The sequence below is a fragment of the Aphis gossypii genome, chromosome 1 (assembly GCF_020184175.1).
Source record: "Aphis gossypii isolate Hap1 chromosome 1, ASM2018417v2, whole genome shotgun sequence".
NCBI lineage: Eukaryota > Metazoa > Arthropoda > Insecta > Hemiptera > Aphididae > Aphis > Aphis gossypii.
This window is the reverse complement of record NC_065530.1, coordinates 15,402,014-15,533,398: the sequence shown is the minus strand read 5'-3', so window position 1 is coordinate 15,533,398 and position 131,385 is coordinate 15,402,014. Positions and strand designations below refer to the sequence as shown.

At 30.0% G+C, this 131,385-nt stretch overlaps 8 protein-coding genes and 1 long non-coding RNA gene across 14 annotated transcripts; 3 read left to right on the top strand and 6 right to left on the bottom strand.

Moving 5' to 3' along the window:
* Nucleotides 1-12,936: 12,936 nt before the first annotated feature.
* On the bottom strand, nt 12,937-57,266 carry LOC114129200 (DNA N6-methyl adenine demethylase). Its single transcript, XM_027993858.2, has 18 exons — nt 56,906-57,266; nt 53,552-54,920; nt 31,024-31,098; nt 20,981-21,112; nt 20,744-20,903; nt 20,234-20,589; nt 19,993-20,156; nt 18,308-19,771; nt 18,060-18,237; nt 17,739-17,962; nt 17,466-17,652; nt 17,150-17,377; nt 16,930-17,084; nt 16,700-16,853; nt 16,498-16,624; nt 15,868-16,400; nt 15,643-15,789; nt 12,937-15,139 (listed from the first exon to the last, which is right to left on the bottom strand). The coding sequence occupies exons 2-18, from the start codon at nt 54,863-54,865 to the stop codon at nt 14,735-14,737; spliced, it is 6,003 nt and encodes a 2,000-aa protein (XP_027849659.2). The 5' UTR covers nt 54,866-54,920; nt 56,906-57,266; the 3' UTR covers nt 12,937-14,734.
* A 7,332-nt stretch (nt 57,267-64,598) lies between these two features.
* On the bottom strand, nt 64,599-85,612 carry LOC114129313 (uncharacterized). 2 transcript variants are annotated; one of them, XM_050197989.1, is made up of 6 exons: nt 85,594-85,612; nt 69,549-69,742; nt 66,939-67,031; nt 66,712-66,873; nt 66,257-66,442; nt 64,599-65,128 (listed from the first exon to the last, which is right to left on the bottom strand). In XM_050197989.1, exons 1-6 carry the CDS (start codon nt 85,594-85,596, stop codon nt 64,948-64,950), a joined length of 819 nt encoding a protein of 272 aa, XP_050053946.1. In that variant the 5' UTR covers nt 85,597-85,612; the 3' UTR covers nt 64,599-64,947. The 2 variants fall into 2 exon arrangements, with proteins under 2 accessions (XP_050053946.1, XP_027849816.1); XM_027994015.2 differs by lacking the exon at nt 85,594-85,612 and adding an exon at nt 81,382-81,546.
* A 1,716-nt stretch (nt 85,613-87,328) lies between these two features.
* On the top strand, nt 87,329-90,279 carry LOC114129322 (transmembrane protein 242). The gene is made up of 3 exons (XM_027994026.2): nt 87,329-87,570; nt 87,661-87,902; nt 90,021-90,279. Exons 1-3 carry the CDS (start codon nt 87,495-87,497, stop codon nt 90,213-90,215), a joined length of 513 nt encoding a protein of 170 aa, XP_027849827.1. The 5' UTR covers nt 87,329-87,494; the 3' UTR covers nt 90,216-90,279.
* A 562-nt stretch (nt 90,280-90,841) lies between these two features.
* Nucleotides 90,842-93,714, bottom strand: LOC114129331 (mediator of RNA polymerase II transcription subunit 16). Its single transcript, XM_027994039.2, has one exon. It carries the CDS (start codon nt 93,448-93,450, stop codon nt 91,015-91,017), a length of 2,436 nt encoding a protein of 811 aa, XP_027849840.2. The 5' UTR covers nt 93,451-93,714; the 3' UTR covers nt 90,842-91,014.
* Nucleotides 93,715-93,832: 118 nt separating this feature from the next.
* On the top strand, nt 93,833-107,223 carry LOC114129336 (uncharacterized). 4 transcript variants are annotated; one of them, XR_007603432.1, is made up of 14 exons: nt 93,834-94,054; nt 94,128-94,540; nt 94,616-94,783; nt 94,967-95,226; nt 95,346-95,498; nt 96,146-96,256; nt 96,656-96,803; nt 96,867-96,932; nt 97,010-97,327; nt 97,491-97,622; nt 99,306-99,444; nt 99,525-99,612; nt 100,005-100,109; nt 104,821-104,855. XR_007603432.1 is itself a non-coding variant. In XM_027994059.2 (13 exons), coding segments are annotated over exons 1-12 (1,968 nt in total). In that variant the 5' UTR covers nt 93,834-94,053; the 3' UTR covers nt 99,584-99,612; nt 104,821-107,223. The 4 variants fall into 4 exon arrangements, 2 of the variants coding, with proteins under 2 accessions (XP_027849860.1, XP_027849867.1); XR_003592830.2 differs by lacking the exon at nt 99,525-99,612 and having other exon boundaries at nt 93,833-94,054; nt 104,821-107,223; XM_027994059.2 differs by lacking the exon at nt 100,005-100,109 and having other exon boundaries at nt 104,821-107,223.
* Nucleotides 107,224-108,170: 947 nt separating this feature from the next.
* Nucleotides 108,171-109,206, bottom strand: LOC114129171 (protein FAM210B, mitochondrial-like). Its single transcript, XM_027993827.2, has one exon. It carries the CDS (start codon nt 109,045-109,047, stop codon nt 108,526-108,528), a length of 522 nt encoding a protein of 173 aa, XP_027849628.1. The 5' UTR covers nt 109,048-109,206; the 3' UTR covers nt 108,171-108,525.
* A 4,122-nt stretch (nt 109,207-113,328) lies between these two features.
* On the top strand, nt 113,329-114,037 carry LOC126549284 (uncharacterized). The gene is made up of 2 exons (XR_007603433.1): nt 113,329-113,569; nt 113,681-114,037. It is a non-coding gene; the product is annotated as an uncharacterized LOC126549284 (long non-coding RNA).
* LOC114129220 (cilia- and flagella-associated protein 52-like) lies at nt 113,933-119,144 on the bottom strand. The gene is made up of 2 exons (XM_027993879.2): nt 116,691-119,144; nt 113,933-115,860 (listed from the first exon to the last, which is right to left on the bottom strand). The coding sequence occupies exons 1-2, from the start codon at nt 118,516-118,518 to the stop codon at nt 115,316-115,318; spliced, it is 2,373 nt and encodes a 790-aa protein (XP_027849680.2). The 5' UTR covers nt 118,519-119,144; the 3' UTR covers nt 113,933-115,315.
* Nucleotides 119,145-119,498: 354 nt separating this feature from the next.
* Nucleotides 119,499-127,637, bottom strand: LOC114129259 (phosphatidate cytidylyltransferase, photoreceptor-specific). 2 transcript variants are annotated; one of them, XM_050197987.1, is made up of 11 exons: nt 127,162-127,637; nt 126,175-126,375; nt 124,764-124,879; nt 124,604-124,700; nt 123,179-123,355; nt 122,909-123,111; nt 122,624-122,780; nt 121,134-121,286; nt 120,874-121,005; nt 120,672-120,806; nt 119,499-120,289 (listed from the first exon to the last, which is right to left on the bottom strand). In XM_050197987.1, exons 1-11 carry the CDS (start codon nt 127,291-127,293, stop codon nt 120,200-120,202), a joined length of 1,593 nt encoding a protein of 530 aa, XP_050053944.1. In that variant the 5' UTR covers nt 127,294-127,637; the 3' UTR covers nt 119,499-120,199. The 2 variants fall into 2 exon arrangements, with proteins under 2 accessions (XP_050053944.1, XP_050053945.1); XM_050197988.1 differs by lacking the exon at nt 126,175-126,375 and having other exon boundaries at nt 127,162-127,636.
* Nucleotides 127,638-131,385: the final 3,748 nt, after the last annotated feature.

Sequence of the window (131,385 nt, the reverse complement as noted above, 5' to 3'; positions counted from 1 at the left end):
TGAAGTGAATCGCATTGTGTGCTAAATTATTATTATTTTAATGAGCATTGTTGTATACATTTATACATGTAAATATTTGTAAATTTTACTATGTACTTGCACATGTTTATGACCTGGCAATTGTTTAAAATTAATACTGTATTATGTACATATTGTACATTCCAAGAGAAGGTCTTTTATTTGTAATAAATTACAACATTTGCATTACTTATAATCTGCGGGCGACTCATGAGTAATTATTCTTAACAAATTAGCTCAAACAATTTTGTGGCAAAATATTTTTTTACAATTATATATTATTTAAAATTAGTCTCGAACATACATTTATTGGTTTTATATTAACATACGTCTACTCTTATTTTATGTATTCATCGATAGTTTTATGTGCATTGGAAAATGTTAAAATATATTACTGTTTTAAATTAAATGAAATATTAATATTTTAAATGATATAATTTATGATTGCAGTTTGAAATATATTGCATATAATCTTTACTCGTGTACAGCTCACTACAGTGTGAACTGTGAACAACTACTTTAGGCGCTTATTAATGCTTATTTTCACAAAATATAAAAAAAGTCTTCATATATTCGTTATTTTAATTTATATAGTCTTATATTGTGAAAATCCTTTGATTAATAATCGGTAAGAGTATGGATAAAATAATGAATTCAATTTTTCAATAATATTCAATTATACCTATTGTTTAACATTTTTAATTTAATTTAATTTTTGGAATTTAGTATTTATTTGTATTTAATGATGATATTGTATTAAAAATTAGGGTAGCAAGTGATCTCTACCTTAGTATAGTAATCTACTGACAAATACATTTATTTCGTATTTGAAACATTTCAGTATCTGTTAATAACGTCAATAGTGTCTTGGGGGTTAATTGTCCCCCTCTAGTCTATATGCTTCAATAAGACGATGATGCACAAGTTTAAATGTTGTTGTGTACATTTTAAAAGTATTTTTATTACTTATATTTCGTGAAGATCACCTACGACACGAATGCCAAAAATTATTCTATGTATAATATCTATAATTACTTTAATATAACTGTTAGGTAAACTCTTACAAATGTATTAAATTCAAAATAAAATAATAGTGGGCATAAAATAATGAAACGCTGAAAAAATGTATTTTATTTTGTTTAAAGTTATAATACTGTTTTTGATAGTACACTAGGGTACTCGAAAGTCGAAATACTATATAGGTACCATGCCAGTTGTGCAATCCATATGTTGAAATTAATATGGGAGTCTTTATGGCTTAATTTTTTTCTTATTCATTGTTTACCGATTTAAAATAAATACTTTAAATTCCTTCTGTGTATACGTGTATATGCTTCTCAGACTATATTATATATCTTTCTTCTACCATAGGAATCATGATATTTTTTGTTCGATGAAACTAACCACTTTTTTATGTTCTTGTTTCAACAAAACATCTTTGAGTATATCTGTAACTGTATATAAAATACTTAGTGTATGTGTGTGTCATGTGTATACAATATATAAGTATTATTAACATTTCAAGTTGTACGAGAGCACGAAAACTAGAATCCGGTCAACTCGATCTGTAAATAACAACGTCAAAATGTTCACGATTTTTTTTATTTGCATTAATCTATAATACTTTTATTTTTATTTAATCATTATTTTATTTAACGAAAAGTAAAACTAATATAATTTTAGTTAAGTCCTGTAATCCTGTTTAAAAATATTTTTAATACGCAAAATACAATCACTATAAAAAGATATAACACATTATAATTTTTTCCTTTAACTGGTTTAACGTATTATAACATTTATATTATATAACATTAATACATTTTGAATTGTATAGTAATTGTTATTATTGTCGTTTAAAGTTGTATACAAACCTTAAAGTTAAATAATTACATTACTTGTAAAAGAGTATCAATATTTCAATTGATATTATATAATTTATAATATTTGGTCATTTAGATATTATATTATAGCCCATAATATTAAAAAAGTTATTATTTTTTATGTTACGCTGGTATTTGCAAGTATATTATAATAGACAGGTACCAATGTATAAACAATAAACAATTGTGTAAAGTATAGCAGTTCAATAATTTTGTAAATATGTTGATTTTAAGTTTGAAATTTTGTCTGACCAATCGCAGTTATAGTTACCTACTAAATACACGTGGAATTCACACATCACGTGCCACTTGTAGACAATATGATAAAGAATTGTTGAGAATTAGAGGTGAGAAGAAAATAAACAGACGGTGACGATAAAAGTTTTCCTAAACAACAGAATATAATAACGTTGTTATTCGTGCGAGCGAATAATCTGATTAACAGTACAACCATCTAAATATCATGTCCATACCACGAATACCGCGGATAATATGCATATTTTTAAATGAATATTTACATAAATAAGAACTTAATTAAATATAGGTATACATAGAGCTAAATGGCAATATATGGATTAACACCCGCATATTAATATATCTACATTCTACATAGTATTAATGTATATTAATATATTGTATTTATTATAGGGCCTGTTAGCTGCAGCACAAATACAAATATGCAATACAAACGGTGAATTTTGAATTTTTATTTCCGTATTTAGAGCAGAGGCGTATATAGGGGGATGCTAAGCGGGCTATGAAAAAAAATAACCTTTACTTAATAAATACACTTTACATGCGTATATAGACAAAAAATGAAAATGTATTATTAAAACATACGATATCAGTATTCATTAATGATTAATGCTATTATAAGTTCGATATAATAGCTAATCAGTATTAGATTTTCCTATTGTGATCTGATCTATACGTTATTTATTACTTTAGCGGTATAAAATATTTATAGTGTAGAATGAGATAACTATTTTTATATAAATATAAATAATCAGTGGTACAGTTGATCGTTAGTACTCGGTAGGATGGTAGCATTGTTTGACGATAATAATAATAATGTAAGGAAAAATTCAATACATTGCAATAAATTATACAGTCGAGTCTCGATAACCCGAACCTTGATAACTCGAAAATCTTGAAAATCTCGATAACTCAAATTTTTTTTCGTTCCTGTAGAACTTCTATATATTTAATGCAATATTTGTAACTCAAAAAATCAAAATAATTTTTATCTCCCTCGAAATTCGAGTTATCAAAACTCCACTATATGTGCACTTTAGATGCTAATAATTATATTAATTTTTTTATCATTTTAATACTCTTAATATAATTTTTTGACAAATTGTTTACTGGTAGTCTTGAGTGTAAAATAAAAAAGAAAAATTTTTTTGTTCATAATTAGGTTATTTTTAGGACTCAATATTAGCATTAGGTTGCTAATAGATTATTACCTGGTATAAAATTGAAGTCTTAGTGTCAATTAATAATGAGACTCAAATTTATAGTTGCATACGCTTGTCCTTGTAAATTAGATTTGCGATTGATAAATTACCAATTAATAGAATATTCTACTAACACATCTAATAATATCAAATAAATAAATATTTTTTTTAATTAAAAAAATCCAAAGTATTTAGTTTTCATTTTTTATTACTATATTTTACATTTTTTATATTGGTCTCTACTATTAATTATAATTATTTTTAATAATAGTACTAAAATACCATGAATTTAAAAAATATATATATATAACAATTTAAAATTTAAAATTTGAACCTACGACTAAACTGAAATTGAGAATCAATAGTTATAAATTATTAAATATTACTTGATTCAAAAAAATATCTATTATATATGTTTTTAATCTTACAAATAATAAAGTGTGCAAATTTTAAATAAAATTATTTAGCATAAAATAATTTAAATTTGTCTGATAAATTCATATGTAACTTACAATTTTTATATTTTTTTTTACAAATGGTACCTACTTACATAAAAAAATTTAAAACAAAATAAAAAAGTTAAAAAATTATACCTATAGTTCAATGCATTTTTCTAGGAATTTTCGTCTTGAAATTCCGAAGAATTTTATTTTGGTATTTCAAAGAATTTCCGTATTGCATATCGTATATTGTTAAATTAACTATCGAATTTTTTTAATAATCATTAATCGGCATAACAAGTTTTGTTTTTTATTTTTTTTTGCTATCGTTGAGTATCATAATACATTTCTATTAATTTTAAAATCCTATTACTATGTTGTATAATAGTAAATACATATATATGGTATAGTGATAGATCTGACAAAGAGATAATATCGTTTATTTTTAGATAATCAAAACTAATATTTTTAACGCATTTTACGTATTAGGTATATTGCAACTTGCCAATATGGGATAAATGATGATGATATTTTGCAAAAATTTCGAACGACAGAATAACTTTTTTCATTGCAAGTTAGTTAACATTTGTGTAATTATTTATCATTTCACTATATAGGTAAAACCATAGCTCGGAAAATATTGAAACTAATTTTAAAAAATGTATTAAATCTATTGAAATTGATTAACATATCTACGCCGGCGCGCGACCCATCGAAGTCATTACATGAACCAAGTGGAATAACCAAAATCCTTATAATGGTCAATGGAATACGTCATATTGGTACCACTGGTTTTGTAAGTACATAAAACATAATTAGCGTAATGAAGTGTATTTGTGAATTCATGGTCGCAACGCGCAGCTACATACAAATATTATAATACATCAAAGTAACGAAAATAATAATAGGAAATCATCCATGGTCTATACAATTGTCCACTTGTAGATACACCTACCATATTTTATTTTTTAATAAACCTACACATTTATCACTAAGTCACTTATATATTGCTATAATAATACATTTAGTGGAGTAACGAATTGAACAAATAAGGAAAAACGTGTAAAAACTCAATTAAAAAAAAATAATGTGTCAAAATTACAAAAAAATGAACAGTAAGTAGGTACCTATCTATAGTATTATTAATTATTATAATAATGTCAATACAATCACCACGATCGCTATTATAAAACTTAACTACAAAATAATAAATAACATTATACATTTATTTAATATTTATGTTGAGTAAATTTAACTCCCTTATTTTATCTTTAAATAGGTACTTACGCACATATAGGCTATAACGAATTCAATAACAACTTGTAGGTACTCAGATATTTTTATTTATCTATACATCGAATAATTCTATACTTTAAATATGATGTGTGTCATACTGCATATGTTAAAAACGCTTTATGGCATATAGGTAGTTTTCTTTTTGTTTCGTATCCTTGTTGTGTAAATACATCTAATAATAATATTTTAGCTTTACTTACACGAATTATTCGATGTAAAATTTAAATTTATTATAACAATTAACTTATAAAATCTGTGTTCGTAAATTACGGTTGATTAAAACTCAAAATTGCCACATCGAGTGATTAACATTTCACTTTAACCTTCTACTATAGACTTCGAGAGTACAATAATTAATAATATTGTACACGTTGTGCGTATAATATATAGGTAATGTATAGATATATATAAATATATTATCGGTCCACTACGTAACAAAAGAAATTTTAAAAGTAAAACATAAATAATAATTTACAACTACCAACTAAAACTTCATTAGCGGCCGGAATAATGTCGATTAAACTTTTTTCGACGACTATCAATTTATTAATCAATCATTATATTATTATAATATTATATATATAACTATATAAAATAAGTCACATCCTGCAAAACTTTGTTGTTACGTATGTAGTTGGTTTATCGTATACCGATGAACCGATTGCACGAACTGTAGGTAGGTAGTCAATTTTCAATGTAATATCACTACCTAATATACAAAAATGTAGCATTTTCCTTTCACCCATGCCACATGTTTTTTAATGTCTATTAGACAGGCAAATGTATAATAACATACTAATATATTAAAATATTACATTGTTCATGTTATTTATAGCTAAGCGTTCATTGTACGCTCCCAAAACAAGAAATAAAATATTACACTGTAAACCACCCCCGTTATTAGATTTTTAATTGAGCAGCGGGCATTTATTTTTGAACATTTTTTTACAATAAAATATGATATAACGTGATTGCGCTATAGTGCTATAATAATACTACTATTTGTCAAATACTACTATTAATGTCATTCGTACAGTTTTATAGACCTAAAGCAATTTGTTTTATTACTATAATAGATAACATAGTATGCGTATTACAACCACAAAGAGAGTGATTCGCCAATCATGATTTATTACCATTAATATTATTAATCACAATAAATTTAATTTAATTCCAATTTTGTAAATATTTATGTATTATATATTTAAGAACCATAATACTTCGAGAAATTTAATGAGAAGATGGCACAAACTTATTTCATATTTAAACAACCTTTTTTCATTATTATTAATTATTAAAAAGATTTTTTTTTAAATAACTATCTATATAAAAGGAATATTTTCTGAGTTTTTTAGCTTTAAATACTAAGGATATCAGTTCATAATTTAATACGTTAAGGAGATATAGGGGATAAATATTATGATTCTATGATGATTTAAAATTATAATTATACTAATTAATATAAAACTTTATAACTAGTAGACATTGTCTGCAGATATAACAAGTACCTACTAACTAGACTATTTATTACATATATTTTTTATTTTATGTAAAAACCTTTAAAAAAAAACAATATCATAAGCTATTAATAAATTTAGTAATAAATCAGAATACAAACGTTAAAATTTAAATTTAAATGAGTCAATAGCATTTTTAAAAAAATTAAAAGTCATCTAATTAACAATTTATACACTAGAAAAGTAGTTTTTGTTTAAAAGATAATTTTCGATAACAATAGAATACGCCTAAAATAGTATAAATGCATATAATATTAAATATGATATTTTTTTGATCAAAAATTTGAATAGGCACTTACAAACATATTAAACGATAAAAAGGAAATAAACATGCTTCTTAAATCAACCCACAGTAGATATATTTTTTGAGATTTTATATGTTATCGTTATTTAAATTGTTACATAATTCAAAACCAGAAAACTATACCAAAGAGTCGTGTATAAAAATTCTAGTGGACAGTCACTGATGGAAAACTTTATGTACCTACTTGTATAGAACTGCAGACTATTACTGAAGTATACGTATATAATGGGTGGTCTTGGTTATAAAATCAAAGACATCAAATAATTCATATCTGCACCTTTCCACGGTACGGTTTAACACAATTTGAAAAGTACGCGGTGACCATATTATATTATACACATGTCACATATATAGGTACCTATATATAGATAATAGATACAATATACATCATAAAGTATTTGTTTCTTTATTTATTTATTTCCAAACGTTCTTTGAAAAGTTATTCATGTTCATAAGCGATACCACGTTCTGCAATTTATTATATACTATATACGACATACCTAATACCGTTTGCTAGGAGTTAATAATGGATTCTGTCAGTTATCCGGCTGATAATAATTTACATGTGAATAAATATGCAGAAATGTAATAAGTATGTACAGTGTACATATTATATTGATTTGTTTTATACGTATAGATACTTTTGCGTAGGAAAAACATCCAGAGAAAGTTTTGCAACGTAAAAACTCAACGGTTATCACGATGGTTTCAATCACAAACGTACGATTATGTGAACAAAAACTATCAAATATACCTATAAAATGTTATGCATTAAATTTTAATTATAAATCAAAATTCTTCCGCTAAAAATATACGCCCTATAAGTACAAGTACAACACATAACATTGTATAGTAAAACCTATATACTTACGAATAACAATATATAATAATAATTTTGTTCCACATGAAATTAAGAAACAAAATTGTTCGCTTTGAAGACAAAATAATATGGATAAACCGTTGAGCGTATTGAATTCAATTTATATAAGGTTAGGGTTAAGGTTTATAATTTTTAAATTAGGCGTAATATTAATATAATTTGAGCACAGATTTCTATGTATTCAAAATGTCTTACTTCAGTAATTTACATCATAATATAGGTATTATTATTTATTATAAATAATAAAATATTTTTAAATTTATTTTGAGGTGCTGCATGATAGGCAATGCACCCACAAGTTGAACGATACTTTATCATCTTATATTCTTAGTACCTATATAATATTTTAGTTTATATTGGTATTTCAGGATGCAGTTATCTAAAATTATAATATGTTAAATTCTTACAATTTACATAATATTTATTATTCATTATTGATCTAAATATAGAACCTTTTGGCTTATAAATTCATAGCAATAATGTGAATAATGTTATATACTTATAACTAACCTGTTCTATCTACAAATCTAAGTTTAAATAATAAGTAAAAACTACTGTTTCATGTTATTATATTTATCGTGTCAACCATACAATAATCATAAGATAGTACAAACAGGTAGATGTTTTTTACTAATGCATACACAAATAATTTAATTATTATATTAATGCACATTGGGTATTGATAAAAAAAACTACTAATTTTATTAAGAACAAAAAGTATTAAAAATGTACGAAATTATGAACATTATTATCATTAAAATATGCAAAATATTCAAAGATGCAAAACAAATATATTCGTGTTAAATAAATTAAGAAAAGTTTAAAAATGTATATAATGTTTTAAATAAATTAACTAAACCTACATTAAACTTGTGTAACTCTTTGCATTGCACATTAAATTATAAGTACCTATTCACTCATCCAAACTAAAATCCATAGTCGAAAATCTATTAAAAATAAGTACATATTTATACTATTTTGTATATATCACCTGAGAGTTACAGTTGATTACCAAAAACTAAATTCTTACATACATTTTCAAATAAAATCTTATCAGCTATAATAACGCAACTTTTTAAACTATAATAAATAAAAAAATGCAAATGCATAAAATACCGGGCTCTAACTTATTAGTTAAATCTTAAATATTGCACCACTATAAGTATATACTGGATAATATAAATCACTAAACTTTAAAAAAGTTTTATTTAGTTATCATAAATTATGCGAGCTAAGTTATGTTGTTTTCCCATAAATGTTTGCAATATTTATGTAAGACCATTACTTTGTAAAATTGTTTTATGAATTTAGTCTTTAGTAGTTTAGTAAGTATAGTAACTATATCACTCTATTATTGTAAATTCGGCAATATGAATTCATCATATAAATTATATTTAATATTTATTGAACTGTTAATAAAACTATAATACATACATTACACACAACGTTGTTAATTTTTTTTATTGGAGTACATTGTATGAACATGATATGCACGCGATAGTATGTAAATGTATGTCGAAACATATATTTGAGCATTAAATATTAATAGTCACCACCTATATAGTGTTTACTTTGGCAAAAACATTCCATAGTCAGTGGTTTTATTATTAAACACATTTCGATTATTATAATAATTACAAATAACATGCATGAACATTTACATAATATACGTTACTTAACATATCACTGATAACTGAATGATCTTTTTAACAGTATTCATTGTCTTGGAAAATATTAAAATTGTATTAAATTACAAAATTAAAAAAAAAAATAGTTAAGGACCTAATTATTTTTTGAATGATAGCATATTTTTACTTTATATTACGAAGTAGAATATTTTTCTAGGAATTTTGAAACATAAACATTGAAATTCAAACAAGTTATAATGTATGTTTGAAGGTTAAATAAACGGAATATATACAGCACAGGAATACCTCGCGAAATTTGATCTTCTACACCGTCTATAAATAACTAATCTACTTATTAAAGTTTTAATTATTAATAAAAAATTAAAAACTGCTAAAAATTTTAATTTTTAGATGTATGAGACATACTATATATCTATGTGTTATAAGTCCTCTACCACTGAGAATTTCTAGAATGTAAAGTACCATTTAATATCATTTACCTATAAAATAATAAAAAATAATAGTCCTCTAAATCTCAAAACCGAACTTCCCTGTCACCTTATATACCATCTAGACCTGTGCGGTCTACATAAACACAATTAATACCTATCTGTGTTCAATGTCAATGCAGTTTGCTATTAAAATTAACAAAGACAAATTAAAAATCTTATACGTTTAATATCTAAAAATAGAAAACACATTCTTTTGTATTTTTTCTTTTAAAAAAAAAAAAAAAAAATTGTACATTTAAAAAGATACAAAATACACACCTACGAGGGTACGAATAATGTGTTTCGACACAACATCCGTCTAAATTGCAATATACAAGTATGAATCATTAAAATATGTATCTTAGAGACCTAACCCAGCTATTTGCTATAAAAACTACCTATCTCAAGGCGGGCTAGACTTAACGGTTATAGTTTCAACGACCGCAACAACCATGACTGTCGTGAAGGGGCTGGAGAAAATGTACGCAGACTTTCATAAGACATGAATACATAATATTCTATAGTCAAAAAAAAAAAATTCGGACTCGCGTGAGCAATTATATAAATATGAACAATTAATTCTACAATCTTTCTACGATATACTATATTATTCGACGAGATTTAATACAGGTTTGTATTTATAAAAAAAACTATGCGAATAAAAAAAAAAAAAAAAAAAAAAACGTTGTTTTTATTTCTACGGAAACCATTATAATATTATCATATGTGGGTACAAACAATAACACTATTATAGTTATGAAGAACTGTCGTTTCGTAGCCGGGGTCTTTGTGGAAAGTAACCGTATTCAGCCCAAGACATCGGATACAATAATAAACGGAAAAAAACAACAAGCAAAAACTCGTTTACGGGATTCTGGGATCCGATTTCCAAACTGTGACCGTCCGCGTCCGCGGGGCATGCGTTTAACCTATTATTATCACATTTTCGCACGACGTATCCATCGCATAGTGTGCGCTGACCTACGCATATCTTATGCATTATTTACACCAGAGCCTTGTTAAGGGGGGGGGGCAAAGGGGGCAATTACTTCCGGCCGCCTTAATTTTGTAAAAGTAAGGGGGCGCCTTTATTTGCGATTAATATGCTATGGCTATACCTATGGCTCAAAATGAAATTTTGCCCCGGGGCGCTGAATTACTTGACACGGCTCTGATTTACACGTATCATTATTTTGTCCAAAAATCAGCCAGATGTGTTTTGTTTTCGTTTTGAATTGCGGTGATGCCAAAGCGATAAGTAAACACAGAACCGTCGTCGTACTGCCGGCACTCCTGTAACTCGTCAGTAAATAACAATAACCTAAACCCATACTCAGTAATCGTAAACAAAAATTATCGTTCCATAGCTTCATGGAGCGCCTGCGTGTGCATAATCGTTATTCGTTAACGCATTATCAGCTGTCGAGTAGTATTTTGTTTTTCACGTACAGTAAAAAAAACTCATAAAAGTACGTGTAACATAATATTTTATACAAGGTAATATTATTCATCAAGCATGTGCTCAACCCCATTCTTTTTTCAATACTTAATAAAATTATTTATATTTTAACTTTTTCTGAATTTTTTCACTTACAGTCCAGCAGAATTTATCTTTTTAATGTGAATTGTAAAGTAGATGATTTTTTTTTTTTTTGAAAATTATATTTTATCTTAACACAAATTCGAATGAATAGGTTCCGAGTTATTAAAATCTTAAATCTATATAAAAAGGATAATATTATATTATAGTCTTAGTTTCGAATTCTAGTATTTATTGTACTCGGACAGTTTTTATTAATTAAACAATGTTGATAGAAAAATATGAACAACTATAATTTTAAAATCATCATAAACCTCATATTTTTCAAAATCTATTGTTATGAAATTTGGACCAAGGACTAATTATCTATAATAGTACTTTCATATAAATAAATAACTCAGAAACAAGTCGTTTGTATTTACTTTTAAGTGAATTAAAATTTTTTAAAAATGCCATCTGCTAACAGTTTATTAGAAAAAAGATGATTCTCATTAAAAAAAAAAAAAAAAAAATGATGGTATCATCACAGACGCTCCTTAGTTATAATAGTATGAAAAATCATAATAATTGAAAATACAGTTCTTAAATGTCTTTAGAAGTTCAAAAAATCAAATTTTGAATAGATTCATAATCAAAAGAAAAAATGGGGGTGAGATTACATGCAGTAAATCATCCTGTATAATATGCCGTAGGATAAACGTTTCAAACTGGTCAACATTATATTATTATTATATATGTAACCACATTATACTATTATTATTATAAGTATATACCTATATGATGTACACATGCCTCGACGATAGCTTCGCACGATGTATATTAATTAATAATTATTATTAATGACTAACGAGTAATGACGTTTAATTTATGTGCAATACAAAATTATGCGGTTTCTGATCCGTCATGATAACACATTTTATACCTTCAAACAGATTGTGAATAATTAAACCTTGTTTTTCGGTAACTATTATTAGGTCAATCAGTCAATTGTATAATATTTTTCCGATGATGTTACACAGGTAATATAATATAACGTACGATTGTACTATACAAAACCAAAGAAAACGAAAACCACAGCTTATAAATGTGGTAATAAACATAGTTTTTTTTTTTTATTATTGATATTATTATAATTATATTCAGAAATGACCTCATAACGTCATCGTCATTTCAATTAGGTTTATACTTTCGTTGTCACTGCAGTCGCTTGTTACTTTACACGAAAAGTCCACAAACATGTGTATCAAGTTCATTTAAAAACTCGTGCAAGTATGAAGTGTCCATACGTGAATATTGTATTATTCATCATCAGACGATATTACAATAACATTAGTTGTATTTACGTAGGTCGTAGGTGTAATCAATAATTTTACCTCGTTAATTGTGATACAATAAGGTCATTTGGCTGGTCTGGGATGGTTCGATGACTGTAAAACGAGGTTAGTAAAACACTCATGGGCTTATACAGATTTAAGTACAACATAATTATTTGAAAAGTGTGTACAAACTTTTTTTATTCGATAGAATCTCATCAGTAGGTACATTCGATTAACTTACAACACTAAATTAAATACGTTTTTTTTCACGGTGTAATCATATAAATAAGCCTTAGAATAAATTAAAGTAAGGATACGAATAGTAAAAAAAAAAAAATAAATAAATAAATAAATAATAATAAATACAAAAAAATTGAATTAAATTAATTAAAATTTACACGAAAAAAATCATACATGGTTCGGCGTTTATGAACAAAAAAAAACATTTTGGAAGACAGACTTTTTTTTCATGAAAAATCCAGGTTAAACGATAAAAAACAAAACATACAAATTTCAATGGCGTATTAAAATTAAGATACATATTTTTTGTACTCGTCGTTAAAAAAAGCTCAGTGCTTATCAATAATTTCACATAATGGTTAAACTAATAAATATATGAATACGAATGTCTTTTTAATATTTCTTAAAATAATTATTATTTAAACTTACAATATTATGGAACACACAATCATCAATAATTAAATATAAATATTATTGTTTTTTCATTTAGAATACAAAAATCGCAACATCTTAAAATATTTATTTGAAATTCAACGCATTATTAAATTTTCTTATATTTTTATCCTAAAAAAAGTCTTCCAAAAATATATTATATACTTTATAATATTATATTTTTTATATATTTATGATTTTTTTCCATTTGAAATACTGTCTTTTTACACAAATTTATACACTTGATTTATTCTAAAAAAAATAAATAAATTTTCAAAAATTTATGAGCGTTGTCGTTTTGCATTATTACTTATGAATAATGATTAAAAAATATTCCTATAACTAAGTAGGTCACACACTACCCCTATGATAGCTACCTAACTAATCAGTCGAATTTGATATATTTTTATTTATTTATTACTATTACATTTTAATTCTGATTCCTCCAGTGTTTTGTACATGCTAAACACTAATAAGTGTGATGGACTTTCTACTTACGATCGTAGAGAGATCTATTTAATGAACACAAAATAAATTATTTAATAATCTTATTTTAAAGGGTGATTGGGAAAAGGATTATACCTAAAATCGATCATTTTTAAACTCATGGGTGAGAATAGTAGGTGAGTTTATCGACAGAATTACTTTTAGAATAATAATTTAAAAAAATGTTTATACCGAAGCCGTGTTAACTTTGTTTCATCTAAAATTGTTTATACAACGGCAGTATAATTATTTAATATACATATAAATAGGCGATTAGTTAAGAGTACAAAAATAAAACACTAAATATTTTAAAATCATACATGAAAAAAAGTTGTCAAATAAAAAATAATACACACATATTCCTTATTTTTTTGGGGAAAAGAGATGTTTTTCATTATAATATGTACAAAAAAAAAGTAAAAACAAAAAGAAAACAAATTATAACAAAAATCGTGATTAAAAATTGATACTTATACCTAGGGTTTTCTTTAAACGTAAAATGATTACTTAAGTCCTATCCAAATAAACAATAAAACGATAATCGTATGTTATATAAAGCTTCTTTGGCAATCAGGTGGAATTTGAGAAGTGTAACTGTGTGAATAATAATATTTATTGTACGGAGGAATAATAACGAGGTTTTTGGTGGGTTGACTAAAATAAGGTTGGGAAGAAAAGTCGAAATCAGGTGGCGTAAGGAGCGGCCGATCGACTGCGTACAAATATGAAAATATATATATATGTATAAAAAAAAGGAAGTAAAAAAACCTTAACCCTTTTGCTCCGGTGGCATATGTATACTGCTGCTACTACTGACATTGGTTCTCCTGGTACGGTCCGGTTACCACGCAAGGGAACATTGGAAATAGCGTCGTCCACGTAGTGGTGGTCACAGTGGTCGATTTGCGTCCACCACTGGCTGTTAACAGCGGATTTGCCGTGGTGGCCGTGGTTGTGGCTGCTGTGCCAGTGGCGCTATTGCAGTTGGCAGATGCGTTGCCCATCTTTCGCACTCTCATTTTCTCCTCCCACTCCTCCCATCCGTGTTTTGGTCTATTCAAATTTCGATGTTGATAGAACACTAGGCTGATGCGAGTCGGGTGCAGTCTGTCAGGTTTCCGAAGTGCCGTGGTAGCGTGCAGTTCCTGTTTGGCCACCTCGAACAGCACAGAACCATGACTTAGCGCTATGGCCACACCACCCATTTGCGAATCCTGAAAAATTATACACATTGTTTAACAACTAATCAAACGAATATTCCTAAACTTATGTTGAAAAACTAAGCTCGTGATAAATTCAAGAGATACATTTAAAATGTCAATAAATGGTTTTAAACTGATAAGTGCTTAAATAAAAAAAGAAATATCTATTTGGCATGTATGTAATTACATTTCTCTTGTATAAAAAGAGATGTATAAATACCACGTGTATTAAATACATTTTTAATTGAATAAAAAGTAAAGTTTATTGTAGATTTCAGAAATATTCGATAAACTAAATCTAATAATAACAACAAAAATACGTAGTGCATTGTTAAAAGTATAAGTTAAGTTTTTCGTAATTAAAGAAAAAAAACAAATAATTTAGAAATTATCTATCAACAGTAATATCTTATTTAATACTAACATATGTAAGAACTTTTTACTTAATGTTTTTTTATCACGTAAACATCATTGTGCTCACCACTTTAAGTGTACAACGTTTACATAAAACATACCTTGAAGCATTCTTCATTCTCTATGTAATCGGTTACTTCTCCGATCGGATGTACTTTGGGGGCAGCTTCAGGTTCAGGAACAACTGAGGGGAAGTACGGTGTCGGTCCGTATAGATCCCATCTTGGAAGCTGGTACTGGGACATCCCCTTTTAGAGACGAAATCGTTGTCAATACAAATATATGACATATTTTTATAAGTAATACAACTATTAAATGTGACTTACCTGATTGAACATAGTTGTCGGGTCCTGATGATTAAATCGTGAAGCGTGCATTTGGAACGGCTGCGATAGTGATGACGGTGGTGGATACAAAAGTGGCTGTGGTGGTATTGATGGTTGACACCAGTGGTTAGCAACAGCCTCGGAGTGCAATGGCAAATATTTTGGTTGCTGACTATAGCAATGACTGTACTCTGTTGGAGGAGCAGTGACAACGTTTGTCGTCACCGCCGGATTGGACAGGGCTTGACTAGATTCATAATAATAATTATAGTTGTTGGCATTTGCCATATCAGTCGGTCTCAAAACTGGTCTGCTCTGAGCGTAGCTGGTCGACTGATTATAGTGGTTTGGTTGTTTTTGCACCGTCGGAGTTGAATTTCCAGTCAATGCAGGCTCGACCGGCTTGCCACCAGGTAATCCACCTCCGATGGGTGGCCATAGGTTGCGGACGTGATGCCTTGACGACGATTGATAATTTGTCACATTTGCTTTTGAGTTCATTTCCATCGACATGCTTGGTGACATAAAGTTATCTATATAAAAACATTTATTGTATTATAATATTATAATTGCTATAGTAATTAAAAAAATGAAGGTACTATTTAGGTTATTTTAATAATGTTAGCTTACCAATATTATTCCATGGACTGTATTCTTGAACGTTATAGAAATTAGATGGACTCTGGCCCAATAAGCCTTGATGGTTCCATCGTTGATACATATTTATAGTTGGGCTATCCAATACTGTTGAAGAGATCTAAACTCGGCAATGTATACAATTAGTTTTTATGCTTACGAAAATATTTATAAATATATTTATATTATAACATACTTGTGAACTTTGTACTTGTGTGTCACTATTTCGTTCAGATTTTTGAACCGTGGTTGTAGATGCTCCTCTAGGAGATTCAGGTTCTTCAACTTGACGTTTCTTACGTCTACATGGTGTCAATGGTACGGATCTAACTCTTACTTCGCATGGAAATCTATAAAAAAAAATAATTATCATAAATACAATTAAAGATAGTGTATTATTAATCTTTTATAAATTGTAGTACATACTTGGAAAGCATTTCGACTGAACCATTCTTAAATTTATCACTTTGCGCTTGCTTGTCTCCAAATTCGTCCGACTCGTCTACTACGTATAAAGGCAATACATGTAATTGTTCGTCGTCAGGTTTTTGAAACCCTCGATGTTTATTCAATGTCACAACCTAAACGTTATCATGAAGTTAAAGAAAAATATTTTTATCATAATAAATAATTATAATTAACTTACGACTGTACAGCCATTGTGCATATTGTGAAAGTCTCGGTGAGCGTGAGCGCAAAAATCTATACAAGCCGTAACGCTGGCAAAAGGACGACCAGGTTTAAAACCTAATCTACAATCTGACCCTTCACGTTCACATTGTATTTGATTATTGTACGAACGTGGCGCTAATGACTTGTAGAGAGGTGATAAATTAGTAGCTAGCATTTGCAATCGTTCTTCCAACTCTTGTTCCTAATTGAATTAAAATATATTAAAAAAATATAAATACTATTAAGGTATATTAAAAATGTATTACATAAATTATATCAACTAAATTTACCTCTGTTCGTACAGAAAGTCTGAATTTTCTCACGTCTTTACTCCTTGCATATTTACAACCATTGTAGTACATCGACCAAGAACAACCGAACGAAAAAGAAGCTCCACATGTATCCGGGTCAAGCCCCTGACAGGCACACGTTCTCGGATCGTTCGTACCACATCGTCTTGTAGTCGGTACTCCGTATCTATTTGAAATAAATCGATAGTTCATTAAAAATTTAGGCAAATAACGTTAACTAATTAAAACGTTATATCAATATTTAACACGCACTTGTTAAGCTTATGCGATAACATTGTGTACAGAAAATCGGCCTCGTCGGATAATATGCCTTCCCACGACACAATACAAATAACAATCCAGGAATGTTGACATTTGTGCCCTCGTCGGTTTTTAACAACTATTAAAAGTTTTTCGTCGATCGACGACCGTCGTATTACCCATTTGGCTAAAGGACAGCCTTGCGTGGTTTTGCCTTCTTTACCAGTATACAATACCTATATAAATGAACATAAATTGTATAATTAACAATATTTATCAATAACTATAATTCAATTGTAAATATTAGTCAAGTCATGGTGTGAATTTTCTTACCTTTTCCATTCGTATTCCTTTTCCTCTTATACCTGACATATTCTCCATATTTGTTCTTAGTTCCATTAAACTATTAGCTGAACCCAAATGAGTATAAAACGGTCCGGGTTCTGGTGGCGCTTGGTCAATAGGAAAACAATTGCAATCGGGAACCGAAGCTTTGAAATTAGATTTTTGTCTAAAATAAATCACTCAATTATAAAACATAATTCTTTTAAATTATAACAAATTATAATAGTGCAACATACTTATCGTCTAGATTATCAGAGCATTGACTATTATTCAATCCATTTTCTTGTTTCACTTCCGCTGAATCTATCTCTTCGTCCAACGTTTTTAATCCATGACAACACTCGTCAGATAAATGTTTAGTTGTTGGAGTATCTGTACCACCCATTCGACAGCACCATGGTCCCGCCACAACATCAATCGGATTAGGACCACCATTGCCGCAAAATACATAGCCATTCTTCTGACTCACTCTTGGATCGATTCCAAATGGTAGTCGATGTAATCTCGCTTCATAAGGTATTTCAATAAGCTCTTCTTTAACACGACTGTACTTTTGAATTTCTAGACTTCTTTTATAATCATAAACAGGGTTCTGTTGGTGCTGATGATCTTGCTGTTGACGTTGTCGTTGTTGTTGTGGTTCTAGTTTTTCTTTTGATTTTGTTTGTTCGTTATGGTGGTGGTAGTGATGGTATTTCGGATGTTCTTTAACTTCCGAATAGAAGCCACCACCCTCAGTAGCTAAGCTCCGAGGATGGTGGCCTTGGACTAAAAAATTATTGCTAATTAAGTTTTGTTTGGAGTCCGCCAGATATTGTTGATGATCTGATTGATTCAATGGACTCTTGGCATCTCCACTGTCGTCGTTTCTTTGTTGACGCTGAAGCGCTTGATGTTGTTGCATTATTTGCTGTCGGTGCAAATGTTGTTGATGTATCTGCAGTTGGTTATGATTTTGTTGCATATTTTGATGATGCTGTTGTTGTTGTTGTTGTTGTTGTTGTTGTTGCTGTTGCTGTTGCTGTTGTTGTTGTTGCTGCTGCTGCTGCTGCTGTTGTTGTTGTTGCTGCTGCTGCTGTTGTTGTTGCTGCTGTATTTGTTGTTGTTGTTGTTGTTGTATCTGTTGCTGATGATGCATTTGTTGATGGTTGTTTTGGTCTTGTGGACTATGCCTTTGTTCAGTTTGATACTGATCATTAAGATATTGCTGATGCTGTGCAGCACTTTGTTGTGCTTGTTGTTGGGCTTGTTGTTTAGCTTGTTGTTGCGCTTGTTGTTGCGCTTGTTGATGTGCTTGTTGCTGCTGAGCTTGCTGTTGATGTTGAACTTGTTGTTGAATTTGCACCTGTTGTTGTTGTTGTTGTTGTTGCTGCTGCTGCTGCTGTTGCTGCTGTTGATGCATGTGTTGGTGATTATTTTGTTCATTGGAGTTATGTTCTTTTTGATACTGATCGTTGAGATATTGTTGATGTTGAGATTGTTGTTGATCTTGTGGTCTATCTTGTAAATATTGTTGTTGTTGATATTGTTGTTTGTTAAGAATCATTGATTTTATTCGACTATTTAAATTGCTTTTTTCAGACACTGGTGTTGATGTATCATATTGATTATTTGACTGGCCCCATACGCCAGTTGCTGGAGAGTCCGAAACTCGACTTCTCTCCTCCCCTATGGAATTTCCATCATTCTTACCTGGGTACCTATTAACAGAAAAAATAAAATAATAATAATTAATTAATATATTATCATTTTTAAAGCATTTTAATTAAAAATCAATAAGTAATTAGTATGATTATACAATACATTAAGTATAAATCAGTATAGAATAATATAGTTTATAGAATAATTAATTAAAATATTATTATAATCAATATTAATGAAAAATAAATAAACTATAAAAACTAGTAACAGCGATTTTTACCCATTAGAGTTGTGTAAACTCTGTTGCGATTGGGGAGGTTGTTGAGGTGGGTACCCAGGTATCGCGTTTCCCGCACCGGGTTGACTAAAACTGTTGTTAACTACTTTGACAGATGCATCATTGGACGAATCCAAGGTCTGAGAAGACGGTGATTGTTCTTGTACCTAAAAATTAATACAATAATAATGATTATTAAAATAAAAATATGTTTAACTTTAAAGAAAGAAGAAAATATACGTACAGTCTGGGAAATGTGATTGTAATTCGGTGTTCCGTTAACAAAATCTGTTCTACCCGAAGTCTCCAAGTATTCTACGTTACCATTTATAGTAGGTGCAACGTTTGGCACACCATTGATTAATGAGCTGGTGGTTACTTGGGTGGGTTGCTGAGCGAAACCATTGCTAACTTGAATGAATCCGGTTGTCGGCGTTTGAGCCGCGCTAACCGTTTGATAGCCCGGTTGATTATAAACGTTTGGTGGAGCATGAGTGGAATAATGCAAAGTGTTGGCAGGCGAATGGTATCGAATGTCTTCTAATTGAATTTGTTGGCCAACATACTGAGGTTGGGGAGATTGAGTGACGGCTGTCCATCCTATAAAAATATTATATTAATGTAATAAAATGTATACACATGTATTATACCAATAAATAAACTTATTTACGTTATTATTTTTATTTTCTATACTTTTTTTATCGAATTTTATTTTATAACGTAAGTAATATTATTAGCGTGTAGTCATACTAACCCAATGCGTTTCCGTCGGTCGAGTGCCACACGGTGGCAGGCGTTCCGAACCTGCTATCTCTAAATCCGATGCCATTAGGATCGGATTCCATAATACTGACTGCCTGGTTGCCGTAAAACCCAGCCCCGTTGCCAGACGTCGTCAATACCGTGCCGGAAAGCTAAAATAGTAATAACATATTATAATAACGTAAGTCATATAGATACCAAGTTATCTGTGATTCAAGTGATATCCTACAGAATTATGATGTGATTCGGTCATGACCACTGGCGATCCGGGAGCTCCGTTTAGCGGAGTTGACGGTCCGGGAGACTGTTGTTGTGCGCCCGAGTTAACGGATATCGATCGGTTGCCCTTGTTTCTGTATGCCTGTAACAAATATATCTCAACATAAGACTCCAATCAATAAATAACGTGGCACATTTGTAATATACTACGAGAAAACGTAAACAGACTGTTGATAATGTAAAGAAAAAAGTAAAATGGCTGTTTAGGTTTAATAATAGAAATTACTACACTGTTTGTGGGCATGTAGATATTTTTGATTCAGCGCCAAGCAACTTCACGAGCGGGTTTTTATCAATGTGCGTCGGCGGTTTTCATCTCCGTATAGTCCGCCTTTCGATAACTATATATACTGCTACTACTACTACTACTACTACTGCTACTACTAAACTACTATAAAACTACTACTAGCCAGAGACCGCGGGAAATGCGCTCGAGGGATTTTACCCGACCTTCCACAACCGTTTTTCGAGGAACGCACTTGTTACGCACCATTTTCACAACCCGCACAACATATATACGCACAGGCTTCTATATAATATTGTATGTATATATATATATTATACTATACAAATTGCATACCCCAAGGGATAATAAAAGAATGGGTACTCGGTGAAGTGTATGGTGGGGAGGAGTGGATCGACGACTTTAAACACATTGTTTTCGGAATTCAAAAGCTTTATTATTTGAAGTAGGTCCAACTTGTAAGTATATAATACATTATAAACGGCAATTTATGAATGGAACAGATTTTATTGTGGTTCGACTTAAGATACAGCTCTCTGAGTATGAAGATAACGCCATCTATTTTAATATATTTATAGTCGCATACTATATTACAACTACCATGATTTTATCGAGTTATCTCTAAACGCTTATACAATAAAATAATTATAATTCTTATACTGAACGTGCGCAAGCGAGTACATTCCTCAAATTGTTTTCATAGTAATTTTTTTAATAATTATTGTTAAAATTACCGAAAAAAAATGTCTGAAGTATATAATTATTATATATAGGTACCTCTATAATAATGTATAATCATTGATTAAACAAAGTTAGTATCGAATGATGAGATACATATGTATTAATCACACATTAATCAAATAATCAAAACAAATAATTACTTCGATTAAGCTACATGTACACAGACGGCTAAACAAAGTATTATCGTAATCTTTTTATAAATAATCAAATCGGTGATAGGTAAATAATATGTTCAAAATGTTTGATACAACTTTAAATTATCACATTGATTGGTACTTAATCTATGTCCTCATTAAAACAGATTTGTATAACAGACATAATACTATCATTTTTTACTTTTAAATAATAAACTAACATACGAAGAAAATTAAATAAATATACTTATAAAAATATGTTTTCTTATAGGTTGTAGTCAAATATAATGCGATATAAATTATTATGAAAAATCGTGAGTCTGTATACGTCAATTAAAACAAATAATTTAGGTACTTAATAAACCACCTATTTAATTTTTTTGATATTAAATAATACTCATTGAACTGATTTTAATTTACTAGTAATTTAGATGCGCTTGCGCAATCGTTTAATATCAGATTAGACTGGTCATAGTGTCAATACATATAGGTATATATTATACGTTATTTAATATACATTATACATTATATTATTATTTCCTTTCGTTGAGAAGTTATTTCAATGTATTTCAACGAAATTCAAATTAATTTCAATTGTCTTGTCCATTACCTACATCTTATATAATACGCGTATCTTATATTGTGATAACTGCAGATAATCTCAATAATTTTTAGACCAGTTAGATAAGTCTGAGTGCCATGGAAATAAACGAATAACACGTAAAAAAACTTTTGACCTCGGAAGGTATAATACTCGTATTATAAAATGGCCTGGATAATATATTTTTGAATATTTGAATATCTATAGGCTATAGTCTCCATACATTACCGTTAGCAAGCGGTAGGCCGTTCTATTAAGTGTAATATACGTATACGATATAATATTATATTGTTTTGTATACGCATTACGCACGGCGACTTCGTAACATAATATAATATATACATATTATACGATCGTAGAACGTGTGCGAGCGAGGCCACCGCACGAAATTACCATGAAACATCAATAACGTGAACTGCGATTACTGCCGTATAATAATATAATACATTTGTATTTTTCCATAATTTAAACACACAGTGCTTTGGAGAAAACCTAAAACTGCGAGTACCTATATAACAACCGTACAACGATAAAAAAACTCGCTTAGAATTTGGTTTTTAAACAACAAAATTCAAAATACTCGGACTAATATTTTTCTTCGAAACATGAAATTAAAAATGTACGCTGTGTATCAAAAAAGTAGGTGAAACCTAAAAAATAATGACTATAAAAAGTTACCTTCCATAAATGTTGTCGAGTAACGAATTAAAATTATCTAAAAAACAATGTGAAAAACTCGGAGTTTTTTTAAAATACATAACAGGTGCCATACAATAAATATAAACCACCTATAGTACATTGTTATTGTTTGATCACGGGTGCAAACAATACATCACTAGTTCTCACAGTAATTATTACATAATATTGTTATTATAATTACCACCTGCAGCAGGATTCGAATCTATAATAATTTATAGGCATAGGTAGTACAACTACTGTACCGTTCGCTAGGGCCGTTATAGCATTTCCCTTCCGAGACACGTCTATATTATAATATGTGTACAGACGAGCGGCGATCTGATTTTAGCGTTTTCTAATCTCGCGAAAAGCTTCACGAGAGCGTGTCTTCTGCCGTATTACTCGATAATATATTTTATCTTTACCCGACGAAATCGTATAGCACACGACCACACAACCGTCCTCTCTTCGCATTATAGGTTTGAATATATTATTATACGACCGCAAACGACGTTTTCGCCGTCGGCCGACTTCGTCGACTATACGTTCGCAGAGTACAAAATTTAGTTTGTACCTACCTATTGCTGTTCGCGCGGACTCGGTCGATCGGTTAAACACGCAGTGTTCGTCTTCTCTACCATTTCGTTTCCGTCTTTCGTCGTTGCTGTCAATTGGGCGCGTTTGAAAACGGTTTCGGCGGCGGAGTGCACGACGAGCGCATTCGATATCAGCGGAGGTCTGAGACCGTGTGGTATTATCAGAAAACCGCGACTGTCCTCCGCCCGCGCCGCCATACCGCCGCCGCCGCCGCCGCCGCCGTTCCAGCCCTTCCAGTCGTCAGAACGCGCGAGTGCATATTAAATTTTTTATTTTTATTATTATTATTATTACAATTGGTAGTAGTTGTAGTAGCAGAAGTGTATACGGCGCGCGCGCACGGCCGACGTCGAGGCCACCGCAGTGCGGCCCGGGCCGCGCGCCATAATTATCGCGTCGTAGTTGTGTTTTTTTTACTATTATTATTATTATATTATTATTATTGTTATTAAATTAATAATAATATTACGGACGATGAGGTAAACGAACTACTATATTCTACGTCGTCGTCGTCGTCGGTTCAAATATTTGCAGAAAGGGTGTTTAACGTTTTTCGAAAAAATTCGTCACCGTCATTCTTACATCGTCGACTTCCGTCCCGCGTGTTCCCCTCTCTCGATTCCGACCGACGACATTGGGTAAACGCGTTAATATACCGTTTTTTGTACCCACCTAACCATTATTCCTGTACACCTTCTTTATAATATAACGTATATAGTTCGTTCGTTATCGTCGTCGTAAAGTGCGGTAGTCGCTTGCCCCATACCGTCCCGCGCGCTGGTCACCCACACCGACCGCCACTGAATTACGTGCGCGTAAACGCGCTATTTGGGTCACGTCACTGCACTTATCAGAGGTACGGGTCGTCGACCAGTCGTCTGATAATAATATTAAGTGTTGTAATTTATAGGTAAAATAATACACACACACACAATACACCGTCAATCAAACGGTTTATCTACAATGATATTATTTACATATTATGTTATATATTTATATGATATTAAAATATTTATAGATAATCGTCAAGTGTCTATGTAGACCATAACGTAACGAACGCGATTACGATTGGGTGCGAATAAATTATAAAATTGTTCAAGTACGCATTATATCGTTGCATTAGGTATTCGCGGTTTTGACGACAACCGACAATCTTTCCTTGACTACCTCTTACGCGATGCTTCGACCTCGCTTGTCACGTATAATATTATGGTGTTCTTAAACGTTATGTCGGTTGTCTGTTATACATTTGGAATAAAACATAGGCACCTACTTCTAAAAAAGAATTGTCCAAAATCAATTAATATTACCACGCATTATCGATGATAATTATTAACGTGCAACAGATAGCAGTGATTGTACTACGTATTAATTGTTTTATTATTTTTAAGAAGTCCAATGCCTAAAAATATATTATTCGCCTTCTGCATTTGCACGTACATTACAATACGCACAATAATAATTATTATCAGTCTGCAGAACTTTTCCGGAAGTCGAGATACTACCAATATTCATTATACATGATTTAGATCTATCTCCTAAATATTTTCCATATTTATACCTAATTGTTTTTATAATAACATGATTACAGTTTATGTAAAAGAAAAAACGATTTCAATCAGCGGAATATGAATATACTCTATTTTTACGTTTTCCAAAATCTATTAAAAATGTGAATTGTGTTTAGAACTTTGGTTCGTAGATTACACAGCTATGCACCACTTTTGTCTTATTTTGACGAGTTTACAATTGTCTCGATTACTGTTAAAAAATTATGTTCCTCGTCAATTATTCATGAACGCAATTTTTCACTATACCGACTACCGGATTTGACATGATGTATATTATGCCTTATAACACTCGATGATAAAACGACTGCCCGACATTAAATAATAATATTGACACATTTTGTAATTTTATTAAAAAACTGTAACAATTTATTGCCGAGAAGCTAATGCGCATAATTCATGTTTAATCAGACTACGTGTAACTTATACACCATCACGATTAAAGATAATATACTATCTTTAATCGTTCACACCACTAAGCAATAATACACCATATTAGTACATCACCTTATCTTAATATTGTATAGTTAACGAAAGTCACGTTCAGTCTTTCTCGATAAATAGTTTAAATTGTTTAAAACCAACTATATGGACTAAAAGCATGTACAGATTTTTTTTCACACAGTAGTCTTAAACTTAAAAATTAAAAAAATTATCCGTTACAAAATAGTGACTTATTAACAATATAAAATTCAAAATAATAATAACAACACTTCATTTAGATAAAGTACCTATACTTATTAATATTATTTGTATAGAAAAACAATTATGTATAATGTGTCTAATTTGACTCTTTCCCCACCCCTTCAAGTGTTACAACAATGATTTAAAATTGTACACGGTGTTTGATAAGTAAAGAATGAGAAACTAAAGAGTAAAAAGTAAGAAATATTAAGGTAATGCTAATGAACTTACAAAAATCTAAAAATTTATCTTTTTTTTTAATAATAACAATTTTTCGGAGATATAGGTACATAATAATATATATTTAATCCAAATTTAATGTGATATCTATATTAGCTATTCAAATAATCAGTCAATACAAATTTTCCGATTGCAGCATGCAAAATCACAAATCATAACGGTATATTTGCTCAATATATTGGTACGTATTTTAAATATATTAAATCAGATATTTTAGTAAGTTTATTTAGATTTTAAAAAATAATTACAATAATAAATCAATACAGGTGACACGGCATTAACCTAGTTTTTTAACCACAAAAACCACTGAGATTAGCATTAAACAATTTTTTTTTTTGTAAATAAATAAGTTATATCAATATAGTTTTATCATTCCAGTAACACTATACATAATATTATAAAAGAGTTTGAAAACCAACCAAAATATATAAGCAAATTATCTAATTTCATCAGCGAAACTAAAATTTAAGGTTTCTAAAATCTTAAAAATTAGATTACGAAAATAATAAAATTAGAATCTATACGATCTAGAACACCATATTATTAGTATACTAAAAAACTATATGCATAGGTATAGTTAAAACACAATACATAATATAATTCTGGCTGCGGCTAGACAGTCGACCGTGGACAATTTTAAAGTCGATCATACAAGAATTTATTTTTAGGGCCACGCGCCCTATATATTTCTCAATAATTATAGTTAATTATAGTTATTCAATAATAAAAAAAAATTTCTATGGAAAACGATCCTCAAAAGTGAAGTATGTTTTTAGTAGATCGTGACCAAAAAAAGTTTGGCCACCCTTGCTTTATAGAGTATAGACGAAACATCAACTCATCACGAACAAGATATGGATCTTATAAAAGCATATTATCAATGAAACCGAATTAAATCCTGATACTATAATACAATGTCTTTCTAGATAAAGGTCAGCGGGGGTTTCACACATATTATGTGAATGATACGACACATGCCACCTCCGCCATGTATATGTAAACCACGAATGATGAGCCGTGAACAGCTATAGCATCGTGTCGGAAAAATTTAAGTCTAAAATATTATAGCCTATAGAAGCCGTTGATCGAAGCAAGCGGAAAAAATATATTCCTATATATTATAATATAATAAACACGAAAAAAAAACAATATTGTTCAGAAACATATCATATTACCGGATGTACCAGTTTTTCGATACCCAAAAGTGCCATTTAATACAAAACCTACGGAACTTGACTCCTAGACCACGGTCAGAAAAAAGAAATAAGTAATTATAACAATAACATTACATTATTACATTATTGTGGTAAGTACCCCACTAGTCGAATCGTTCTCCATTCTGCAATCGTTGCACTCGATCATTTGAATTAATCAAACGCGCGTCAATTGAATTTTGGATACCGAACACCGTCGTTTCTTTATTCAACATCCAGTAAAGACTAGGGTCAGTTTATTATGATATTATACGTATTAAATAAAACCATAGATTAATAATTGTTCCAATTAGAACAAGTTTATAAAGGTTGCTATGAATATAGTGCATTTAAAAACATAACGTAAAGTAAAAACGACACAATTTTTTTACGAGTCAATAAAAATATTGGCAGTTTTAATAGTTGACTATAATTAAAAAGTATTCTATTCAACATAAAAAAAACACCATGAAATATCTAAACGTTTAATTCATTTTGGTCATAATGTCGTCACACAGATAATAATAATTGCAGCCATATATAAATTAAAACGTCATATTACTTCGAACCGTTTACACTAAAACACTAAAAGTAAGTTGTGCAGATAATATTTGAGATCGAATAAAATAAAATTTCCAATTAACAAATATCGCACTCTCACAAATTGTTGCGATAATGTAAACACCATAATATAATTAATGTAATATTATTAATAATTAGAATATTTCCGACGCGTTCCCGTCCAATTCTCGCGACCGCCGTGCGTGATATGCAAAAACAAGGCGGCGTACCAGAGAGTATGTTAAATTGCTTGTCAAACAAAAACACGGCGCTCACAAACAACGTTCGGTCGAAAAATCGATCGATAACCCCCCCGTCCTGGCAGTGTTACCAATCGGATTTTTCGGAGCGATCGATGATGGACTTGCTGGGTGACGGCGGGCTTACGAATGAGTAATTATGTTATTAATAATTGATCGCGTCTGTAGGGGACGACGAAGATGACTAAAGCGTATTCTATCGCCGCGGAAAAAAAATTATACAAACCCTAACGTCACACCTATTTCACGTACGCCACCGGATTATTCAATTACGTTGTCGTGTACACAAAACGAGTGATTAGTTTTTTCGGCCGAGGGGCTTGCACCTACCCACCGGGTTCGTCTTCGGCAGACGTTCGTCCTCATCGTAATGGAGTTTCGCGTGCTCCAGCGTAATTACCGCGAAGCAAAAACTTGTGTTCGGGACAATTACTACAAATAAGAGGGTGAAACCGGCGGTCGGGATGAACGTATACGGATCTCACACCTCGCCCTTCGTCAACCACCCCCATTCCTAATCAACCTAGGGGTGTCCAGGACATTATGAAATAATAAATAACGCATGCGAAAGCCGCACGCCGCAGACTGTAATATGTGCAATTGCCTACCGCGGATCGATTTGCCGCGACACGACGAGTCTTTCTCGGCCAACCGCGACCAACCCTCCGATAGTTTCTGCACGACGTCAAAGAATAAATTTGACATTGCCGTAAGAAGCTCACTACCATGGTAACGACACAAGCCAGCATCCGTGTTTACAGAGCTCTGTGTTCACTGGTCACCCGTGTATAATACTGCACGTACGGCACACAATAACGTATACACAACATTATGTATATTATTTATAAATGTATATATACACTGTAAATGGGTAACTAGGGGAACTCGTGAAGACGCGACAGCGGTTGACAACCGCGAAAGACAGACAATGTACCTGCAGTACCGCAACGAGTCGGCGAGCTTTTCAAAACCGCTAGCGGTGACAACGGTGACACCGCAGCCACCCCTTTTTTGAAAGAGTCATAAACTGTCCTACCCCACGGAGGCGACGACCCATGAGGGGCGGGTATTTCTGTCTCCATTGAAAACACCGGCGGCGATAGCGGTGGATGCATAGTGGCGGTGCACGCCTATAGTTGGCGGTGATGCAAGCTGAAGCGGAGGCGACAACCACGACGACAACGACAAAGTGCCCTTTTAACCCCCTCACACACAGTAAGTGTCGGCGGAGAAGGGTTTCGCCTAATAACCTCGTTTATGTTATGTATACGCAGACGAGTGGTGGCCCCCTCCGAAAATCCCGCGGGCCTTTGTATACACACACCAGTCAGTTGGCGGAAAGACCTTAACCCTGAATGCCCCCGACCTAGATATAACATCTAAATCGTGAGTTCGTTTACCCGTTTACCGCCGAAACAGTACAGCTACAGCTGCACGCACGGCCTGTAAGTTGCAAAAAAAAAATCAACCCCTAAATGTTTATTTCATTCACACATTTAATCGATTTCAAAAGGACGTTATCGCCCACAATTAAGCTATATAATTGTATGCATTTATTAAAATACTTTTTGATCATTTTCAGATTCATAAATTTATACAAAATAATATATTTTATTGCATTCTTTAAAATGTAGAGCTATAAAAATCAAAATCGAACAAAATTTCTATCATTTGAATAATATGCATTGTAAATTGTGACATATACTGTGTTCAACGACATTTCGATCGCCCCACGTATTCCTTTTTTACCATACTTTGAACACATGAATTCCATACGGGTATTGAAACCTAAGTTCTTTTATCTGCTGTACGACAGAATTTCACGCAGAAACCAGCTGAGCAGTATAATAATAATGTTTACAGTATGGACCACCTTGTTTTTCCCTCTATATAGTCATATCGATAACAAGTTATATTACATGAGAAAATACGCGTATACACCAAACGATTAGGTCAACGGTACTCGTTATTCGTTAAACAAAACTATATAGTATATTTATATATGCATAATTAACTATTATGTATTCGTGTATTATTGTGTTTTCAATTCGAAAATCGATCGGAAAAGCTGTTGACAATAGGAGTAATGTTAAAGCCGACTCCTGGCAACGACAACTACTATAATAATACTTTATTATACCTTTATAACCCGAAAATATTACATTGTGTAATTTCCTTATTATTTTCGATTTTTCAGTGCTATATTTTACATACCGTCCCTGTCGTAGTTACTGTTCGGTGCACTAGATGCCACTATATACCACGACCGTCAACAAATTATATTACGTGATTTTCATTTGTTTTTAATAAACTATTAATCGGTATTTGAAAACAAAAAACCGAAATGTTTTAGTCATAAATGTCTTATTTAACTCAAACTTGAAACCATGGACGAAAAACCAGAGTTCGAAGTATACAATAGGAAAGTAAAGATTAACTATTAAAAAACCCAAAGCGCCATAAATAATAAATATAAAATAAAATAAACATACCGCTCGACTTCCTTTTCCACGCCCTCTTCGATTTTCCCCTCGAGGATAGGATTCGTTGGTCAGGTATAGGAGGTGCTGAAACAATATAGTTTACAAAGTTAAATAAGCGAAAACACAAAATAATTGTAAAAATAAAACATAATAAAACATAAATGATAGTAATGCAAACACTCAACATAGCTTTTTTTTTTTAGGTAATCACTTATTATATCGCTGTAGGTATTCAACAGATTTGATCATAATTTTTAAATAACAATATAGAATAGACATATAATACGTTTGACATAAATCTATCGCTAATATGCGAATTGCAGCTACAAATGGAAAAATGATTTTATTGGATCAATTTGTAATTGATGTAAATCAAAGACAATTTAGTATTTAAATTATCAAACCGATCAGAGGGAAGGTTTAAGTGTTTGACAGTGAGCAAATCAATTATTAAATCTAGTGCCATCCGTGATCGCACGGAGCAGTCATAGCCGGCACATAGGTATTCAAGTCGTATTATAATAATACGTCTCGATAAAAATTACCTATTTAATATCACGAATTATAAGGTACTATTATCATAACAGTGGAAACGACTTATAATAAATAAATCATTGACCAGATAGCCGCTGAATTGTAATTTTTTCAACTATTTCGTGTTCACTTTAATGCGAAATTGGAAAAAAATATTTTTATTCAATTTTCTACAAGAATTAAAATTAATTTAACGTCTGATTGATTTTAATAACTCTCGTTTATTAAATCATTCAATAAAAAGCAAAAGTTCATTTTTAGGTTAAATCAAAACTCTTATAATAGGTATATTTTATGTGCATAATATAATAATATCCTAATTTCATACTACGCATTATATCCTCAGACTATCGTTGTCATCATATATATATAAATGGATTCCCGAGGCGTCCACCACGATGTATAATGATAATGATGTGTTTTTCACATTATTATAGTGTTATAATTACAATTAATAATATCTATCAAAATATGTTCACCTAATTTGTGTAACGCGATTGTATATACCTAATATTATTATGTAATACCTATGCTTAATGTATATATAAAATAAACATATTATATAATATTATTAGTGTGCAGCAGCTTTTGTGCGTTGAATCAACATTACGACGCGTAACTCTACCTGCAGCAGCAGACGTCAAACAAAAATCCTGAACGAGTGCACGTGATATATTTATTGCTCATAACACGATGTTTAAGTGTAAAACATGTACACCTATACATTGTACATTAAAAAAAAAAAAAAAGGTAAGTATTGGAGTCGAGTCCTTTAGTGTACGTACACCTATGCCCCGCAGTCGTATATAACGTCGTCGTCGTCGTCGTCGGGGTGCTCGCGAAAGTGCAACTCTCGCGCACACGCATCACACTGCAAGAGCGTGTACGATCTAATTTTGGACCGTTTTTCACGTGTCTTGTACGTGCAGCAGACGGAGTCTATATACCATGTTATATTGCGTTACGGTAAGGTCATCGCGCGTCTACCGTCGTCGCCGTCGCATATGTCAGTCTAGATCGCATATATATACATATAGGTACTCGTATATATACGACTATATAATACATACATAATATATTATGCGTGTTTTTATATATATATTTATTATAAGCACACACACACACACACACGTACATAGGTATACGCACACCGTGTGTAATATGTAAGTGTGTGTGTGTTATAATATGTGCAGTGTATATATTGACATCTGGCACCCATCTGCCGCGCGATAATATAATTATTATACTATATACATTCACGAGCAACGAGCGTACCGTATTAATATATATATGTATATATACGACTTGACTGAACGGGTCGACTTATACTGGCTGAAGTATTATGGAAGTAAACAGTAATGATATAGTATATAGAAGTGGATGTAATATTAAATGCTGCAGTGTAGTAGCGTATAGTAGTAATAGTTAATGTATAGTAGTAGCAGAGTAATAAGTGTGAGTGGTAAAGGACACGAACGAGAGGAAAATAATGGTTTATTATTCGCACACAAATTGCACTGTTGCAGTCGATTTCTTTCGAATAAACCCCTTTCTATACGTTCGCACGTACCCGAGGACCGACCTAAGTAATAAAACATGTACACGACGTCGTCTCACCGTCTACATATAATACGGTCAAAATGTGTGTACGCGTAGGTATATAATATTGTTACAACCCCATTACACAACTACGCTGTTTCATTCAAATCGGGGAGACCTGCTTCAGCGGGTTATACCTATTAATACGTATATTTGTACGCATTTTCACCCCACTTATATTCGAATCTCGATTATCCGATTTATTCGACATCAAAGTTTCCCTGCGCAGTAGGTATTTACTAGTTCCTAGACTTTGTGAATAAACGTCACAAAAATAAACAACTATTAATAATAGTATAATTATTAATTGTTCGACCGTAAGTCAACGATAAAATTAAAAAAATTACATCGATTTGCCTATACTTTGGTAGTGATCATACCCGACGTCGATTTCCTAAATATAATTGCGTCGAACCTGTCTATTCACTGTATAACTGTGGCATTGTTTCCAAGTACATAATATATATTTACGTGTGTATAGTACAGTCGCCGTGACTCATCCTACCCTCGCGTCGATAGAACGCGGTGCGTGGACCAGCGCAATCGGTAATAACGCTGCCGGAAGAACTTGCTGGTGGGAGTGGAGACCCCCCCCCGTGCGCGTGCGCATAACTTGTACGCCAGACGACTAAAATGTTTATATATTGTGTGTGTTGACTATCAACCCTTAGCTGTGCGCTTGTGTACGAAAAAAAATATGTGTATACATCGAATCTGATGCCGCCGAAACGGTTTACGGCGAAAATGTTGTGTATGGAAACTATAAGCGCGCGGTAGGCGGTCTATTCGCACGGTTGGCGACTCGAGAAATTCGTTTTCGTCGTCGCGCGTCGAAAACACAATAATATGCAATGTTAATAATAAATTACGATTACGAGTTCGAATAGAAAAAATCATATTTTCTCCGATTATGCAGACGAAAAACACTATCAATAAGCTATACTTTGATTTTTTCTGGTGCCAACTCACGACGACAAAAAAAAAATATATAAAATGATGTAATACAGCCACGAGAATCCGCGGTACACGTTGTTCTCTCGTTTTAAAGATATTAAATTATTATTGTTATTGTCGTGGTGCGTACGTTATAATGTGCTTACATATTTAGATCAACATAGTATAATAATTAACAATAATATTATATGGGACGAAAAAAATAATAATTTTTAAACGAATTAAGCGGGTCCGTAAATTAGAGCTCAATTATTGCAAAGCACATGCTGCGGTACATTGCGTATGAGTATAATAATGTTTTGCTACGAGCGTTATACGTAATATTCCTATTTTATTTAACGATCGTGTGGCGCGTGATGAACACAACGACGTCAAACGCGCAAATAAATACCACTAACTACGAAACGAAAACAACAACATGCAGAGATCGAACGTCGAGGAATTTCTTTTATTAATATGACGTTTTCGAAAACGCGCATCATATATTATAATCATAATGTTATGAACGATTCCGCAGTAAATGCGGAAATGCACGCACGGCAGTGAGAAGTTCAAAACTCAGTTCAAATTCCGATGCGAGCAAACTGTTTATTATAAAACATCACAATAATATAATTATCGGTACAGGGACAGCAGACAGCGAGTCTACACTGATTATTATTGTTAACGGTTTAATTTAATTTCTCAGTGTAGACGACGTATATAATAATATACTACACGACGATTAACTCGTCGACGATTTGAACCTCCTCAGCGAGTCGAATTTTCGATCGCTCGAATTTGTTATTCGGCATCCAACCGATTATCGAGTTATCGAGGATATATTATATATTATTATACAGCACTATACTGTATAATACGTAGGTATATATTATATTCTTGTATATATAATAACAACACGACGCGCGCGCTTTGTAAGTATATAATATACACGCCGACGGAGGGTCGTCTGTCCGTCGATATTATCGCCCGGAGACGACGACGGTGGCGGCGGCAAGAGAAAAAAAAATTGATCGCGCGTCGTCGTCCGCGGTGTGATTGCGCGCGAGAGAACGCATCGGCCGAGTGTCGCGGCGAGGGGGACGCGCGCGCGAGAAGCGGCGGCGATGAATCACACGCGCGCCGCGGCGGCTCTGAGGGCGGTCGGCGGACACGCACAAAATCAATACTTTATTCACATCGCACGCACAACCGCGTACGCGCGCCGCACCCACGTGGTGTCCGCCCAGCGACGACTGCGGCGACCGCGGCGGCGGCGGTACCACGTGCGATCCGCACGGTCGCGCCGGCGTTCGAGCGCGGCTGTCCGAGTGAACTTGAAAACGCGACGGCGTTTGTTGTGTGGACGAGCACGCCGCGGCTCCGATGCGCCGCCGGCGAGAGCGAGCGCGCGCGCGATACGCGAGTCGCCGCGACCGGAAACGGGAAAAAGTGTGTATACACACAAACGCGCCCGTCGTCGCCGAGTTCTTTACCCTTTAACCTTAGCGCGCGATTGTTTACTACTACTACTACTACTACGACGACGGCGGTACGTCGCTCTTTGACGATCGCGGCGCGATCCCGCCGCTCGCGGTGTTCGCGCTTTTCTGTTTCCCGCTCAAAAAATAAATAGATAAATACTAGACTATTGAATGTTTTTCGCGTGCACCGCGATATTATACCTACATAATTATATTATTTCCATTTTCCAATATTATTATATACGTAGGTAGATAAAAATATTATATTGTTAGGCGATCCCCCCCTCCCCGCGTCTAGAGTTCGAAATGAATAAAAAGCAGCATAGTTGTCGTATGTATTATATTATTATAATATTATTACTGTTATAATGTAATAATGATATTACATCAGTTCGAACGTCCCCGCCGCCGCGATTTCTTTATAAAAACCGCGGTGTGCGATCATTGTTCCAAATGAAAAACCGTGTGTTTTGTCAAATATTGATTATTAGTATAGAAACCGACGATGTGTTACGGGCTGGGTAGAGGTAATGCGTGCTGTCGTATAGCCCGATTATATTATTGTATTTATTTACTTTTTACTTGAATATTTCACAGGCTTTCATAACGTGTGAAATCAGTATAATATAATGTTTATTATAATGTTCGATTTTATATAGTTTCACAACAGTATATTTCATAAAAGTATAATATATCACACTACACTAAACTATACTCTATGGTATTAAATTAATAGTGTCAAAAAAAAAAAAAAAATGTTAAAAATGAAAATAATATCGTCTTCTATTAGAATAGTGCACTACTCGTTTATGTAATTGATACATACAAGCCTTGATTATTGTTTAGACGTAATAACATTTATAACCAATGAAAAACATAACAAGTATTTTATTACAATTTCTTATAACCACGTAGGTATACTTAAAAGGTTTTTAAAGTAAATTGATCGCATTAGTTAAATTTGTATACGAACGGTGAAATATTCAAAGTAAAAGAAATAAATCATACGAGCTGGTTGGTGCCAATACAGCGAACGAAATAAATATTATATGTGTGTATTATATAGAGTGATTGAATATTTTTCCATAAAAGTTTAATAATATGCTGAGATTACATTTTCACTTTATGACCAAAAATACGCGTTATACAGTATAGTATTTGTATGGAACATTTAACATTTACGTGTTTAGCCGCGAATGCTCATCGGAGGGGAAAAAATCAATTTAGGTACACCCTTAAACTTAAATATTCTGCTATAAGTCATGTGTATATTCACTATATACTCTATAGATATAATCGTACATAAATACGTAATATAAAGTTTAAAAGTGTAAAGTGTGTATGGTGTTATTGGAGTTTTCATCATTGACGTATGTATACGTACATAATATTATGTATATGAGTGCAAGCGAGTTCTCCCTTATTCGCTTAGCCCGTGGGGATGACGTCATATTTTGTACGTCAATTTGTATGCAATCCAGTTAATATAATATAATAACGTTTTAAAACATCGCAATAGGAAAGTAATTATTATAATGTAATATTGTTAATATTAAACGAATATATAGAGTGAACCCGTATATCATACTCGTTATTATTAGTATATAATATATTTTAAAAATATGTATCACGGGTTCGAATCAGACGCGACGACGAGACATCTGCTCTTCGTACATATAGTATATTATTTTTATTTGTAAAAATCGAACATGCCAAATTTCGGTTAAAAATGGCGCGAAACATTTTTCAACGGCATTAAAATTGAATTATTTACGCTGGACCGATGCAAACTGAGCGCAAAAGAAGCAAATAGATATTTTATATGTGTACGAATAATGCAGAGAAAAGAGAAAGAGAGAGAGAGCTAAAATGTGAAAAAGATAATACGATCGACAGAGATGAAATATTGTGTGTGTGTGTGTGTAGACAGAGAGAGAAAGAGAAAGAGAGAGAGAGAGAACAAAAATGAATTATTGTCAGACGCATCAGCGGCGACATACACGAATATATGCAGCTGTTCATCATCGTTTTTACTGAGGGCCACCTGGCCACCGTTTTCGATGTATCCGCTGCCGTTACAAGTATTATAGGCACCTCTAAGGTCTATATGGTTTTATTATTATTATTATTATATATATATATATTATATATTTCCATCGTGTAATTTTATACACACCGTCCTCGCTAGTTAGCCCAACGGTTTTTTCCGCATTTGTTTTGTTTGCTTGTACACTGCAGAGTACATATATGTGTGAATATAATTCTATATACGTTGCTAACACACCTTTTCCATCCGTGCCTATACGCATCATCATAAAAAATACCGTTATCATCGCGGGTTTATCCTCTGAAGATCGTTTCTGCGGGAGGATGCAACGGCGCGACTATGCTACAGCGTCAGTTCGATTACCGGATGAAACCTCGAAATAATCGACCGAATTATTGCTTTTGCTCTTTTTTACGATCGTATAATTTCCGTAAGCTCACCCGAGAGAGGTAGATATATGCAATTATAAATGTCATACTTTTTTTGTTTAGGGTGTAACTACACTTACGCCTCTACGTCTCTACGTATCGAGGGGGTTGCACATTATCAATTGTTTACCCCTTATCGACGGGTCGAGAATAATATTATATATGATTACTGACTTTTGATTTCAAGTGTCAACCCCTACACGCGTTTTCGATTAGGAAATAATACGACGAATGAAAGGGTGATTATTGTATACACATTATTATATATATACATAGTGTCCTATTTAAATAGATTAGAAGATTTATTGCGTATATATAAATCTAATTTTTAAAACTCATTACGAATTTTAATTAAATATTTTAATCGCGTGTCTTCCAATCAGATATCTCATAAAAAAAAATCTCAAAACTATGAATAATATATAGTTCATCATGGTTTGATTTAGTTAGTGATGTCATTTTATACCATTATACTATTTATACATTTTTAAGTTATGACATATCCCTAAAAATGTCGTATTACGTGGAATTGTAAAAATATCATTCGTTGAGAATTTTACAAGCAAATGAAACATCCGGTACGTAACATTACTACGACCTGAGTCTCTGGCGCCATATTTATGCAACTGCATATTTGCCATATGCCATTACATTTGCAGTAGATAATTTAAAATGTAAATACTTTTTGACACAGTATTTCGTAATCAAACAATTTTCGACTAAATTTAATCATGAATCATTTTGGCTTTTGATTTTGAAACCCGTAATATAATATAATATTATAGAACTCGTTATTACAAAAAAAAAAAAATAATAATAATAATAAACGTGTGGAGCAAATAATTATTATTCATTACAAAAAAAAAGGGACAATGATTTTAGACCGTTAAGATCCTCTACCTCTCTCAGCGCAATGAAATACACACGACCCTTCTTTTTGTGAAGTCAAAATTAAAAATGCCTGTATATATAATATTCATCTCGATATATTATGTGAGTAAGTGGGTTTCTTTGATCGAAAAAAATAAATAAATAAAGAAGAAGAGTACAAAAACCAGTGTGTGAGTGTGTCATTAGCATAAAGTGGCGAATTGGTGAGAAAACAACTACCCACGATTTAACTTCTATCTCACTCACTCTATTTTACCGTACTACGTTTCTAAAAGGGGTTGAATATTTTTTTACAAGCATATTTCATTCATCGTATTGTTATAATTTATTTTGGCCTCTAGGCGACATAATGATACGCGTTATATGATAACTGGTTTTTCACATACTATGTGTGTGTACTGTGTATGTTTATAATATTGTATTTTTCCTTTTCGTTTCATCGTCATCGAACGACTCGAAATGTAGTCCAACTAGTTTATGTATAATATATCAATATGCTAATGCTCATACTAACTAAACGAAGCTCCCTTACTTCTTATGTGATAGGGAAAATTCACAATCTTCGTTTTTAGACATCGAACAAAAATCAAAAATCGTATACAAATCATTTATTTGCGTGTGAACTAATTTGAACAGTAAAATGTATCGCACATATTATATTATTTATTATGAATATTCGTACAGATACTTTTAGATGAGAATTACAGCGTGAGACATATGAGATGGAAACCTAATACGGGCGGGCGCCACCAACGCCCAATGAGGTACATCCTTTTTCCTGTTTGTGTCTGTTTTTCGAAACCCACTACTGTCGTTTTTTGAAGTTTGAATACCAAAAAAAGGTTGGTTATTTCAATTTAGGAATTTTTGTTATTCTTTTAATCAAATTTTCCCACATGGTAAACTCGTATGATATAGGTATATTATGGTAGTAAAACATATAAACACATAATATTATTTACAAAAATAAATAATAATATGTATACATATACGACTCTTGATTCTTACAAATAATATTAATAAGAGTTAATAAGTCATATTAAATGATATTTAATTATATAATTTGCAAAATCATAATTAATTATGAAATATATTTATTCTATATAACTGTTGCTAAATAGATAATACGTATAATTGTACGAATATACCCTTAACTATCAAGAGTTACATAATTTTAACTAAATATATGAAGATAATTTATTCCTTATCTGCACCCCATACCTATACAATATTTCGAGTAATTCTAAAAATTCAGGTGAAAAGGTCTAACAACTATACGTTTTGCTAAAACTAGTTTTTGTGAGAGAATGACGTAAACATAAAGAATAAATATGATAATACAATAGAATATATGTATAATGTATTATATCAGTATAATATAGAAACGAGTTTTCCAAATGTATCTATCGGTTGTCGTAGGGATGGGAATTTTAATATCTCGGAATGCGTTTCTCAACAAATAAGTTGTTGTGGTACCATAGAGTGTATGGTATCTATATATGTACTCATAAAATATAAAATAATATATATATATAAAATGTTTGTAGACATAATAATAATATTATAATATACATTAAACAAACTATATACGTAAAGTCGTCGCGTCGTCGCTATTTACAATACACGGTTCCGATAAGCGTTTATCTTTTTCCCCGTGTGTTTGACTTGTGACTTCCACTATCGCTTTAACTATACCTAACTACACTGCACTCGTGTTTGGGAAACATCATTATGCATAGGTGCGCACAGTATGGCATCGGCGATACCTGCATACATTATAACAAATATTAATACAGTTTTTTGCTACCATTTAAGTCTCCGTCGATGCGTATATCAGCTATATATACAAACGAAACTTATCATATTTAAACCACCTATTGGCCTTATAGATTGCAGCCGTAACTAAATAACAAAATTATTTAATAACGTCATACTTGATCGCATGCGTATATAATATTCTCCAACAATAAACTCGGCGATGGGTATATCGCGAAAAAACCAACGCGCGAATCAATAGTTCGAAAATCGTACCTATTTAATGTGTTCACGGTGTCGCTCTCGAAGTCGTATGCGATGGATGTATACAACCCATCATTTAGGTATCTATTTTTGACTGTACGGCGCAGAGAACGCGTATTATCGAACAGTGTTATTGATTTTCGCGGAGGCGGGAAAATAAATCGTATACGAATAAAAAAAAAAAAAAAAAAAAAAAAAAAAAAAAAAAAAAAAAAAATTAGTCACTTGGGAACACGGTGCAGCGTATTCGGTATTATATATACGTTTTTATAAACGAATTATATCGTCTATATATATATAATATATGCTTTATAGTACAATATACAACATAATAATATATATTTCCATCGTAACGCGCGAGCGTACACGTGAGTGTGTGTGTGTGTGTGTGTGTGTACATGACAAATAGGCTTTGGATGAATCATGTTAATATGTATTATTTTATATATACGTATTTCATAATAATATTATACATGTATGTATATATGGATGGGCGCGTGTGTACGTGTGATTGGAAAAGGGACGCAGAAGGGATGAGCGATTTATACATGTATATAGAGCTATATAAACGGCCGCAGTTTATATCGATCCAGTTTCCCCCCCGAGTAACCCCCGGACCCCTCCCCAGATACATATATTATATAAGGTCGTTCCGCGCGCACACACTCACACCCTGTATATACATATATTATATTTTACTATGCATTATACATCTATATAGGTATATAAATTTATAGTACAATATATATATATATAATAATAATACTTGTGTGCGGAATAAATAGTTTTTTTTTTCCTACCAACGGTCGCGCATTCCGTGATGACGGTTTCGCGCCCGAGCCTCTAACGAACTCTAATTGAACCGCTTGCACTGCACCGTTCCCAGGTTCCCGCGAATGGATTTGATTTGTTTTTTATTTTTATTATTATTATTTTGTCGCTTTTAACACGGAGCCTACGATGTTCTTGACCTCAATTGCATCCATAAATAAATCACACTGAATAATAATAATCACCGGCGACTGAAAAACCACCGTCCGATTATATTATTAGCGTAGGAAAGTCGTTTAACGCTCCGACGAAACAATATTAAAACACATATAATATTATTATGCTATAATATGGTCATATACACATATTACAATCGTTAAAAATAAACTCTTATTCAAAGTTGCGATCGAACGCGAGAAAAACCCGACATTTAAAAATCATCAAGTGATGTATACGCTAGGTATATGTTTTTCAGTGGATTTCAAAATATACAATATTATGCAGATTTTTTAGGGAGATTCAACAAAAAAAAAAAAAAAAACGTAAACTAATGATTGGTAAATCACATTTATTTACACCACTAAGCTGATCAAACTATATTGGGATATACCCAATTATATTATACAAAAAAGGTAGGAGCCTAACGGGTAAACAACCCTTGTACACGAAACGTGTATGTTTGGTGGTATCAAAAAATCTATGCTCGTATAAAATTATTGCAAAACTAATGATTATAAAAAACACACAATACTCTATTAACTACAATAAACTACCTATATATATATTGTAAAATTATGGAATCGCAATGAAATCCCATGACGGTAATCGATCAAATAACACTGTAAAGAATACCATAAGGTATATTATATTTTTTATGAGTGATGAATGATAATATTGTATTACCTATATAATATATATTATAAAAACGTCAATTTAAATAATATTATCACTCCGCAGTGAAATTTTTTATATTCACGTGTGGTGATCTTTTTTTTCACTTTTGTCGTTCTCGCCGTGACACATAATATTCGAAAAAAAAATATAATATAAATATATTAGTTTTTATCGTAATAACGTCGTACACGCGGCGAATTTTCCACCCGAAAGCCCTTCAAATTCAGACGCACCGCAAACCCACACGCCGCGAAGTCGGTTTCATATGTATACCTATATAATAATAGTACATAGGATACGCGATGAAGTTTCCAAACCGAAAACCGGTACTCGCCGTTTATTCAGGATCTTATTGTCGTACACACACACACACACACACACACACACAGCGAGTACGTCGGAAATCCGGCAACCAGGCGGCGGTGGTGTTAAGTTACGGGGCATATAATAATATTACGTATATACTCTGCGTGCGTGTGCGTACGTGTGCGTGTACGTGTGTGTGTGTGATATACGAAAAGTTGTGTGCGTGCGTGTGCCGCGTGTTGGTTAAAGAGACATTTTGAAAAGGATCGACAACATGGCCGCCGTCGCGCCGCCGCGTATATTATACACCGACAGCTGTTCTTACGCACACCGCCCTTTTGTGCGCGCCGCGCGCGCGCGTGTGTGCGTGTGTGCGTACGCGCGCGCTCGCGTATATCTGTACGCGTGTGTGTGTGTGTACCGAGTCGTGCATTATGTTGTTGTGTCGTACCCTGCGGGCCAGGGCTGCTCAGACCGAGCGGCGATGATGCACTCGCGGTGGTCGGCACGCAGCAAAACGGCCGGCGCCTAGGCCAACGGTTTACGACGGAGAGAACGCGAGGCCGAAACGCGCGTCCGACGATCGCCGCGGCGGTGGTTGCCGGTCGTTCGGCCGCGCGAATTGCCGCGAGCGCGCGCATTTTAGACACCCTTGGACAGCCGCGCGCGGATCCCTGGGCGACAGCTGCCGTCGCCGCGCCGTTTTGTACCGGTGGTGGCGGCGTGCCCCCCGCCGGCCGCCCTCCGCCGCGCGGTATTTCACCGGTGCGTGCGTATTATATAGTACACGCGGCGGAGACGTCGTCGGTGCGTGCGTGAGTGCGTGCGTGCTCGCGTACGTACGACGTGCCGTTTCGGTAAGCCATTCGATTATAATAATATTATATCACATCACATATATATATATATAATAACAAAAATATTATATAGTCGCGTAGAAAACAAATACGCGAGGTATTACGATAGCACGAAATATAATATTACGACGAGCGCAGTACATAAGAAAACCGTGATCCCGCGGATAACGGCGGAGGCGGCGGCGAGAAGCGCGTAAAAAATATAATTATGGGTTAGTATATTATTACGATGGCCAGAGACAATCGTCATCGCGGTGGTTGTCACCGTCCTTGGACAAGGACGCTGTTCGATGCGTCAAGACGACCGACGTTTTTTAATTGGGGTTCTCGCGTGTGTGCGATGCGCGCCGTAGTAGAACGTGATATTTATATATACATATAATCGCCGAGCGCACGTTGCACAGTGTCAGTAGCATACTCGGTATACTACTATAGTCGTAGTAAGTAATCGTAGTAGTAGTAGTAGTAGTAGTAGTATCGGTAAACGGTCCTCTTCGGTCGCCCGAGGGTTAAACGAGGGGCGGAGACAGTCGACCACGCGACGACGTAGACGCGTGGTCAGGGACCTTTGAACGGATCGCCGCCGACGTCGCACGAGACGTAGTCCCTCAGCCGCGGTTTGTATACAAGCATTATTGTGTTGTCTAGCCGTGTGCATCCACACCACGGCCACTGACCCTCGTCCACCTCGCCGATTTGACGAGACATTCGACCGGCGACGACACGGGGGTCGTATCTTTTTTTTTTTGTTATTATTTGTGTTTTTTTTTTTTTATCCCATAAAATCATCCCTTGACGACGCGTGGCTGTACCGAAATGTTGTGTAGGTATTATGCGAATATACTGCAGTTTTTAATATAATAAATCCATTGATTTTCGTTTGTTACATACTCGATATAGTCGTGTACCTACCTACCTACCTATACCGACATTTTGTTGTTGTATTTTTTTTAACGCTTTCATTATTATTGTTATTTTAATAATAATAATGTAGGTAAACCGCGAGGGCGGTGGTGGTGGTTTTTTTTTTATTAAACGCTGTTGTTATAATATTATGTTTTTAATCAATCGAATTTTTTTATACATATACGATATACCTATGTTTTTACTGCTGCCAACAGCAGCTGCTCGCACTATTACCGCATATATCACAACGGTTTGGTCATTTGGCTGATAGAACTGCGCGTAGGTATAATATATTATAAAATAGCTTTTTATTCGTAACATAATCATCCGACCGAGTGCCCGGAAATCATTTTTCAAATGTGATATTAACTTACTATAATGTTGTGATCGGAATGATGAAATGGATTTTTATAAATGAAAAACAATTTGTGCTATTTTTAACTGTTAGTATACTGTACGTGATTCTATTTATTTTCTATTTATTTGTATAGTTCGATTTCGGTCGACACAGTACAACGACTTTATAATAGAACAAACTTTACTGAAACCACCTGGATTCTAATCCATCGTAACTAATAAAAAAAAAAAATTAAACCCACCTGGATTTGAACTATGTTATTATAAAAGTGCTCATAATGTGCATGTGACAACAATAGAACTACGTCCACCTGGAGTGTAATATATGTATTTAATACAAGTATATTATGTGTATGCAGAGCAACTAAAATCATAAAACTCGCTTATATAACATCTATTGTATAAGTGCGTTTTCCCTAGACAGATTTAAATCAAACTTTATTAAAAAAAAAAAGCTAAGCTCTTTTTGTTTTCATTTGATTGCTTTTATATTTTGTTATGCGGACCTATAGTCTATACGTAATTACATATAATATAAAAATATAATATATTATATATCTGGACAACGTGTTATAGATTTAAAAGAACGTATTATATGTTGACTTAAATTTTGACTCTCAGTAATTTAAAGTTCAAGTGTGATGAAAATAATTCCAATCATCAAGCCTTTGTATTTTTGAAAGTTTGAGTTGCAGAAATACGAGTAATGACTTCAATATTGTACAATTTTTACGTAATAAATATGTATGAATTTTAATATTTGCATAGTAGTAACTAGTATTTAATATTTTCGTTAACAATCTAAAAAAAATATCAATTATAACACTAAATCGACTGGGTAGGTACCTATATTATTATTTTTTTTTGTTTTCAGTTCTATATAGGTTCATACTATAAATTAAATCATAATAACATGAAAATAAATGTCATATGTTTTGAATACTATATAGGTACACAAAAAAATCTACAATAAAATTGTATTGATTTCGTGCTACGAGTATAACAGTTATGAAAATAATTACGATTGATTGTAAAACGAATCGTTATTCATTTTGTTTAAATAATGCGTCGCGTATTATACCTACCAACATATAGTTTAAAATAAATATGAGTTTTGAAATTACGAGTATCGCTTAAAAACCATCGTAACACCATAACGGTTTAATAACGATTTATTATATCGAGAAATTTATTAGCATCACACGATATAATAATATATTAAACGAAATGGTTGTCGCGCAGTTACAGTTTATATATTACTATACGCCGTGGGTATACGCGTGCTACACAATCTGTGAAATTATAGTCATACATACATTATATTTATACGTTTACAAAATATATTTAAACCGACCATATCATTCGAATGATAATATATCTATGAATTGTGCGCGCATATAAGTGAATACAACAATAGAGAGAAAGAGAATAAAATATCATATAGCAGTTTCGCGAATATTTAATAAGCGCACACACGCACAAACGCTCGCGAGAACTCGAGGGTAGTCAGAGCCAACATCACACACACACACACACACACACACACACACACACACATAAATGTATATACGGGATTTAATCTTTGTCACCCTATCGATAGGCGAGGCGGGTTGAAGGGGGGGTTTTAGGTGCAATGGCGGCGGCGGCGGTGGCAGCGTATATAGTTCTCTTTTCACCCTATAACATTGACCTTCAACGGTGCGACGTTGCCAGCGCCCGCGGACGTAATCTCAGCGCGCGTAGTACACGTCGTAAAATTTTTTTGAAGTAGTATTGTACCTTTACAATATAATATTGTATAGGTAATAATAACAGCGAAACTCGCACTATCGTCACACGAAAATATTATATCGTAGCTCTTTGACCGTCGGAAAACTATATACGCTGTGAAAGAATTTTACACGTACCTATAACGATACTATAGACGCCATAATAAAAATAATAATAATAAAAAAAAAAATAAAAAAATGTTATCTCATCGTGCGTGGACCCGACCGTTATTAATCGATATGACGATGTCCCATCATTTAGGTACCTATTTATACGTGAAAAAATGATTGTATATGTAAATAAGTACTTATTACCCAAGTAAGTAGGTATACCTCGTCAATGTATACAATATTTAGAACATATTATGTATTAGGTACTATAATATTATATTATAGTGTACCATATAGATAGGTACACGAAAAAAAGGCTTCGCTGCCGGAAACGATGTCTCGTGTTCGTTTGCGGTGTGTGTGCGTGCAGTACATGTGTGTATGTATATATATATATAGGTACTACGTATGCGTGTGCTCCAGACACATGAGCGGTGTGCGGCCCGTGCGGAAGTGCGGTCTCCTTGGTCGCCAGTATCATTGTCGGTTTTTAATGGCACACACGGTGTACGAGAGTATGACGTCATATAAGTCGTAAAGGGATTTCTCCCCATCCGCCCTGTCATGTACACGCTTTCTCGTAAATGCAGTTTATCGGCGATTTCGGATTTACTATATACTCTTTCACCAAACGATGCGCATAACGTTACGAAAATTGTCGAAAACGGTTTTCAATCGGAAACTTCTATGCGTATATAAATAAGCTATACCTTATAAGTGCTTACACATTATGTTATAAACGCATATACCTAAACATATCTTATAAATTATAATATTATACGATATACATGATGGTGAATAATATCATACCAATACCTGTATAGCTCAAGCACACCGTTGCCGCGATGATTACGATGGGGGGAGAGGCAATTGAAAAACCACCACTGTGTTTCGAATTTGTTATTTCACAATTATTATTATTATACATGCGATAGTAGATTTAGATGCTATAAGGGATGAGGGGCAATCTATTTAGGAAAATAGCGAACACTGAGAAAAATGGCCGACGTTTATTGTTTGAATCGATCATAAAATGCGTTCTGCGGTGTATATAGCCAGCCGCCACAGATAATCCCCTCGAATGATTTTTACGTCCCGTATTATCGATCTATATATTATATAAACTATACATATATCATATATGTACTATAATATATAGTTCTATTACATTTTTAATATAAAGTATTATGACGGTCGATCTATATACAGCTGCAGCTGCAATTTTATTTTAGAAGTTTCGGTTGGTAGCTTCTCGATATAATAATATACTAAACGATTATTATTATTTTTTTTACTTGACTTAATGATGCAAATTTCAGGCTAAAAGAATTTCTGTGCATTGTATACTGCATGTCTGCATGCGTTGGTTTAAGGGTGGTTTAAGACGACCGATAATAATCTGCTATATGAACTCATGTACATAATATAATATATATATTTATATACATGCCTATGTCCTATATAGTTATATTATACATCCATTTATGAGACGTAGACTAAACGACAATATTGCGGCTCTTCTCTTTCTTGTCCAATCTCGATTTTCATGCACACCTTTACACAGCATGGTGCCTGCCACCAACGGTTTTGGTTTTTGACCAGTTTTGATGGGAACAAAATTCACAAATGTTCTGTATAATACATAATATACGTACCGTTCCATTCTACGAAAACAATAATTTCATGTATACGGCAGGCAGGAGGACAATGAGGAGAAATATCAGACGACACAAAAAGACATCTTACTGCACTGTTCTGTGTTCAAAACAATTTATAAAGGAGAAGGATGATAGTAAGATTACATTTTGAGAGGTATTGGATTTTACATTAAATATGATTATTTATTATTATTCCTCTTTTTAGTTTATAATAAATAACAGTACGACTTTTTTTTTGTACCGTGATAACGAAATAACATTTTATTGACGATATATCAGCCCTTATAATCAAAAAATATTGCAGTTTAAAGTTAGTTTTAAGCTCTTATACTATATAGTTTCAATACAATCAACATCTGATATAATACGAATTCAAATATATAATATAAATATGTATAGGTAGTTACACAAATGTCATTATATAAAATGAATTATGTGGGTTTAAAATATACTATATAGTATAAGCAGTATAAGCCACTATTCGATAATAATTTTATCAAAACATTAAATTCACATAAATGATATTTTTGTTAAATATCTTTACACACTATAAAGGTATACACAAAACAGACAGCTTTTGTCCGAATACTTTAATAGTCGACAAGTATGAATGAGAAAAACGTACGTGATTTATGAGCGTTTAAAAAGAAGTGTTATAAAAAATGTCAGTTCAAGCGCAATTTACAATTTTACTTAAAATCGTTTTAATGTAAAATCTGCGCACATGAGGTGTGTTCAGTAAACAGTAAACAGTAAATACTCAGAAAAAATGTAATATAACTTCTATTTAAAAATATTGAACTATTCAAAGCAATCGCTTTAAAAATAATTTTCCTTAGCAGTTTAGCTTTATCATAAAATATTTCCAGTAATAAATCCAGAAATATTTGAAAAATATATTAGTAATTCCTCCATGCAAAATTACAGCTTTTTGTTTTCTATTAAATATATTACAAACAATCTCATTAACGTCTTAGAATTAGACAATTGAACTACACTGTAATGTGCAATGTTCCATGTATTCCTTTATTAACAGTTTTGCCACTAATTGTATTCAACCACCTTATACCCAAAATGCATTTGTTATATCGAATGGCAAGAGCCAATTAATGTACCTGAAACTTCATTGATAACTTTTCTGACGACTGACACAGTCAATTGTTGATAATTTCTTATATCTTGTTCTTGAACAAAAGCAACGATTGAATCATCTTTTCATGGGAAGTCGTACATAGGACGCTGGTCATTTCCGATGAATAACCAGATATTTTAAAAATTGGAACTAGTCAAACACATCCACTTAAACATTACATACAAAAGTTAACTTCGTCGAGTCAAAAGTCCGAATTGCATTTTTACTGATTTTAAACAAAACGTTTTGGTCTTGTGAACTTTCTAAACGAGATTTTTACATGTGTTTATATGCCGATAGACGATAAAGTTAAAAGCGCACTATTAATAACCGGGTTTGATGAGAAAACAATTTTTAATTTACCAACCTAGCTACGCTGGAATTATCTTAAATATTAAAAGTCGTTCCGTAAAAATTATTTTAGTCTGGATATTCTAAACATCCAATATGCATAGAACACCTAACTCGTGTACGATAATAATATAATATATTAACCGTAAGGTGTCAATAAAGGGTTTACACCTCTGCCCACGTATATAATATTATAGACGTTTACGCGTTTTTGAGATAGCCGTCAAAATATATAGCCTTTTAAAGGTACGCACATTATAGGACCCATCGCACCTATATGTATATAGTGTATTTACACCCGGAAAGTGTGGTGTGCTTGGTGGGGAGAGAATAAATTTAACGAGGACGCGAAAGGCGATTCTCGCCGTCCCGAACCTTTGACAACCACAGCAAACGCGCAGCCCGCTCGCCGACACACCACGTCAAAACCACCGCGGCCGCGACAACGGCGACGACGACGACGGCGGCGGAGGCGGTGGCGGTGGCTTGTACACATCGGAAAGAGGGATGCGACGCGCACAATGAGTCATCGCTGCCGCTGCTGCCGATTCCGCTGCCGTCGCTACTTCTGCCGATGGCGCGCGTTTATTATGTACACGCGTATAGCGCGTAGCGGCCGACGCCATTACGAGGCCTCTGTAGTATCGATCCGATCACCGCCGCCTCTAAGCTCGCGCCCTCCGCTCGCCCACACCACTCCGCCACTACCCCACCTAGTCGTCCAATGGCCAACGCGATATTTTTATTTTTTTTTCACTCTTCTTCTCACTCGCTCTCACCATTTTTACTTCTCCCACCACTCATCTAAACACCCCCCGAGTCCGTTTTCCCGACCCTTCGAAACTTTTACCGCCGTCGTATGTATATATATATATATTATATTTATATTATAACGACACGACGACGACGACGACGTTTATGCACGCACAAAAAGTAATATATACAAACGGTATTTTACAGGCGCTCACAAATACAGTGAATGTTATAATAACTTAAAATAATGTAGGTAAATTTGCTTGTGATTTTATATATAGATACTTTTAAGATATTATTTACATATTAACGACCCTTATTTGTAATTTTCAGCATTTTCAGCGTAATATATATAGGTAAAAATACGGTAGGACGAAATTTTAACGAAAAAATTCTCGAACACAATAATACGATAGTCTATTGGGAACTTATTCCTAACCTCAACGACAGTGTGATGAACGAGTCTCTCGTCTTACGAGGATTACGGTCCGTGGTCTGTGAGTACCGCGGCAATGCGCCTCGCTCATAGTATAACACACACATCAGTCATCTGTTGTTAAGATTTTTATTTTTTAAGTCATATTTATCAATGTGTATATTATAGTAAATCGAGTTTGTTTTTGGATAGCAAGTGCCAAAAATAGCATGCGTATACCTTATAGATTATAATATTCGTAATAATTATAGGTTTCTTTAGAAAGTCAATTTTGGAATTTTAAAGTTTTAAATTATTATTATACTTTCAACACTGACACCTAAATACACAAGTACAAATAATTTATTAGACACTGTGTACTTTATTTTTCAATTTACTAATATAGGACAACATTTTAAAATATTAAATACGTCGACCACGTGGCTGAAAAAAACACACAAATGTTTATTATGTTTATATAAATATTTTTTAAAAAAGTACTTCATAATAAATATAAAATTACGCAGCACCTAGTGTGGATTTTTCTTTTAATTTTGATATCGACTAAAAGAACAAACAAACGGTAACGAGCTTACAAGCGACTCTCAAAGCGAAAACATTTCAATATTCGTAGATATAACATTTGTAATTCTAATTTGATTTTAAAATTAAATACGTGTTCATTATATTATATCTTACGAAATACGGTATATTATTTATTCATTCTCCATAAGTACTATTATACTATATAGTAACGATAAGTATCCGGAAGTTAATTAATAATGTTTATATTAGGTTTGATAATTGTTGATATGTTTTGTTTTTTAAATCGTTAAGTGAATGTAAATTTCAAATATTATCTTGCACCTTTCGGATTCTAATGCGATAATATTGTATGTGAAAATAAGAATTAAGTTGTCTCGTAAAATTACAAGGTATAATATATTATATGATTAAAGTGAAATATAATGATTAATTTACCATGATTTTTTTAAAACTTTTAATCAAATTAAATGTATATAATTTAAATAAAAAAAATGTTTAAGTACCTACATGAATATGCAAAAACACAAATTATTATATGTATAGTAAGTAGGTAAATAGTTATATTTTTAAAGCGTGCATATTGTATGATTATTTATAAGGTACGAATACATTATGCACAGTACACATTTCAACAGTATAAATTTTATAGAATTTCCGGACTCTATACATTATGACGAAAACATATAAATTGCGTATGATATCACGAATAGCTCACACCTGAGACATTTTGCTGTTGAATTGTACGATTCGTATAGTACGTATATTTAATGAGCATTTCGTAACATTTATGATTGGGTGGTGGGTGGAAGTAAATATAGTAACGAATAAACACACGGGCGTACGCGATATGGTTATTTGTTTTTTGTCAATCGTTTCACACGTAACTATCTTACGGACGCACCCTTGGAGAAAAAAAAAGTTTTAAACGTAAACAATCCGGAAAACCGGACAACGTCTGTCCACCTTCTGACCCAGTGCCCTTGCACTCGTCGTCACTAATCACCGTCCATTTGTCTTTGGACCCAGTCCCCGTACGAGTATATAATATAATATACAGTGTTCGTCTGCATGCGCGCGTGCGCGCATGTGTGCGGGGGGCGGCAGAGGTGACGAAGGGTTACGCAGGTGCCGTCGCCGCCGCCGCCGCCGCCGTAATGTGTGTCAAGGGGAAGGTCCCGTTGACGAATCATCAAAACAACAACACACTGCAGTAGTGTATACTATATTATGTACATATATAGGCTAAAACGTACACACCGCGTGCACCCACTCGATGAGCACATGAAGGGGTTGTACTGTTTTAAACTTTCGTGACAGTGGATACCTATGTATTATATTTAGCAAACGAAACGTGTTAGTATTATAAACTTTATACGAAATAGGTAGGTACCTACGTCCTACACGAATTGGACAACATTATACGGTAAAATAATTGTATGTGCACGCTTTATCGGCTGAGACTCGTATTGTTTTAGTACATATAGGTGTTACGTGTCTTGTAAAAAAAAAATTAACAAAGGAATGGAGATAAAATTTAAAAAAAAAATTGGATTTATATTTAAATAATTATCGTGTTACTTCCATTGTCACGCCGCACTTTCAACTACTTAATATGTACAGTTAATATATACCTATATACATTATACATATATGATATGTAGGTAAGTCGTGCGGGACTTATCGTATTATAAATAGTTATCTTATAATGCATTACGCTTTTTTCAAATAAAATTTATCGTCGTACTCGACGATTCCCACGGTATATTATTTGCTTACCTTTTTATCAGTGAGCTTTTCGCATCTCCTCATCTTGCATATCTGATGACTCTTGTCGTTCCTGCACGGCGCGCAATCGCCACAGTTGTCCTTCCGCTGACATCCTATACACTCGCCACACCGTTTCCGCTTCTTTTTCGTCTGCTTGTCCATACCGTTGGCGCCGTTCTCGCAGTGATCTGAGTCCATCATAGACCCACCCACGTTGCTAATGTTGCCGCCTCCCGTCATACCGACTACGTTGTGCTGGACTAGCGGTGACTTAAAACCGGCGGTACTGCTCACGGCGGCCACCTGTCCCGAGCTCTCCACGCTGGAACTGCCCACACCGTCGCTCTCCACCGAGCTATCCATGCTGGACGCCCGCACTTTTCGCCGTTCTTTTTTCCGAGACTCTTGCAACCCACGTGGTGATAGTGTGTCTTCCATCTTGATCGAATCGATATACGTACCACCCGCGTTCTGGTACACGTGGCTAGGTATCTGTGCAGACACGATAGCAACTGGTTCGGTTTTCACTACCGTCAGCAGCGTTGCCTGGTTGGATTGGTGGTGCGGGGCACCCATAAAGTTGCCCTGGATGATGGTGTTCTGGTGGGGGTGGTGGTGGTGGTGGTTTTGCTGCGCGAACGCTTGTGGTGGTGGTGGGGGCGGTGGGTATTGTGGACTCTGGAACAAATGTATAGTGCCAGCCCGGTCGTCCAGGAACTGCTGTTGGATTCCCGGCACCAGAGTGGGATAGCCACGAGGTCCAGTAGCCGCCGCCATGTTCACCGTAGACAGCGTGTGAAAGCTGGGTAAACCAGGTGACTGTGTTGGTGACACGGCTGCTGGTGTCAGAGTGGTCAATGAAACCGTTTCCGGTTGCTGCTGGTCGTTTTGGAAGTTGAACTGTGATTGGAACGACGGCAACTTGCTGCCGGCTGGCGATGGAGGATAGTCAAACGACCCCTTGGACATAGAATCCTGTGAGTTGCTGCCATCCAGCTTGCTCTCCCACGGCCGGTACGACTGAGGTTGTGGTATGATCATGGTGGTCGGGTATAGGTCCGGCCTGTGCAGCCCGTCCGGGTTATAGTCCCAGTGCATATCCATTATCCGACCGGTAGTCGGGTCGTAGCCGTCGCCTGGACCGAGTCGGGCGCCCAGTCCTTCGGCCAACTCGACCGCTGAGAACGAGCTAAACGGCGGTAGGCCTGGCGCCGGGCCTGGTGTTTTCGACTCGGGTACGGTTGATGACGGGGTGGCAGGCTGTGGTGGCGGGTAACCCGCCGTACCATATGAGGCCATGGCCTCCCCGCCACCCTCGCTCATACTAGCCGACGTTGCAGCCAGCGTCACGTTCCCATCGCGTCACTTCTGACGTACACTACAAACAATTAAAACAAAAAAAAATTGAGCATTACATCTATAAGACAGTAAAAAAAACTGAAAAATTTTATCTAAAGTAAAGTGTTGATATTAGTACAGTCCTGAATGATTTAGTTTCTTTTTCCAAACCAACAAGATTCACAGGATTATTGTTACCTACGTGCCTATATATACTACATTCACACATATACCTAATACGTATATAATATAATAACAAAGGGGTCTATTCTATTGCCGAACGAAGTGTTGTTATACCTACCCGATGTTGTACAGTTATAATAATAATGGGTAAACGAGAGGGAACTATAGTTCGTTAGACAGATCGTGTGTGCGTTAACCGCACTAAAGCTAATAGGTATATATAAGATTTATGTATATGTGCGAAGTCCATGCGCGGGTATAATATATAATACTAAGTACTAGTGTATAGTAAATGGTTCGTATATGAATTACAGAAAATCTGTCACGGCTGTTGCTTTATAAACTAGACTAGATATTAATGTCAGCGGTGAAATTTCTTAAAAAATACAAACACTTCGCGACCTACACCACGAAGTAATTTCACACGAGGGTTGATGCGGAAAATGCGATAGAGACAAGTATATCCCACACAAATTCTCGCACCCCTGCAAGAAGTTTCCCTCGTTTTCACGGTGATGCGAAATATTTTCCGCTCAAGCACGTTCGGTCCTATATTGAATTAGTAAAATGGTCGATGGATTTCGTCATGAAAACGGTTTTGTGGAATGTCTACAATGGTCGGTTGCAAAATTACTTTATATACCAATTCAAAAAATTATCGACTAATTGAAAATGAACACAAAACCCATATCAGTTATCGCTTATTGGTATGTTATAGCTACAATTTTTCCCTCCGAAAACCGTTCCGTGTGAAACTCTAAACGTCAGGCCGCGTTAAAAACACAAACTGGTCCACATTATAATAAAATAATAATATTAATAATAATCTGCGACGGCGGTAGTGCACGTCGGTTAATCAGGAAGGATGTTTTTATTGTTGAATAAAAACACTTTATTTAATAAAATGACATACACAAATTCGTATATATATATATATATATATATGTACGTGTGTTTAATAATATAAATACACATATATACGCATGTAGTAAATATAAAACGCTGTTGATCAAAACTGCTACTGCACTTATGACAACAGTCAATTATAACGATATAATTTATTTTCCGACCAAATGCCGATGAGTGAAAATTGTCGAAACAAGCAGGTCAACAATTAAAAGGAGCACCGAAAATTGGTTCGTCACGACTCACAATATCAATAAACCCTTGACGACCACGTGAGTGCGAATATTTAAAAAAAAAAAACGAATAACTTATAAAAAAATGAACGGTAAAAAGAAAATTCAAGTGAGAAACTCAACAAAAATGAGGAATTTCAAAGTAATGTATAAATGGGTCAGAGACCGGAATGTTTCCGGTATTGCGCTTTCATTTTCAGTAGAACCGACGGTCGGCTGTATGTTTTGAAACGAATCGAGAGGGAAATTTTCGCGGGCAACGCGTCGGCAGTCATAAACCGCCGTTAGTGAACGTGTAGGGTTCAAAATTCATAAATGATGACGATGACCGTGAAAACGAAAATTAACGTAATGAAACAGGAAAAGCTGTTTCGTTTACTGGTATTATCGATTCGGGATTCAAAATCATCGGTTGCGTGCGAAATAGAGTACAAAATATATTATAAATATTTAAAATAACGTCAATACGACGAAAGTCAGATTATAATTCGTGCAGTATCTACTACCTACTACAAATTAATATAAGCCATAACAACACACAATATAATAATATATAATCGCCACAATTAAACGTCACATTTCGATATCTTATTTCGTAAATAGAAACCGTACATTATAATTTAAATACGTATTGGAAAAAAAAATTGTATACATATTGTATTATTATAATATATTAACCGTTTAACCGGTAGGAGGTACTCACTTAAGATGTGCGGCAGTCCCTGTGTGCGTGTCGTACTGCAGCACTTTGGTCGTGCGAAAATCGAAGGGACGGCGGAAACAAATAAATTTTTTCCAATATTTTTTTTATACGACGAGTAGAAATTTTTAGCGCACACTAGGGTCCGAGCATACATTCATTTAACGATATATAATTTTTTTGATTATTATTATTTTTTATTTTTTATTCTATTTATCTATCACACTACTCACAAACATAAAACGGACAACAAAAACGGACACGACAGACACACACGCGCGCGCCACTCACTGGGGCTCGCATACGCACACGCACCGCGACACGACTGTTGCCTGGGTGTAGACGACGGACGGACGGACGCGGCGGCGGCACCACTACGCACACACACACACACACACACACTAACTCGTACGCACACGCACACACGCATCACGCACGACGCACATTGCACACAGGGTACATAATAATAATAATAATAATAATAATCATAATATAACGTTCGGCGCGCGCATACGCACGTCGCAGACGGCGCTCGGGACGGCCCACCGCGCGCGCTTAAGCGGTCCCGAGTCGTAGTTGTCGGCCGGTCCGCTAGAGGGGTAGGTTTTCGTATATTATATACGATTTTTCCTAAACATTATAATATTATATTGTTATCATAATACGTATATATATACCTACACGCATTATATATATTTTAATATTATTTTTTCGCGCCGACTATACAGCACATATTGTATCACGCCGCATCACCGACATCACCATCACCATGACCACCACCGCCGCCGCCGATATCGGTTCGACGTCGCGTCCCGTCGGGGCAGACGCCTCCGTTCGGGAGGGGGGGAACCGCGGCGACATCCCCCTTACTAGGTACCCCCTCCGCTGCCGCCCCGCCGCACCGCGGGGTGGCAGCTGTACACCACCGCGTGCAGCCGTCGTCGACGTCGCACGCACGCGGTCACTGCTGCGAGTGTTCACCGCCGCCGCCGCCGCCGCATCATTCGCCTATGCCGTCTTCATTGCCGCCGCCGTGATGCAATACCGTATTTGTGCACCAGAACCTTACCCCCGTCCGTCCCGTCGTCCCTTTCTCGTGCCCCCGCGCGCAACTATTTAACGCCCCCCCCCACCGACACGCATACGTATGCGTCATGTATAATACTATGTTATGCCGAGCAGTTCATTTATTTATTGTCATTTTTTATTCCGTTTTAATTATTATATTATATTGCTTTTAATCGGAATACAAAAACCAGTTTGTGCGGCGAACAAAAGGCCCCGATGACGGACGGGCTTGTAAACTTTTGTATACGTACGGCGCGTATTGCGAAGGAGTGTGTAGTCGCGGAGGCGACGAGGACGAGGAGGAGGAGGAGGAACAGAAAACAATTAAATAAAATTATTATGTATTATATTATATATTATACGACCGTCGGCAGTCGCAGTGAGCTCGTCACCGCCGTGGCGTATACTGCAATATTATAATATTATCGTAAATTAGAGCCGAAGGTATATTGTGTGTGTGCTCGGGGCGTACGATTTCGCGTTTACTTAGGGTCCTTTTCCACGAGCGTTTTTACAATTTAACACTCGCGCGTCAAACGAAAAACGCGCGTAGATGCAAGACCTCGCGTTCACGCGCGTTTAAATGGGTACTCTTGTATTTCTTCCAATGCATTTCATAAACGCTCGTGGAAAAGGACCCTTACATACATAAATCGTACGCGTAACGACGTACGTAATATAAAAATATATAATCGAGAACAATTATACTGCCGAAACTCAAAAACTTATAAGATTTGTCGAGTAAAGGCTTGTAGCCTAACTGCCTATAACCTAACCCGATCGAGTCATGATATTATTAATTGTTTAAAATAAGATGATTCTAAGCACAAACAACACGTACCGACGCTATCGCCGTCAAAATAGTACTTTTTATCGGTATAATTGAATTTATTCGTTTTTATATAGTGATTAAAAAACAACGATACCGCCACGTTCTTACATGCTACTTTGTTGCGTAGTTGTATTTTTTTACTGCAGTCGAAGAATTAATCAAGTCTGCCAAAGTTTTGATTTGAGGCATTTTAATATATTATAATAATTAATGATTCTCGACTGTAATACGAGTGCGGATTATGAAATAATAATAAACTATACCATTACGCGTTTCGGTTTGTTACGAATAAGACGTCAATATTCAATACGTCATCTGCATGTTTGAAATGAAAAACTGACACAAAACCATATAATATGACAGTTTTTTCGTCCAAATGCCTACTGATGAATTTCTATAACCTCAGTTTTTTCGAACGTTTTTGGTTGATATTTATCTAATTGTATCTTGTTAATCGTTATATAAAATAATAAAAAGAAATAGAAAGTATTACAATTAAAGTTTTTAACTTTTAGGAGTAGATTCGTTTTTGAGGTATAAGTTTCTCACAAATATATTTTTTAAGTTTTGGCAGTCCCGTGCCAAGGGTGTGATGTATAGGTATTGTACATAGTACATGCGCTTTATCAAAATTGAGTTGTAAAAACACTACTGTTTACCGTTTACTCCTTTGGGAGTCACTAAAAACGTCCATCGAGTTTTCGGTTGTATACATCCCTGCAGCATCCATAGAACCATAAATAATCGTTATTAATTTATCCTTTTTTTCATTTTTTCCAGTATAGGTACCTATTATTTAATAACTATTTTTTAAACACCTAAAAATCATTACTCATAAAATACAGCCTTTTAAATTAAATTTCACTGTGCCGTAAATACACTATAACAAAACTTTTTAATAAGTATCCCACTATTATTTTTTATCGTGAATTTTCACGATCAATATTTAATAACGTAAGTTATGATATAATATAGGTACGCAATAGATTTGATATCAATACTGAGATGAGTTCTATTTTTTTAGTTTTAATACTTGTTTTGCATAAATATTTTAATGTGCTAGAAATTAATTTAAAACTTGATTTTGTTTAATCAAAAATACAATAATACAAAAATATACAAAATATTTTATAACACATGGCAATAATTTTAGAATAAATTACACAATTAATAATTGTAATAACTAATAATATAATATAAAAACTATAAAATAATATTATATTTAATAGACAATATTTAATTTTAGGTTTGAGGTTTAGAAGTTTTTTCTAGTATTTTAGTTCCTTTCAATTGAAAAATGTGTTTCAAATGATAACTATACTGATTATTTTATAAGTGAAGTTTTTATTTTTACATTATTTACATTTATTAACAGTATTGCAGTGACTTTTAGGTTAATTTCAAAAATTTTGATTTTCTTTTACATAATATATAATCTTTTATTTTTAATATTGCAGGATATTTTAACATATTTTGTTAATCATCTCTGAAACCACGACTTATAATTTTTGTGAACTTTTTTATAAATTCATTGTTTACAATGTACATTATTGTTGCAATAAAAATCATATATCATGTTGGATAAGGTATGAATATACGATAATACATGAAATGCAACACTCGTAGAGCACTGTTATCAATATATAAATTAAATAATAATTAAAAAGCCAATAACAATATTTCAATTTTAGTTTTTCTTTAATAAATAGTAAGTATGTACCATGCCTGCATATATGACAAATCTATTTTAGAAAAACCAATTTCATATTGTTAAGTGTAGTTTTAACATTAAAATAATATTTAAATTATTCTTAAATTATCAAATTTAAAGATATGAATATTACCTAAAATAATTTTTAATTAGTATATAAATTAAATACTAGATATAATAAGCATTTTAAAAATGTAATATATTTAGCACAGTCATAACTTAATTTAAAATTAAAAGATCAATCAAAAAAGAGAAATATCATAGCTAATATTTTTACCTTTAAATTTGATATTAATATTAAAGCCATTAACAAGCAACTTAGTATTGATTATTCTAATAAACGCAAATCGAATACATAGTACATCTGCAGTCCCCGTCCTTGATAATATGAAGAGAGAATGAGGGATATCACCCTTTCCTCCGTACATTCTATGTGATGTGTACATACATCAAATAAATTTAGTTTAAATTTTATTTTATTTTATTAAATTGTATTTTTATATATTAAGTCTTCACCTATTAATAATCAAAATCATATACCAAATATTATAGTGACATACAGTTTTGTTTTTTTTTTTTTTATCGAGATAATCAAGACACCATGTTAAATTAAGATAATTATATCATATACGCCAGGTTGGAAGTCACAAGACCTAATTTATAATATGTAATTGAAGCATTATTTAAAAAGCATAAAAAAGTAAACATTTTAAAATTTAAAATATTATTTTAGATTTTAATCAGAGATAAATGTATTAGTTTTACAATGATAATAAAAAATTATGCAAAAGTAAAAATTTCTCAATATACTTTTTAAAATAATTCGTAAAAATTAAAAAAAAAAATCTGGAAAAACTAGATTTTTACGTGAAATAAGTAGGTATTCAACAAAATCAATTTTGTAATTTTGTTATAATTCAAAACCGAATAAGTGCTCAATTTTGCAATTTTGCATTTTGGTTTTCACTTTTTCCCGTCCTTTCGAAAATCATTGAAAGCAGCTAAATGGCAATTTTAATGTTTTTATAAAATTGAACATTTCACCAAATATTCATGTATATTTTTAAAATCGTTTTAAACGGTTTATAGACATTTGACATTTTCGATTTTTTTTTCTATAAATATTGATATAATCTTTTGAAAAATTTAAAAATGTATACAAGATTTTTTAAAAGTTATTTTAAAAAAGTTCTAAGAATATTAAACATTCATATTCACAGTTTTTATTTATAGATATTTTATGTAGCTTTGACAAAATTGAACTTTTGAACAAATAATAACAATTTTAAATATTATTTTGTAATTTAAAAATAGAAACTACAGAAACTTAAAGTATTTTATATTTTATAATTACATTTAGGTATATTTTTATTTTCTAAGGACAATTTTTCAAAATATTCAGAGTGATTTTGAACTATTATAATAATATGTTTATAAACTTATTTACACCGTTCTACAGCTATGTGCATCTGTATTTACTTAAATTAATAACAATAATGTTATTTAATTGATATGCCTACAGAGTGTTAAAGGAAAGCGATAACACTAAATATTTCAGTTGTATGATCTTGTATTGAAATCGATTTTCTGAAGAGGGGGGCTGAAAGATAATACCAAAATACAAAATTTTAGATAAATTTCAAATTTTTAGCCCTTTCAGTATAAGTATGAGCAAAGTAACTTTTTTTTTTAAACAAATTTTTTATAAATATTTTTATTTAATTAAAAAATTGGCAAATAAAATTTAATATTTACGAATAATTATTTCTTAATAAAATGTTAATAATATACCTAATAAATTTATAATTAAAAATCGAAATAATATCTTCAATTGTTAAATAACTGTTTGGTTATGTACTGTAATATAAGTTGATCGGTGGAAAACTTTTTAGGTCCTTATTTTTGACGGAACACAGAGAAAAATTTCAGGATTTTTTCGTTAATATCAATTTCTGTTTCTGTTTAAAAATGTTTCATTGGACACTCGGGATTTTGGAATATATATATATTTTTAATAGGTTGGTACCCTATCACAGCAAATATAGACTTGCAAAACTGCATAATTAAGAATATTTTATGTAATATTAATATTAGTAATGCTATAGATTGAACTAAATGTTATCAAAAATAAATTTTAAATATACTATACATATTTTATAAAATTAACATCTTTAATTTTAAATTACAGTAAATTATGTCAATTATAAATAGTTTAAAATTACAGTTATTAATTTTTTAATTATTAAAAAAAAAGAAGAAGCAAAAAAAAAAAAAATACGTAATTTTAAAACCTTATATCACTACATTTAGAATTTTTTTTTGCAAAATAAATTTTAAATTATATTATATAGTTTATACTGCAGCAACTATTTAGCAACTAAAGTTTTGTTTTAATCTATAATTTAAATATTTTTTTTATTTCACATATTATACAATAGGTACATTAAAATTTAAGCTATGCATAAAGTGGTATATATTTATTTCGACGTGTTTTCATCCCTCTCATTCATATAATCGGAGGCAGATGAGTTGTACACTCGTATATATATTATAATATAATACACACAGTCACATTTGTGTGGAATGTGTTTTTCGAGTTTCCCATGAAAAATTCGTTATACGTGATTTACAGCATAATAAATATTATAATATAATATATGTAAAGGTAAAAGGATGATATTTGCTGTCATGTTTTGTATGTAACATTTACAAACTAAAATAATTTATGTCCTTCTGTCCGTATTCATTTGTCTTTTAATTGTGTAAGCCACTAATTTAATTACACTCTATCGACTCTGTATAGTCACTATTATGGCGAATCAAGCAAAGTTTATAATTCATTGACAGACATATCGTTATCATTACAGTTATTTTTTCTGTTCATTCGATTTTGACGTTCGCCAAAATGTTGTAAATAACCCGCAAACATAGGTATAGGTTATATACAAAATAAAATTTGATAGTCTGTAATTAAAAATGTTATAACAAGTAACGACTAATGATGATATCATATAATATAATAAATATTAATATATTGCACACTATTCATACCGTTTTTTTTTAAATTTTTTAAACAAATAAATTGTGATGATAAAATATTTAATTTTTTTCTAATCACCGCTTACAAAAAAAAAAAAAAAATACATAACTAATTATTTTGATGAATATTTATATTTACTTGACTCCGCATCTAAATTTTGAGCAGTATATACTACAAGTTTCAAACGAATAATACATTTTATTTCAAGCTATTATATACTCCAAAATATGCTTCATGCTTTGGATTAATAAACCAATTTAAGGTTTTAAAATTATTATTATTATTACTTATTAAGTTATAAATTAGTAATAACGTTGTCAATAATCAAATAATCAATAGTAATAATCAAAAATTCATCTCTTAACGATATGAGTGGATTCAACTCGTGTTAATTTCAGAAATGATCTCTCATTGTCACACGGTATATTTTTTGAAAAAAAAACACCTGGTCGAAAGATTGATAAATCGAAATATCGTCGAGCAAGATATTACTTTTGTCCACAATAAAAATTCCACAGTTGTACTGTAATATATTCTTACAATTTTACAAGAATGGTCAGCAGTAAAAATAAATAATTATTATAATATATAAATATATATGAACCAGAGATTTTTCTGGTTACTAATTAGTAATTACAAAAATTGAAATAATGATTTAATATCAATATTAAAAAATATAAATATGATTATTTTTTATAGTTAACTAGATATAACTAATTCATATTATTATCTTACAAATAAATAATTCACCAATAAAATAATTTAAAAAATATTTGCATTTAATTAAATAAAGCATTCTTTTTTTTCATCTCACATAACAAGACGAACAGTTTATAAAATGTGATCTTTTATAACTTATAATAATTATTTGTTATATATATATATTTTTTTTTGTTTTTGCGTGAAACATAATTTTTACATCCTCGTCAATAATTAAAACTTAAAAGTACTACAATGATATATATCTATATAAAAAAAAAAATGTTTACGAATCATATAAAGTATTATAAATTATAAATGAAGCATTACAAATATCTGTTTACAAAAAAAAAAAAAAAAAATACAAGTCGTAAATAATACATAACACGTTTAATTACGGTTGAAATAACTACGAGTAAATATTAATCATTTAAATATTCCGTGACTACTATTAAATAGCATTATTCAAAATACAACATAATATAGTACCTACCAATCGTAATAAAATATTGGCTTTCTAGACAACAAACTATTAGACATTATTTTATATTTTATATATTAAGTACCTACCTATAAATGCAATAAAGGAATTCATATATTTTTTTATTTTTTTGTTTTTTATAGGTATTTTCCTAGAAGAAAAACTCCTGCAGTTGCAAAAATTATAAAATATATGTAGGTATTTTTTTTTGTTATTATTGTTCAACCCTAGCTATGTTACAAGAGCAGCAATGTGGAAACCAAAAAACATCCACGTACAAATTATCTCCGGTCCCTTGCAATGCTACCAACCGTTTTTGAACAAATTTCTGTTTGCATGATGTACTGAAACCAAGAGGTGTATCGCAGATTCCGTTGCACGGCTGATCCGGCTCTCTAGAAATAATAATATTATATATTTTATTGTACCGAGTATCGTAAATATAATATTTTAGGATATAAATCAATTATATCCTTATGCAAACATGAAAAAAAACCATTTAGGTACACACTTAAATGAGTTCATATCAGTACTATTTAAAAAAAAATTTATTATTATTTTTTATGAAATTAATTTAGTTGAACTAATGTGAGGTTTAACTGTGTTATTTATATTAATAATAAGTTTATATTAACATAGTGCGTTTTATGTAATTAAAAAAACAATCATTGTTAAAAAGTGTTATTGATTTACAATACAAATCTATCGTACAAAAACGATATTAAGTGTATTTAAATTATTCTTTCAATAAAAATATTATCGGACAAAATATTATTTTATGAATTCAATAATATTTTAAACAACATTTTTTATTAAAAAAAATTCAACAACTATCTAAAAAAATAGATGTGCACATTTTTATTATCAATCATATATTTTAATTTTATTACACGCTACTTTATTATTTTATCCAAATTTGTATGCTATGTTTTTATTTGATATTTATATTTATATTAAGCTAATATTTATAATGAAAATATTTCATTTATTTTAATTATTGTGCGCAGTTATTTATACATTTTTATTTGACATTTATTATATTAGTAACATTAATTGTATGCAAAATGTTTATATATAACACGCAATGGTTTTTTTTTATTGGTAGGGAAAGATTTGCCATTTAGTTAAAACAAATAATATTTTTATGATTTCATATAAAAAAAAAATATAAAACTTTGTTTTATTTATAATATTGGTTAAGGATTTATGGTATTCAAATAATATTTAAAATTTGTAATAAAATGTTATGAGCATTGTACTTATATGTTTATGAAAAATCAATTTTATGTTTTGCATCATATTAAATTATATTTAAATTTATTTAAAATAGAAAATATTATACTACTTATATAAGGTAATAAAATATAAAGCTATAGAATTATAAATTCCCGTTATAAATAATTAAGTGGCGTTAGTTATAGGCAAACATTTGTACATAAATGTGTAGATAGTATACTAGTTTACGGCACGCGACATGGCGACATCAATAATTTTAATAATTTAGTGAAAAATATTGAACTTACGCGCAGATTTCCGATCGTATGGATTGTGTATACATATCAGACGGGGTGCGTACCATGTTAACTACATATTTCCATTCGCCTTGAGTGTTTAATGCTGCTTTAGGAAATATGTTATTGGTTTTAACTTGGCATAATTGAACATCGTCTTGTCTTTTTCTTCTTTTATATACACCTCCGTGATTGACACTTAAAAATCACAATAAATCAGTCATTTTTATTTAGTAATTAAAATGGTATGCTATTTTTAGTATTTTGAACAAAATATTAAAAATATTTATACCTTATAAATGTAACTAATTTTTTGGAAATCAAATAATATTATAATATATAAAATACGAAAATAAATATATTATACTTTATATATATATTATTAATATATTTCATCATAAAATAGAAAATAAAATAATTTCAAGTATTTTTACCTGAGAATTAACTATTTATAATTAATTTCTTACTTAGGAGTTAGATGTCGATTTTGATCTATGATCGGAGACTCTGTTAAGGACACCTCAGGTAAAACGTATGTTCTATCCGGATAGCCAACAAATTCATCTTGAGTATCGTTTTGATAATCGTGGTAATTGCCATAACCTTTATGATAGTTATTTGTATTCTGACTAAAATCAAAAATCGAACTTTCAAAAAAATTGAAATATTTTAAAAACTTATTTTTAATAGTTACTTTTGATAATAAGGTCTGTCTACGAGTTTTTCTTCGTTAAAAAAAGACTTAAAGTTCTTATCCGATTTTGTAACCAAGTAACTTATTAACTGTCTGCAACATATTTATAATAAATTAGTATTCAATATTTCAATATAATTAACATAAAACAGACACTATATTTATTTATGCAGATATATTATAATTCAGCTAAACAATCGCAGTTTATTGAATAGTTAAATGACAAGTTTGACTGAGTTATGTTAATTTGATTTAACCGCCAGATGGGAGTTGCAGCCAAACAGATAACTGATTGCTGATTGGATTCAGGAAAATAATCAGACGAAGATAAGGCGAGTTTTTACTGCTTTTAGCTACGTTATTTATACATCATTACATATTTTATATCGAATACAATAGGTACATTCATCATTATTTTTATCGTACTCTTTTTTCCAAAAAACTTACTAAATTTCAATAATGGCAACTGTTTATTATATTTTTCTTTAAATTTAAAATAATTTATTTTATGAATAGTTATACACTTATACGATCATTGGCGTATAAATACTAATTATCTAAAACTATAGGTATGTAGGTATACTATTTATAATTTAATTTTTGTTTTTCATTTACCACCCACTTACTATGGCTGCATTATAAAATAGCATCATTATTGACTAATGACAACTGGCTTTATGATTCCGATTATGCTATCATTGATAGATAATTTTATTCATTCTCAATAATTATTTGTTATTTATTTTCTGTTATAATAGTTTTTGTTTATAAAATTCAAATACTGTATTAGTTTAAATAATAGCGCTATATTATATTATTATTTTTTTTTATCCAATTCTTATGAATTTTTTTACATCGAAGTGACAAAAGATAGACTCATTTAACGTTTTGTAGATAATTATCTAAATGTTCAAAAACCATAACCATCAGATTGTCAAAACTGATTACTGTAAGATTTTCAAGCAGTTCTTTTTCATGTTCAAATAGAGACGATCTTAAGGTCATAAACATTAGCAAATATTTAATAAAAAAAAAACATGGAGAGGGAGAGTTGACATTATTCAAAGTAAACACGATTACTATTTACATAGTAAACGGTTGTAATTTATACAATTCAATTTGGAAGTGGGAATATTTATATTTTTGAAGGACTAAATCCTTATCAGAAGTCTATCCCAAAGTCTATCAATTATCACAAGCTATAATAGTGCCATGGGTATAAATGTGAAATCGTCACATTTCGAAATCGGAAAATCTGATGTGTCACTTACAATAATGTATACAACTGCGCAGTGTCATCGAACTACTTTTTAGTAGGTGGTGCAAATACACATTTCAACCACCCACCCATTATTCCTACTTAGAAACCCTCAAAATATTATTTCCATTCGACCATTAATAATCAATATATTATTATATTCATATTAAATAGATACTTATCTCTAAGTGCAAGTTTTTCAAAATTATATAGACCCAGTATCTATCCCCTCCTCCACTATTTTTAGGTGGTGCAACGCACCACTTTAAATTTGTATTCGGCGTCATTGCAACTGCGAAATTTGCCAAAGTATTCCACATTAAAAGATCATACTTTAACATAATTAATGAGATAAAAGGAAAAACAGTGGAAACTTAAATATCTTTCTAAGACTGTAACTCATATACATGGGAAATGAGGAAAATCAAAAATTTCTAATAAAATTTGGTATCTAATAACTTTAAGTTTTAAGTTTTAACATTACTCAAATACATTGTGTATGGATATTTATTAACAAATGTAAATTGTATTGTATAATCGTAATTTAATGTAACTAAAAATATTACTGCCTATATAAAAACTAAGAGATTTTATTATATTACGAAAAAATTGAACTGGTATTAAACTCATACATAGATAGTACTCAATAGTAGATACCCAATAAATAAATGTTTAGGTGGAAGCATTCGTAGTTTGTTTGGATTTTATTTAAATTTAAACAATTTATTTTGTTCAATAGTATATTATTCAATGATTTTAATTTATAAAACAAAACAATATTGTGGTTGATAGGTTTTTATTCTTCAGTGCACCGTATACGTATGTGGTCAATATGTTTTATGAACGATTAAATAAAAACAAATAACTAATTAAAAGTATATAAAACAAAAATTCGACGACAAGTATTTCTTCCTTACCAAAAAGTTTTGAAGTTATTAACATGGTAAATTGTCTGTATCATATTAATATTTTTAGAATTCAATACGAAAACCATAAATTTAATATAAGCACCTTATTTATTTAATGTATTTAGTACATAATATATCTTATGTATCTATTTGTATGTGCAGTATATAGAATATTTATTTAACTATATACATTTAATATAATGAGCATCGTTCAGTGTGTACCTATACTAATTTTAATATTTTAATGTTATTATTGATTGTATATTATTCCATATTATATGTGTATTACATTGTGATTTAAATTTTCTCATCAGTATAATATAACATAATATTCTATAATTTTTTGGGTATGGACGTTTATAATTATAATAAATTATATTAGGTATTATTTTTTTTTTTTTTTTCAGTTTCGTTTGAGATTAATATGTTTTCAAAACGACTTACTCTGGATATCTGTCGATGGTTTCACAAAATGTGACGTCACCGTGATAGTTCTGAACGCACCTGGGGACTTGGCCGACAGGCGCGGGAACGAAGGGCTCGTTGTATCTACACCCGCCGTATGAGTGTTGACAAGGCGCGTGTCCGTAGGCTACAGACAACATCAACACCATCAGCGCCCACCACTCGCTAACCATCTGCAAACAATCGACGGTTATACATTGAATATCGTTTCCGTTTACGACATTAATAATATTACATAATATTATAATCGATAACACCCATTTGGAAAGATGAAAATGTGAAAATAAAACCATTAACAACATATTTTCATTACATAGATGCGGTAATTATTAATGAAATTATTTGCAAGTAATGTATTTAAGCACATTTTAAAAGCCCTGCGAATTAATTAATTTATAATAGGTATGCTAGTTTTGTATATTATATAAATGTAATATAATAAAATAAATTGTTTTAATAAGTCAACACCATATAATTATATTAGGGTGCAAATTATCAAACATTAATGCGCCTATTAATGGATAATACTAAGATAAATAGATTTCCGATGTCTATTGTAAGTGTATAACACTATAACCACATATTTTATCAAACAAAAAGTAATTTATTGAATACATTCAATTTACATACAAATCGATAATAAAAATCATAATCTGTTGCTTCGTGTATACAAATCAGGAACTTTTAGTAAGGAACATGAAAATGTATAAATAGATATATTCACTAAATTTTATTTTGAGTTAACAATAACTTTATTACGTACAATTTACTTATATTAAAAACAATATTTGAGTTTTTTTTAAATCGTAAAATGTTAAATAAAATCGTAAGTAAAACCTAAATAATTCTAATATACGAGTAAATAGATTTACTATAAAATATAGGTACTGAATTATTTTTATCCCTTAAACTATTATTTATATTTTAAACCAATATATTTTTTAATTTAAAAACGCTATACCTAAAATAAACCATACTCATAAGATTATCGATAATAGAAATTGTCTCAGATATTAGTAATAACCCGACACTTACGAGTAGGGCACAACAATCCATAATCACACAACTAAAATTATGTTGTTTTAGTTATTATTCAATTGCAAATAACTAAAACAAATAAAGAATATGATACATATTACCACGACATATAAAACGTAGAAACCACCCTAGTATGTCAATCGATGTAATTTGCATTAGGTATAACAATTTTTATAAATAATTTAAATATGACATTGGAAATAAACCGAATAAAATGTGCACAACAATAATTTTTCATGCATGTACCTACACAATAATAAGTAATAACAGTTATAGGTAAATAAGTAGGATTCTGATTTTTATTAACGTTTAAAATTATTTACACCATCATATGCTACACATACACACATTACAGTTGAATCAAACACACCAAAACTAATATTTTTAATTTAATATATTCCTAATATTATTATTCAATTGATATACCTATTTAAACTTTCTCCGAATTGTTATTTTAACTGATCCAAGTATACCAAGGCTATAAGTTTATTATGGTTTTTTTTTTCACTTTCTATTTTCGTCCAAATAATTAACGCCAAATTTTTTTACTAAACAGTATACTGTTTGTATAATATTAGTACTAACTACTAAATGTAATAATTTTAATTAATCAATAAACCAATCCGATTTCTTTTAATAATTGATGCAATATTGTCTGTGGGTGAGCAATGAGCATAATATTGTTGTGAACAATGTGAACAGCTATTATAAGTGGGCTCAAATTAATGAATACAATAATGTATTATTCAGTATTCAGTAATAATAAATTATGTATACTTCGAAAGTCATAAATCATAATAAATATTAATTAGTTAAACACTATAGAATTTTAAAAACTGACATAATCAAAAATATCTAACTGACTATTAAAAGTTTTTGAAATTTTGTAATTTAATGATTAATATTTTATACAGTCTGAATAAATTACATATACCTAGAAGCATTTTAAAAATTTACTATATAAATCTATTCAGAATTTAAAAAATTTTGTATGGTTAAAATTTTATGAATTAATTCCTGCCTTAAACCTATAGATTATTACGATAAACTGTATTAATGAACATTATACATAGGTACAGTTAAATAATACTCATTAGTCATTATCTAATATTACGAACAATACTATACTATATCGTATTAATTATTATATTATGGTGCTTAATTATTAAAATAGTTATAATAGTTGCACTTATTTTATTTTAGTCCATTTGTTTTAGGTTTTAATTAAATGCTATAATTTTACGATTTATATTTTTTTTAAATAGTTCACGAAGTAATTAACATTTTTGTTTCCCTATCTTCAAGAACTGTTTTGATTTTTGTCATTTTGTCATTTTCTGTATGAATTCTTTAGACTACAGTATATATTATATAAAAAAAATCATGAATGCAAACAGAATATTATTCAAACGCAATGCTGCAATAGCATCCAAGCTGCTTATACTCTTTTAATACCGCGTTTTACCTTTCTATAGTGCCATAACCTACGTACATTATAAATGTTACACAAAACAAAATAATAAAACTGAATTAAACTAGGGATTTTGAATAAGTATACTTACAATATATTTTATTGATACATATGTTTATGGTAAATAACTCGTGACGATGGCATCGAACAAGGTTTTTACAATAAAGTAAATACAAATTAAATATGTAAAATAAATAGAAAACATTTAATACACACAAATGCACGATACACGAAAATATGTGCACAAAAAACCGGGTCCGTTAGAATAAGTAATACAATAAATTTGTTAGCCATTGAGATTTATCAATGTTATCGTTAATCGGCATATTATGTGTGTATAACATATTATATTTAGTATCTACTATAATATAATATTGGATACATATTATTACTATATAGGTATAAGTAAGTATATATATAGCCATATAGGTATATACACCTAAATATATATAATTTGTTGCTTTCATAACAACTAAATAATAACCATCATCGGCGCACGCATCACAAGCTATCTCACATAATGCACATTATATTTTATATTTACAATAAAATTTATATTATACACAATAGTAGGTACTTACCTACCTCCAACACGAGCTTTTAGCTTACAAGAGGTAGATAATCAAAATTGTACCTATTTGTTAATTTTGTTAATTTTAAACCATATTTATTTTGATTTTTAAATAAAAAAAATAAATAAAAATACGATTAATTTTGTACTCAACAATAAAATCGTACATAATATTTTTAAGAACGAAAAATTTATAAACTATTCATAGTACATGGAGCAAAATTTGAATACAGTACTTATATATATTTATGTGTAAAACACCGAAAAAACTCTAATACAATTACTATAGTATTTAAGTACAATTTTTTAAAATCATTATTTATTTATATAAATTTATTTTACTTTATATTATATCTATCATACTTATTCATAGTATTAGAACCTATAAAATTATAGAAATATTCAAAAAAAACTCTTGATTCATTATTATAATAAATCATCTTAAACATGATAATTTGAATAAAGAAACCGAAAAAAATATATTCCGTTCTATTTTGTACATAGGTAATCAAAAATTGTAACTTACTAAATATATGAAAGTCTTAAAATTTCAATCACTAATGCTAATAGAAGTATCATTAGTTATTACACATATTTTACACTTATATATAGGTTAGTTTTATTGTTCATTAACGCAATACTTCTACATCATAAAACAGTTGATAGTTCCTGGTATTATTAAAAAAACACGAGGTTAGTAATATAATCCATATAAAATACATTTATACGTTCGTCTCTCATACTCAATAACTCCTAGTTATGAATCTAAGGTACTATTACTGTTTCTAAACTTTCAAGGTGAATGTAATAAAATAATGATAATAATAAGGCAAATTGGATTTCCCCCATCACCTACTTTTAGTTTAATTACGAATATTGTTTTACACAGTAATTTTTATGAAGACATTTTTAAAATCATCATCAAAACAGATTTTCTTTATTATATTCGATGATGTTATGTATTCTTTAGAAAAATATGTCAGTAGGTATTATTATGAATCCAGGTTAAAATAAATCTACCGATAAAAATGATACCAATTTATTTAAGTATTAAAACAATTCTACACAATGTATTATTATTTATTTTAAAATTTATGAATTATGACCATTATTAATTATTACGAAAAACAAATAATTTAAAAAGTTAATAATAATTTTAAGAAAAATAAAATAAAAATTATTGTATTATGTACCTAAGCAATTAATAGCTGTCAAATATTCATAAATTGTCAATTGCATTCAACCATCATTACATCGTTTAAATAATTTTGCTTGGGTGTTTTCATATGTTTTTTAGACAAAATTGATCTAATTTTGTTTTGTCAGAAGACAACTCTAATACCATTATTTTTTATTAATTTCCAAACCAAAGGATGATTGTGACTTAGTAAAAATGATGATTTCCCCTATCTGTTGAATTGTTGGTTTGATATCATGGGTGATTTAATGGACATTTCACATTGATGGTGGATAGAGTGTTGATAAAAAAAAACTTGAAAGTAGGACGCATGCATATTCTGTATAGTTTATTTAGTGTCTTTTTATCCGTGGCCTTTTTGTCGGTTACTTTTTATCCTAATACGCAATATTATAGTACATAATCCCAATACAAAAATGACTTTCAAAACTTTTTAACCTTTTGTATTTGTTTTCCAAACACTAAAGATACGTGTAACGTGTATACTTTTGATATTATCAAAAATGAGGTCATATATTATAATTTGAATGTATAATACTATGTACCTATATTATTAACATTAATTCATTGAATAAAACGATCTTGCAGTGAAATTTAAAAATCTTCGAAGTTGTACTGACTATAATTTAAAATATAATGTCCACATCTATAATTCATAATTTATAGCGCATAATAAAAATACAATGAACGCCCTACGCTATATATCTATGTAGGTATGTATTGTTGAATGAAGTTATTGGCCTGCAACGGTTTGTTGGAACTCTCCAGGTGCATTTAATGGGTTTTACTAGTTAGCTGGACTTAAGCAGCACCTGGCTGCAGTTATTTATTAAAGACATTTGATTTTTATTTCAAATAATTTTTAACACAATTTAGTTAATTAATTCTATAGAATTGATTTCCACCCCATTTATAATAATAATAATAATATATAACCTACACAAATTTTCTACTTAACTTAGCTTTTACGGCTGATATAATTAATAACTATAGTTCAGATTATAAAATATAACAAGCAACTGAAAAAGCACATGATTGTTTTAAAAAAGCAAAAAAGAAGCATATTTATTTTTAAAAAAGCACGACCAAAAATTAACATGAACTAATTATAAAAAATAATATAAAAATATTAATTAAAAATATAAAAATTTTAGCTATAAGTACATAAAAGTATTTATCAGTATTTGTGTTAGCTTATCGTAAGTACCTAATACAATTTTTTATAAGATTTCTATCTACCAAACTGAAATTTACCAAATAGTATTTATTAGCTTTATATAGCCTATATGGCTATATAGGTACACCAATGACTAAACCAAAATAAAGTTAAAAAGTAAATAGTGTAATAGTTATGATACCTAGTGTATCTATGACCTAAATTCAAATTTTGAGAACTAAAAATAATTATTTATTTACCTACTATAAAGTATAAACTATACAATATGCTGTACAATATGTTGTATGATACAAGGCTAACATGCTTAAGTATATTCTATGCCATGAAAAAATATTCATTTAATCTTTAGATTTATCACACATATTTAATACTCTCAACAAAACAAATTTATTTAACAGTAATTTCAATATATATCTATTATAATCTATTATAATTAATAATAAAATATACTATGCATAAACCTTGAGGATTTAACAGTTTTGCTTGCGGAAATTATATATTTAATTATTATAAAAGTGTACTTTTCAAAAAAAAAAAAAAAAAACATGAACGTATAGTCTTTCTCAAAACAAATATAAATTATTTAACGTATTCCAGGACTATTATAAATATTAAATTATATGTAAAAATATATTTTGTATGAACGTAATATTATTAGAGTTATTAAATATTATCTATAAAACATGCTTACAATCAAAACAATTACGTTCTGCCTGCAAATATCAGTCATAAATCATAATATTACGAAACCTTGTGAATAATAATCAAATATGTAAAAATATATATACCTATCTTTAAAAAAATATTTGTGTCTAAACAGTGTAAACAAAATTCGAAGCTCTGAGCCCGGTTTACCCAAAATAAGGTCAAACTTTTGTTTCAAAATGGATAACCAACATTCATAGGTATATACTTAAATCGAGAAAACAATTTTCCAATAATTACCGCTTGAGAAATACACACATATAGTAAAATTATTGTATAGGTAATATATTATAGTCTCGCCGATCTGCTCAAAATTCAAAAGCTAATTAACTCTAAAAAAATTAATTAAACGACAAACCGTTACAATATAATACGCATTAATCCGTTCGGACAAAGGGCGGTAGGACACACGACATATGTTCAGTTTACGGTTGCGCTATATATTATAATTCACTGGGTGATCCAATCGTGAATACGTATTATAATAATATACACAATATTTTCTGGACGTGCATTGGTGCGTATATGTGTATTGTATATGCCTATGCATCACGTGTGCATTATAATATTGTATCGTTCGTATACACTCAAAGAATAACGCGTGCAATGCAATATTTGTTTTTTTATTACTATTCGAATATATAATTAATATAAAACTTTCGCCTCAACTCCATCTTGTCAATCACGAAAATATTTTACTGAGTCAAGGCCGCAATCGTCTAAACTAATGCTCTTGTAGTCATTGCCATCGCGGCTGTTGTTGTCGTCTTCACACGAATAATAATAATATAACCGCGTAATAATAATAACAGCAAAAATATAATAGTAATTATAACTGTGAGTTATTACACGATTCTTTCTCACGCCAAAAACAATGCGTGTATGAACGTGAAACCCCCCCACCCCTCCCAAATCGGTATATAATAATATAATATTATCGTGAATTATTAGGTCACATTAATTTAAATCGTCGGATAGATTGGCTTACTCGGTGGACTTGAGATGTATAACATTAAAGACTACTGCAGATTTGAGCGCGTTATTTTTGTCGGCAAACGTCTACGCGCAATAATATAATTAAAGCCACTACTATCATGAAAATCGTGCCGACAGTTGCAAATGATTTTGATACAAAAGATAATTCCAAAAAAAAACCAAAATTATTTTAATCCAACAGGTTTTTATACGTTTCCTGCATAGCGCGTATTACACATTTACGCGTCGAAATCCTGTTGCGATACGTTCCATCACCACAATATATTATATCATTAATAGTTTTTCGATTTCTACATAAATAATGTAAATATATATATATATATATTGTATAGGTGTGTATATGACTTAATATTATGGCTACGACAGACGACCCCAGATTCCTATCAGCTTCTTTTTTTTATTATTCTTAATCTTCTGTAGTTGGATCGTTTTGTTTTTACACGAGATACGGCGACTGCGCATCCCGTTGAAAGATTTCCTCGATTTCTATACTTCTACTATACTTATAGCTGCAGTTCCCGGTTGTCAATCCCGAGTAATCCCGTATAGTATTATAAATTATAATACAAGAAACGCGTTACGCAAGGCACCATACAGTCGGACTGTGCGCATACAGGAATTGTCGGCGTCTTTTTCGGAACGACCTGCATATCCGTGTCGTATGTGTGTATTATTGTGTGACTCAATTTTTTTTTTAACAAATCCGGTTTTGGAGAATTTCACTCTGACGCAGCTACGACGAAGAAGACCGTGCCAGCCGAATTATGTTGTCACCTCTGGATGCAATATTGTACATAATAACAATTATAATAATTGTATAGGTACGTGCGACACGTCATCAATTTCAAAACGTTTTTTTTTTGTTTTTTAAGAACTATATCGCCCACAATTATTATGGCATGTTCTATATGAATGGAACGCTCGGATTTTACCAATACGATTACGAGCTGAGAGAGTGATGACAATTAGGCAATTGTGAAATTTGTTTTTCGAAAAAATCATACACAATATTAAGTGTCAATATTATATGCAATTTGATTTGCAAGTGAACAAATTATGCGTCATTTTGAAGTAATCCTATAATCGTACGAAAATATACTTTAGATAAATGATTTAATTTCCCGTCGTAAAGACGCGGTTGAAGATCAGTTTGTCCATAGGTTAATGCAAACGACAATGATTACGGAAACGTTGCAGCAGAACTTGTTCACAAATTAATTACCAGATATCGGTTATCCAAAACGTAATAAATTATTATCAGATTGTTAGAAGCAAGAGTTATAATTCGAGTATAATCGAAATCGCGCATTGAAATCATAAATCCTAATATCACTCAAGTGTGTGCGTGACCCCGCTGCAAACAGTGCAGTTCAGTCGATTGGGTACTGTAAGTGAAGATTTAAAACGTCAGTCTGAGACCATGAACAAGTTCAAAAACAGCTAGGAATTCATTAAATATAATATATCTATAAACATTCAATAATGGTAGTTGGGGCAATCATACCAAAATTGCAGTTAAAATGTAATACTGAAATAACTGGAATAAGCAACCCGCTTTACCACCCGTCCCGAAGTACGATGACACCCAAACTATACACAAATATTATAATGAATATATCAAATATGTCATACATGATATATGGTGCCTATTGGTTATTACCTAATCTTAATAATACTACTATTTATAGAATTTCATCATATATTTTTATTCATACAATATAGAATACTGTTTCTACAAAATAAAAATTATAAAATAAAAATTACAAATAAATGTAATAAAATGTTAGTAGGTTGTTTTTGTACCAGTTAAAATTATTTAAATTAATTTTAAGCTATTTATACTACAAATCTATTAACATCATTCTATGGTAGGTACGTCAATATTAGCTCCTGAATTATATGCATTGTTTTTGGCAAAAAGTACTTCAACCTACCGAATTCAAAAATGAATGTAAAAATATAAAATACATAATATTATATATTCTTAAAAATCGATGATGATTCATCCATTTTGTTTCGCTTAGAATTGATTTGTGGACACTTTATTTACAAATGAATTTAAACTTAACCGATTCATTGCTCTATAAAAGAAATTATATAACAAAACAGTGAATTCCTCAGATTTTATTAATTAAATATATTTTTTATGATACAAGTTTTGGCAAAATGAAATGAAATAAAAATCAAACTTTAAAATATAATTTTTTTTTTTAAATAAACTCGTATTGGTCTTTCAACTGGATTTTTTATCAGACAACCCCATGGCAGTAAAAAATCTTAACTTTTAATATGGTTTCAGGTAAATTTAATTGGTACCTACTTTAGGAAGTCAAAAGTAAAATTATCTCGAACTTATTAAAATAATCGGGAAATCACTAATATATTATGCAAATCATTTAATAATTAACAAAATTAGAAGTTTTTTTACTGGAAATTAAAAATAAAAATAATAATTTTAACGACAATGAATATTTACCCTCATACATAAAATTACGATTTTTGTAATTTTGTCGTTATTAAAAAATATATATTAATTGTAAAAACATGAAACATTTTACAAATACTATTAAATTAGGATTTTCTTTAGACACATCATGAGATTTTCAAAATATTTATACTAATTAATGTTAATAGTCATATGTTATTTTCGAATTAGTTTTTTTTCTACATAATATGTATTGATAAAAAAATGTAAGCTAGACCAAAGAATATCGTATATTGAATACGATATCCCTATGAGTTTTTCTTATAGACATTTAAAAAAATTGATACTACTTAGTCATAATTTGTTTTATATAATATTATATTTTTATAAGTATTTTAATTTATTTTCGATGTTAAATTCCAACTAAATTTTTAAATAAAACTATCGATTTTAATTATTTTATTGTAATAAAAATATTATTCTTTGGGAATAGGGACTTGAAACTTTTTGTTAGATACTTCATATATATCATATTTTACTACATACAATAAAATTTTAAAAATATTTAAATTAATCTTAAGATACTTTAAACAATTATGTAACGAACCTATAAGTATAGGTTAATATAACCTATTACACCGTTCTGTGAACTACGATACGACTGTATATAGATTTATATATCATTGTTGATTCTATAGTAATATTATATTAATAAATAATTTTTATGTAATTTAATTACGCAATTTTTTGTCAAAAACTAGTTTAACCTACTTACCATTGTATCACTTATAGAAAAATAAATTACTTATATTGTTATAAATATGTCATAAAATATAAGTAGAAATATATAGACTAACAAAATAAAATATAGGATGCCGTTTTCGCTAAAACTTGTTTTTCGTATAATCGTATGTAATGATCAATCATAAAATTCAAATTTAACACATCCGTTAAATAGGTAGAAGGTACATTTTTATATTGATCTACTCAATAGCAATATACTTAATACCTTCTGTACAACAGAGCAACTTCCTTGGTTTCCTAGATTTACTTTTGTCTAATGGTTTCTGATTGGAAAAATGTTAAAAAATACTTTTACATTTATTCGTTTTAATTTGCATGAAAAAAAATCAATTATTAAAATCTCTTGATGTTTTTACTCATTTTCTTATTTTCTAATCTGAAAATACTTATTTAGGAAATGGCATCCACACAAAATTCTAAAATGGTTATATGTTAACTTAATTTGCCAGTGTCGCTCTACTTCTCTCATTTAAAGTTTAAATACTAACTAATTAACTACATGCCTGACTTTTAATTATATATAGTAACATATTTTATAAATATTTTGTCATCTTGTATATTATACTATACTTAATTGTTTTTATTATTTTTATACACTTACTAACTCATAAATATATTAAATAATTTACCGGTTGAAAATCTTTGACAATAAATTATGAACCATGAAGTATGAAAATATAATCTGTAATAGCTATATTATAAACTATAGCTAGTGATATTTAAAAATAAAATAACTACATTTTGTACAACACATTTATAACACAAAAATATAATAATTGTATTTCGAGTATTTAACATTTAAACTAACCAAAGCTACTGGTTATTCGACATTTTCCATTATAATATGTTAATCATATAATATTAAATTAAGCAACATATAATATTTTATGATTATGAATAATGTCATAGCTAGTGATGTGAGTATTAGCTAATGATAGCATCAAATCTATCCTATTCCGTTTCGGCAAGTTCCAATATAGGTACTTGTATTTCATAACTGTTATTTAGCGACTGATATGTACACGTGAACACATTGTACATATGAACGTATATTGTAAATGCAAATGTGAATTTGTTACCACATTGTTATTAACAATACAGTATCATTCAATTATTATTACTGTTGCGACCTAACAAAATTTACGACCGCTTCATTTTATTGTATGTCATTAATCCAAAATTTAAAACAAAACACATTGCGGTCTGTTTTATTTTTCACCATTACAAAATTGCTAAATGTAAAAAAGAGTTTTACCTCAATAATTTATGGCATAGGTACACGGCATATTGAGTATTCATATGTACAGTATACATATACAAAATTCAAATCAAATCCATTAACAAAAAAAGTTATAATTATATAATTAATCTAAGTTAGTCTTAAAAAATATATAAATGTATTTATAATGGATATATAATATACTCACGTCTGGTGTTCATTGTTAATTAAACATACTACTATAAAAAGGAATACATAAAAATTAATAACTGATTTTTCTATAAGACAGCGGAGTGGGCGCAACATGAAAACACCTCTAAAGATATCGCATGCATACTAACTCGGAGGATCCTATCATACACCTGTACAGCAATATAACAGTCAAACCATTATAATATGTTAGGTAATACGTCGGCAGGAGTAGCGTGTCCACCGTATTTGAACTTTCACCTCGTCTCTACGCCAAATCTACAAAAATAAATACACATAAGTATTTATATACCTAAGTATGAATATACTTACAAGTATCAAGTATACATTAAGAAATTATAATAAATATTTGTAATTTATCTACACAATAAAACATTTAATTATTACAAATATTATACTTGATGTCTTGATACCTATATTTATTGTATTATATTATATTATTATAAACATAATATAATATGGGTGGGTAATGGGTATATTCATAACTCATAAGTAATCTTCAATCATTTATTCAAATAAAAACTATTTTAAATACCAAAAAACTTATACCTAGTAATTATAATTACTAGGTATTATATTATAATATAAAACCATATTACGAGTATTATGTTCAATTGCGTGATTATATTTTTTACTTAAATACATCTCCATTCATAAGTTAGATATTTGGAACTATGTTTTTAAGTTTCCTTGCAACAATGGAACACTAGAGAAAAGTATTGTATTTTACCAATTATCCTATATATTTTCAATTAACTATTGGTCCCATAATACCAAACATTTTGAGATTTTCCCATATGCTACTGAATTTTATTATTGAAATGTAAAAAAATGCATTACAAATATTGGTTTATCGGTGTAGACCAACGATTATCAACGTATAAACATAACATAACATCCAAGTACCACCACATATCTTGAAAATGTTATGTACCACTTAACTTATTAAACTCTATTTTAACATTTTGCTTATAAAAAGGTGTATACATTATCCGCTGTAGAGGGGATATTAGCATTTATTGAACTTAAGTAAAATTAAATATGAACAATAATTAGCCTTGGAATCATGAAAAGCGTATCCTTATTGTATGCGACATTAAAATATTTCAGTGAGCTCCTAAAATTTAAACTTTAAGCTACGAGTGAAATTCTCTTTTTTCTTAAAATAATATAATGTGTAATATGCTTGTGAAAATAAGTAAAAACAAAAAATTACTTAAACTATTCCGTTTAAATAGATTTTAATATAGGAAATATAAGGGGAGCGCGTATGATAGCCGAAAATATATCAGCCGAAAAATAATTAGTTGGAAAATAAAATACATTATTTAATTCATATATATATATTTTTTTGTACATAGTAAGCATGCAAGAAAACAATTATTATTGCTGTTCCATAGTGAGTTTAACATTAATAAAAAGGTAGGCAAGTGGGAATCTACATTAGGCGTCAAGTGGGTCACTATTATAGGTGTGTTAAATTTGAATTCATGAATTCGATATATCATTGTGTATACAAGTACTCATCATTGTGAGCGGAAATAGTTTGTTAGTCTACATCACTAAGTATATTTCGTGATATATGTTTAGATAATTTAGATAAAGTTATATTAAAATTTTTTATTTTACTTTTAGTATTACATTAGGTTGACAAAATTCTTTCCGAAAATATTACATTTATTATATTATTAGTATATAATTATTTTAGTCAAAATATATTTTTACCATATTATATAACTCAAAATGTTATACCTAACCTCTTTCTTCCGTAAACCAGTAAAAATAGGTTCATATAGTATAAATAGATAATAATATCTTGAAAGAAATCTAAAATATCATTATTCATGACGTAGTAAAATTCATAATAATATATTAAAGAATTTTAAATTCACACAAATTATATTTTTAAATTATTACATAATAATTAATAACATTGATAATTATCGTTAAAATAAATAATTTCATCCGAATTTGAACTTAAAATATTTTTAAAGAATAATCATAGTCTTTATATTTATTTTACATTTTATGGTTTCAGTATGAATTACTTATAAAAAATCTTCTGTTAAATTTTAAAATCTTAAATATAAAAAGCAGTTTGCATTTTTTTGTAATATTGACGAATTTTTTCAAAATTTCTAACTTCAATTACATATAAAACATTGTGCCCATGTATTTTTAATATTTTAATAGAGATATAAGAACAACATATGTGGGATCTTGTATTACATTTCCAAGAACTTCGACACAAGGATTAATTTTTATATCATCAATAATAAAACAAAATTGAATATTTCTCATGCTTATAAATAGATAAATAGCTTAAAGGATATTTAAATGTTTTTTAATTTCTATCATAAATAGAAAAAAGTAATGTATACACATTTGGTGAAAATGTCAAGTATCTATAGTTAATAGTTATTCGTTTTCAAATTATAACAAAATAATAGATTTTATTGAAAATTAGATTTGCGTAAAAATACTAGTTTTTTCTTAATTTGTTCTTTGTTTTTTTCTGAATTTATTTACTTTTGACTTCATAAAATACTAACTAGATCCACTTTTCTACCACATACCACCCCCGTTTTTGAAAATCGAATCATTTTTACAGCCTCAAAAGATAATTACAGACAGAAAAAAACAAATCATTGTAAAATCAATTCACTCATTACTCTGCTCAAAATTTAAAATAAATTAACAATTAATATACATATGAACAATTAAAATAAACTATATGCTACATTGATTAAATAAGTTATTATTATTTTTAATTAAAATACTACTTCCTATAACCGTGTATACAATTCTCAGATTTCAATATTATTAAATATTTGAAGTACAAGGTTAACCTAACTCATAAACCATAAGGCAAAACCCTTAATTTAAATAAATTAATATTATTCCTATCTGATACGTATATAATAACAATAAACCAATTTAATTAAAATGTATCGATCTAAAAATAGTGAACACGATTTTAAGCAAAAAACATATTCTGTTAAATAATTGCTCCATTTTACTATATGTCATAATAAAATATATCTTTTAAAATTTAAAAATTTAACACGTTATTTAGTTATCAAAACCTGTTGATTTTTCAAATAAAAGTTTTTCTAAAAACAATGCCCAGTGAATGATAATTTTTAAATGTTTTGGTGGTGTTAATAATGCATTTACTAGTTAATAGGTAAGTTAATTTGCTTTCTTCATTATTAAAATAGAAATTCGTTTCGTAAATATGCAAAAATGTTATGTAATGTTAAATCTTGAATATCAGAAGGTTTTATAATTATCTTTTGAAACCTAATTCAATAAGATATTTGCTTAAATATTACAACACTTGAATCATGGTTAAATACTCGAATGTATAAATTAAATTTACTATTTAAATATGTACATTCCATTTTGTAAGAAAAAAATCTGTGTTAATTAATCGATAAACATTGGTTTTCTGAAGTTTTCTGAAGTGGGCTGAAAACGTTAAGAAACGATTTCCGAATAAATATTTAAAAATAAAAGAATCTTAAATTACTACCACGGGGATGAGACTGCTATAGATACATAGACCTGTATAAATAGTATTTTTTTTGTCAATTTTAATTCCAAATATATAATAAAAAAAATCAAGAAAATAGTTCTGCTATATAATAGTTACTATTAAATAGTAGGTTTCGATTAAACATCGTCATTGAACTTGGATCACTGTAATAAATGGGTTTAATTTGAATTTAATAATCAAACATTTTTAAGAAAAAAGCTAGTAACAGTCTATGGACTGATTAGTTTCTGGTTACACACCTAGTATTTTTAAAAGAAAGTTGGTTCCAAAAAAATTCCCAAATCTTTTTAAAATAATTCATGAATTTTTCTTAAAATATTTATATTAGCATTTTATAGATAATATCATTGATTATAGAATAGTCTATTGCAGTAGTCTCAAACTCAAATTACCAACGGGCCATATAAACTAACGTCAAAGGTTAGCGGGCAAAACACATTTTTTTTTTTACTCATTTTAATACTAAATCTAAGATAAACAAAATCAAAATCGAAATGTTTAAATAAATAAATATTCACTACGAGCCACATCAAAAAGGCTAGCTAGCCGCATGTTCGAGACCAATCAATAGACTCTATATTGAATATACTATTCTATAATATAAATACATAGCTGTCAATGATAATATAATACAAATTTAAAATATTTCACCATTTTTATGGGTGGATATACATCTGTTTTTCACACGAAGTTATTACACTTAAAACGATATACACAGTGATATAGAAATATTTAATACACCAAACACTGTATCCAGTTCACTATACAACGACTTGCAAAGTTACAAACACAGTTGAACTCGTGCACAAAGCAAGCCACATTAATAACTACATGTGCATCAACTTACAGTTTACTTTACACCAAGACTACACCTAAGTGGGCAGTGGATTATTTTATAATTGCGACAATTGCGTAGTACTGGATTATGTAGTTATAGTTATAATTATATAGGTAGTATATTATAGTATAATAATTAATAATAGTAGGAACTTTGGAAGGTATATCAAATTCTATTGTTATTATAGTAAAATTAATATGTATCGTAATTCATAGAATAGTGTAAATAGACAATGGGTCAGTAGTATAAATAGCTTAAGCAATTAGTCTCAACTCTCAATGTTAAGAAATGTTCATTGTGTACATAAAAAATAATAATATTAGGTATAATAGCCTAAAGTTTCAATATACCAAAAAAAGGTGTCCCGTAAAGTAGAAATATACCGACATTTACAATAAAACAACTAAAATCGTAAAAGGAAAAATGTTTTTTTTCTCATTTAAAATCCAATTTCAAATTTTAACTTGAAATAATAATGAAAAAAAAAATATGTTCATGTATTTTTGAGACTTTTAAATTTTATCAGGAAGAAAAATTCGGAAACCTAAGATCCTTGTATTACACTTTTAAACCTTATGATAATTTTAAATGTTTTTAATTTTAAAAATTGCTAAGTCCTAAGTTAAGCAATTGAAAAACTTTTTAAAAATGAAAAGTTTCTTATTATTATACATTAGATACTTTCAAATGTTTATGATTTTTGTCAAAATTTGATTTTCAAAATTCAAACATTTATAAAAAAAATGCAGCGTGGCTTTACGATAAATAGTATTTTTAAATTCCAGTAACTTATAAGTACTTAAGATTAAGTACTTCACAAGTTATAAAGAATTTTGTATTACATTTTCAAGCTTTAGGTGTTAAAATAATTATAAATATATTAGATTTTTTTTTAATATAAAATAATTTTCAAAACGTTTCTTTAAGTATATTATTATAAAATATACAGATACATAATAACGTATCAAATGTATCATACATTTATTACTCCACTCAGAACCAAAAATATATTATTAATTCTTACTGTGACGTATACAGCTGGTGTTATTCGTGTTAATATTATTTTGACATTTCTGTTTTCTAAATAGGTATGTATTATCTATTAATTCTATTTACACGGAGTAAAGTTTTGTAAGTTAGAATTTTATGGAACTAAAATTATGAAAAACAATTAAAAGTATCTCGATTACTATTGGTAATTTGTAAGTTACTTTTATAATAAAATAATAGTTGATGTTGTATATAATATAATAACATAATAGTTATGATCTAAGCATTCTAAGCTTATAATAACCAATAGGTAACCGTAACAAGATTTCATACAATTAACAGTCACAAAAAAAATGAAAGATAGAACATATAATATAGATACCACGATGTACCTACATCGTGATAGATACTATAGATTTCATCTATTCTGTGGTACAGTAATAGCAGTAATAGTTACCATAAGTTTATTGTGCATTTGTACACACTGGTTAGGTGACTATGCTATGACCACATTGATAAGTTAAAAATTAAAATTAAAAAAATATTATCATTATTTTATACCATGATAAAAACTTGTTCAAAAATGCCGGTTTTAGCAAATACATACTATAAATTATTTATAGCAAATAGCAATAGGTTTTATGTAATTTAATTAATTATATTTTGTCATTTTGATTTTTTAATCTTCTCACTCCTACTTATTAAATAGTTTATACACTTTTTAATGGTTGATGTAAGTAAAGATGAAAATGAAACTACTAAATTACCACAGGTTGCAAAAAAATCAAGTGATACCATGGGTAGGTATTCTTATTACTATTTAATTACATTAATTAATAATATTTTAGTGTTATATACTCTATACAAACATTTATATATGATAATTTTAGCATCAGCTGCATTTTTAACTTGTGTTGCGGCTGGTGCTGGTTTATTCGCATTTGCTTCAACTCTGGCATCAGCTAGAAAAACAGACCCCACCATGTTTTCTAAAGGTCAAGCTCCTCCGTTGCCCACTGCTGAATCAGGTGTACAATTGGCTATTAGAGCACTAAAATGGGGAACTTTCTATGCTGTTGGTGGCTGTGGATTGTTTTTTTATGGTGTTTGGAAAATGAGTGGCGCTAATGATGTAAGTATATTTTTTAATACAAATTTTATAGATAGATAAATGTTGTATAATATAAAAACTAAAAAAGTCTATTTGTATCAATAATAAAGACTCTAAATTATTATAATACAACTAAGTATATACTTAATGTATGTTCTGCTATACCTCTATTTTCTTTTAATTTTTTTTTTTAACTTGAATAAAATATCAAATAATTTTCCTCAGAGATAAATTCCCTATTTTAAAAACAAAAGTATACGATTTTTCCTAAATTTTAGAACTTTTGTATCTAATTTTCATTAATTATATAATATATCTTCAATGTCACAATAAAAGAGCCATTTAAAATCAATTTGTATTACAAATAATGTTTGATTTCAGATTGAAAAACTCTCAATAGTTACAAACACAAAAAATATTGCAAATAATTAGACTATAGGTTCTTATCTTTTGGCTATGGACCTCTTTGAGTATTAAATATAATCATGTCCCCCCACCAAAAAAAAAAAAATTAATTATTTTTCCATAATAATACTAAGACTTTACATAATGTTAAATTATTTTGAATAATCACTTTTTCTTATAGTTTAAAACAAGTTTCCTTGTCACATTTTCTGTTGTATTGATTGCAAATCATTGCCTTGAATTCTAGTATCATATTGGACTGAGCTATGCTTATATCGCCCTTAATGTCTAATTGATTTATTGATTCAGTTTTCATTGTGACCATTACAGAAAATCAAGACTCACAGTGATATTTATTAGTGAATGAAATTAAAAATTTCATTGCCCTGGATAGCTTGCAGATAAGTCTACACAACGAACATTATTATTGTTATCTTAAAAATCTATAAAAAAATTCATACAGAAATATGAACAAAGTTCAATATCACAAATTAATTGCAAACAAATTTATTTTTGGTTTATTTGAAAAAAAATTCACAGCTACTCGGTGGATCCTCGAGTAATCATCTACGAACCCCTATTAAAAATCTATGGTTTGGACGAACAACTTACCTGGTTAAAACATTTATTTCAAAGAAAGAATGCTCATGTTTAACTTTTGACATAAGACCTTTTACCTTTCTGAAATCAAACTTAGCTTAAAGAAAAAAACTACTACTATACTAACCTAACCTACTAAAACCAGTATGGCCCAATGATATCCACCTATGAGGTTCTGCAAAATAAAACAGGGGGACGAGGTGGCCGTGTGGTCTAAGGCATTGGTTGCGACGCAGCTGATCGCTGGTTCGATTCACGGTCACCGGGTGGCATTTTTCTTCGGGCAAGTCACGGTGTCCGGAGAATAAGCTGGCATCCCCCAACCTGGAGCATGGCAGAAACCTACGGGTGCCCCATTAGAAATTCTGCCACAATACACACATGTGTTTCCCCCTACCGTTCCCACAACCTTACAGTAAAAAAACCGATACAAAAAATACCCATCCCCAATGGCCTAGGTTGTCACGGGTGTACTAATAAAAAAATAAAACAATACTAATCTATCAATTAATAACATTACATATTTTTAATACATCATTTCAAGTATCAAATTACTTTCTTCACTTGGACTTAAAAGTTCAGACTGTTTCAGAAGTAATCATTTTCCTATAACCTCTTTTGCTCCTGTCTTGCAAACTATTCAAATTCTTAAAAATTCTTGTCCTAGATTCTATGAACATCCTAAGGAATATTCTGAAAACGCTTAAAAGAAATTGGTATGAATTTACTGACATAAAGTTTAAAAAAGTATTAACAGTTAAAAATAAATAAATTTATATCACAAAACAAAGTAAAGGCAAGAGTGCAAGACGCTTAGTTAAAAATTCAAAATAAATATATGTTAATTATAATCTTAATACTTTATGATAATTTTGAAATTACATACATATTTGAATTGGTAAGTTTAGGATTTAGTGCAGTGAGTTAAAATGTATTTTTAATAGATTAAAAAGTATAAGAAAATAGTGGTGCTTAATCTTAAAAAACCATTAGTGTCTATTGTGAGGCATAGTAGATCTACAGTAGCTAGGACTAACCATTCCATTATAGGTATTATTTTGACAACATTTGTAGTTGATAACAAACCATTTTAACTCCAGCATATTATAATATGGTTGTATGTTATTTTTACAGATGCACGAGTTTAGATTGAAAATAGGTTCATTACTCCCAAGGCTTACTCCAACTGTTCACAATTCTCGTACAGAGTTTGAAGGATTGACAGATTTAATGACATATTTGGCTACAGACTATTCAGGACAAAATTCAAAAACTAAAATCATTAACGACTCAAATAATGAGTCTAAAAATGAAATACCCAAAAATTGATAGATACATTGTAATGTGTATTACATTTATTAAATAGTTGTTTAAATAAAATAAACAAACAATAGTTTTTTTTTCAAATAATTTACAAACAAAAATATATAACAAAAAAAAGAGTTGAACAAATAAAATGTGTACTTATAATGTAGCATACTTAATTGTTATCTAGCAGCTATGTACAGTAATGTTTATTTGTTTAAAAATTAGAATATACTTAACCGTGTAGGTGTGATCATTATAACAATATTAAACATAAGAAACTTTTATTTATTACATCAAGTTATTTAGTATAATGATATAATATATTAATAATAAGTTAATCATCATAAGAAATTATAATAGTAAATATACATCATTAAATGTTCTAAAATTAATTACATTTAACTAACTTTTGAGAGATCAAAATTTAATCTCGAAGATTACTTCATACTTATGGTTTCTATAAAAAACTTTTTAACCTTGGCGATATTACTGCTGGTTTATTTCTTATTATAAAATACACAGTATAATAGAAAATTTAACAAAATGTAATTAAATAATAAATTATGCATAAAACAGATTTATCTAACTGATTAAGTAATAATAGTTTAAATTATTATAATGAAACAACTCGATGGATACAAACTATATAAATAATAATCACTTTATTAGTCATTCAGCAGTTTGTGTTAATCAACATCAAACTATAAATATTACAATGGAATCATAATCGCCTTAGATAGTTTAAAATTAAAGTCTATTGTTAAAAATATTGAATTTTAACTTTAATAGTAATGTAATTGTCTATTATTTAACTTGGTAGCTACTGCCCGCCTACCTTGACTGTCCTCCACCTACCACCACATCGGCAATTTCTTGCCCACCTATTTTCCCATACTCTGATCGCTGCTGTTCTTGTATTTCCTACCAACTGCATTTTACCTTCACATCTATTACACTGCTTCACTGTTAGTGGACATTTGCCAATGTATACATTCCTAATAACATCATAATCTTTCATATAATCTGAATGTTGTTTTCCATTTGTTATTGTATCTATAGACGATGTATTATATCTCAAACAATCTGGTTCTTGTCCAAACACCAACTTCAATGGTAAATGTTGATAATAAAGAGCAGGAGATGCAACTTCATGAATTCCTGCTGCAACTGATGAAAGTGGAGTTATATTGACTTGGCTTTGAAGTGTATAACATTCATCAAACAACATTTCATCATGTTCACCACCAAGTTGAACAAATCTTGAAAGTAAACGAAATGTAACTGACAAAACATCTAAATTATCAATATTTTTAATAAAAACCGGTAAACAATTAGGCCTCAGTAAACCCCAAATACGAATCATAAGTAATAGCTCTCTTATTGAATTTATGGCATATAAATCATTTAATAAGTTGTATCCAACATTGTCTCGTGGCTCTGGTATTCTAGAAACTACATTTAAAGCAAGCTGTGCTACCCATTGAATAAGTTGATGGAGTGATTGAAGAGTGCTAGGTTCTACAGTAAAATCTTTACCACCCAAACTTGGTAAAATTTTGTCTATGTCCACAATAGGTTCTTTAAGTGCATTTGATATATTCTCAGCTGGATCTCGATCAACCATGATGTCACTGACACGTAAAACATTCTTGAATGCATTACATATGGAATGAAGTGTCATTAAATGCATAAGGTCAGAACGCTTTCCTTGTGCTCCCGGCATCATCTTGTAAAGAAAAGAACGAATACTTAAATAGGTAGTATACTCTTTTTGTTGAAGAACCTGGGATTGTTTTTGGAAGTTTTCACTGAAACGATTACACACAGCCTCTAGCATGTTAGGTCTTAATGATATGGCCAAATCCCACCAATCTAGGCCAGTCACCAAGCAATATTCAAGTTGTAAAGTAGCATAGGCAACAGTTAACGGCCCATTCAGTTCTGCCACAGAAAGTAGTTGAAATAAATACAAATTTCCCATGTTGTCACAAACAACAAACACATTTCCGAGGTAAGAAATGTCCAAGTCTGAAAACTGAATATTGCTACTATTCTGTAAGCCTATTTTTCCTATATTATCTTCGCAATAGCTACTCAATTCAAACAAACATTGTTGAGTTAGTTCTCTGGATAAACAACATACTTGATGATTACTAAATGCAGCCACTACATATTGACTGCAAGAAGATTGATTGTAAGATATGGACATTTTGGGTGTAGCCAACGCTGTTAATTGAGCTCCTACAGTAAATGAGCTTTTTTTAATCCAACATACTGTTGGATGGTCTTCAGTAATGACTTTTTTAAAAACTTTGTTAATTGGATTAGTTTTCTTAACTAATTCCCATGTTTCTATAATACATCCATTACTGCTATTACTTCCAATTACAAGGGATTCAGAACCTTCTCGTAATAAAAATTTTACGTGTGAAATAACTCTATCTACTGTTTCGTTAAATGTTAAGAAAAAACTAGGCAACCACTGTGATACTATAGTGCAATTTTTTTCATTAACAAGTTTTATCGAGACTTCGTAACAGTGTATGGGCGATCGTGGCCGTCCATCAGATGTGACGATCAAAAAATTTCCATTTTGTCGATAACTAATGTCAACAACAGATATACGGTATCTAGCAACAGCTAAACTGTTAGTAGCTGAAATCATAGGCTCCCCACTGTCGTTAGTTAACAGAGCAGCAATCATACCTGTAGCAGACACAACCAAACATCCAGGCAATCCTGTGCCACCCCATGTGCGTAAAGATGGTGTAAATCTGACATAGTTGAATTTTTCAAAATAATTAATATTATCTGCTTTTTCATTGACAAGCATTAATTTTTTTCCTAAATGAAAAAATGTGCCAGCTATAATAGGTTCACCTCGAAAATCTTTTGAACCGACCTGAACCCAGTTGGTTAGGTTGTGATCGGTACTGCAAGTCCATATTGATACAGCTCCATTTTTATCTCCGATTAACAGTGAATATCCATACATATCCCATTCTAGAGTCGTGACAGTACAATTATTTGATGTGATCTTATGGTACTTCCATGGCACATTAAGATCGGCTATGTAAACATGTGAACCCCAATTTATGTTAACATGATCGTCTAGATCAAATGTAGTAACCCAAGCAACGATATTATTAGCAGAGATCTTTGCTAGACATTTGAAACACATATCTTCCTCCATTTGTTCATTTTGAAATTGTGTTTTCCAAGCTTGCTTACGAAATATTGAGTATACTAAGTCCATTATACCGGGCCCGCGAATAGTACAGACTAATACATAAGTGTTATGATCACTTGCGAATAAACAAGACACGACAAGTACACAACATTCAATGGAGCTCGAGAAACGTCACAGAATGGCTTACGGTGTACCGCAACATAACATGAAACGTCGAACGACAAAAACACTTATATACATTGGAAAACGGAAAAACGAAAGAGCAAAATATTATAAAAAAAGTTAAACGTAAACAAAATGCTTCTTTTTTTTATCACCAAAAAACGCTATCAACACAACAAAATTGTATTTGCACTGTTGCCGGATTGTTTCTCAAAACATGGCTTGTTATCACAGTTTCCACAGTCTCTGCCACAAGGAGTGACAAGCTGCGCCAAAGTATTAAGTAACTTGTGTTATTGTAATAATTGATGTTGTATGTATATTGTATGTACGCGTACTAGTGTGTAGCCGTGTAGCTACTTGGTTCGTACCAATTTATCGATTTATATTTTTCAGTTTTTGTAACGCACTAACGCAGTACGTTTATAACTGACCTATTTCGATGTCTTTATCTTTCTCGTACGAATCTCTATAATGTCTACGAAAAACGTTTGACAAGTAACAACAAGTGAGCATTGATACATACGTCGGAAAACTCATATGTACATATATTTAATGTGCATTTCTTTTATTTTTTTCAGTGGAAAACCAGTCGATTGACAATAACCAGGCCATCGTGAGCACGCCAAGACAAGTTCTGCCTGGTTATGTGGCACAGCAGCCTCCACCACACGCTAACCAAATACACTTGCAGACAGACTTTACGTCTCCACCTCCAACTCACCCCCATGGGTTTTGGCCACAACAAGCTTTTCCCAATACTTGGCCATCGCAATTTCGTATGCCCAGTCCTGCGCCACAGACCAAGACTACTGTCACAAACACTACGACGGGCAATAATAATCCTCCCACATTCAGTTCGACTAGTAACAGTACTATAAGATCACCTTTGCCACGCTGGAGGTCGTTCAACAACACTGCTCGTCAACGAACACCTTATCAATATGCCAATACTCCAAGAAACAATTATCCAAGACAGTTCTCTCAAAATGCTGTATGTTACTGAGAATTTAAATATAATATATATATTTTATTTCATCTAGTTTTACATACCTATTCTTTTTTACAGAACGGGAATTTCTTTGCCAATTCTCCACAAAACCCACAAACACCATCTTCATCATCAACACAAAACTGGCCACAATTTACTCAAAGACCTCGTTTTATACCAAGACAACATATGCGTATGAACAGACCTCGTAGTTCCGTTCAAAATCAATCAAATGGAACTAACCAGGTTAAAGCTCATGATTTTTATTCAATCATTTTAAATATATTTTATGTTAAATTATACTGTCTGTTTTAAAAATTGTTCTACTCAATGGATTTTTTCCATAAATTAATTAAAAAATTAATTGTTAGAATATTTGTGTTAATTTATTTTTGACTAAATTATAACTTAATTTGTTATAAACTTTAGGAAACCAATGCTGTGACAGAATGCAAAACACGGAAGCGCAAATTAAAATCACAACAATCTGGAGAACCACAACGTGCTCAAAAACCATGGAACCGTGAGGATGCTGTAAAAGCAATTGCTGCTGAAATGGAACTTCGAACACCTAAAAACAATCAACAAATTATGATCAGATTTCCAGATCATGAAATTACACGACAAATTGTTCAGAACTTTCATACTGACATTAAATCTGTACATTTCCATACACCATGTAATCCAAGGTAACAAACTGCAATCATTAATTAAATTAAATTTTTGTTTTTTAATTTAATAACAAAATACAACAAAATATTTATTTGATAAGAACTTCAAATAATTTATATATTTTATTTCATTATAGATATTGTTATGTGCAAGTACAACCAAATGCAAATATTGAAAATGTTGCAAACGCACTAAATGAAACTGTTTTCCAACATGAAAAATTGCGAGTAGAAATTAAAGAAAGTCAGTTTGAAGAAAAGGCATTCCCAGAATGCATTGATCCATATACGTAAGTGTCTGATTGTATATATATTTGTATAAAAAATAAAACAATGTATTTTTTTTTTTTTTGGAATTCTTTGGAAATTTATTTAGTTTAAACATAAATATTACAGATTTGTTTTACAGTAACTATTACAACTATATTTCTATAAAATAATTTTTTAATACTTATATTTTTCTACTCTCAAATAAAACATATTACATTGTTCATGTGGGTACTTATCTGCTATATTAAATATTTTTATTTAAAACAAATTCAATTGCACTATTTTCATTGTAATATAATACACACAGTTTATCATAGTTCATCTTTTTATAAAATTGCACACAGACAACACACTGAAATAATTCATTTGGTGCAAATAGAAAGAAAATGCCTTATCTAATACATGATGTATATTCATAAATAAGCGAAATATTTCAAATAAAGTTAATATATGACTAAAAATTGGAACATATAATAATTTTTGGAAGGGGATAACAGATAAATATCATATGGATCATATATATGTATTTTTAAATAGTTATTTTTTATACAAGTATTACAACTCATGTATTCAAATTTAATATGCAATACTTAAGATAAACTTTGTACATTGTATTAAATACAAAAATTATTATATTATAAATTTATAAAATTATTCATTACTTCAGATTATATCTTGGAAATCTGCCGACAAATATCACCTCTAATGCTGTTAAAGATGAATTTCCAAAAGCCACTCGAGTTGACATTGGGTTTGCTAAAAAAATGAAATACACAAGGTAAATACTAAATTTTAATTATATAATTAAAATATATATTGTCAATAAATCAGTGATCTATTTACTCTTTTTTTTTTCATGGAATCATAATTATATAAAATAATTTCATAAACCCAAACAAATTTTAGGTAAAAATAAATTATTGATATATACTAAAAATACTGATACTGTTAGAAATAACAAATACTAAAACTCTTTATTGTAAAAAAAGATTTTTTTTTAAATATTCTTAAAAAAAATATTTTACTATCAATTTTTGTAATTTTTTTCTTTTTTAAATTCAAGAATGTATATAAGACATTTTAGGGTTAGCTTCTCTATATTCTTGTCCATACTAGGTATATATTATATGCCACAAGTGCAAGTAATTAATTATTTCAAAATTAAATTTTTGCTTAGATATGCATTTATCAAATTTTCTAATGCTGAAGATGCGATACAAGCATATAAAGAAAAATATAATTTGGTGATAGACAGCCGATCAGTCGTGTTAAGATTTAGGCGTGGTAAAGGAAATGTAAATCCACCCGGACAAGTTGATAAATTAGTAAGTTTTTATTTTTTGGATGAAATACTACTGATATTAAAAATTACATTATCTATTTTTTAGCCAAATGAGATGAATGAATTTGACTTACAAAGTTTACGGAAAAAAATTAAGAGAGAACCTATAGAAGTAAACATTACTTTATTTCATAAATATTCAATTAGTTATTATTATTTAATTTTTACAATAATTTATATAATTTTTAGGAAAATATTGATGAATATGATCCTCCTCCAATTAATGTATCCAGAGTAGTTAAGCCTGAAATGATGGAAGAAGATGAATATGACCATGATTCTGTTTATGAATCTCATGTACCCTATGGAAATGATATTAATATTAAATCCGAGTGTCCAGATTATGATGACGAGTATGACGAACAATTTTATGAAGATGAAGATTCACAAAGTGCAACTTATCATTTCCGAAAAAATGAAACTGTCAGTATGGACGTAGTGCTTGCTGACAATAATAGTGCTCAGTGCATTCAAACCACTAACAGTGACGATATCACAATACCTACTGTAATTTTAATTTTTTTAATTTATAAAGTTTTCATGAACTGTAAATTGTTCATAAGAAAAAATAATTATCTAATTATATAAATATTTAAATTTATGTCATTTTTTTATTCATTTAATTAAATATTTTTAACATTTTATTTAGTTCTTATTGTGATTTTTTTAGGGAGTTGAGGATGAAGATAAACGATGGAATGAAAAACCAGATGACGAAGATGAATTTGAAATGCCATATGCATTTGTATCAAAACAACAAATACTAACAGAAAATAATAAAGACATCACTTTGCCTACAACTGTAAGTTTATTGACAATTAATTTGACGGTTCTATATAAACTATTTAATATATTTTATTAAAGGTATAAAAAATCGAATTTGTTGAGATGTCATAAAAACTAATTATTTTATCATAATAGATTAGTTTATAATTAATTGTATGCAATTACAAAACAGTTATGTTATGACCTGTTTTAATTATTATATTAATAATATAATATTAAAATTTAGACAGCTATTTGTCTTTATTTCAACAAAACCAATAAGAAAAGTTCGCCTTTTAAGTATAATATTAATTATTTATTAAAAATAAATATGAAAGTTTCGTTCATAGTCTAAATTTAAAAGCAACTTTATTTCTTTAGTTTTATTCTACTTTTTACTTCTTAATGTTTTGAGGTCTTTTGTACTACTTAGGGAGTATCTTGTGTGGTAAAAATTTCTGTTTTTCAAATGAAAACCTATTTTTTATTGTAAACTAGTTGATGTTATCCAGGATCTTCCACAGATCCGGTTGAATATTTATGTTGAATTTTAAGTGAATTGGAAAGGTAGTTTTTAAAATTATTAGTGAAAAAACTTATGTTCATTTTAAGTACCTAATTCAAAATTGAAACATAGTTTTTCAGTCATAAAAATATTTATGTTAAATAAATATTGATGAATATAAATTGCTAACATTTTGAAAATACTATAGCGTCCAAAGATCTTTCAAACCTATAATATCCTTATCAGATAAAGTTAAATACAGTAGAACCTCATTAATCTGAACTTTGCTTAATCCCAACAGAAGTTCTTACCAATTTCCCACATTTGATCACAATCAAATACCAATTACATAATATGTAATTTATGTCAATCCATTTTTTGCCTAATACTATGTAACTTATATATTATAAAATATTTTCTTAAATCTCTACACCCCATTTTTTTGGTTATGATAAATCTCCGGACTTTTATCAAATTAGACAACCCAGAGCTTCAAGTAGTCTATATTAATTAAGTTTTACTGTAACTCTGAAATAACTTTTTGATTTTTGATTGTAATACTTCAAAATTCACAGAACATTTATCCAATAAATCAGTGATTCTCGAACTGTTTTATCGCGAGCACTTCCTAAAGGCACCACGATCTACGGCTCATAATAAATAATTTAAAATGACAGAAATTTATTTTTATTTTTTCTCGTGGTATTCATAACAGTGCACCGCAGCTCAATTTGATCCTATAAGGGGCACAATAAAAAAAAAAGTTTGGGGGACCGCTGTACTAAATAATTTACTGTTTAAACTGTTAAAAAGAAAGGTTGTCATTTGAATGACAAAAGTTTGTATCTCCATAAGATACTCAATAAGTAATACAAGACAATTTCAAGAATTTTAAATATGGTTCTTGAGTGTATTTTAACATTAAAAAAAAAAAAAACCTAAAATAATTGCGTTATTGAAGGAAAATAAGGGATGATCATATTTGTTAATAACCTTGTATAATCAGATAATATTAATAGAGAAGTCAATAGAATTAATTAAAAGTATTAGCTATTATATATTGTTATATAATAAATAAGTTTAAAAATAAATAGACTAGAACTACTAAATCATGTTTTATTACTCCATTAGCTCACTATTGGTTCATTAAATATTTAATAATTGCTTATGCAATTCAGCATTAGTATTTTATTGTATAAGATTTATTTATTTAAGGATGAAATCCATGATGATGGAAGTGACAGGGAAGACCAAAGATGGAACAATTCTTCAGATGATGACAATGATGATGGTAGTGCTGAATACAATTGGAAAGGAATAAATGAGCAAAACAAATCTGAGAAACAAACTAAAGGTAAATTTTAAAGATAAAATTAATTTAATATTAATTTTTTAGTGAATAAAAAGTTGATTAATGAGTAAAATCACAATTAGATTATGAAAAACGAGAATATAACTTTAAAAAATCAGATGACATTAAAGCCGTTAAATGATTCAAATTCAAACTTGAAATACACACGAGGTATGTTTTAATAATTTTAGTTCTCACAGCCACATTTTTAAGTGTATATTTGAGAATCTGTTGTACTGGAAAAGTGAAACATTAGTAACATGCGAATAGAACTCATGAATAAGATAAGTTTAGCCGATGAGTCATTCGTGATATGTAGAGTGTTTAGAAGGTATATAAATTGCGAACTACTCATAAATATACAAATTGCAAATGCCAAATACAACCAAAATATTTATTATCATCAGGTTTGGGTTATTTGGCATTTTATTCAAATTTATTTAAGCGGCACCTCGTTATTATTGGCCGAGATTTCTTTTCTATTTTATTTTGTTTTGTTTTATTAAAATTGATTTTGAATTCCATCTATGAAATCCCCGTGGTTGTTTTTTTTTAATTTACAGTCTTGTTCACTCGATGTGGCCAAAAGGGTATTTAGGTTTGTATCGGCCCGGTATTGGGGCATGTCAAGACGCAAAACTGATGCACGTGTACTGAAGAGACAGAAGGTGAGATAAAATAAAAAAAAAATGGAATGCACTAGAAAAGTTAAATGAAAACCTAACAATTTTAAGTAAAAATTTTAGTGCCATATTAGTTTAACACAGTTAAAAGTATTTTACTATTTAGGTAAATAAAATACAAATTAAAAAAAAAATATTTAAAAACTTTCAAATAGTCAATAAATTAGTACCTAGTTTGTTCTTTTTAGTGCTACAAAATTGATTTCTTTTGATAATTCCAGAATAAACAATTAATTATATAATAAGTAATGTAATTAGATTGGAATATAAGAGATCAATTATCTTAAACAAAACTATTAGTGTAAACAAATACAGAACATCAGTTGAGTATTTTAATTACTGGAAAGAGTGCAAATCCTCTAAATATTTTAGTAAATTTGATTGACTATTTCATAATAATTATAATACATATATATTATATATTATAATTTTATTAGTTTAAATAATTTATACATTTCTAACTATTTAAGTAAGTATGAAACTAATTAAAAAAAGTTTTAAAATATATTTCAAATAAAATTGCATTTAATATTTATTTAATAAAGAGCAAAATCTATGCTCTTAAAAATAAAATTATGTATTTAGTCTATCATTTTTTTCTTCATAAATATTATTGAAGATTATATTTTGTTTAGTTACACTTAAAATAAAAAATATTGTGTAATTTATTAATAAAAAAATAAAAAGTAGGTCAGCACATTTTGTGGTGGATGTTTTTCCATCGTCCCTTCGGTCCTCGTATAGGATAATGTAATTTTACTGTATTAGTAGGTATTTAATTTGAATGCAATATGATTGCATTCGATAACAAACGATTCTGAGTGGACGAGGGGATCTTTTTTATTTAATTTTATTCGTTTCTATGGTGATAAACAAAGCCATAATTATTTTATACTACATAATTGTGTAGTTGTACATTTTTTCTCCTTTAACCGCTTTTATTTCAAGTATCATTTCAAAAATCAAAAAATTACTTCTCTAAAGTACCAGCTCAAAAACATTACCTTTCAGAAAATATGCTACACTTGTATTTTTGAGCAAGTTTAGGGGGAGAAAAAGTGCTTACAGAATAAAAAAAAAATAAACATCAATGTAAAACCAATACATTCCTTGCTCCGCTCAGAATCTAAAAAAACAGTATTAAAATAAATGTTTGATATTAAAATTCAAAAAGAGATTATAAAACTAAAATGTATAAATATATAATTCTTACTATAAGATATATACTTTATAGTATGTATTAAATTTAAATTTCATTTATTAGATGTCAATATTTATAATGCTATTAGTCATGTAGTTCAAAGAACAATTAAGATGAAGCAAAATGTATAATAATATAAAAATAATTGTTGTAAGTAATTAATGTATCTCAATTTAAAATAATCTGTTTATTATTTTTGTAATTAATTTCTTATACTACCAACAATTTTAAACATTTAAACATTAAGCAAACAATGTGTTTATATTATTTTTATTAGTATAATACATATTTACATTGATTCTTTGTGTTCAATAAAAAATTGTAATGGAAAAGAGAGATCCATTAAAATAAAACTGTTTTGATAAGTAGGTATGGATAGTCAAAATTAAATCTTATACATTACCGTTATTTCTCTGGGATGAGTTGCACTATAAATCACCTACAATATATGTATACATTTTAAAATTATTTAAATTAAAATAACAAAGGTATACTTACTTAGTCTATAAAATATTTCTATTTAAATTTCTGTAAATGTATAAAAATAATATAATTTATGACATATTTAAAGTAATTGTCCTTTGTAGATATTAGGCATAGTTACTTATTTTTAGAGCCCGTATTTACCATAGTTTACCGTAAATGCATATTTGTTGCATATTTCAATGAATGTGATATCGCAAAAAAATGTAAATCGGTAGGACGAAGAACTAGTGACACAGTTTTAGCTATCTTAATTTAAAATATGTATTTTATATAAAATATTATATATACATAAGAAATAGTTGAGGTAATTCCATCATATTCAAAGAAATATTTCATCTGCTGTAATCTAATTGTTATATCCTCGTTATCGATGTAATACATTTAATTTTATAATATAGTTATACAGTTATAATAACTGTCAAGACCTAATAATTTCAATCTATTTTAAATTTGCCCAATAACTTCAATTGAATATCTTTAATAATTAATTTTAACAGTAATGAATAAAAACACATTTTGAGTTATATGTTTTATTTTGTTTTTAAACAGTAATATTTATGTAATTATTTATATGTGTTTTTATTTATACATTATATATTATATTTTATTACCTTATATTTTTTCATACTTAATACAACATTGAATTTTTAAGTATAAATTTTGTAAATGCATATTTGTTGCATAGTCTGATACTTTTTAGTGCATATAAATCTAGGCTCTGCTTATATTAAAAATTCTTAATTGCATTTATACATTAAATATAATTCACATATCCTATTTGTGTTTAAAGTAATGAATGGATATATTACTCTAATTGTATTTTATAATTTCTAGTTACTTTAAATTATAGTTTAAAGGCATAGTTTTCAAATTAAAAGTGAACTTTTGTGATCAAACTTTACTTCCAAAATATTTAAAAGTGTTTAGAACAAAAAATTATATTTAAGTTTATAAACTTTATAGATGGAACTTATATATTATGTTTATAAATACTATAAATATTAAAAGGTTTATGTATGTTAACGACACAATATTATCATTTTAAATATAAATAGATCAAATATCTCAATAGATTAATCTCTGGAGCCTGCAGGTTTAAAAACAAACGTTTTATTAGCATTATTTTTATATAATTATTTTATTTAATATTTAATTAGAATTTTAATTTTTTTTATTGGTACCATTAGGTATATTAATAGTATTGTTAAAGTGATCAGATAAAAATTGTGTAGAAGTGAAACAAATATTTAAATAATCATCCAAGAAAGTTGACCAATTTGATTTATCATTATTATTTATTTATTTTTTTTTTTAACTAGATAAAATTGTTAAACCTTACCTACCTTTAGGTTAATTAATGAAATGAGTTATCCACCCTATACGTTTATCTAGGGTGACACATTAGAAAAAGATATTTATAATTTTTAGTTTTATGATATACCATTCATAATAACTAAACAAAATAATATTTAAGTACAGCGTGATGAATATTGTATTATTTATAATACATGTGATAGGTCAGTATTAAGTCAAAAAAAAAAAAAAAAATTGTAATTGTTGAAAAGATAACATTTAGTACCTACAAATCAGTTAATACAACAGTTTAACAGTTCCAATTTGACCACAATTTTTAATGGAATACCTACTTGTAACTAAGTTCTGACTTGCCTTAATTGGGAAGTTCAGTCATATTAGGTATTGCAGGAAACCAAAAGTTTTTAATGTATATATTATATAAATATTTTTATTTTTGTTATTTTTCTATTTGATTTTAAATATATTATTTTCATAATTTTTAATACATTTAAATTTCGAAGTTTCTGCGTATGAAAAAAAAAATTGAACAATGCAACATAATTATTTGCAATGATATAAGACCAAGAAGCCTTTTGTTAACTATATGAAATATAATCAGTATTTTTGAAAAATAATTGATTACTTTATTTGTTTTAGATCTTTTAATTACTTATAATGTACATAGAATAATTATTCATGTGTAAATATAAAAGTAATCCAATAGTGATTTTTAATCTAAATTAAAATTTCACTATTCAATTTTTAAATTGCACTTAAGTCTAATAACCATTTGAAGATGTATTACTTAATATTGAATATACTATGGACTTTAAAATATTAACACAATGAAAATTGCCTTAAACAAACACCAAACAAACATGAATTAAATTGCAGATAAAAATTTACTTTGGTTAATGTGTCCAAAATTATATTTTGATTTGAATCCCTCGTGTATTCTAGATGTTTTTACTTTATGACTGGTGGCACCTCTATTTAATAATTCAATATCACTAATATAAACTGTTTTTTATACTTGAGCCTAAAATTTAAATTTATAACATTTTAACCTAAGGTGAGGAAGGGCATTGGAAATAAATTACAATATTTAATTTTCAGCAAAATGCACATGTCTCATAGAAGCACTATAATACTTGTATGTTTTACTATGAAAAGAATTAAAACAATGACACATAGATAGTTTAATTATACAAGTTTCATTTAAACAAACACACCTATGAGGTGTAGGTCATTTGAATTGCCTTCTAAACACAAACACAGCTATTATTATTATTTTTTTTGTTTTACTTGATTATTTACCATAGTTTTTAATTGTTACTTATTAAGTATATATATTTTGACATTTATGTTATTCTTAATGGTTCAGTAACTTGCATATTTATGGTAAATGCGTGTTATACTGTTATCATATAATACATATTTATTTTATAGTTATCATTGTATTATTTAAATTGATAAAATTTAAGTAAGATGTTTCTGTACACATAAACGGCATTGTTCTACCAGTTTTGATTAGTTCTTTGGAATTTTAATCAGAAATTAACTAATACAGAATTCCAATGCCCTCTAGTTATGCTCAGAAACTTGGTTGAACATAAAACAAAACTCAATAACACCCAGATTACTGTTTACTTACAGAAAAATAACAAATGTACGATGCACCACAAGTATGTAATTATTGTTTTTATTTTGTAGGAACGTTGATCGCAAGCTGCAAATCAGACCTCAAATGAATTGAATTCACAACACTTCATCTATTCTATTTTCCAAATTGTACTATTGAACTCAATCTATATTAAGGACCCCTTCTGACATTCCTCTGCATGGCATATATTTTAAATGTTTTAATCCTATATATTATCATAGTTAATCAATATTATAACTTGTTGTTAAAGCCGTATGTATTAATCGGTGAATATAGTCTTAGTAGGTAATTATCTTTCTGTACAAGGTGTTTCTCTAAATATCATCGTACTTTTTTGATTGGCCGCTGGTATGGAATTCGTATGATTGGATGAATAAAACGTCCTCGTCTCAGTTCTTGTTTTGGCCAATTGAGCAAAGTGCTTAAAATTTTCGAGGTAGCCCTTATCAACTATTTATATATAAGTGTAGAATAGTTAAATTTCCTCTTGTAATTTTAGTATAGTATATTGTGTTTACTGCTCTTTGTTCTACAATAATTATACTTATATAGTCAATATTATATAATTACACACATCACATATAATATATATTATACCATAAACTAGTTCCTTTATATTCAATGTTACAAATACACATACATTTTATCATGTATTGTCATATTTTCTTCTTTATAGTGATGTACTTTCAACATAATTTATAATTTAAATTATGTAAATAGAAGAAAAAAGTTGTACTTGTATGTTGGATATACATGATTAATGTTTGTTATTTGTTTATAATGTGTTGTGAAGTTAATTTTTTTTTAATATAATATTATAAACATATGATGTACAAAAAAGAACTATCCTTGTTGTAAGATTTTTTATGAAAGTCATCAAAAGTGGAGATTTTACTGAATATTAAACTTGTGTATTGACTGTCATGGCATATTTTATAGAAAATATTTTGGTAAAAATAGAATATTTTTTTTTTTTTTTTTTTTTTTGTACCAATAAGTCTGTGCTCATTATTATCGTATTGTATTTACATTATTATTGTTTAAATAGATATAAGCTTACAGTTCTTTTGACTTTGCATTATTGAAAAAGTATAAAAATTATGATTACAATTATTGTTCATGCTATGACAAATATATCGGGTAACTTATGAGTATTTATATTGTATAGCTTGCTTTAAAATTAAGATTTATATATTTAAATAGTTTACATTAACATATATTGTAATTAAAATCAAAAGGGTTTTAATTTACATAATAAAATACTATAAATATTTAAATATATAAATAAACTATAAAATCTTTAGTTTTTATAAGTTATATAAATAAGACTTTTTTAGACAAAAACTTATATAATTATTACTTAATAACTGTATTAAATTTAAGTTTGCATGTAACATCATTATATATTTTGATTGGCCAATGTCTGACTATGTGTTAGCTCATCTTTCTAATTGTATTAACTTATCAGGAATTGAAATTTAAAGAAGCTACTATTACTCATTGTGTATTTTGAAGTTAAATAAACCTATAAATTTGAGCAAGATAATTTGTTTCTAATTCTAGGCATTAAAATGTTGTACTAAACTTCATGCAGTATTGTTGCTATTTTCACATGGGTTTTTTCAATGCAAATTTCTTAAATTTTTATTATTTCATTATAATTACTTACTTACTATTATTTTGATAATTTATTGTAATTTAAAATATTTATCTGATATATTTTATTCATTAATATTATTTTATATGTAAGTACCTATATTATTTAAAATGTTAATTTTTAAGTATTTTTGCCTACAAATGCTTCAAATTCTGATATTTCTAGTTATTAAGTATACTTAAAAACCATAATTACATATGCTTAAATTGTATATGTCTTTTAACGACTGTTTTATGTTATACATGTAATAAGGAGAGTAGTTACTGAATTATTGAGTTACTTTATGTATTCTAATTTGGTTTGTATATTTAAATGCTATGCTGTAAATTGGTTTAAGTTTAAAACCTAATGGTTACAAATTAAATAGTATGAAAAAAAAATATCAGAATTTGAATAAATTTATAGTTAATGCATTAAAATTAGGTAAGCATACTTAAAAATAACTCTTTAGTCTGTATAATGTATATGAAACAAATTTAAAATTTCACAAAATATTTTACTCTTTATAAAAAAAAATATATATATATATATATGTCTTGTCTTATGTGTTTCTATTTTGATGTTCTAATGTAATACATTTATATTATATTTTTTATTATTTTTTATCTATTGCGACACGGGACATTTATACATTTTTTTTTTTGTTGAATTGTTATACTTATAACTCAATGTTCAGGAGACTTTTACATCGGTTTCCATTATTTAGTACTGATGAATTTGTACTTTGTTCGATAATAATTTATGTTAATATCTAAGTTTTCATAAGAATAAACTACATTTGTAGATTTGTGAATAAGCTTTTTTTTTATTTATTTATATACCTAACTTACATTTAAATTGATTATAATTTGTTGTGAATAAATTATATTAAATTCTTTATCCCTCTCTTAACTATCTCATGTTAGAGCTTATTTTCCTTAAACAGCTCCTTTTGTTTGTTTCCCAATGAATATTCTCACTAATTATCTTTTGGTATGTGTTTAACAAAACATTTTTACATTGCAATATATTATGGTAATTGGTCTGAAAAATGAAAAATAATTAAAATTTAGGATAAATATGAATACAATATAATATAAATTGAAAACATTATGTTTAAATTGTTTAATTACTAATAAAAATATATAATAATATACTTGTTGCTACAAACTGATATATTTTACCAAACACTGAGAAAAATCAGAAACCTTGGACCATGATGAAATCGTTACATTTATTAACCACTATTATAACATATAATGATATCACCGAGGATATCACTCATTAAGCAATAACAATAAAATTTGAATGTAAAACACATAAAACAATTATTACATAAGTTTGATAAAATAAACTTAGTAAGTACTTTATAAGTACTACATTAGTGCTATCAAACATTTCCTAGAATATTGTATTATTTAATAAACTAAACAAACAAACCATCAATTTCATTTTTTTTTCAGAAATTTGAACGAGTTAAATCATGTCGGTTGTGATAACTCACTATTCAAACCATATAAACACATACAATTAATACTAATGTAATGTCATTATGTCAATCATACGACTATTACTCTATCTGTCCTAGCTGACTATATGTTGATTGCATTGGACCATTGATTTTCATAGATATCGACATATTGTGGTTGGTCTTAATAAAATATATACCTATGTATATATTTAAATAATGTTAATTTTTCAATACTAAATTAAACATAAATTTAACTGATATAAACATGATTTGGATTTAAATATTAGCACAAGACCAAGTAATAAGTATAATTTACATTTAGTTTGATTATTAGTGGCACATTAAAATAAAAAAATACAAATAATTTTACTTTACACAACTTTCACCTTTACTTTATTTATTTATTTATTTTTTTAATTTCTAAACTGTGTACCTTATAAAATATAATTATCTTAATTTTTTATTCAATATAATATTTTTCAAAAATGTCCAACAATATTTCACATTTTATACAAATATAAAAATATATTTAAAAATTATTTTTATAAAATGTATTATTCTTACTAAATAATACATTTTAAAATCATAGTAATATAATAGGTAATTATTTACAGTTTTCACGGTTTCATAGATTCTGGTAATTAACAATTATTTTTTTATTTTCATTATTCCTTTCATCCTAAGGTATCGTACAATTAATGGCACGGATATAAGTGTTATTGAAATGCGTACTGGAGCAAAAGATTTATGTATGGCATATGCAATGATAAACTGACTCGCTCCAGCTACAATTTTAGTGTTTTCGTTTGCATTCGACATACCCATCCATCCAATCCATTGTTGGACGTCAACACCATTAGAAATGAAAAAATATACTGAACCTAATGAAATTAATGAGATTCCGACATGAAACCCAATCAACACTGAACCGTATTCTTTAGCAGCTATTTTCAGTTTTTCACGTGGAGTCAACTCTGCTGGTTTTGCATGACATAAACGAATACAGGAAAAACGTTCCGGATACTGTACTGATGGCTTAGTCCAACGGGTGAATTGTTGTATTCGACTTTGTTGCAGAATCGGCACAAATTTGCATGAATTAAAATTACATTGAATACCTCTAATAGCAAAGCAGCTTACTTTCGGAACCGATGTTAAAACTTTCAACATGATTCAACCGTTTCGCAAAAATTTAACACAAAACTAAAATATGTACCTACTTAATATGATGAAGATTAGATAATAGTAGTTCAATAGGTACTCAATAACGAACTACTGTCAAAACACTCGAAAAGTCAAGACTTAAAACAGAACTGATAACAGTGAAGTATGTAGATAACTTAAAAATTCATCATCAACCATCGAGATGTATACAAGGCAGGCACGTATACACTATACAGGGGGGTTGTATTCTGTGTACGTGCCTGATACAAGGTTTATAGGTAATATTATCTAATATATAAATGTGAAAATGAAAACCTTTGAGTGATATGTTCTCGGAAACTACTGAACCGATCGTTTTGATTTTTTTTTTTAAATTGAAGAGCTCATTGCGGAGAAGGTTTATGGCATTTGATCGATTCTCCAACATTAAAAAACAAAAGAGTTATCAATTATCATAAATGAGATGACTTATTACGTAGGCTATTATTATTATTATGTTATTTTCGGTAACCATAGTAACAATTTTTTATTATTATTATTTATTTTCCCCATTTTTGTAACATTTTTCACTGATGATTCGCTCCTATTGATCGCAGGAGAAGATGATTATGTAAATGTAATGATATGTAATGTAATGACGTCACTTTCTAGCAAGAAAATAAACTATATTAAGGTTGCTATTGGTTATGATTGAATATAATTGTTGTAAACTTATTGGATATTTTGTCAAAACCATAACAACAAAAATAAGAATTAGCGAAATAAGTCAATGTCCACAGTAAATCTCAAAATCACAGCAATAGATTAACATAACAATATGAAAATCACGAGATGGAACATTATTGTATTTTTCCATTATAGTAAAAAAAAAATTATTTAACTTTGAAACTTAAGGATTAGATATTATAAAATTACATATACCTAACCTAGACACGGGTGGATTGCCTACATGATAATATACTGCTCACATAATCATAAGAGTCTCACGGGTATAGCCAAACAGAATGACTATACTATTATTACTTGACTAACTCATTGACTGATAAACGTATTGAGTCTGAACAATGATAGATCGTAGCTTGCAATTTACACGGTACATTCGTAAAATCGTACCACAAATTTAGTGTGCAATAAAAAAGCATTTTTAAGTGGTGCTTGAACGAGTTTATTGAAAATCAAAATGGTCAATGAAAATGTCTTAGTGAATCATTTTATAGAATTGGCATTTTTAACACCTTGCAACTGGCCCTTAGTCCGTGCCACGGCTATAGATACTATGGTTGCAGTATCTATAGCCGTGGTCCGTGCAGGTACGAACTACGAGCGGATCACTCTACCGCAGCGGTTCCCAACCTTTTTGAGACTTTAACCCATAAATCAGGTTAGATATTAAGAATTACCCCTCCCTCCCAAAAAATAACAGAAACAATATATAAATATTATTTGAAAGTAATACAATTATAAGTGTCATTACGACATAAGATAATGTACCTAATCTAAACTATCCCAAAACTATTAACAACAATTATATTATTACAATTACTTTTACTGTTAGATTACACATGAGTACATGACTGATGCAGAGTTAATAATAATAGATATAAAGTTCATAAAAAAGAGTCTTTACCCCCTTAAGAATTTGTGTTTTACCCCCTGTGGGGTAATTACCCCCAGGTTGAGAACCGCTGCTCTAGCGCCAGCTAGAGCTAGTTCACGAGTGGATCACTGCAGCTAGTGCCTAGTTCCAAGTTACGTACGCGCACCAATTCCTATTATCAACATATCTTATCAATAACTGATAAGCACTTCGAAATTTTACAACTGTCAAATGCACAATCCGATATTATTTCAATAATTATTTACAATATTAATTTTTATTATTACAGTTTTACAATAATATGTCTCAATATTATTTATTAATTATTATCATTAATTAATAAATAAGGTAGTCGTCAATAGTTAATCTGGTCATACTAATATAAAATAATATAAATACTAATAATATAATATAGGTACAGGTAATAATATAAATCAATAATAATAATATATTACATATAACCAAAATTACCGTTCTTTTTTTACACATAAACATTTCAAATTAAGTAGATACATTAGTGGGTACAGGTAACACAGTGCAAACTACAGATATTTTTTAAATTCATAGTTATCTTTTAAATATTTATGATGTTTTTTTTGTTTTCAGATATGTTTGTAGAAATAATTATGCGTGATGACGACTTCTGGAGGAATAAAATGGAAACACAATTGGTCGAATCTTATAACTGTCATTTATTGAATGAAATTGTAAATCCTAAAATTTTAAAATAAATGGCAATTTTGTAGGGTATAATGGTATTATTATAACTGCAATAAATTAGTCAAGTACGATTTGTCGATTTACATACTATTTTTTTTTATAGTTTATATTTTATTTGTTTTTCGTATATTATTTCCATAATGGTTTACAATAATAAATAATAATATATACGATGGACGGCTTTTATAATTTATTACTGATAAACCGTACAATTACCTACAACACCCCGCATCGTCAAAAGCAAGTTATTGTTTGGCGAATTGCTAATGTATTTATACCGGTTATGTGTGGCGACTGGCGACACAAATACACGCGCACGCACAAGTCAGTGGTCGACTTCGATTACAATTTATCGAAGTACTATTTAGTTGAACAAAAATGCTTTTACAGGAAAAACTCTCATGCCTCGATGATACGTCGGATTTTGATTTTTTTTTTTTATCTGAAAGATGAGAACTTTTTGCAGGTCGGATCAAAGCCCAAATTTTAGTTTTACTTTAAACTGTGCTAGAAAAAGTAAGTTTAAAAAATAACTAATTTTGTGTATTATTTAAATACACGTTTTAGCTTTTACTACTTAAATTTTAAAAATTGAGCTTTGATCCGACCTGCATAATATTCTCCTCTTTTAAATAAAAAAAAAATTAACAAAATCTGAAAATTCTACAGAGCATGAGAGTTTTTCCTGTAAGACATGTTTTTTGCACTAAAACCGCACTGGCTCCAACCCCCTTAATATAGGCATTAAGTAATTAAGTTAATCGTCAATAGTTAATCTAGCCGTACTAATAAAAAACTCACAAAATCACAAATGTTTACAGAATACAATACAAATAAAACATTTAATAAATCTACAACTCGTTATTGTGGTTTCGAAGAGGTGTCATAATAAACATGATTAAAGTCGGTGTGTATTACTTCGTTAGATTGCCCTTCACTATTCATTTTACTCATAATTGATAATTTTTGTATTTCTGTTGGTTTTGATAGTCTGCTATATGAAATTTGCTGTTTTTTTTTTAGTAGAGTGGAAACGTTGTTGATCAATATTTTTGTGGCTGGGCAAGTTAGTTGAATTTGAAAAAAGAGGGCCAGAAGAACTTGCGGAATTAATCTGACCATTTTGTAAGATCATCATTAGTTCATCTAACTTTTTAATACCTTTTAATTTTGCTTCATCTGTCGTAGTGCTGACGATTCCTATTGTCGCATTAATTAAAGCTGTAAAGCGAGTCGAAGTGGAAACAGATTCTTTTTGGTCAACCGATGTTATTTGAGATCCTTAATATAATTACTGTGCTCTTCAAAGGCAGACGTTGCTCTATCTTCATCAATATTAATTTCAATATCATTTTTTTCAGATACTCTTATGCAAGCATGCACATGCTTACAAAAGTTTCCTTTGATCTTATAATCTACGCATGTGCATGTAAATTGATGAACACATATACGATAACTAGGACATGCCAAAGGACATTTCATGCAATTTTCCGAATTATTGAATGAAACAGTATAAGGATTTTTATCTGGCGTTTTCGAGTGTACAAGCCATGTATCAATGTCAATTTTTTTAATTTTACTGCTTTCAATATCAATACTTCGGCGATGATTATGTGCTATTTGTTCCATTCGTAAAGTAGGTTTGTTTTTCATCATTCTTATAGTCCTTTCAAACATCATATCTCTTGCAAAACGCATAAGTAAACTGATGCATTTGTCAAATCTTCTATTCTGTTTACCATGCATATAACAATATTTTAATTTCTTGTGCATTGCTTCCAGGTACATGTTTGTGTTCAACCATAGGCGCCCGCAGAAATTTTTTTAGGAGGGGGCAATGTTAGGATTTATTATATAATAAATTAATAAATACTAATTTATCTGTAAACATTCAATTTAAAAAATATTTTTGAAAAGCCAGGGGGGGTCAAATGCCCCAGCTTGCCCCCCCTTGCGGGCGCCTATGTGTTCAACGATAGATCAAGTCTGAAACAAAATGCCCATGCTTTGGGTCGTTGAGAGTAATAATTTTTAAAGTAAATCCCAAAGTCTTTTGTTTCGTCGTCATCTTCACACATTGCAAGAAAGCACTCTAAGGAATTCTGAAACTGACCAATGTACGACAAGCTTTATACACTTCCGACTGCTTAGTTAGAGATTTAATTTTATTAAGATTTTTTCTCCAACTTCTGTCTACATGCCAGTTGCAAAGTAAGTGATAATCTGGGTTTGACATTATATTAGACCAGGCATTAATGTATGTTGAGGTATCATCTGACATAAGAACTTTAGTAGTAATTAAACCTACTTTTTCTTTTACAGACAAAAAAAATCTAGACATAGCCACTGTATCAATTCTATTGCTTAAACAGAATGCAACTGGGTAACCAGCTCCAAATTCATCAACTACAAGTAATGTTATGAGCTTAAAGTCATGACTGGTTGTTTCATGGGTGCTGTCAACGCAAATTCTGTCAGTTGCATAAGAGTATGTAGTATGTACTAATATTGCACACCCGAGCTGACGCCGTGTAACAATCGAACGTAATAAAATTATTAGCATAAACTCATAACTCATAATGATAGGATATAATGTATGAATTATATTATAATTTAATGTATTGTTATTTGTTAATATTTTGATCCGTAAAGTTAATAAATTAAACTGAATAATTTTTATTCGCGCTTTCTGAATATTATGTATTAACTATTAGGTCATTTTAACTATTCGTAAGCACGAATTGATAATATTTGTAAGTTAATATAACGTTAAGTTAAACTCATAGATAACTTATTCCAAATCTTGCAGTTTTATCATTTTTGAGATTTTTGTCGTGTCGAAACTCGATGCGTCAAACTATTACTTAAGTTACCAGTCCCTTAATTTATACTAAAAATAAATTAGCCGACTTCATGGAGCTTTTGAACATTAAACATGAAAATTTATTAACATAGTAATTAGTCTTGTCGACTGAAATTTTAGCATTATTGTATTATTTTATAATTAGATTAAAATTAAAATCTATATATGAATATAATTATTAATTATATAAATATACAATACAAGTTATAAATAAGTACGTAATAATTTAATGTTTGTTATAATTTTTTTTTATATTATTCAAGAAAATAAACATAGAAAATTGATATTTTTTTTAAGTATAAAATTTTATACTTAAATAGGTTAGGTTAACTATACTAATTTTATAAATATTTTATATCTTTTAACTATATTTATATAGATATATAATTTTTTCGATTTATATATGATTAAATTTGTGTTCGTGAAAACCTTGGAAATTTAATTCAAAGTTAGTAGGTTAGGTTACCTTACCTAAGATATAATTCGAAAATAAAAAATTTTCAAAACAGCATAAATATAATTTTTTGGAAACATTCAAAATTCAGATTTTCATAAAATTCTTCAAGATTACGAAAATTCAAATTATTTCTTAGTAAAAATTCGTATAGTGCAAAATAAACGAAGGCTGGCAGAAACACGTATCGCTAGAATATTTCATTAGTATAACAATTAATTTTTAAAAATTAACCTACTAACTTACAATATTTATTAATATTTAATAGAAAATTCAAAATAAATGTAAATATAATTTAATATTCAAATCGAAATGAAAATGTTTTTTAAATACTATTTTAGGCGCCTTAAAAAATGATCGACGTTGAATTAGTATTTGAACAATAGTATTTAATAAACACAAAAAAGTCAAAAGTTAAACCTATAACCTAACCTAACTTTTTTTCCATTTTAGAACCAACGGCGCCGTGAAAACTGCAATTACTCAAAATACCTCCGTGAAACATAACCCGATTAACCTACTCCGTAATATACTGTCAAGTATACTATTTGCCAGGGCCATACTTATTAGAAATGTCTTATGGGAGGGGAGGTGGCACAAACATTTTGCATACGTAATAATTTAGGCACGCGAACATTCGTCATCGGACAAACGGTTTGATCTTCCAGCCGGCTGTACCATCGTGGTCGCAACGACCACAAGTGGCCGTCGATCCACGCCGGCACAGACATTTTACCGATCCGTCGACGGCCTTTTCGGCGGCGTTTCCGTCACCTGGCACTGTCGACGTCGCCGCCGTAGTCGATCCGCTGTTACAATCCGCGGCCGTCCGTACCTTTTGCACCTTAGATATGACGTTAATGTTCTCCTTTCGGGCCGGCAACGTCTTCTTCAGCGACAGCTGCCTCGAACGGTCGGTCTGCTGTTCCCGCAGACTGCCCGCGCCACCGCCACCGCTTTTTGAGCTACACCGGCTGCTGGGCGATGTGGTGTCCGCGGCATGTGGAAAACGCCACAAGAATATGCCGCCGTCCGCGCTCGTGCTCACCACGAACTTACCATCCGGGCTCACCTTCACGTTCGTCACCACTCCCGCGTGACCCACCCCGACGTGTGTGGGCACCCCCTCGTTGTACAGCCACACCTTCACCATTTGATCTGAACTGCCAGTAACGATGTACTTACCTGTAAAAACGGTACCATCAATCATCTACACGGTGACACATATACGCTATTTAAACGGATGAAGTATGTCAATACATATTATCGATATTATTTTCTCAAAATCAAAACATCACAATTATTACACAAAAATATTTGAAAAAAAAAAACATTACACAGTGTGAAAATATTAAAAGATAGATAATGTGCCTTGTTTTTTTTTTTTTTTTGCAATATTTTTTAACTATTTAAATTATAGTTGATTAGTTATTAACAATGTATACTCTGCGTCCAGCAAGAGAAATGGGAACCTATTTTACGCATTTCTATACGTGACACTGCCACAGGAAAACCACTCTGGATACGTAGGTGAACCGATTTTTATCGATGTGTAACGTGTTTCCAAGTGATACACTTCTCGACCAAAATTGTACCTTATTTTCTTTTTCGATCAAACTGAAAAGTTCAATATTTACTATATGTTGTTATACATATAAAAAAGTAAATTATTAAACTTATACCGTTAATACTTATGTATAATTATAACGTACCTATACGATAACAAATATTTTATTTTTAGTTTGGGTTCAAAGTGAATTAGTCGAAATAGGAATGGTACAATTTTGGTCAAAAACTACTATGCCCGTTTTCCAGATAGAGTTTAGTATGTTTTAAACTCTATAATTTGTACACGAACAATATTCATGTTGGCTTAATTTGCAATGTAGCTGATATATGCAAAGGTATCAATGATAAGGGGACTATTAAATATTAAGTGCGAAAGCATTTTCATCTCGTCACTTTTATCTCTACTTAAGTTAAAAAAAAAAAAAAAAACGATAAAGTTTACCCACCGTTGGGCGTAACATCCAGCGAGTTGAGCGCCGACGCGGACGATCCTTCGATCTCCCGTATCAAGGACCCGTCGAGCGCCTCCCAGAACCCAATGTACCTATTGGTGCCGCAGGTGAGTAGCTGGGCGCCATTCGGATGGTACTTAGCGCTAGTAAATATCGTCGACGAGAACATAATGGACAGCCGCGTGAACCGGACAATGTCCCAGACGACGCACGTGCCGTCCGCGCTAGCCGTGATGGCCTCGTGGCCCAACTGGTGCACGTCGATCGAGCTCACCGGGCCCTTGTGCTCCTTGAGCACGGCCTGGAGCGCCCCGCTGAGGTTGTCCACCTGCCACACCCGGACCTGGCCCTCGCCGCCGCCGCTCAGCAGCTTCCGACCGTCCTTGGACATGGCGATGGCCGACACGCCCTTGTTGTGACAGTTGTTGATGGCGTACAGCAGCCGCCCGGTTTCCGGCGCGAATATCCGGATGTTGCCGTCGTTCCACGACGTGACGATCTGCGCACCGTCGTACGAGAACAGCACGCCGGAGCACGTGAAGTTGCGCACGGTGATCCGGAGCAGCTCCTGCAGGGTGTCCACCGACCAGACGCGCACGTCGTGCTTGCTGGCGGTGGCGAACACCTTGCTGTAGCCGTGCGGAAACGCCAGGTCGTAGACGACGGACGTGTGGCACGTGAACAGGCAGGTGACTTCGAAGTCGCGGGCCCGGACGGCGAACAGCTCACAGTCGATGGTGCCCACCAGCACCACGCCGTCGTCCATCAGCTGTATGCTGGTCACGGACGAATCGACGTTGGCCGACTTAACGGCGACCAACAGCGGTCGGGTGGGCGTCGCCAGTCGCGTGCTGCCCGGCTTGCTGTACGAGCCGCCGGAGCCGCGGTGACCGCCGTCGCGGACCTTCGGCTTCACCAGCTCGATGACCCCGTCCCCGGAACCTACCAACATGGTACCGTCGTCGGCGACCAGGTACAGCGCCGTGATTCCTCTGCTGTACAGTTCCACGGCGGGGGCGGCGGCGGAGACGCCTCGCCTGTTCTTGCAGCCGGCCGGCGGATACTTGGCGAAACAGCTGACCAGCGTCGGCGCGTTGGTGGGCGCCACCACGGCCGCGTCGGCCGAGAAGTTCAGTTTGATTTTCATCACGTCGCCGGTGCTGGTGCCGCAGTACGCGTACTCGTCCAGCCGGTCGACGACCGTGCACAGGATCTTGCGCTTGATCTTGGCGAACGAACCGTCCAGCCCCTGGATGTTCCGCTGTTCCCTGTTGAGCGTCCACAGCCTGAGTATGTTGTCGCCGGCCACGACGAAACACTCGCCGCGCGTGTGCACCGGCCGGAGCACTGTCGCCGAGCCGGCCGTCGACTTGACGGACGACGACCCGCACAGCACCTCCCGCTTTTCGATGTCGTACACGATCACCGAACCGTCGTCGACGCCGCCCAGCGATATCAGAAAGTTCTCGCAGCACGAGAACGCCACCGACTCGACGCGCACCTTGTGCGACTCGTACTTGGCGACCACCTGCCCGGTGCGGAAGCACCACACGATTATCGGCGACCGGAACCCCATGTAGTTCACCTGGCCGGAGCCCACGTACCGGCCGGAAGTGGACACCGTCACGGCCGATATCACGTTCGTGTGCCCCTCGAAGAACCGCTGGGCCTTCGTGTGCCAGTTGTACGCCGCGATGTTCGTGCCGAGCGGGTACACGAGATGAACGCCGTCCGGGTGCAGTATGAGACCGTTCAGCGGGTTGCCGTCGAATCCGATCAGCGACCGTAGCTCGAGATCCTGCACGACGATTTCGCCGTCCATCGTGTTTTCCGGGGCGACGAAAAATAGTTTTTATGCGGCAGGTCGTAACATCGTCGACCACTACACAGTATACCAATAATTGACTCGAACCGCGTTGACGTGATTATACCCTGCAGGGGGCTATATATATTAGTAATATAGCATAGTCGTGTAGGTGCCTACCTACTGCGATAGTGACGATAAAACGCGAATGTCGCTTGATGCGGAGAGGTAAGCCGATCGTTTGACTGATAAATTTGAAGCGTGTTTGCTTTACGACTCCATGACAACTAAAACGCGAGGGACATGGGGTCAGGCCGTCAGGGGTATCGTAAGTCGTAACCACTACAAATGGCAGTTTTGTCGAACGTGTACGTGACGGCCAACGGTGTGTATAAATATCGTCGCGTTCGATTAGAGGTTGTATTTAAAAAACGAACTTTGGGCTCCGAACATTTAGTCAGTGTTTATTTCAGGGAAATGACCGCGGAATAATACCCCTTGCAAAAAAATGTGTACGATATTTTTAGTTTCCTTTATTAATTACTCCTATGGCATAATCCCCTTCTGCGAAAATTCACAATACCCGCACGGGATAGGTCTTAAAAAAATAATACATTTATTGGAAATCCTTTGCTATCTGGCTGATTTACATTTATTGGGTGTTCAGCAATGTATTATTTTTTAGTAACACCTACTAAGAGTAAGCCAAATAGACATACCAAAAGTTCTTACTCGCCGTTCGAAATCTGAAATAATTATTGGATGTTCAATATTATAAAATACCTCAGTAAACAGTTGTGTATTGGAATAAATAATTTTTTTTATTATTTAAAGAACAATAAATTATTTTCACACATGGTTATATTATACTAAATTGATCAATACTAATAATTTGTTATAAAACAGATGATTTTCCGACTATGAAAAATATAATATAGGTAAGTATGTTATACAGAAAACGGTAATAGGTAGGTAATTCAATTAATTCAAACAATTGATTATAATAATAAATTAAAAACATACAGTCAAACGTCAAACTCTAGTTTCAACCAATATGTTTTTTTTTTTTTTTAATGTACTTATATTTAATACAATTCATAAAAATTTTATCCTTCACACCCTCCCTGTTTATAGCATATATTATATCATATTAAAATGTATTTATTAAATCTTCACAATACAATTAACAAAATTCAACAAAACAACAACAAAAAAGTAAAATAAAACTATTATCAATCTACACAGTTTCATGAAGAATTATACATTCTAACATTATCTGTTTTGATAGCTATTTTGAAATAAATTCTAAATAGTAATTAACAGAATCGATCACATCAAAATAGGAATGTGAAAGTGTTAATTTTAAATTCATACTGATTTATGTAGAATGTGATGTTTAGAGTTTTACAAATAATATTAATAATTTCAATTAAAAATCAAAATATTGAAAATAACCAAGCAAACTTTAACTAAATAAATTAAATAACATACTGATTTTTATACAAAAGTATCTGCAATTGAAGCAGAGAAGTCTGTTTGATAAAATATATCAAATAGGCTAAAAAATGTTTTAATAAGTACACATCAAGAACACGAAGCAAATTAAACATTACTCTTCAAAAACAATTGAGTTATAAGTTAATATTGTATTTGAAAGAAGGAATGTAAAGGTTGCTGGTTGACTATGAATATTTTATATTTATTGCACATTGAGAATTCCCCGGCTTTCCAATGATCCTTTGAGAACGTAAAATAATTGTAACTGTTCTTCAGGTCGTAAATTAATTACCTAAACATTTAATGTATATTGTAGAAAATAATTACGTTATTATTATGATTATGTTCAAGAGGATGTTATATCCACATGTATTGTGTCCAACTTACTATAGCACAACAGAAAATTTTACTTTCAAAAATTTTCTATTTCTTATTTTTAAATTAAAGGGAATTAATTACTTTAAAATTAAAATATATATGTATAAAAAAAACATTTTATCCTCAATAATATTTTTACCCTTAATTTTTAAATGTATCAGTTTAGTCTAATATTAAAAATAATAAAATTAAATAGATAATTGTAAAAGGAAAATGTACTATGTTGTTCATTTGTGAGATGGAGATAACACATACAGATATGATGTCTTCTTAATAAAATGTTTATAAAAGAATACCTGTTGAACAGTCTTTTGTAAGGTAGGAGTGCTCACAAAACTATAAATGTAAACATTAACAAATGTGGCCATAAGATACTGACAGTCAAAACGGTCCATAATACCTCCATGTCCTGGAATCACATCTCCAAAATCCTAAAATGGAAAATAAATAAATTAAATAAATGTAGTAGGTGAGTAAATATTTTTTTAAGTGAATTACTTTGATTTTAAATGCTCGTTTAAATCCACTAGCAAAGAATCCACCAAATGGTCCAATAATGGAACTGAACAATGACATCCAAAAAGCATGAATAATAAAAGGATAGATAGTGATTTTGTTTGGACCTCCAAACTAAATCATCCAAAGTTTAAATAAATTATTAGTTATTATATATGTCTTGTTAAGTTAATAATATTTCACAATTTCATTAATTGTATATATTTGTTGAATATTAAACATAGTTTATATTTAATACATACCACACTCATAGCACGTGCAATAAATTCTGGCAGGACATATTCATGTAGAGTATATAAAGGTGATGGTTCACAATCAATTATCATTTTACCAAACTTTTCACTGTATTCAACTGGACATACAAAATATGGATATTGGCATAGAAAATATGATATCTATAATAATAATAAAAAAATTAATTGGAATAATAATTTTTTATAATTTAATTTATACTGCAATGTGGTAATTTGTGGCACATTTTAGTAGTAATAATATTCATAATATTATTTAGATTATTTTTAATTAAACATAAATATTGATTCCTGTCAAAAACTTTTAAAATACACTAAATAGTAAATAATAAATTAATATATATACAGGGTGTTTCAAAATTTTTCATCCGATTACTAACTGATGTAGTTCGGCAACGGTTTATCGCAGGTTAATGACCAATGAATTAATGGAAAGGTTAGATAACCAAGTTTATTTAAAACTATCTAGTTGATAATTTTGGCACCATAATGGTGGTAGATTGGGCGTAAATGTATGCTATAAGGCCATACTAGAAAGGTTGCTGATCATATCTGGTATTCCAATATTAACAGCATCTTTGATTCTGATGTTAAGCTCTTTAAAGTTTTTAGGTAATTGTGGCACATACACTTTCTCTTTTATGTAGCCCCATAAAAAAAAAATCACACACTGTGAGGCCAGGGAACATAGTGGCCAGGGATGAATCGCCAAATCATCATTTCCTTTACGCCCAACCCACCGCCATTACGGTGCCAAATTTTTTGGCCGTAGCAATTTCCCTCCAAAAACGTGATTATAACTTAAAATAAACTTGGTTATCTAACCATTCTATTAATTCATTGGTCATTAACTTGCAATAAATTGTTTCCGAACTATATCAGTTCGTAATCGGATGAAGAATTTTGAAACACCCTGTATATGTATATAAAAAATACATGACATCTTATGAATGTCTTCTATTGTAAAATTGTTGTATGCATACCTAATAAAATATAACAAGGATCCTAGGTTTTTAATAGTTTATTGTATTATACTTAGTTATAATTATGATACTCATCTTAAAAACATTTTTTCTTTTCATATCTTGTTTAAATCAAAACTGATAGACTATTGCAACATGAATATCAATTAATGTTAGATAAGAAAGTAAAGATATACTCATGTACTGAATTCTATTTACTATCTGAACATAAAACTAATAATAATACTATATAATTACTATTTTTTATTAAAAAGTAACAATTTTTTTGAGTAAAAAGTAATGTTACTTTATTATTTTTATCTCTAAGTCACGAATAAAGTAATTTATTATTTATTTAATTAAGTTAACCAATACTCCTAATAACTTAAAACATTATTTTCTGTTTATTGCATTAAATTTTCTAACTAGAGCGATAAGTTTATTGATTTTATAATTTTATAATATATGTGTTTTTATATAATTATAATGAATTAAAGAATTAAAATAAAAGTAACTTACTATTATCCCACAAATCACAGTAGCAACACCACCACCAATAAATCCTTCCCATGTTTTTTTTGGCGATACTTGTATAAGTGGTGTTCGTCCAAAAAAAAACCCAAAGACGTAAGCCCAAATATCATTAAGTATGATCATTGATACTGGTACAATGAACCTAAAATTAAAAAAAAAAAATTAAACGATCTACGAACAAAATCATTTTAATAAGTATTTATTAACATAGAAAATTATGATTAACTTGAAAAAAAAATTAAAACTATTAATAATGAATAGTTTATATACCATATTAGTCCTTCAAATATATTTCGAATAATAAAATAACTTTGAGATACAACAATCAAGAGACAAACATGAGTCCAAGCAAATAATGAGAACTGTTTCATGTAGTATTTGCGTACCAATGACAACACAAACCATACTAAACCAGCAATATATAGACTGAATGAAACGAACCGGTGATAAGTTATTAGCATTTTCAAATATTCCTAAATTAAAAAACCAATAATTAAATAAGCTCTCAAGGTAAAAAGTAAAATATTATTTAAAACTTACTGTTCTATTAACTACCACTGCAAATATGTCTACAAGGCTTTCTCCGTAAAAAAAATAGTTAGATGCCATCAAAAAATACCACGATAAAGAACGAAACCAAGGCAGCCCATGGATACGATAAACCGAGTAACCGATGTTAATTATCTCTTCAAAACATTTAACCTGGACAACTAAAACCTGTAATTAATTTAAATACATTAAAACATAATTATTTATGTACATTATACACTATTGTAGATTTTAGTTTAAGCGCCGTTCTTACAATGTCAGGTTAGTGTCTGTTAACACTAACCAGCAGAATTTCTTATGTGTAAACTGATAGAATTCTACCGGTTAGTCTTAACCGACACTTAACCGGACATTGTAAGAACAGCATTAAATCATCTAATTTATAAATAACTAATTGTGTTTTATCTATTTTTAAGAATTATTGGATTTATAATACAAATAAATTATCAGATATTGAGAATTATAATGAATTCTTTGAAATTATAAATGTTATTTTGTATCTTGTAATATAAAAGTATAAATCAAAATGAATAATTGTTTTAAAATGCATGTTTAACTATCTTTTTGAAAATATTAATTATTTGTCATTATTTTTTAATTATTTAAATATAAATAAAAAATATTTAATGAACCTCATAATTTTTAAATAGTTGAAAAAATATTATTCAGTATAAAATATATTCATACTTAAACATAATTATTAAATTTATAACATTAATATTAATGAACTCTTTTCTGAAGTTTATTAATTATTAATATGCAAATACAAAATGATATTCATATTAATATTATTTTCTGAAAAACATAAAATTCCAACTGTTGAAAGCAATATCAATGTATATTAATTGTATAAATTAAAATGTGTTTTTTTTTTTTTTTTATTAGAATATACATAATATAAATTTTAGATGCTGATTTTTATAAAACCATAGTTCTTGGCTTATTTTTATTTAATTATTGTTTTTGTTGAAAGCATACCATGACATAATGTTAATGTTTCTAATATATAAAGAAACAACATAATTATCTAAAAATGTATCAGATTATATTTATAAGCTTGTGGTTCATAAAGTAACTACCTATATAAAAAAACATAATTGTTTTTATTAATAAAATTAATGTATAAAATGTAATTAAATAATTACTAATTGCAAATATACATTTTTTTATCACTTTTGATTAAATTAAATCAATTTCAACATGTTTTTTATTTATTATTATGATTATTATTGCTGTTATAAGTATTAAGTACATAATACATATTTAATAATTTAAAAATCTTTCAACCTTGACCACTCTTTAAAAATAAAATAAAATAAATTAATAGGCCAATCATGAAGCCCTGTAAAGAGAATATTGATTTATATTGTCTTGGTAATTATATAACATAAAAATAAAATGCTTTAAAATACATACAGCTATCATTAAAGCAAGAGGTCCTCCGTAACATAAAAGACAAAAAAGACCAATCATAAGCCAGCCAAATATACCTCTAATTATCCAATTTCTCCACCTATAAAAAAAAGATTTATTAATACATAGTTTATCTAAATTAAATTTATCAAAGATTGCTTGCCTTTCTGATATTCCACTTAATAATGTTTCTAATATTTGTGGCATTTTATTGGTACCAGATGGTATTTTTGCTGAGAGATCTATATTTTTATCATCTTCAGAATCAAAATCTTCTTTCTACAAAAATAAAATGTATTTACAATAATTTATTATAATATATTATATTTATACAAATTGGCCCACTATTGTTCTTGATGTTAACTATTTGAATAAGCAGTTAAACATAATAGTTTACTCTAGATTTAAAAATAAACAAATAAAAATAAAACAAAATACCTATATAAATTAACTGAATGAAGCATAATATAAATTAATTATTTAAATAAAATAAAATATTATAATTTTTAATCATATTACCATATTATACAACATATAAATACAAACAATTATATACATCATAACACCACAGCAATTAAACTAAAATACACATAAATATTTATTCCCTAAGTCCCTTCTCCTACTCATTTGATAATATAATTCTTTAATATTTTCTTCAAATATTAAGGCTATTAGTATGAATATTTAATTATATATTAATACTACAATAAATTAATGTCAATGGAAATTAATATTTATAATGAACTCTTAATGACTCAGTTTAAAAAAATATCTTTGATTTATTATCTAGTTTGAAATGGTAAGAGTTAGCAGTATAAATATGTTAATAATTATAATAATAACGATAATAATAATAAACCATTTTAAAATACTATAAAAATTAGTTTTATAATTGTTGTATGTTTTTGATGTACCTAAATCAATTATTATTTAGTATCAGCTAAGTTTAGTAATTTGTTAGAGCATAAGTCATAAATGAAAAATTGATTGTTAAAAGTATGATATGTATAATTAATAAACAATAATAAATTATTTTAAACCACTGTATGTATTATTGTGTTCAAATTTTACCAAGCAAATATGGAAATTGTTTAAGAAATTTGTTTTCAAACGTATTAAATAATATTAATTTGATAGAAGCTTATGTGATCTTACTACCTAAAATAGTTAAATATAAATAACTAAAGCGTTTTTATGCAAATTTAATAATTAAAATTAATATGTTATATACTGTTAAAGCCTTATAAAATTGCTTTGTTTATGAATAAACATTAATGCAAGTTTTTTGTTTCTGAAAATCATATTGATTTGCTTATATTTTTTGTTAAATATAATTATTTCTGGTGCTTAATACATAAACACAATATTTTAGTATACAGAGCTTAGCTTAATTAATTTTAGGCCAAGTTGAATAAATAAACAGAAACATAAAATTAAGCCATTATAATATGAAGAACTGGAATCTTCTAAATCCATAAGAAGCATGAATACTTGTAGTACCATCACCGTGTACATATTTCCAGGATCATGCCACAACCAATGTTTACCCAAAAATATTTGAGCAGAAAACTTACTTTAGACCTACGATAATTATTTGTTCGGAAATTGAATGAGGCTTGGTTACTGAAATAATTTGAGCCTGCATACCAATGTTTAGGGCCTTTTAATTTCCGTAAATTTTGATAAGCATTATATATCTTATGAACTGGCCTGTAACGCCTAACCAAATGTGGCATAGTATTTGTCACAACACATGACTGAATACAATCATCAATCTGAAAAATTGTTTACTGAATTATAGCCTATATTTGTTTCCAATAACTGAACATTTTAACTGAAATTATTAGTTAATAAATAAATAAAATATTATTTAAAACTATATGATTAAATATCAAGATAAACATATTAAATAGATTTTACTAAAAGTTTGAAAATTCATCTATTTTATTAACACATAATAAAATATTATTATTATAAAATGACCTAAAATAGTTACCTATAAAATTGTCTATTCAACAATGTACCTACATTCTTCATAGAGTTTACCTATATGGTAGTAAAAACAATTTTAAATAAATAATAAAACGTGGATAAATAAATTTTAATTTAATGACAATAAATATAAGATAAAATAAAGTAAAAAACTATATATTATTTTGATTATGTATTTTAATTTACCTTCTAAACAATGAAATAAAATTATGTAGTGGGCGTAATGGTAAATTAATATATTTAAAAACTAAACAACTAATTCAAGAATGAATAATCATAAAAAGATATCCCAGATGATGACTACAAAGTAACTACCTATATTAGGTATGTAATTATTGTCACAAGTAAAATAATGATTGATGATTTTAGTGCACACACCATTAAAGAAACTAAAATGTAACATATCACTAGCTACTAGACAAATTCTACTAACTATATAACATAGATTGTATAATATATTTTCTGCTAAAGTCAAATAATAGTAATAAAAAAATAATGAAATATATCAAAATATTAGAAAATTTGTAGGTATTGTGCATTCTGCCACAAAGGACAAGTATAAATCTTACTGGTTCTGGTTTGTTTTCAGAATGAACTTTATCCTGTTCAGCAGATTTGATTTCTTTTTTATCCTCTTGGAGATTAATTTCTCCATCATCTTCTTTTTTCCTCTGCCGTAATTCACTTTCAGCCATTTCCATCTATTTTTTAAACTAATGTTTTCGTTTTTTTACTTAGAATATATTCATTGTAATACTGAGAGCAACACTATTATAATATATTTATCTATTTATCAATGAACACAGAATAAATTATAATGAAATATATTTATTTAAATCAAAAAAAGAGTTGGCTACGCCAATAGAAGGTTCAGAAGTCAATAATACAATCGTCTATCGAGTAATTACGTGCGTAATATGTTGAGACTTAGGAATGCAATCAAAAACTCAAGCACACAACTAGTCACAAGAAACGAGAGAACAAGACAACGAAATATTAATAAGTAAAAAGTAATAAGTAACAACTAATGAGCCAAAGCCAATAACTAATAATGATAAGGCTATATACGCACTGATAAGGCGCATGCGCTTTTTTAATATTGAAGTCAAAAACATATGTTTTAATTGGTTTATGGTTGCTGACTACAGTGTTATTATAAGAATTCATAACAGCGTCACAGACCACGACAGTATAGTATACTATAATATTATAATTTATAATATAATATAATATATAATAGTATCGGACTGAGATAAATCTTACTTCTTAATCCGAGCTATATACCTACAAATGCAATATTATGTACAAGAATTATGATCTAGGATTTTAGAGTTGATCAGCGTCACTACCGATCTGTTGCTCCTTTTTATGTTCCTTTCGCCACTATTAATTATCCTTAAAATGAAACAATTGCACTTATTTGCACGTATGATGTCAAATTCCAATGTAGACCCTTCTTGTCTCCCATACCAATAAATCACTGTCTAGGCGTCTAGCTATTAATTTTATTATGCATTTATATCTAAACTGTAGAATTAATGTGTATATTGTATGTATGTAATGTGCAGGTAGGTATATTATATTATGTTCTAAAGGGTTTATCCCGTATATATTTTAATAAAAATAATACCTATAATGAAAATTTTATTTTTTTTGACTCTTTATTACTTATCATTAGGTATAATAATAATTCGATGTAGACTTATTGTACCTATTAGTAGGTACGTCAAAAGTATTATTTTACTTTTATTGCCTATGTTTGAACCTAATATCTATTTAGTAAAAAATATTTTAGGACTTTCTAGTTGTTTTCCAAAACAAAATATATGTGTTGATTTGTTAGAAAATAACCCTAATGTGGCCCTAATTGGAATATTATGTTCGGTTCTATTACAACAATATTAATACATCATCCATGGTATTTTTTATTTAGGAAACTGAGACCAAAAATTGTAAAACGTATGACAATAATTTCCAAAAAAAATTAATATTTTAAAATAATGCATACTTGATATTGAAATAATCTAAATAATTATACCTATTATACGATTATTATGTTAAAAGTTTTAAAAACATGAAAACAAATTCAAAAAATAAAAACTATAACTACTTAGTACCTACCTGCCTATATACTAATAACTAATAATTTTTTATTGGATAATTTATCTGGATAAATTTGTCTAACAAAAAATAGTCGCATACATAATCATAGGCGTGCGCATTGGGTGTGGAGCAGTGGCGAATACGAGAGGGGGCGATTGGGCGATCACCCCCTCTTTGGGCTGTATATTTTAATTTTTATATTATAAATTATAATATTGGGCTGGAACTCACTGAAAGCCGATATTTGTGAAAATCCCCCCCCTTGGGTGACTTCTGGATCCGCTACTGGTGTGCAGGATATGTAGCTGCTATAAACACTTGATAACAATTTCAAGTTTCTACAGTCACCTATTTATTTTAAATTAAAATAAAATAAAGAAATCAATTTAGTCAAAAAATCTATTTAGTCTATGTATGGATAGATTCTTCAAGACCTTATTTATATTTCAAATAATTAATAATGTCGTTTTGTAAGCATTTACCTACAGCAAATAGTACCTATTACACGACTATTCAATGAACTAATACTAAGAAACACTCAAAATTGTGTACATAGTATACACTAACTCGATGATGGGCATTCTTCATTACACAATTCCCTTTATACCTTTTCATTCACCCCCTCCTCTATTTAAAAATCTCAGATACACCATTGCTATGTTACTTTGGTACTTTACATTATGTAAAAAAAAATATATATTTATATATTTATATTTTAGATTCTGAACTAAGTGATGAATGTATTGATTTTACAATGGTGTGTGTTTTTTTTTTTTTTTTTTTTGTTTTTGTGTCTGTGTACAGCATAACTAGTCGAAATAATGCTCCAATTTCAAACAATGGGGGTGGTTTCCGATGTAAAAGTGAATATCCTTGGTGCATTATAGAGGTAAAAAGTTAACATTTTCCAACAGTTTTCAAAAAAATCGAGAAAAACAAAAAAAAAATGACGAAAAAACGGCAATTTTTACGCAAACCAGTTTTCGACCAAATCGATTTTTTTTTTATGGTTGTAATTCAAAAACTAATCACTGAAAATACTTGAAATTTTCACCAAATGTTAATGTCAGTGGTATCCGTATATAGTTAAATTTTCAAAAAATTTTGACTTTTTTTGAGTTATTTATAGACCACTGAAATTTTCAATTTTTTTGAGAAATTTTTTTTAAAGTGTCGATAAAAAATTTTTGGATGACCAAAAAGTTTTGAAAATTTAATACAAGGTTCCTTATGAGTTGTTTTTAATGTAGCTGAAAAAAATTAAAAATCGTTAGTCACAATTTTTTTTATAAGCGTTTTTAGTTCAAATTTTTACGAAATCTGTCGAAAACGCGAAAATTTGCAAGTAATTTTGAAGTTAAAAAATCATAAATTTTTTTCTTTTATAACTAAGTTTTGAAAATTTGGTACAAGGTTCTCCATACATTTTTCTTCAAATATCTGTAAAAAAAACTCTACCGGATTCAGACAAAAAATTTTTATGAGTGTTTGAAATTTAAATTTTTACAAAAACCGCGTTAAATAACAGTTTAGCCTCAAACGATTTTTGATATTGTTATTATTCAAAAAGTATAAGTCGTAGATACTTGAAAATTTTACCAGTTATTAAGATTTGCGTTTTCTTTACGTGATTTAAATTTCAAAATATTTTGACTTTTTTTGAGCTATTTATAGACAACTGAAATTTTCAATTTTTCTGAAAAAATATTTTTGAAGTGTCGATAAAATTTTTTTGGCCCTATCAAAATACTTGAAAATTTAATACAAAGTTCCTCATAAGTTATTCTTATAGTGATTAAAAAATTATAAGAATACATAGGCACAATTTTTTTTATTAGCATTTGAAGTTCAAATTTTGACGAAAATTCGTCAAAACCATGAATATTTGCAAATTATTTTGTAGGTATATTTCATAAAAATTTTTGTATAAGTAGCTAAGAGTTGAAAATTTAATACAAGGTTTTTCATAAGTTTAACTTACTATTATTATAAAAGAACTTAAATTTTGTTGTATTCAGGCCATTAAAACATAAACCACCTTTTTCACCAACCACTAGAAATTATATCCTAGGCTGACAAATCATCTTCGTTCAGAATCGTTTTTCGTATACAATGATAACTATCATTGGATTCAAATTTAACACTCCTATAATATATAATAATGATCCATACGGCACCTAATGTACAGCAGAGCGGTACTCACTTGCCCGCTTTTTTTTAATTTTAGATAATTTATGATTATAGGATAATGAGTGTTTACTATTCAAACTTAAAAAAATAATACCGTGTACACATTACACATACACATTTTTACAATATTACAATATATGTAATTAGGAAACTTTGTACGCAGTAAAATATATGCCTACCTATATTGACAAATTGCTATATTAGGTATATATATAATATACCTATAATAACTATGAACGATAATATATCTATACCTAATACCATTCTCTAACAGTCTAATGTCTATTGTCATGTTTAGCAACCATTTAAAAATTATGTGTATAGTTTTATAGTTAGATTATATATACAATGTATATATAATCTATTAGGGTGGTCCTTATTTATATAGGTGGAATATTTTATTTTGAAAAATTAACATAGTACCTTCTTAATTTGTTAAGTTTTATGAGTAAGTTATTTTGGTAAAATTTGGAAGGTCTCACTCAACCTTACAATACACA

Bases quoted from the DNA above. Each gene is read 5' to 3' on its own strand.
- LOC114129171 (XM_027993827.2), bottom strand. From the start codon at position 109,047: ATGTTGAAAGTTTTAACATCGGTTCCGAAAGTAAGCTGCTTTGCTATT.
- LOC114129313 (XM_050197989.1), bottom strand. The intron at 66,874-66,938 runs GTAACTATTAAA...TTTTGATTTTAG, and splicing joins GACAGACCTTATTATCAAAA to TCAGAATACAAATAACTATC. The intron at 65,129-66,256 runs GTAAGTTCAATA...TATTATTTCTAG, and splicing joins ATACGATCGGAAATCTGCGC to AGAGCCGGATCAGCCGTGCA.
- LOC114129336 (XM_027994059.2), top strand. The intron at 94,784-94,966 runs GTTAAAGCTCAT...TATAAACTTTAG, and splicing joins AATCAAATGGAACTAACCAG to GAAACCAATGCTGTGACAGA. The intron at 95,227-95,345 runs GTAACAAACTGC...ATTTCATTATAG, and splicing joins CATACACCATGTAATCCAAG to ATATTGTTATGTGCAAGTAC.
- LOC114129200 (XM_027993858.2), bottom strand. From the start codon at position 54,865: ATGAGCGAGGGTGGCGGGGAGGCCATGGCCTCATATGGTACGGCGGGT. The intron at 19,772-19,992 runs GTAAAAATCGCT...TTCTGTTAATAG, and splicing joins AGTTTACACAACTCTAATGG to GTACCCAGGTAAGAATGATG. The intron at 17,378-17,465 runs GTAAATTTAGTT...TAATTCAATTAG, and splicing joins GACTTTCTGTACGAACAGAG to GAACAAGAGTTGGAAGAACG.
- LOC114129322 (XM_027994026.2), top strand. From the start codon at position 87,495: ATGGTTGATGTAAGTAAAGATGAAAATGAAACTACTAAATTACCACAG. The intron at 87,571-87,660 runs GTAGGTATTCTT...TGATAATTTTAG, and splicing joins AAAATCAAGTGATACCATGG to CATCAGCTGCATTTTTAACT. The intron at 87,903-90,020 runs GTAAGTATATTT...TTATTTTTACAG, and splicing joins AAATGAGTGGCGCTAATGAT to ATGCACGAGTTTAGATTGAA.
- LOC114129220 (XM_027993879.2), bottom strand. From the start codon at position 118,518: ATGGACGGCGAAATCGTCGTGCAGGATCTCGAGCTACGGTCGCTGATC. The intron at 115,861-116,690 runs GTGGGTAAACTT...CCGTTTTTACAG, and splicing joins GCTGGATGTTACGCCCAACG to GTAAGTACATCGTTACTGGC.
- LOC114129259 (XM_050197987.1), bottom strand. From the start codon at position 127,293: ATGGAAATGGCTGAAAGTGAATTACGGCAGAGGAAAAAAGAAGATGAT. The intron at 121,287-122,623 runs GTAAGTTACTTT...TTATTATTATAG, and splicing joins CTGTGATTTGTGGGATAATA to ATATCATATTTTCTATGCCA. The intron at 120,807-120,873 runs GTAATTCACTTA...TTTCCATTTTAG, and splicing joins AACGAGCATTTAAAATCAAA to GATTTTGGAGATGTGATTCC.
- LOC114129331 (XM_027994039.2), bottom strand. From the start codon at position 93,450: ATGGACTTAGTATACTCAATATTTCGTAAGCAAGCTTGGAAAACACAA.